Consider the following 127,625-nt stretch of genomic DNA (forward strand, 5'->3'; position numbering starts at 1 on the left):
TGTCGCCGTTACTCCAGCTCCAATGAACCCACACAAACAAAGGGCTACATGTCTTTTAAACCCTTTGCCCTGAGAGGGTGGGATTTTCCCACCACCACCGATCCAGAGCCAGGAAATCTTCTCTCTGTGCACGCCAGGACACCTTTTTCAAGTCATTCTGGTTTTATTAAGATCTCAGAGATTAGAAAAACAGCCATTCCTCTAGCCCAGGTTGACATAGCAAATGGTTAGGCATTTGCTGGTTTGTGAGTCTTCCCCTTCCTGAGAAGAGATCAGCTTTCTCAGGGGTTGTTTCAGAAGATTGATTAAAGGCCTGCTTGACATCTTTCAATCATAACACACCCTACAAAGGTCTTCCCTCAAAATCAACTCGGAAATTCCAGCTGGTGCAGCACTCCGCAGTTGGTTTTCTCTCAGGAGCTAGACGGAGCAGGCCTACCACTCTCATACTTATAGAATATTTTAATTACTTCATTGGGCACAAGGTACGGGAACAAGAAACAAAAAATGGGAAACAATTCATCTGAAAACATGAGCACCAATGCTTGATCAAATGTCTCCCTTTGGGCTTCCTGGGGCAGGGCCGCACTTACTGCAACCCCTGAGGAAAGGGATCTTTGCGCAGTGTGCATAGAGGATGACGACTGGCATCAACGGAGCCCTTGTGTGTGTATAAAGTGTCCTCCAGTTGCACCCAACTTATGATGGCGCCAGCGAGGTGGCCTTCAAGGCAAGGGAGGAGCAATGGTGGGTTGCCTTTGCCTTCCTCTGCCAAGTCTTCCTGGGCGGTCTCCCATCCAAGTATCGACATTGCTTAGCTTCCAAGATCTGTCAACATTGGGCTATGCCATGCTACTGTCAGATGCACCCTGCTTATCTTACTATATAACTGAGTAAGCGTGTTTCAGACAACTCACTTTATACCCTGGTGTACCACCAGAGGGCGATGCTGCAGAGAAAAGCCCAGGTAACTCACCGCATCACTCCAGAAAACATGCCATGGTGGGAAGCCCAGGCCGGGAACAGGAGCAGAGCAGGTGGCAATGCCCTCCCCGCACCTTAACCCAGTTGATATTAGGGGTGGAGCAGGTGGCAATGCCCACCTCCACCTTAACCCAGCTGATATTAGGAGCAGGTGGCAACGCCCAGTACCACCTTAACCCAGCTGGTATTAGTAGTGGAGCAGGTGGCAACGCCCAGTACCACCTTAACCCAGCTGGTATTAGTAGTGGAGCAGGTGGCAATGCCCGCCCCATTCAGCCAGATGGCATTAGGAGTGGAGCAGATGGCAATGCCCACCCTCCACCTTAAACCAGCTGGTATTAGCAGTGGAGCAGGTGGCAATGCCCGCCCCCCACATTAACCCAGCTGATATTAGTAGCGGAGCAGGTGGCAATTCCTGCCCCCCTTCAGCCAGCTAGGATCAGGAGTGGAGCAGATGGCAATGCCCACTCTCTGCCTTAACGCAACTGTTATTAGGAGCAGAGTAGGTGGCAATGCCCTCCCCCTTTCACCCAGCTGGGATCAGGAGCAGAGCAGATGGCTATGCCCACCACCCTTCAACCAGGTGGGATCAGGAGCAGAGCATATGGCAATGCCCACCCCCTTCACTCTGCTGGGATCTCCACATTAACCCAGCCGCTATTCGGAGTGGAAAGGGGGAGGGGTGGCAAACCCCGTTACAATCTGGTATGTAAGAAAGGACAGGCCCACGGGGAATACAAAGAAACAATGCTTCACAAAGTATTAAATTTTTAAAGTGCCAGTGCTATATAATTCAAACATTCATACATACTTGTGCAACTCCTTCAGGAACAAGAATACGGAGTGGTGCAGGTGGCAATGCCCACTCCCATTTTAACCCAGCTGGTATTAGGAGTGGAGCAAGCGGCAATGCACACCCCTGCCTTAACTCAGCTGGTATTAGGAGAGCAGGTGGCAATGCCCACTCCCCACCTTAATGCAACTGGTATTAGGAGTGAAGCAGGTGGTAATGCCCACCACCCTCCTTATCACAACTGGCATTAGGAGCAGAGTAGGTGGCTATGCCCACTCTCCGCTTTAACCCAGCTGGTATTAGCAGCAGAGCAGATGGAATGCCCATCCCCCTTCACCCAGCTGGGATCAGGAGTGCAGCAGGTGCCAATACCCATCCAGCGCCTTCACCTGGGTGGGATCAGGCACAGAACAGGAGGCAATTCCCTTCTGCCCTTCACCTAGCCGGGATAAGAAGTGGAGCAGGTGGCAATGCCCACCCTCTTCAACCTACTGGAATACGGCACTGAGCAGGCAGCAATGTCCACCCACCTTTACCCAGTTGGAATGAGTTGCCAAGCAGGCAGCAATCTCTGCCCCCCTTCAACCTTCCGGAATCAGGAGCAGAGAATGTAGCAATCCCCGCACCCCCTTCACCCAGCTGGGATCAGGAGCGGAGCTTGTAGCAAAGCCCACCACCCGCCTTTGCCTGTCAGGATCAGGTGAGTAGCAGGAGGTAATGCCTGCTCCTTCCTTCACCCAGCAGAGAACAGGTGGCAATGCCCACCCCCCTTCACCCAGCTGGGATCAGGCTTGGAGCAGGCAGCAATGCCTGTCCCCCTTCACCTAGCTGTAATTAGGCACAGAGCTTAAGGCAATGCCCGCTTTCCTTTCACCCGGCTGGGATCAGACGTGGAGCAGGTGGCAATGCCTGTCCCCCTTTACCCGACCTGTATCAGGCATGCAGCAGGCAGCAAAGCCCACCACCCCTTCACGTTGCTGAGATCAGGTGCGGAGCAGGTGGCAATGCCCACCCCCCTCCTTCACCGGCTGGGATCTGTGACGGAGGAGGAGGGAATGCTTGCCTTTCTAGAGCCCCTTTCTAGAGCCCGTTGTATTTTCCCCCACAATGGGCTTTGTTTCTAGTCTGCCATCTGTGCCTACCTTCCCTCCCAACACAGGCTTTACCAGATCTCATCACCAAAACTGGCATTTGTCTAATTTGAGAGTGGAAAGGGACCAAACTGTACCAGGAGCTGAGCTTGAGGATCTCAGCTGGATGGCACTTTGGAAAGGTTCAACGCAGATGTTAAGCTGCTGTAGCACAGCGGTTAAGTGGTTTGGCTACAAATCAGCACTCTGGTGGTTCGAATCCCACTCCTGCCATGAGCTCAGCAGGTGGCCTTGGGTCAGCCCCTCCTCTCAGCCCCAGTAGCTCCTCAGCTGTACTGTGGGGATAATAACAACACTAACTTGTTCACCGCTCTGGGTGAGGCACTGATCTGTCTAGAAGAGCTGTATATAAGCCCAGTTCTTATTATTGATAGTAGTAGTGGTCTGAGGGCAGAAGACGCATTCCTGAAGACGTAATCTGTTGTAGAATGAACTTATCAGCGGGCAGCTGCTGGTTGTCTTTTCACGGCTCTGCTGCCTTCTCTGTAACATGCACACACACCCATGCGTTTGCCAACCCTCAGCGCTAGGAGGTTTTTAAAATTATTTTACAGCATGTACAGTGCAGGGATTATGCAGGAAAAAAGCACACACACAACCCTTTTTAAGTGGTGTGCGCACGTGCTAACACATCATGTAAGAAAAGGTATTCCCACCTGGGTGCAGGAGAAAAGAGAGGATCTTTAGTTGTTGTGGGTTTTCCGGGCTGTATTGCCGTGGTCTTGGCATTGTAGTTCCTGACGTTTTGCCAGCAGCCGTGGCTGGCATCTTCAGAGGTGTAGCACCGAAAGACAGAGCTCTCTCAGTGGATCCTTCATCAGAGGTGGCCCTTGCTGCATGTAATATGATCAATAAATCAGGAAGCATTTAAGGGGGTGACAGCCCAAATCACATTTAGTAACCTTTGAGCACGTGCTGAGTGCCTTTCCCTGAACACGCCATCCACACACACACACCCCAGCTGGGATTAAGGGCCAGGGCTGCCAACCCACACAACTGGCAGGCTTCCACACAATCCCAGGTCCTTTCCTTTTAGAAATAAGCACTCCCCTCGCTTCCTCTGGCATGCTTCTGTGAACATTATTCAAAATAATTTTTGCATTGATAAAGCATACAGTAGTAGTCTCAAACCAGCAATGAAACTGCTGCCAGCGCTCCGTACTTGTCCACTTTTCTCCTCTGCAAGGAGTCCTGGTCTCTGTAGGCCAAGACCTGCCTTTAACAAAAACAGGAAGTGTGTTCAAAATGGTGAATGTTCATTGGGGAGGTTGCGAGGGTAATGCAGAATTGTCGACACAGGGCCAGTCAACCCTCAATAGCTTCCTCGTCTTCTTTGAAAGAGGGTCGTGTTTTTGGTTTTTGGGTTTTGTTTTGTTTTTTACAAAAAGACACTGGGGGAAATTCCACTTCGCAGGCTTGCTGTGCCAACCACTCCCTGTATTGCCAGTTACCGTCCATGTCATTTGGCCAAGCCCTGCGCCGCTTTCAGCAGGGAAGAAACGGTGGCTTTCCAGGGTGAAAACCATACTGACTTCCACCTGAACATAATTCTTCCTGTTCAAGATTTCTTGAAGTCCTCTTTATAGAACTGTTGTACATCTGTCAGTTTTTTGGAATGCGAACACCGCTGACCCACAAACACAGGAGGCAGAAATTATGATAAACTAATGGGACCACAAATATTATTTGTTTATTCATATATTTTTATAGTCCGCCTTTCTCACTGAGACCCAAGGTGGATTACACAGTGCAAGTGAGAATACAATAAAATCAACAGCTAGGACATTCAGTGAAAGAGCTACAATAGGGTGTGGTAGCAGAAAACTTGCGTAAAGCCAAGCACAGAAATGAATTTTTTCTGGAACAAAGCATAACTAATTAACACAGCAAGTTTAGCAATGTGGAAAACTCCCTAGTAGGCACATGTCTATATCAGCAGACCGTTCAGCCGACAGCGCCCAGCAAAGTAGTCCTTCCTTGTCCCTCTCTGAGCTACTTCTTACACGAGACAGCTCTATAATCTGGGTAGGCAGCCCTCCTGAATAATCCGGTTTTGTGCAGTTTGCGGAAAGCCGGAAGAACTTTTCTGACCCCCTCAGACAGGCCATTCCATAAGGTGGAGGCTGTCACAGAGAAAGCTCGTGTGCGGGCAACTGTGGATTTTGCCCAAACGCAGACGGGCCTGTTCAGATGAGAGAAGCGGCCATGGCAGAGGCAGCCGCGTGAGAGCTGCGGCCCTGAAGGGCTTTGAATGTGATCGTCATGACCTTGAATTGCGCCTGGTAACAGATGGGCAGCCAATGGAGGGGCTGCATAATGGGGGGGGGGGGAATACGCAAGCTCCATCCAGCCCCTGAAGTAAGCGAGCTGCAGCATTCTGCACCAACTAAAGTCTCCGAGTCAGCTTTGAGGGTCGGCCTGGGTAGAGTACCTTACACGAGTCTAGCCTTAGTGTTACCGGGGCAGGAATCCAGGTGGCCGGAGACTGGCCGTGTCAAGGTGGGGGGCCATCTGCCAGGCTCGTCTGAGGTGGAAGGAGGCCTCTTTTGCAGCTTTTTTGCAGTATTTGCTTCTCTAGCAGCAAATCTGGATCCCATCTAATCCCGGGGCCCTTTAACTGAGTTCACCAGGGTCCACTGAACCCGTCAGAGGTCAGACGCACCACGTTCTGCAAGGTCTCTGCTGTTCCAACCAGCGTCACTTCCCTCCTGTCTGGGCTTAATCTCAGCTAGTTGTCAAGCCACAACTCGGGATCTCTGCTGTGTCACCAGGGGATTTGGGCAACAAGATACATCAAACAGCTTTTTATTTATCATGACAGCTTTGACATCAGTGGCCGGGGAGACCGACAAGCAGCTCTGCTTGGGGGTGATGGAGCCATCCCACAGTGCGTGGAGGACGGTGCCCCGTCACCCTCATGCAGCGCCGGATCTAGGGTTGCCCACGCCTGGGGCAACCTTTGCCGGGCTGCTTTGTGCGCGCGCACAGCGCACGCACTCCCGCGCTGCGTGATGACGTCACTTTGCCTCCCTGCAGGCGAATGGCACGGGCGGCCTCGCAGCTCTCCACGCTGCTTTTGCCTGCCGCGCAGGGTGGGGCAGCCGGCTTGCCGGGCACCCCCTGCCCTGCAGGGCAGGCAAAAGGCAGCGCGGGGGGGCTGCAAGGCCACCCGCACCATTCGCCTGCCCTGCAGGACAGGGCGGCCAGCTTGCCGCGCACCCCCTGCTCTGCAGGCCAGGGGGTGCGCGGCAAGCCAGCCACCCCCTTTCCTGTGGGGCAGGCGAAAGGCAGTGCGGGGGGCTGCAAGGCTGCCCGTGTTGCTGCCTGCGCCCTCTGGCAGCCGGCCCCTGCTCCCGGCGCCCCCTCCTTGGTGGCGCCAGGGGCAGACTACCCCCCCCTGCCCCCCTGTAGATCCAGCCCTGCCCTCATGCCAAAGCAAGACAAAGGCGGCACACTTCTGTGTAGACTACCAAGAGCTCAACAAAGTGGCTGGGTTCGACACCTACCCCATGTCGAGGGCGGATGTTCTGATCGACCACCTGGGGCTGGCTGGGCCTTTCTAACCGGTGCGGCGGACGCGCCACTGCGCCTGTGCCCTTTCTGGTGGTTCCACTCCAGCCTCCTGGGGCGGTGCCACTCCTGGGGGCAGCCTGTGGACCAGGCAGACTATGCCACTGCTGGGAAGGGCAGTCGCTTGGCTCGTCGTCAGAGGGGGAGCCCCCTGGGCGGCTGAGACATGGGTGTGGCGTTTGGGGCCTTTCCCACCAGCCGATTCTCCATTCTGGAGGGCGAGCCCCACCCCCCAGCTCTGACGCCCCCCCAGCAGAGCCTGACAATGTGGAACTAACTATCCAGTAGAAGCATCCTCACATCAACAGACAGGGCATGTTAAACTTTTTTAAAGCACACGTGCAAGGGTGCAACCCCCCGGGAGTTTTCCCACCACTGTGTTCAGAGTTACGTGTGTTCATGTAATTTGTTGTTATTGCTGTAGGAGGCTGGTTGGGAAGCCTATAAGTAATGTAAGGAGGGGGGCGGAGGTAAGGGTGGGAAGTGATTCTACTTTGAATTTTGAACGCAGGAAGTGACTTAACAGGACGAGCAAGTTTGGGGGAGTGGCTCAGAAGCGACAACACAGAAAGGATGGGTTATTTTTTTTTTAACATTGGATTTATATACCATCCTTCAGGACAATTTAATGCCCACTCAGAGCCATTTACAAAGTGTGTTATTATTATCATCGTAACAAACATTCTGTGAGGTGGGTGGGGCTGAGAGAGCTCCAAGAGAGCTGTGACTGGCCCAAGGTCATCCAGCTGGCTTCAAGTGGAGGAGTGGGGACTCAAACCCGGCTCTCCAGATTAGGGTCCTGCTGCTCTTAACCACTGCACCAATCAGGCTGTCACACCAAACTGCCGCTGAGCCACAGCCCCCTCCCCTGCGTTTCCCACTGCCTTGACCCCGAAAGCCGGACTTGTTGTATAGCCAGTCTCTTTATTGTGCTGACGAGGAGGAGACGAGGGCCCCTCTGCCTGGGTCTTCCGTTAGCGTCGCTTCTCCTTGCCTTGGCCCTTGGACTCCCGGCTGCCTCTCTTCTGGCTGCCCCAGGAGCAAGACCTGATGAGGGAGAGGATTTTGCTGGGCTCCCGTGGAGGAGCTGCAGAGAAGCCAGAAGACAGGCGGAAAGGGGGCTTAGCTCGGAGAGGCGAGATCCGTTGGCCCATCCCACCCTGCTTTACTTGAAAGTGTGCCCTGGGGAGTCCGATGGGACTTGCTCTCCAGGTGTGCATAAGGTGCTCTCTCTCCCAAATTGGGATGCACTTGGGTGCTGTGGAGAAAGGCCATTGTGTGGGTGAATTTGACTTTCTAGGGGCTGCAGAGGGGAGGGGCCAGTTCTGGAGTGGAATGTGATTGGCGGGAGAGCGAGTCAGTTGGTGGGGCGGGAGTTGAAAAGTGGACAGTTGGTGGCTGAGGAGAGGGGGGGAGGGCGGGCTCTGAGGGGAGGGGGAGGCTGGAGTGACACCCCAGGAACAAAGTATCCCGCCCGCCCTATACAACATCCAGCTAGGGCAGGAGTATAGAGAAGGAGGGAGAGAGATTAGGGCTTTTGTTTTGTTTTCCCTTATGTCATATATTGTCTTCCGTTCACTGCATACTTGTCTGGGTAGAGTTATGATCTTAAATAAATTCTGTTGATTAATGAAGGAATGAAGACCCTCTGTTCCACATGGATCCCCAACCACTTGGATCCACTGGGGGGGGGGGGGAAGAGGTCAAGGAATACAAAGGGACGTGACCAGAGGGAGGTTAGGAGGCTGTCCCACCTAACCAGAACCCCATACAGGGACAGTGGTGGCAACGAATACCCGGAGACAGGGAAGGGAGACGGCCCCTCCAGGTGCCTGGCCAGAAGCATAAAGGGGGGGGGGTAGGCAGAGCGGGGTCTACCAGTGGGAGGAAAGGCCCCGATTTGCCACAGGTGCTTATATCATGAGTGGGGAAGACAGAGGTGAGCGGATCTGACAGGATCCCTAGAAGGCGTTCAGAGAGAAAGAAGGATGGAGAAAGAGAAAAATGGACAGATATAAAAGGATCTATCTGCACCATTGATTTCCCAGTGGGTTCATTGGTCATGTGACTATTCCTGATGGAATCCTGGGAACTGTAGTTCTTAAGAGGGAGAAAATTCTCAGCAGCCATAACAAACTGTAAGTCCCCCAAATTTTGGGGAATGTCTTGAAGTGTATAAAACTGATCTAAATCCGTAGTGGAAGACAGATATGAAGGAGGGAAAGAAAAAAACCTGGACAAATGGATGGGAGTAAAATACGGGGGTAGGCAGGAGAGAGACAGGAACGGGGAGAGAGATTCCAGGAAGGGGGGAATGAATGACCTGGTGTGAGAAATGAGTAAACAAAGCAATGAATGGATGACCTTGCATTTCATGAAGTGAGAAGTGAGGAGGGAGGCGGAAACGTTCTCGGAAGCCAGGCCTTCTGGTTTGAAAGTTCTCCTCCCGCCAACCCAGAGGGCAGGTGTTCAGTGAAGCGAGAAGAAGGCTTCTGCTCACTCTTAGACACGTTCTCCTCTTCCCAGAGGCTGCAAAATGCCCAGCGAGAGCCCCAGCACGGAAATACAGGCTCTGGGGCAGAGTCCTGGGTGAGTCCTGATGTTGGACTGAATGAAGGCTGGAGAACATGGGAAGCGCAGAACACGGATGGGCCAAAGGGTAGGTCCTTGCGAGCATTTCTAGGGTCTTTGGGTGGGTGCAGGAGACAGCCCGGAAGTCTGTTTTGGATGTAATCTCTCAGGGGGATGAATGGTCTAGAAGCCATTGGCTGGGGCTGGGGCTGGGGCTGGGGCCTGGCTGTAGGGAATGGGATCAACAACTTTTTGTGGTTCTTAGGGGGCAACGTTCGGTATCTCCTACCTCTATGGGAAGATTTGCTTCTGCTCCTCCTTCGGCTCTTATTAGTCCTTCTGGAAGAAGAACAGCCCCCGTCAGACATTTCTTTCCTTTGGTCCCATCGTACCTTGTATTCTGCCCCCCTTGTCCCCTGGGTGAATTCAAGGCCAAACTACACATGATTAGGGGAGATCTGTGCGTGGACCCTCCACTGTTTAAAAAGCTTAAATGGCACCCACGGGGCCCTGCCCTGGATCAGACTTTGTCTGGGGCGCACGGAGGGGAGGGTTATGTTTCTCTGCAATGCTGGGGTTTTCCTGCAATCTGGCCCTCCCCCTTCTGTTACTCGCCTGCCTCATGCTGGAAAACATACAGGCGACATATTCCATAGTCACCTTCCAAAACCCACCCCTTGTTATTCTCTCTGTTTAAAAATCTCCGGGTTCAGTTCCTGTGGATGGGAATGGAAATCCAAATGGCAAATTCACGTTAATCTGAAATACATTTTGAAATGTTTAGAGGTGGATTTTTTAAAGCTTCATTTTGAGGGCCACACCAAAACATAACGACAAAAAACGATAGCTGATAAAATATAGAGTCATAATGTTATTTGTTAAGTATAATTATTTGCGTCTGTATTTCTTTACAATGGCAACACTCACCTTGATCCCCAGGCCCCACATTATCTACTCTCCCGCCCTCCCCTTGCTGAACAGACAATTGGGAGGAGGAGGAGGAAGGGGGCAGCTCGACCCCATTCTACCCCCCCCCCGCCAATGCAGGGGATAACTGCTGTAGCTCAGTGGTTAAGTGTTTCAGCTGTGAATCCGCTCTCGACTGGTTCGAATCCCACTCCTGCCATGAGCTCAGCAGACGGCCTTGGGTGAGCCCGTCCTCCCAGCCCCGCTCCCCAGCTGTATTGTGGGGATAATAATAACACTAACCTGTTCACCTCTCTGGGCAAGGCACTAATCTGTCTAGAAGAGCGGTATATAAGTGCAGTTGTTGTTCTTTATTAGTAGTAGTAGTAGTAGTGGTAGTAACTGGGAAGGGGAGATCAGCAGGAGCATTTCAGGCCAATGAAATCCTCGTCAGACAGCTTTAGCCAAGAGTGTTCATTCACATTGCTTTTGTTTTCTCTAAAATTATTGTATTGTATTGCTTCTTTCTTTTCAAACCAATGCTGGTGTATTTTAAACGGCATGCCTTTAGCCTTGGAATCCCAGACCGTGTCCCCAGGTTTCTGCAATGATCGCTTTACAGATGGTTTAAGGTACCAGGATTGTCTCAGCTGGCATGCTACGATCTCTCAAGACACATGTGCAACTCCTGCCCCCCCGCCCTGAACACAGGCTCACACCCTGGCTCCTCCACCTTCGGACCCCTCTACTTTCAGTCTACTTGGCTGCTAAGTTCAGGCAAATTCCTGTCTGACTATGTGATTCATTGCCTGCGTGGCAAAGAAGTCTCTTGGTGCTGTGTCTGTTTTGCTCCTGGGGCCGGTAAGGCTGGGAGCCTGGCGGGTAAATCCAGGTGCCCTGACCCTATCCTCCACTCCCGGTTGCCTCTCAGCTACCTGCTTGGGGGAGGGCTGCTCCTGTATTCCACCTCTTCCTCAGAGCTGAGGTCCTTGGGGCTGGGGGGCTGCTCCAAAGGTTCCTCCGGCCCAGTGTCATCCGAGGCAGGGGCGCTATCCTGCTCCGAATCCCTTTCTTGAATGATGATGGGAAAGAAGTGGGGGTCCTCCGCGCTGTGCTGGCTTCTCAAAGAGATGTTCACACTCTGCCTGCTCGGGGCGTCGTCTTGCGTGGGGCTCGGTGCCTTGCAGAAGGAGTACACAGTCTGGATGCTGACGGTGTCTGCCAGGTTCAGGGGACTTGGGCTCTGCGGGGAAACAGATGGTGGGAGAATAAGTCCTAGGCAGGGCCGCCAGCCTCCCTAACCCGGGGGATCTCCTGGAATTAGAACTAGTCTCCAGGTGACAGAGATCAGTTCCCCTGAAGACCCCACCCCATCGCAGACACGGTGTCCGTCCTATCAGAGGCAGTTCGTTTACAGTTTAAAATAACCGCTGGATGGTTCTCTTTGCCCTCGATAAAGCTTTTGTATGCGAAACAAATCGAGCTAGCAGTTTGTCGGGCAAAACGGGAGGCACGGCTCTCCACAGAGATATATGAGCTGGACTTCGCAGGAAGAATGAGCCTTTGCGCATCTGAATATATGATTTCTACATCCTTGGAATAACCAACCAACAACGGGATAGAGCAATAAGAAACCTATATGGACTCCTTGGATTTATGAATGGACTTACCTCAGTTGTAGTGATTAAGTAATAATGGTTTATTGATTGTTAATTACCAACATTGGAGAACTTGATATGTATGAATTTTTGAAATTGTTATATGCACTGCATTTTGAGATTAAATAGTTTGTATTTTGTCGAATTGTGTTGAAGAGAGAGCTTTTGTGGATTACTTAGCTGTGATGCTCTCGGGTTTAACAGCCTCTTTAGTATACCTCCTGATGTCAGGCTACGGAAGACAGGATATGGCAGACAGGTCTCTGGACCATTGCAACAAGAAGTCCAAGCGCTTGGTTAAATGGTTTTATTCAGAAATCAAATCATTTCCATATATATGTCCATAGAGTTACTCAGAGGTAAGAAAGCATCTAAGCAGTACATGTTTCCTTGCTAGGAATAAAGACTTGAGGAAAGTACAACTCTAAATACCCACTCACTTCCCCCTCCCACCTAGACCACAGATCCCCTTCCTTTTCTTAGCCCAACTGCCCTGTAAGGGAGCACTACACAGTTAGGCTGGGAAAGGGAGATTGCCATTTTAAGGGCTAAAGGGGGGGGGCATGCAAAAGCATGCTGCCCCCTGCTAATTGGAGAGCGGAGCTTAGTTCCACAGACACCCCCTTGCCCCACAGCCGCCCCGCAGTTCCCCTTTGAACTGGGTCAGAGGAGGTTTTTCTTTGACCTGGATTAAAAGGAGCAGCCCCAGGAAACCCACAAGTCATGCTCGGAATGAGCGTGATGTGTGACGTGGGCATCCTTTTTAAATGGAAGGGGGGGGGGGTTATGCGCTCCCTAATTGTGAGAAAAAATCCTGATGTGGGCCCAGCCACTTTGCTGCGCTATTATCCCATCCTTCCCAGGAGATGCTCAGAGCAGTTCATGCTTCTCTTTTCTCCTTTCATCTTCACAGCAATCTCATGCGCTACGTTAGGAAGACCAAATGCGATTGGTCCAAAGTCACCCAGTCAAGTTTCATGACGGAGAGAGGACTTGAACTCATGTCTCGCAGGTCCCAGTCCAACACCCTCACCATTCCACCACACTGGAAATACTTATATCTGCACCGGGGCATAGTCTTCTCTTCTTTCCCTCATCCCTGTTTTCTCCCCTCTCTGTGAAAATTCAACTGTAAGTGCCTTGGGGCAGGGTCTGTCTATGTGCATGTGTAATTTTGCCTAGCGCTGTTGATACCGATGCTGCTATACAAACCGTAAATAGTACGGGCAAACCTGTGGTCTCTGTGCCGGGGCCTTTCTGAGCCCTCCAGGGTCTCTGCTCTTGACCTGGGTCGCCGAACTTTGCTCTGAGGGGGGGCGCAGCAAGTTCACCACCTTCACCCACAGTTCGAACAGGTGCTGATAGTCGGGTTGACTGCAGAGCCGCAGGTAGAAGGCGCGTCCGCTTGCCAGCTTGAATCGCAGCAGCTTCTTCTTTTGGTTGTGAACTGAGATCTTGACCAGACGCAAAGGGAGAAGTCTGGCGTGAAGGGGGAAGAAGGTGGTCAGGGCACGACTGAAGGAGCCTTCCTCATCTCCAGCTTATTTACTGGACTTGAGGTGGGTTACAATCGAAGCAGAACAGGGAATTGTCCCGTGTGCAAGCAGCCAGGGATAGCAAAGCAGAGTCAGTTCCCCACAGCAACAACGAACCCTGGAGTTTCTGAAGGTTCCTTCTGGCCTGCTAACTGCCAAATCCAGTCTGTTCTTCCTATTTACACAAACGCAAACTAACCAGGGGTTTCCATCAGCCCACCTGTGCTGGTGGTGTGTATCTGGTAGTGAGAGCAAGATTCGAGTCCAGGAGCACCTTGAAGATCAACAAGATTTCCAGGGAACAGACTTTCCGTCAGATACCAAGGGAAACGGACTCTTGAAAGCTTATACCCTGGAAATCTGGTTGGTCTTTAGGATGCTACTGCACTCCAGTCTTGCTTTTCTACTGCGGACCGGCATGGCTGCCCACCTGAAACTGACTAGTAATTGGTATTTAAGGGCCATCGTGGCCATTAAGCAAGCTGGAACACGGTACCTATTCAAATTTTGCATAGTGGAAGAAGTTTCTTGCAGCACAACAAAGCCACCTTGGCTTTCCTTTCTTGTCTCACGTACACCTAGTAGAAAGTGCGTAGGGGTTAGAAAGACGGATGCTTCTTAGTGGACAGTCACCCACAAAGCAGAAACCCTTGCTGATTTCAGGCAGAGACAATAAATCGGGGTGAGAAGGAATTCCAGTGCATGGAGACACAGGGCTTAGTTTGGAGCCAGTTCCCAAGCCCTGAAGCTCTTTGCACCCCCCGCTTTTGCCTGCCCCAGGAAAGGAGTTGCCCTGTTTCTCCTAATCTGGATTGCAAATTAACTGAGACTTCCTAGCTGCCTAGGAAGAAATCCACTTTGAAACTTTGCATGGCCTGCAGTTGTAACGGAGGGGAGAAGACTTTACCTCTTGATTTCTGCCTGCCAAAGGGGTGGCACCTCTGCCCATAAAAGGGGGGGGGGCTGGCACACCTTTATTTCTATTGGGAGACTGGGAGGCAGGTGCACCACCTTTATTCATGTCAGTGTGGTGAGGCAGCTGGACCTACCTGGTGAGCTCAAATATCCGAGGTGGTGGGTAAGGGCGGTACAAGTTCTTGACCGGTGGCAAGTGCTCCTCCGAGGGGAAGATGGCGCGAGCCAGGAGCAAGACGTCAGGGGTCTGATTCAAGAGGCTCGTGCAGGCCACGGCCACTCTCATCACCTGGACTCGGTTGTGGACGTCGATCATCTCCCCTCGCTTGCTAACCTGCAGAGAACAGGAAAGGGTTAATGCACAGGTGGCCACATTTGGAGGGAAGGGAATAACCCCCTTGGGTGGCCGATTTGGGGCACTGCAAAGGGCCACAGGGCAGGAAATTGGCCCACAGGACTCGGTGCCTGGAGAAATTCACCGGCATGAGTACCAATGAGATGAATTCAGCGGTTCTTGGCTTCATTCGTGGGAGCCCTAGAGGCGCGCTGTCTAGTGACCTGTTGTTTGCCAGGTTAATTTTCTGTTTGTTGGAAACTCTTTTATGAATATTGGAGACAGGATCTGACTTTAGTTTATTTGTGTTAGTGTATTATAGAAGGTGAGTTGAGTAAGTTATGCTGTTAAATCTGGCTTTCATCATTATTTAATGTACTGTTCTATCAGTGTGTTTTTATCTGTATGTTGTAATCCACCCTGAGCCCGTCCATGGGGAGGGCGGACTATAAATTTAATAAACAAATAAACAAATAAAGAAGAATATAAAGGACCTTGTGGTGCTCTGACTACATAAGCTCCCCCGCTTGGCACACTACCGGAAGGGAGGGAGCCCAGGAGAACCTGGTCAGGCCAGATCTTGGTGGGTTGCCAATTCTCCAGGGACCACCCAAAGATTGGGGAAGTTACTTCCCAGTAAGGAAATTCAGCCAGAGGGGTCTCACTGCCCCTCAGTCAGGCGGTGTACAATTCAGTGAGTGGTGGCAGCAACGAAGAAGGTGAGCCACACCCACCAGGGACGGTGGGAGGCGGATAGCGGGGCTAGCAGGCCACTGACGGCGGCTCAGTTGCCCGGACTGAGAGCCAGCGCCCGTTCCGCCACAGATGCCGTGAAGAATGACGCGAATCTGTTGAATTTCTGCAACTCGGGCAGCTCTTAAAGACATAGCAGCCTTGCCAGAGAAAAGGGCCCATAACCATTGCTTTAGGTCAAGATGGGTAGTCGTGTTAGCCTGTCTGTAGCAGTGGAAAAGAGCGAGAGTCCAGGAGCACCTATAAGACTCACAAAATTAGTGGTGGGGTAGGAGCTTTCGTGAGCCACAGCTCATTTCTTCAGAAGCTCCTACCCCACCACTAATTCTGAGGGTCTTATGGCTGCTGCTGGACTCTCGCTCTTTCCCACTGCTTTAGGGAATGCCATCACCAATAAATGACTGGTGAACATTTTGGCCAGCTTTACACCCCCAATTTTTTCATTGCAGATAATAAGCCCTCAAAGAGCCACAAGATGCAGTGGTAGGCTTGGAGCTGGTATTTCGAAAAACCATTTCCTGTTCTCTATCAGAAATACGACAGGCAGGAAACGAAGGCGCTCAAACTCCTCCCGTCGCATTACCCTCGTGCCAAGAAAATCTCCGTCTGCTCCGCTCTTCTCGCTCAGTGTGCTGTTGAAGGGACAGAAGTGGGGCAAAGTAACGTTGGCTGTCTTGGCCACCAGTGGACATTTCATTTCTCCTGTCAGCTCTCGAGGGGAAAGGGTCCTCTTGGCGAAGGGCAAACCAAACCTATTTGGCAACCAAGATCATTATTTGTCCTGGGGCAGGTAAGCAAGCCGGTACAGTCTGACAAGATGCACCGGTAAAAAACCAGTCAAAATGGTACCTCCTGTCTTCCGCTTTAAGCCCCGCAAGAGTCAGTATGGGTAAGAAACACAACTTCCTCTCAGCCTGCCATCAGTTACCTGCAGAAAGTCACTCTCCAACATGGGGGCCAGCCTGAGCAGGTCGTATTCCCCGTGGCGAAGCTGGCGCTGCAGGGGCCCCATCTTCCGTTTGAAGAGTCCTCTGCCATGGCTGCCTTCTGCCAAGAAATCGGAGAGCTGAGAGTGGGACCGGGACAGAGGTTGGCACGGGGAGCCCGGCATCTGTCTTTGCCCTAAACCAACACGTTGCGCAGTTAGAGAATGAGCACGGAGGGCAGACTTCTGTCAGTTAGCCGGGACCCAGCATAGCCTGAGGGTTAGAGGTCGGGAGTCCCAGAGATCTGCCTCTGCCGGAAACCAGAACAAGGTGGTGGGCTCTTGGACTGTGCCACTTAGGGCCGGGGGGGGGGGGCGGGTTATGAACGCCCCGATACTTTTGCTTGGAGTAAACTAGGTTGAAGGGAAGGCTAAGCCCAGGGGAGTGCTGCAGACACGACCCCTTCCCTCTCCCTGCAATATGAAGTCTACTTCCTCACTTCGTTTAAACGTGGACACTGGCTCTCTCATAGGTAAACTGGCCTCTCCCTTTTGTCAACTGGAGTAAAGGACGATATACAAGACTCTGAGTTCCTGCACTGCACAAAATGATAATAACAAGAGTGTGCTTTTATACTGCCCGTCAGGACAGATTAGTGCCACCCTCCGAGCACGGAACAAAGTCACTGTCCTTACTCTGCCCACGATGCAGCTGGGCTGAGAGGAGGGGCTGACCCAGGCCAGCTGCTGAGCTCATGGCAGGAGTGGGATTCGAACCAGCAGAGGGCTGATTTGCAGTCCAGTCACTGAACCACTATGCTACAGCAGCCAAGAGGCAGTTGCCAATGACAAAAAGTAGTGTCAAGAAATGTATCAATGGGGGCCATGGCGCCCAGGGCCACCATGTTGGGGACCACTGGTTTACTGCTTTGGCCAGATCTCAGAGGCGCTTCTGGGTAAAGATCTCCTTTCTGTCTGTGCAGAACTGGCCCTTCTGTAGCTACCCACCCGCCCACCCGCCCGCGCCTACTGCCTGTAGCCCTGGGATAAATCCCTCTTCCGGCTGGACGTCCCAAGGCTTCCTGCATTCCGAGCGAGTGGCTGCTGGATCCTGAAGGCCTGTGCCACAGCAGACCCCCCCGAGCCTCTGAGACAGCCCAAGACTCTTTCTCCATCCGCATTCATCGGTCATCACCTTCAGGCACGCGGTCATGTGGGTGAGCCATGGCAGAGGTCGGCCACAGAGGCTGCCCTCCTGCGTCTCCCCAGACCAAGCGCAACACCCGTCTTTTGCACACCCCAGAAACGGGAGCGGGGGGAGGAGGGCAAGTCCCTTAGAGATGACTGCGGAACTCCTGCAGACTAGGTGGAAGTACGTAGGTGGGAGGGCACATACCCAATTTAATCCTCCGGGTAAGTTTATCAACTCCAGGTTAGGAACTTCTCAGAGACTGAGGGAGGGGAGGGACCTCAATGGGGTACAACGCCAGAGCCCACCCTCCAAAGCGGCCCTTTTGCGGAGGGCAGCCGGCCTCTGTAGCCTGGAGACCTGCGGTCATTCCAGGAAATCTCCAGGCCCTACTGGAGGTTGGCAACCCGACTTCTGGCTAGAGGTGTGTTTCCAGAACCTCTGTGCTTGAAGCGCGAGGTGCCCACGAGGTTACCACTTTCCCCCTGAGCCTGACAGAGCAGAGACGTTTCCGTGCGTGCCAATATCTGCTTCTCTCGAGTACAGCCGACACTTTGACCGCCTTTGTATGAGCCACCAAGTCTTCCTTTGAGGCACCGAAAACCCATTTCCGGCTCTCCCTCCCCCTAAGAAGGAGGGGGGGGCGCTTGGAAACTCACAGGACACTTTTGTGTTGCTTGCAGGGTGGATCTCTGCTGTGCACTGCCCAGAACCAGTGGGCTGGGGGCTGGGCCTCCCCCTCCCTTTTCTGCTGATGCAGCTGTGTGATATCACCGTTGGCCTCTATGACCTGTTTATACTAAGCAGGAAAGGGTGAATTGGGAGGCTGGAAGGGGCGTATTTCTTTGGGGAAGCGGGACCCAGGCTCCATTTCTGGGACCTTTAGGTGCAGGAGAGAAGTTGGGGCTTTGTGGTTAAAGTGCTGGTTTGCTTACAACATTTGTATACCACCTTTCTACCCAAAACAGGGTCCCCAAGGCAGCAAACATTAAAACTCTAACTTTTAAAACAGTATTAGAACAATTCAATAAATACCTCCATGTGAACACACAACACAAAGAACAGGGAGGAAAACCACTTACAGTTGTGGGGGGACGGAACAAAAAAGTCTTCACCCACTGAGGGAAGTGAGCAACAGAGGGAAAGAGACGAATCTCCCTGGATGTAGGAGAAGGTGGTCCTTAAGATATGCTCGTCTCGGGCTGTCTTTAAAGATCAATACCAGTACCTAACATTGGGCTGAAGCGGAACCAGGAAGCAGGTGTAGATGGAACAATACTGGAGCAATATGGTCCATGTGACACCCTGCAGTCAGCACTCTGGCTGCAGCATTCTGCCCCAACAAGCTTCCAGGCAGTCTTCAAGGGCAGGCCCACACACAGCGCATTGCAGTAGTCTAATCCAGATGTTACCAGGGCATGCACAGCAATGGCAAGATCTTTCCTGTCCAGGAGGGGCCACAGCTCAGCAGCTAAGCTGGTGAAAGTCACCCCTGGCAACCAAGAGGCCTGCTATGAACCTGCCCCTTTAGGGGGAGTGCAATCCCATCTAGAACAGGAGAGAACCCATTTCCTGGGTCAGAAGTCCCCCCGCCCCACTCTACCACCTCCATTTTGGCCGATCAAGTTTCAGCTTGTCAGCCCTTCACCCTTCCAAAACTGCCTCCAAGCACCTGTTCACAGGTTCCACAGCCTCTCTGGGACCTGCCGGTAGCATGAAGCACTGCTGAATGTCCTCTCAGGTCTATCTTCCATCTTTGATACTGTTGACCATGACATCTTGTTGAGACTCTGGAAGCAAAAGTAAGTATCAAGGGATGCCCTTTGGATTGGCTTAAACCGTTTGCTGCACACGGAGTCCAAAGGGCTGCTGATGGAGACCCGTTGGCATCGTTGTGCAGTTTGTCCTGTGAGGTTCCATAGGGTACAGCCTACCCACCCACCCACCCCGCTATTCGCTCTCTATGTAAAGCCCTTCGAAGAAATCATTTGTTGTTTGGGAATTGGATGTCATCAACATGCTCCTGTAGGGTGCGAGGCAGGCAGAGCAACCAGCTGGGAACAGGGTGGCGGAGGGGCGCGGTCAGTGGTGGCGCTACCCCACTTCTGCCCATGCTCCGCCGTGGCAGCTTGGCTCATTTCAACGCAGCCTTCTGAAGGCGCCACCCTGCAAATGGGCCCAGACCAATAGCCGCCCAGACCACGAGCATATTCTGTGGTGCCTCCCCCACCTCGTAGAATGACCCACCTGAGGTCAGGAAGGCTCCCACCCTTCTATTGTTCCGTAAACTGTGCAAAGCAGAATTGTTCGGAACGGCATTTCTGTAGAGGACATAGGGCTGAATGAGAACAAAATGGCCCAGAAAAGCACTTTTGCTAAGAGAACTGCCGTTTGAACTACACCGCCGTGTGTAGCAAGTAGGAGCTGTTGACTGTCTGCTGCCTCTTGCCCCCCCCACTTTTGTGATACTATTTACTGCATTATGTACCATCGTGTCTAATACTTTTCACAGAGGATGCTGGCAAAGAAAGTTCCTACGATCACGACCTGAGAAATCTGTTCTCACACACACACACACACACACACACACACACAACCTCCTCCACACAACTTTTTAATTTTTGTGACATCCAGCCTCATAAAGAGATCTGGGTAACATAAAAGCTCGTAAACAGTTTTGTGTCCTTTTAATTGGTCCTAATAAAAGACATTACAGGGCTTGCTTCCCACTACTGCTTTCACTGCGGAAACACAAAAAAGACGGATGCCACTAGAGAGAGAACTTGGCACAAAGACGTCTCCGCCCAGAAGCCCCGCGAGCCAGAGTTCTGGGGAGCGGAGGCTTGCAGGAGCGGTCAGGGGGCCATTAAGTGCATTTCTATGCCCCCCCATATACCCTCATCTACTTTTCAGCTGCCTCAGAAGTACCACAGTGCTGCCCAGCCCACTGCATCTCCACTGCATTTGTAGGATAAATGGGGTTCGTTCTATAGGGCACTAAAGGATTTAGAACAGAACAGAACCTCTTCCAGCCTGAGCATTAATGAGCCAGAGTTCACTTCATCAGATGCAAGAAGAGTTCACCTAGTAAACAGATGCATTTTTACTCAACGCTGCAGGCAAGGGGGAGGGCGGAGAGAGGATACAAAGAGACCAGATCAGAAGAAATTATTATTAGTAGTCATATCACTATTATTATCACTAGCCATGTGATCTGGGTGGGGCTGCCAGGGACTTCTTTCCATGGCCCCCCCAAAGCCAGAGGCAGGCTGGGGCACCTCCTGCAGCCAGTGCCGCAGCCATCCAGAAGGGCCACTGACTTTGGCTGCTTCATGCTGGCACTGGAGTGGGTGGGAGTGGCCGGACCGAAGCCTGTATGGGAGACACCAAAGCCCCTCAGGCAGGGACCGCGGAGGTTCATCTTAGCCTTCCCGGATGGAACCTGCTGATTGCCATCAATCTCCTTACTCTAATTCCAAAGCCACCTAAGCAAGTACACCCTGTGGCAGTGAGTTCCACAGGGTAATTGTGCATTGTGCAAAGCGCATAGTTTGGCCTCTCCTGAACCTGCTCTCATTATGCGATAGGGAGAAGCCACCCCGCTCCGCCCTCATGAGCGCTAAACAAAAAAGCCCCGCCCCCTCCCCCTGCAGGAAAGCTGCCCCCCCAATCGCCGGTCAATTCCACTCTTTGAGCGGGGAGGGGGCCCCGGGGGAGCCGGAGGCCCCTGGCGCTTCCCGCGGGCTCGGACCGTGGCCCGCCTTGTGCCCGCAGGCCTGAAGAACGCGCACTTCGGGGCCGGCAGCCCTCCGCTCTCCAGGGAGCGCTCGGTTTGGCTCGCCCTGGGAGCAAAAAACGTGCCTCGGGGGAGGTTTCTGCAAGGGGCACAGGCAGAAGTCCAACTGGGAGAGACCTTTGGAAGGGCGTTTTAGATGCAGGGTGGACCCCCCGCCCCGGCTTGGAAAGCCGCCCAGAGCTGCCCTCCGGAGGCGACTCCCGTGCAGGAGACGCGGGTCCCGGGCGCAGGCCCTGCTGGAGACGCCCCAAGCAGGCCCCCGGGCCGCACTCTCGCAAGCCGCCTGTCCGCTGCTGCGCCGGCCCTTCGTGGCTGCGCTCGGGGCGGGGCCGCGCATCGCTCGCGGCCTTCGGCGCTTCTTTGGAAAGGTCTCCCTGGGAGCCTTTCCGGCGGCAGCAAGCAAAGGACGAGGCTGTTGCAGCAACGGCGGAGAGGCGGCCCGGCTGGAGCCCCGCGGCACCTCCAGGCCCAGGCAGCGTCGCCAGGGCAGCAGCGGACCTCCCGCCAAGCCCGCGCCCGGGCCCTTCGGTGGGTCTTGGAGGAGGTGCTGCTGGAGCCCAGCCCGGCTCGTCTAGGCAGATCAGACCTCTCTCGCCCGCCCGCCCGCCCGCCCGCCCCTCTGGGCCGGGTGGGGTCGGGATCGGGGTCAGACGAGGGCCGGGAGAGGCAGGTTCGAATCCCCGCTCGGCCGCGGAAGTCGCCCCGGGCTGCTTCGCAGAACCGACGCCGCAGCGCTCACTGGGGCCTCCGCTGCCCCGCCTCCACCGGCCCAGGCGACCCGGCAGAGTCAGAATCGGGAGCGGGTCTCCCAGGTCCGAGTCCGGCTCTCCAGCTGCTCCCGCGCACAGGCCGGCGGGGAAGGAGGCGAGAGCGAGGCCGCGGCTGGGTCCCCTTCGAAGCAGCGGCGCACAGCAGCCTTCAAGCTAAGGGGCGCTGTAGCCCCGCGCCCGGCGACGGAACTCACTGCCACTGGACGCCAAGGTGGGCAGCGACAGGCTGGCGGCGCGGGTTGGGCCGGGCCTCTCCGCGCAAGGGGGGGGGGTTCCGACGGGGCTCCGGCTGGGCCGCCACGAGGCTCGGGCTCGGCCTCCCGCCCCAACGAGGCGCCCGGCAGCCTCCAGCCCCCGCCCGGCGCGGCCGCACGTGCTCCAGGCGCCCGCCCGCCGCCGCCGCTTCCTGTCTTCGGCCGGAGCCAGCGGAAGCGCCGCGCCGGCTGGGAGGAGCAGGTAGGGCGCGCTGGGCTGGAGGCAGGGGCCGCGCGCACACGCGCCCCCCCGCCCCCAGGTCCCGCGGTGGGGGGGCGCCTGGGCTCCGAGCCCCCTCCCCGCCCCTTCCTGGCCTGGATCCCGCCCGCCGGTGAGCCGCTCGCCGCTGCAGCCCTCCCGGGCCAAGCGGGGCTGTTGGTCCGCCGACCCCTCCCCCGGATTGTTGGGAAGCCGGAGAGGAGGGACTACGGCTCTTGGGCTGGCGCCCCCCTGGAAGAGTGCCTGCTCCGCGGGCGCTGGGGCTGCCTCGGGAAGCATGGGCGCCTGCAAGCCGGCCACGCGCCGCAGCGCCCCGATCCTTCGCGCCCCCCCCCGTTCCTTTTTGTTGCGGCAGGGCGGGGCCAGCCTCCTCCCCCCCCCCCCACTTGCGAAAGAGGCGGGCTGCGGGGTGCCCACGGGGCGGGCGAGGATGCCTGCGGCAGGGTGGGGCGGCTGCCTCGGCCTGCCCGGGCTTGAGGAGCGGCCCGGCCCGGCCCCCCCGCCTGCCTGCCTGCCTGGCGCGCGGCGCTGCTCCCCTGCCGTCGCCCCCTGCCTGGGCCTGAGCCCGACCCCGGGCCGGGACTCGGGAGGGCGCCGCCTTCCCCGCCGGGAGGGACCGGGGGTGGGGTGGGGGGCGAGCAGCCGCCGCAGGACGGGGGGGGGGTCCCTGGGCGGCTCGGGGCTGGCCCCGCCGGCGCAGGGCGTGGGGCTATGAATCAGCATCCGCTGCCTCCGTGCACGTTGCCGGCTGGGCTGGGGAAGAGCCCTGGCGGGAGGGCGCCGCGAAGGTCGCCTGGAGAGCGGCCGGGGAATGGAGGCGGCGGCGGCGGCGGCAGGGCCCCCCTCGGGGGAGGCTGGGGGGGGCCTTGGGGACTGACCTGCCCTCCTCTCTCGCCCCCCAGGACTCCCCCCGCCTCTGCAAACTGCGTGCCCGCCTGGGGGCCAAGCCGGCCGCTGTAGGGACCGGCCCCGAAGCCGCCTCTGGGACTCCGCCATGCCCCTGGCCCGGCATGGAGCCTGCTGGGAGCCTGTTGCAGGGCAAAGCCTTCTACTGCCGGGAGTGGGCGCTGGGCCGGCTGGCGCTCAGCTTGGAGGGGGGCGGAGGGGTGCTGGTGACAGGGGGGCCTGGCAGTGGCAAGACGGCCCTGTGCACCGAAGCCCTGTGGCCCACCTCGGAGGCGGGGCGCCGGGTGGGTCTGGGCGAGTATGCCCTCGCTTGGCACTTCTGCCAGCCCCACGACGCCACCACTTGCTCCCCGCGGGGCTTCCTGCGCAGGTTGGTGGGGCAGGTGGAACGCTGCCCGCTCTTGCCTGGGTATCGGGAGCACCCGAGCCACGTGGAGGCCTGGCGCGCCCTGGAGGCAGCCGAGGGCAAGAAAGACCCGGATGAAGCTTTCCGGAGGTAAGAGTCCAGAGTGTCACGGCCGGCCTGCCTGCCTGGCCCTTCCCAGGGCCCGGCTCTGTGTTCTGCTGGGTCCTGCTTGCTGCAGTGGCCCCGCCTGCTGCAGGGGGAGGGGGGAGAAGAGGGGCAGGCGTCACAGAGTCCTTGCCCCCCTCAACTACCCCACATCCCAGGGGGCTTCTTGCCGGGGGGGGGGCGCTGCTCACTTGGTCCGCCTGGTCTCTCCCCCTCCCCCAGAGCAGTGCTGCTTCCTCTGCTGGACCTCCCACCCCCTCCCAAGCCGCTGCTGCTGGTGGTGGATGCCCTCGATGCGGGCCAGCCTGGCCGGGAAGCAGAGCGCGCCGCCGCCGCCCCCCCTCCGGGGCCCAGCCACACCATCGCCCAGCTCCTGGGGAGCCACCTCCAGCTGCTGCCCCACTGGTTGCTACTGGTGTGCACCGCCCGCTCCCAGAGCAAGGGGGTGCTGCGCCTCTTCCCAGGTAAGAAGCTGCCCTTGGGGAGGGGCTGAATTGGAGGGGAGGGGCCGTGGCCCCTCGTGGTCTCCCCCTGGTCATCTCTGGGGGGCTTCCCCACAGGGCCTTGTGCACGGACAGGGTTTGCAGGGGGAGAGGGGGCTCCTGGCCATTGCGCTCCCCAGAGAAAAGGAGGGCGCCTTCTGTCCTTGGGAGGGGGGAGGCGGCTTGGAGGCTGCCGCCACGGCCGCCTTGCACGTTTGAGGGGGCCACGGAGGCAGAAGCTGCCGTGCTTGCGTGGCTTCCCCTCTTCGCCTGGAGAGAGGGGCTCGGGGCCCGTTCTCACCCTGGATTTTCCTCCCAGGCTTCCGGAGGCTCTGCTTGGATGACCTGCGGCGGGACTCTGTGGTCTGCGACGTGCAGCAGTACATTCTGGCCCGGCTGGACCAGGAGGCGGCCCTGCGGCGGCACCTGACGCGCGACACAGCCGAGGCCCTGAGCCAGCTGCACATCAAGAGCAACGGGTGCCTGCTGTACCTGGAGCGCGTCTTGGACGGGGTGGCTGGCGAGCTGGTCACACTGCGGGAGGTGCGCCACATTCCAGGGACCCTCTACGGCCTGTACCTTTGGCTCTGCCAGCGCCTCTTCCCTGGGCCCGAGTTTGCCGGCATCCGCCCCTTGCTGGAGGCCCTCCTGGCCGCCCCCCGTCCTCTCTGGCCTGAGGAACTGCACGCTGCCGTCTGGACCCGCCAGCCTGTGCCCTGGGAGGAGTTTGAGAAGCGGCTCGCAGCCTTGGCTGCGCTGGTGCAGAAGGGCCACGGCGGCACCTGCATCCTCTTCCACGCCAGCTTCGCCGAGTGGCTGTGTGACGTCAAGCACTGCACGCAGAAGTACCTTTGCCGGCCAGCCAGCGGGCACGCCTTGCTAGCCATGAGCGTCTCCTGCCGGGCACCGGAGCTGAGCCCGGAGCAGGTGCATGAGCTGGCCCGACACCTGCTCTGGGCCGACCTGGGCATGGAGCCCTGGCAGCTGGCCCTGTGGCTGGTGTGGTGCGGGGCGCCTGTCGAGCGCTGCCTGGAGGTGGACGAGATGCTGCTGCCTTTGGAGCCGCGGGTGCTGGAGCTGTTGGTGCTGGCCGGGGCCCGCCTGGGGGACCAGGGGCCGGGGCCCTCGCTGCAGCACGCCCTGGAGCGCGAGGACTCCGTGCGGCTCCTGCTGGAAAACGGAGCCAGCGTCAACCAGCGCGATGCCAACGGGCGGACTTTGCTGGCAAGCGCTGCCCACAGTGGCAACTACGAAGTGGCAGGGCTGCTCCTGACACGCGGGGCGCAGGCAGAGATCCCGGATCGGCACGGGCAGACACCCATGACTCTGGCTGCACGCCAAGGACACACCAAAGTCTGCCTTTGTCTGCTGGCTCACGGGGCCAGCGTCGACCGCCCTGACCGGGAAGGCTGGACGGCACTGCGGGCTGCCGCTTGGGGGGGCCACAGCGAGGCAGTTGGTGTCCTTTTGCGGGCAGGGGCAAATGTGGACTGCCGCGATGCAGAGGGGAGAACGGCGCTTCGGGCAGCCGCCTGGGGGGGCCATGACGACATTGTGGCGACACTCTTGCAACGCGGGGCTGACGTCAACCGAGCTGATGTGGAGGGGCGCACGGCACTCATGGCAGCTGCCTATATGGGACACCGTGAGATTGTGGCTCTGCTGCTGGCTCATGGCGCTCACGTGGACCATGCCGACATGGATGGGCGCACAGCACTTTCTGTGGCAGCCCTCTGTGTCCCAGCAAGCCGTGGCCATGCCAAGGTGGTAGAGCTGCTCTTGGAACATGGAGCCTCTCCTGGATACGCGGACCGGGACGGCATGACCCCGTTGCTTGTGGCTGCCTATGAAGGCCACGCAGACGTGGTTGAATTGCTGCTCGATGCTGGGGCCGAGGTGGATGAGGCCGATTCGGCTGGCTGCACCCCACTCTTGGCTGCTGCCTCTATGGGCCACAGGGCGGTTGTAGACTGCTTGCTGCTGTGGGGAGCCGCTGTTGATGTCCTGGACAGCGAAGGGCGGACAGTTCTGGGTGTGGCAGCCGGGCAGGGCGGTGAAGCTGTGGTCAGGTCTCTGCTGAAGCGAGGCCTCGATGAGAATCACCGCGACAGGCTGGGCTGGACCCCCCTGCATTTGGCTGCTTGGCAGGGCCACGCTAGGACCTGTGCTGTGCTCCTGGAGGCGGGGGCTCGTGTGACGGAGCCCACCCGCGATGGGCAGGTCCCGTTGATGCTGGCTGCCGGGGAGGGCCACACGGAGGTGGTGCGGCTTCTGCTTGAGCGCGGCTCCCCCATCGATCACACCGGCTACGACGGGCTGTCTGCTCTGACCTTGGCCATGCTGGCTGGGCACTGTGCCACAGCCGAACTGCTGCTGCGCAAGGGGGCAGACGTGAACCTGTTTGACGCTGAGGGGCGCCCCATGCTCTACCTTCTGGTGCTGGAGGGGCTCCTGGACATGGCGGGATTGCTGCTGGAGAACGGAGCCAGCCTCGAGGGACGTGATGCCCAGGGCCGAACCGCACTGCACGTGGCTTGCTGGCAGGGCCAGGAAGAAGCTGCGCGGCTCCTCTTGAGCTACGGGGCTGACGTGGATGCTCTGGATGGTGAGTGCCGCTCAGTCCTGCATTTGGCTGCCTGGCAGGGGCACGCCAGGCTTGCTGACCTCTTGCTGGAGAACGGGGCACAGCCCGATCACGCCTGCAAACAAGGGGCCACCGCTCTGGGCATCGCAGCCCAGGAGGGCCAGGCCGAGGTGGTGAGAGTGCTGCTTGAGCATGGGGCAAACCCCAGAGTCCTCGACAGGGCTGGGCGCACCCCAATGCGCATGGCAGCTAAGCAGGGCCACCATGCTGTGCTGCAGTTGCTGGAACGTTACGGGGCCGTGCCTGTGTCCACCTCCCCGCAGCCGGGCTCCTCCGGCAGTTCTGCAAGCAGCCCCGCCCCTCCTGGCAAGCAGAGCCGCTCTCCGCCTGCCTCCGTGGACTCCGTGGAGGAGCACTGCAAGTCCCGGGCGTCCCACTGCTCCTCGGCAGCCACCACAACCACTTTTCACTCGCTCGCCACGGCCCAGACAGTGCCTATCGACAGCCTCAGCTTCGCACAGCAAATCCAACAGCATTCGCTGCCCCGACGGCGCCTGGCTGCCCTCTCGGCAGTCCACCGCTCTGCGGCTCAGGACCAGCTCAGCGGAGGGTCTGGCTGCCCTCTCATCTCCATGGACTCTCTGGACCCCCACCTGCACCTGAAGGCAGCCATCAAATTACAGTTTGAGGGCCCCACGTGCGGCTATGAGTATAAGCAAGAGACGCCCCTTTGACCGGCAGTTTGGGGTCTTGTTCCAGGTGCAGGCGCTGGAGGTGCAGCACAGGCCTCGCCCCCCCCCCAGCAGGTCTGTTTCTAGAAAGGGACTTGAAGGCCTCGACCTTTGGCCGGGGGGGGGGGGAGGGGTGCCCATAGCCACAAGCCTCGAGACGGGCATTTCCTTCCCACGATTCCCTCGGCCTGCCTTTGGACATCGCAGGAAGTGCCTCTCATTGCCTAGGGTGGCACTTCCAGGATAGACATTCCAAGCACACACGGGGTTGGTGAGCGAGGGGCGGGGGGCTCTTGGCTCGGGGGTCTTGTTGCATGCTATGTGGCTGTTTCCCTCGTGTCTATGAACAGTGAAGGCTGGGAGGCAGAGTGGGTAGCGGGGAAGGTGGGCCTGCTCCTTTGAACCCGGTCTGGGCTCCCGAAGCCTCCACTGGCCCCCTGCCTTGTGGCCAGAGGTGCCTTAGATTGTGAAGAGAAAGGGAGGCTCCCCACCCAGGAGGTGCGGCCTCTTAAATCCCGGATCCTGGAGCTGTGGGGCAACGCAGAGCGGAAAGGGGGGATCGGGGTGTGTGGCAGGCAGGCCTGTGTGCGCCGCGTGTCCTCCGCTGGAAGGCAAGGCGTTGCTGTCCCCACGCACCCAAGTCCCCTTCCTTGGGGCTGGTCCCTCTGCTGCCAGGTGCCGCTTGCAGAGGCTCACGAGCACAGCCAGGCGCCGTGGGTCGTGCCTCCAGCAGGGTGGGCTTTCTCTCTCGGCCCCTTGTGCAAGAGCAGGCCCAACTCCCAGCCCTTCTGGCCCCACCAGTGTGACTCTGTTGGAGGAAGCAGGCCTGGCCCTCTGCAGCTGGCTTAGAAGCCAGAGCTGGACAAGGTATCGCCGGAAGAAGGCTTGACCGACCCCGAGGCTGCCTGTTGTGCAACTGGCTCTTCCTGCCCCAGCAGCAAGAGAGGCGGCCCTGAAGTCTGCTCCTCCGGCTTGGCCAGCCTCGCCTTGGGAATCTGTCTGCTGATGGCCTGGAGCGGGCAGGAACCCACATGCTTGGGGGCCACTGGTGTCTCCCCCCCCCCCCCCCCCGCTCCTGATCTGGTGCTCTGGCCGTGCTGCCTGCCTTTATGTCTTAAATCACTTATTTAATTAGTCGCCACAAGTGACTTTGGAAGCCCTCGATACCAAAAGCAGCCCCTGCCCTGCCCTTCCCCACCGAGGCCCCACGGGTGGGAGGGGCTGGCGCTCTCCTCCTTGCACAGCCCCCGTGGCTTGCATCGATGTGCAAATTACTGTCGCCAATAAAGGTCCAGTGCTGGCACATGCGGGCACTTTACATTCTTGCTCTGATCTCTCTTGTGGGAGGGAGGGAGGCTGGCTGGGGACACAGCAGTTCAGGTGCTGGCAGCATTTGGGGGGGTTTGCTGACGGTGGACCGGCTCACCTGTCCTGTATGCCCTTGTCCCCTGTTCCTTCTGTCTGGAATCTAAGCCATGGGGTCTTCGCCATGCAGTCAGGCCCACAGGGGCCGCTTGTCACCTCCGCTTGTTCCTGTGTGTAGCCCCGTCTGGGACTTCCCAGCGCTGTTAACAGGGGAGGAAAGGACCAGATTGATGGTGGGGGGAGGAAATAAATGCCAAGCTGGAGGGCTGAGAGGGGCGCTGAAGCAGCAGCAGCAGCCCAGGAATCAGCAGAGTCTAACCGAGTCCTGGGCACGGATTCCCCACAGAAGCTCCCGGGTTCAAAGCCTGCATCTCCATGTAAAAGGACCAAGTGAGAAGTGAGATGGAAGCCCTCCACCAGAGACCTTGGAGGGCTGCTGCCGGACAGATGGAGCCGAGAGTCCTCTGGGCTGACTCAGCCTGAAGGCGCTTCCATGTGGCTGGGTGAGGAAAACCTCCACCGCGGCAAGAAAAGACTGCCCCCCCCCCCAACTGTGTTGGTTTCTCTCCCACTTTTCCAATGCTCTTAACCAGGCCTCAACACTGAAGGCTTTGCAGATGGGAGTGTGAGGGCAATAGAAAAACGTCCCTGCTGATCAGACCAGTGGCCCACAGTGGTTTCCCCTAATGTGGTGTGGCCGCCTTCCAGCAGCTTGGTGCCTTCGTATATGGAGGCTTCCTTCAGCCACATGGCTAGTAGCCACTGAGGGACCAATCCTCCAGGAACCTGTCTAATCCCCCCTGAAGCCAGCTATGCTCATGGCCTCTGCTACCTCTGCTGAGAGCGAGTGTTACCATTTAACCACCTATTGCCCTGACCTTGATAGCCCAGGCTAGCCTGATCTTGTTAAAGCTCAGAAGCTAAGCAGGGTCAGCTTTGGTTAGTAACTGGATGGGAGACCTGTGGAGTCACTACATAAGAGGCAGGCGATGACAAACCGCCTGTGTTAACCTCTTGCCTTCAAAATCCCAGAAGGGTTCACTGTTAAGTTAACTACAAGTTGACAGCACTTTCCACCGCCAATCACTTGCTGCACAAAGAAACATTCCTTCTAGGCCAGGCCGCCAGATACCAGCAATGGGAATTCATGAGCCCCACAGCTCCTTCAGAAACGCTTGTTCTCCAGTTTAATTACTCACTGAGTAAAGAAGTGCTTCTTTTTGTTTGTCCTGAACCTCAATCCCAGCCATTTTATTGGGTTCCCACCCCCCAGTTCTAGTATTGGGAGAGGGAGAAAAAAACCTTTAGAAAAGCCCAAGTTGTCTCTTTTCTAAAGCGAAAAGTCCCAGACACATCAGCCTTTCCTCACGCAAAAGTGTTCCAAACCCTAATTGTCTTAGTTGCGGTTTTCTGGGCTGCTTCGAGCTCTGCACTGTCCTTTTTTTAGATACAGCAAGCAGACCTGTCAAGAGTTTTTTCAAAGGAAGCTGCACCGTAGATTTCTATCGGGGCATGACAGTATTGGCCATTTCATTCCCCACCCCTTTCCTCACAATTTCTAGCGTGGCGGTTGCCTTTTTCACTGCAGCCGCACCCTGGTTTGACACGTCCATCGAGCTTTCCACACAGCCCCAAGCGCGCTAATCTCACTTCTAGCAGTTCGGACCTCATTGGCTTCTGTTTAAAATTAGGATTTTTTGTTCCGATGTTGCTTTGCCTTACTCTTACCCACACTGAACTTCATCTTCACCATGACTAGGGGAATCCTCGCTGTTTGTCTTGGTTTCCATTGCCCAGAATAATCTGGTATCCCCTGCAGATGTGGCCACTGCTGCTCACCCCCCACTCCAGGTCATTGATGAAGAAACTAACACCCAATTCTCTCCGCTTTGAGAGCTATCCCTACTCCCTTCCGGCCATTTAGCCAACGTTGTGTCCATAAGAGCACCTGACCCCGTGATCGCTAAGCTGCCCTTGCCCTCTGAACCTTGTCCGAGCCTTTTAGAAGTCCAAGCAGACTGTGTCCCCCGGATCGGCCCTTTCCACGTGCTTATTCACTTTCTCAGAGATCTGCGAAAGGTTAGTGAGGCTTGCTTCTCTTTGCAGAAGCCCCCCTGCCGTCTCCCGCTAGCATAGCCTCGGCAGATCTGGCACGGCTCTGGCTTCCCCTGAATTGTGGATTATCAGCCACTTCTAGTTCGTTTCTGTTGATTTTCTCCAACCCCCTCCTCTTAGAGATGGTATTTAAAGCCACGTTTAAGGCTGCCAGAAATGCATGCCCGCCTGCCCCCCGCTAGGACTTCCGAAGGCAGGGCCTCTAGCTGCCATCTTGATCTACAAAGCACAGAGGCGGCTGTTCTCATAGAATCATAGGGTTGGAAGGGTCCTCTAGGGTCATCTAGTCCAACCCTCTGCACAATGCAGGAAATTCACACCTTCCCCCACCCCATACAACCCCCCCCCCCGACCCCTGCTCCATGCCCAGAAGGCGGCAATCTCGTGCTTGTCTTGGGCACATAGGGAGGGGGGGAGTAAGCTAACCTGGAGGGGCACCTCCCTGCTTGGCAACTGTGTTCCTTCATGCCACTAGGAGTTCAGGGCGACCCCTGCAACGGCGCTCTTCCCTTTGTGGTCTCTGGCCCAGGCTTGCCAGGTGAAGGTTATTTATTTGTAGCCCACCTTTCTGGCTGAGTCAAGGCGGATTATAAAATATAAAAGACAATTCAGTCAAACAGCGTAAGATATTCAATGAGCAGGAGGAGGAGGATCACAGCATAAAGGCATAGTGCAAAAACCAAGGCAAAGCCCTGTCTGAGGCAAGGCGGCGTTCCGCCATGCGGGGGGTGGGGGGTGGGCTGCAACAGTCCAAGGCAATGCGGCGGAAGCAAGGCAACAAACGGCACCATCGGCCTTGTAATCACCTATAAGCCTCTTCCCTGTGAACGGAGCCTGCCGGAGCACCTCCATTCTGACTGCTTCAGGCAGGCCTTTCCACAAGGTGGGAGCCACAACAGATTGCCCACGGACAAGCCTTCGCTGCCCTTGCCCCTTGGCAGAGTGGCACCCTCAGAAGGCTTTTCTCGGTTGAGAGAAGCAGCTGTGGAGGAGTAGAGCAGAAGAAGCGGTCCAGCCGGTCTGTGGGTTCAGGGCCAGAGAAACCTTTGCAGGTGCTGAGCTGAGCAGAGCCTTCAATGGAGCCTGGCACCTGAGCAGTAACCAAGAGCGTTGGAGCAGAGCGGCTGTCACAGGCACACCTGGCTTAGCTCCTGATAGTAATCGAGCTGCGGCGTTCTGGACCAACTGGAGTTTCCATACTGACTTCAAGGGCAGACTCCTGCAGAGTCCATTACAGCCGTCCAGGCTCTGGAAGCAAGTTGCCTCAGCCTGGTGCCAACAGCTACACCCCAGGAGTCCGAGACACCCTCCCTTCAAGCCCCTTGCTCGGCCACAAAGCTCGGGGCGGGGGGTAGGGACAGGACCTGCCAGCGTCCAGATCACACGGCAAGGTGCTTGGTACCAGAGAGAGAGAGCTCTAGAAATGGCTGTGGCAGCTGCTTTACCCCACAAGGGGCACTCAGCCGCCTGCAGAATTGCACGTCATCCCACAGAACATCCCACACGTTGGGCCAGAGCGGCAAAGCGCCAGGATGCTCGCACGTGGATTTGGGGCGCTGCCGTGTCCCCCGGGCCCCCTTCCAGCCAGGCACTCAACAGTACCGGAAGGTCTTCAGGCAGTGGTGCATGCTGTCGGCCACCACAAAGTGGCGCTTTCCCAGCAAGGCAACCCCCCGGGGGCTACTTAACCCCTCAGTGACCACAGCCCAACCCCGGCCCCCCGTGGCTGGGTAGCAGAACACCATGTGGGTGTGGCGCCCCCAGTCAGCAACCAGCACTCTGCCAGACTCATCCAGGGAAACGCCCCAGGGGTTGGTGAGGATGGGGGGGCTGCTCCAGCCCCCCAGCACGCGCAGGACCTGCCAGTCGGCCCCAAGTACCTTCACGCAGCAGCCCCCATCCAGCCCCCGTTCGGACAGGGCCACCTCCCCGTGGCTGTTGGTGGCTACTAGGTAGGGCTTGTGGAAGCCGAGGATGGTGTTGCACCGGACTAGCCGGCATCCCTGGCCAGAGCCGGCCACCAGGACATGCAAGGCCCCCAGGCGCATATCCGCCACCAAGAACTCCCCTTGGGGGCTTGTGGCCAGCCCCCGGGGGCTCACAAACCCCTCACTCATGGCATGCAGGAGAACACCCCTGGCACTGTACAGCTCCACACAGCGCCAGGTGGTGTTGGTCAGTGCCAGGCGCCCGCTCTTGCCCACAGTGACATCAAAATAAGCCTTGCCCCGGAGAGGCAGCCGCCGCCAGGCAGTGCCCAGCTCCTGCAGCCGCCGGTTTCCAAAGTCCACCACGTAGAGAGGGCCAGCAGGAGTTGCGTGGAGCCCATGGGGAAGACGGAGCTGCCCGTGCCGGCTGCCCTGCTTACCCCACTGCCCCACCAGCTGGTTGCAAGGCGGGGGAGGGGCGGTCAGGGTCGGCGGCAGGGCTTGGGCATGCCAGGCAGTTGGCCACCGGGGGGCCAGGGAGCTCCGCTGGTGGGTGAGGGGAGGAGCAGGAGCTGTCTCCCCCAGTGAAATCCCTCCCCCCAGAAAGCAGCTGCTGGAAAAGGCTGACTGCTGCCCGGGAGACCCTCCCTCCACCTTCTGGGGCCCCAGTTCCATGCAGCTGCCTCCAAGTCGTGTCCCACCCCCATGTGGGGCTCCCCACCATCTCCCCAAGGATTCTGCAGATGCCCACCGAGGGAGAGGCCCCCTGGCTGAGGGTGCCCTGCTACCCTTAAGGACCTGCTCCCTCCTAGTCCCATCGCCCCCCTTCCCCCCACTGCTCCCAGAACTCTCTTCTTGTAGCGCTACAGGCCTGGCATGGAAGAGGGTGGCAGAGTCCTCAGGCAGGATGCCTTGGGCTCCAGCTGACCGAGGGGCAGAGACCGTCCCTGGATCCCTCGCCACCGCCTCCTGGGGCAGGCACCCACCTGGGCTCTTCCCAACCAAGGAAGGGGTGGAGATGTTCCCTCGGGCTGGCAGTGCCCTCTGTGTGCCTCCCTCTTCATCCAGCTCCCCCTCAGAGACTGGCACTGCCTCCTCCTCCTCCACAGAGGGCCCCTCCTCTTGCAGGGGCTCAGAGATGCCAACCTCATAGCCAACGCAAGCCCCACCTGCGTTGGCCTGAGCCTCTTTGCCACCTGCCCGGGCTGTACTCTCCTGGGCCACGACCCAGTCTTGGTGCCCAGCTTTGGCCCTGGCTGGACTCTTGGGAGGGAGGAAGCAGAGGGCTTGATTCTCCAGCCGGAGCTCTCCCAAGGTGGGCACTCCTGGCTGGGGCACAAAGTGGGCCCAGGTCAGGTTGAGGGCAAGGCAGGTGTTGCGGCTGAGCAGCACGGCTGCCTCCTGCGCCAACTCTGCCGGGGACACTGCCTCCGGGCCTGCCAGGAGGCGCACGTGGAGGCTGCTCAGCTGGTGCCACAGTGCCTGGATCTTGGCCATTCCTGCTTGCACGGCTTGCTCGTTGGCCTCTTGGATGGCAGTCAGCTCAGCCTGCAGCCGTGCCCGCTCTTCCCGGGCCCGGGCCCACAGCCGCTCCTCCTCTTGCAGCACAGCTGCCAGGGCCTCTTCCAAAGAGTGCTGGGCAGGCCTCAGGCTCTCCAGGTGGCGCTTCTGCAAGGATCTCAACCAGTCCCGGGCCTGGCTCAGTGCCAACCCCAGAGATCTGTGATCTGGCGGGTCTGGATCCATCTTCCGGAAGGGTGCGTGGCACAGCGATGGCTGCCTGGGAAGGGGGAAGAGACAGAGAGAAAAGGAGAGGCCTCCGTTCAGCCGGCTGGCTTGGGGCGCTTTGCCAGAAGAGGTTCCCGGCCCGGGCTGCAAAACCGCTCAATGAAAAGGCGGTTTGCAATCTCAGCGGGCGCTGATAGCAGCCGGCCGGCAGGCCTACCGGGGCCGTGGGGCGCAGGGGGCGCTCCTTCCCGGAACGCGCAGCAGGCAGAAGCGAGCAGGGGAGCGCGGCGCGGGCCCGGAGGCCGCGGGGGGCGGGCGCCGCTCAGCCCGGGGCTCCTGCCGCTGCTGCAGGCTCTGGCCCGCGGCCGGCCCGGCAGCTCCGCGGGAAGGGCGGCCGCAGCCTCCGAGGCCCCGGGGGGATGAGCCGGGCGGCCGGGCAGGCGACTCGAAGGGGCTCCCCCGCCCACCTGCCCCCTGGCCTTCGCGGGAGGCCGCCCGCCACGCACCTTCGCGGGAGCCGGTCCGGGGGCCGAGGCGGCGGCGGCGGCCGTCTTGTCGCGTCGCGCCTCGCTCTGCTGCCGCCTCCGGCGCGCCGTCCATGAATATCTCATGAGGCCGGCCGCGGCCGAGGGGCCCCGCAGGGAGGACTTGGCGGCTGGAGGGAGCCGCGGCCGGCCCGAAAGGCGCGCGGCGCCTGCCCTGCCCGGCCCTGCCCTGCCCGGGGCGCCCGCCCTCCTTGCCCGGCTAGACTGCGGGCGCGCCTGGAGGCTCCCTTCGTGCCTCGCCCGAGCCGCGCCAGCCGCCGCCGGTTCTTCCGGCCTTTCTCGTGCGGGGCTCCCCTGGACCCCCCACGCGGCCTCGGGCCTCCCCCCCCCGCCCCCCGTGGGCTCCCCCTCCTCCTCCTCGGGCCCTTTGTGAGCTCACAGCCCTCGGGGCGGGAGGCGCCTGTGGCGGCCCCCTCCCGGCCCGCGGCCCACGCCTGCCGCCCCGCCGGCTGGCTCTCGTCTTGCCCAGCCGTGCGCAGGATGGAGAGCGGGGCCGAGAGCCTGGGGCTCGGGGAGGCCGATGCCAGCTGGGAGCTGATCCGGGACAAGGTGAGCCTTCGGCGGCGGGCGGGCAGGCAGGCCTGGAGCCCGCGGCGCCCTCGGAGCCCGAGCAGCAGCCGAGGCGACGCCCTCTCTCCCTCCCTCCCTCGGGCGCCACCGGTCCACGGCACAGCCACACGGCCGCCCGCCCGCCCGCCCGAGCTCTCCGGGAGACGGAGCGGGAGCCAAGCCCCGAGGCAGCCGTGGCCCAGCCCAGCGTCGTGCCTGCAGGCGGCCCGGGAGAATCGCTGCAGCTGCGAGCAGCGCCCAGCAAGCCGCCCTGCAGCCGGGCGCCGCCCCAGCCGGCCCCTCGGGGGCCGCTGCGCTTAGCTGCGGGGCGGGGTGGACGCTCAAGGGGCCCTTTCGGCGTCGGTGCCAAGCGCTCCCGCCAGGGCTGCTGAGGCTTCGGCCCCTTTCCGACCGCAGATCCAGGGAGGCCCGGCCCGGTCTGAGCAGAGGCACAAGGCTCCCCCCCAAACCTTCGCCTATGGGATCGCAGGCCCCGCCCACCCGCCTGCTCCTCCCGGCCGCCTCCTTTCTCCCCAAGCCTCACTTGAAGCAATTTCCCAAGCATTCCGTGAGGTCACAGCAGTGCTGCCAATGGCGGAGGGCAGCATTTCCGGCAAGAGAAGAGCAGCCCCTACTTCTTCTTAGGCTTCCCCCCCACCCCCACTCCATACACTGTAGCTGGCCAACGTGTCTCTGTTCCTCCTCTCTTCTGGCAGGTCATTGAGGAACGCTTTGGGCCAACCGTGGTGCCCGTCCCTTTCCTGGAAGACGCTGCTTCCTACGACCTGCTGACCGTCCTGATCAAGAAACCCCCGCTGGGCCAGAGTCTGCTTCGCCGGCAGCGGTGCCTGGTGCCAGTCGGGCCCTTGGAGAACCTGCTGCACGGAGCCACCGCAGCCCGAGAGCTGACCCACTGCACCCGCGAGTACAATGCCCGGGTGCGGGGGGAGTCCCGCTACGAGGAGACACGGCTGGTGGGTGGGGCCCTACGCCACATCCGCCTCACCATGGCGGGCGTCCACAAGAAGGTGGCCTTCCTGGTCCTGCGGCCTGGCGTGGTGACCCTGCGGCCAGACCTGCCGTGGCTGCGCACCCAAAGTAGCCTTTACGTGATCTATGAAGTCTTCTACTGCAGCAGCCTCAGCTTGGCCACCCTGCAAGGGGCCGAGCATCGCAGCCTGCAGCTGGAGCAGCCCCTGCCCGTGGCCTTCTCCTGCCTCAAGTTTGCCCTCAGCAGCAAGGGGGTGCTGGGCTCCCAGAAGCCCATGGGACACAGCTTGCCTGCCAAAGCGGCGTGGGTGAGGATGGCGATGCTCGAGGCCCCTGCCCCCACCGTGCCTCTGCAGCTGCCCCTGCCCAAGGACGGTGCAGGCGGGCGGAAGCGCTGGAGACCCTTGGGCAGGCCCTCCCGCACCCTGGCAGGTGAGGCAGCTGGGGCTGGCAGCCCTGTATGTTTCTGGGGAAGGGGAGCAGGGCACGAGCAGCAAGCCCCCCCCCCCCGCCCAAATGGCTCTCCTTCACTGGCCTGGCAATCTCCCCCGCCAGGGCTGGGCATGGAGCCACAGCCACCTCCGGCCAGGCTGGAGCAGCGAACTGGCCCTGCTGCCCCATCTGGGCTCGGGTTTCTTTAAACTGATGAGTGGAGAGAGACTGCCAGGCCAAAGAAGGGTCAGGCTAACCCCTTCTCTCCCTGCTAAAACCCCCACCCCGCCCCCGTTCTTGCACCTATGGAAAAAAGTGCCTCTTCCCCAAAGTGGAAAATGGGACAGCAACTTGCGAAGGACGATTAGCAAAAAGGGAAAAGCCACTCCTGCCCCAGTGCAACCAGCCTCTTGTTCCTGGGTGGCATCTGCTTCCGTCTCTAGAAGGGATTTGAACTCAGAGCTCAGCTGGCTCAGCCCAACTGGAGCCTGCTGGCTTGCTCCAGAAAAAGAGGGGGGAAGCTGGCAGCAGAAATCACAATAGGTGGCCCCAGGGAGCCCTTTCTGACACCCCCCCTTCCATCTCTGTCCACAGGGAAGTGGCCATTCAAACGGCATCGGCCCAGGCTGGGGCCCTCGACCACGAGCCTAGGCGACCCGGACAGGCACTCCATGGCCCTGCCCCTCTTGGAGAGCACCACGGCCGAGAGCGACACGGAGGAGTGAGCCGTCTGTCCGCAGAGACAATAAAGGCTGCTGCAGATGATGCCAAGAGCGTGGGGAGTGGGGAGGGGAGGGGAAGCCCTGGGTGCACCCAAACTGTCGAGAGATGGGGCCGGGACGCCCCCCAGCTCCAAACATGGAAACACCGGGAGAGCCTGAGCCGAGCAGACACTCTGGCAGAGACCCTTTCCTCCAGCACCAAAAGTGGACTGGAAGTGTGCCGCCTCACTGGTAGAGCTGCGAGGGGCTCCCAGCTGAAAGGAGCCTGCAGCCGGGGGGCGGGGGAAGGGGGCTTGTGCACAAACAGCACAGGAGCAGCTGCTGAGCCCAGCGCCCACTCCTGCCCCACAGGAACCAGCGGCTTAAAGCAGACCCATTTTGCCAGAGTGGGGGGAGGCGGGGGAGCAGGGCCGCTGCCCATGAGAACTTCCTGTCCTCTTGGCCAAATTCCTCTCCTAGAACCAAACCTGGCAGGATTTGGCTACGTTGGGGTCACGTTTGCTTCCAGTCCTCTTGCCCCCAGGTGAGCAGCTGCTGCTGTCACCACCAGTGAAATCGGCCCATGCAGAAGCTACGGAGCTGTCTGCCCTTCCGATGGGACTGCAGAAGGGGGCTCTGCCCAGCAGAAAAGCAGGTCAAGGACTACGCAGGCAGGGGGCAGCTCCAGGGTTCTTCGCCTGTCTCTGCCCCACACGCTGCTGGCGGGTGGAGGCAGAGAAGCCAGGCTCTGCCAGGGAACAGACAGGCAGCTGCCTGGCCCATTCTCTCCAGGAGAGGGAGCCTTCGAGGATCTCTGTGGAACACGCAGGGCCCGCGAGCAACTTTGGGGAGGGACGCCAGTGAGGCCACCAGGCTCAGTTACGGGCCTACTTGGCCCACAGCAACCGGAGGAGGAGGAGGGGGAGGAAAGACGGTGGGCAAGCAGCCCCCCACCCCCCACCCCCAGCAGGCAGGAGTCAGCCGCCGCCACCACCACCGCCACCACACACAATACAGGAGAGAGCACTTCTTTATACATATTGCAACAAGTTCTCCAGAAAAACATTCATTCCCAATAAATTAAAAAGGTCCTTGTCCTGGGATGGAGTTTTAAAAGGGGGGGGCCACCGCCCACGCCCCAGAAGATGCCCCCCAGCTCCCAATTAGTGCAGGCCTGGCAGCACCAAGCCGAGGAGGAGGGAGAGGGTGGAGTCCAGTTAAAAGGCTGGCCGCTGAACACGGGAAGGAGTGGGCAGGGCCCAGCCCGGTCACTCCTCAGGGGGCTCCAGCAGGAAGGGCGAGGTCACGGCGTGGGCCTGGGCAATGGCTGCCAACTCCTTGAGGAACTCGCTGAAGATGACAGCACAGTAGACGGCGTTCTTCACGCGCAGCGCTTCGCTCTGCTTCTCAGCCGAGGTGCGGAAGAGAGAGGCTCCTGCCAGCGCATGCATCACCTGTCCCTCGCGCATGTGCTGGAGGGCCAGCTGGGCTGCCTGGCGCGCCCGTGTGGGGCTGTTGGTGTGGCGCATGATCAGCTCCCCAATGGATGGTTTCCGGCTCTTCACTGTGAAGAGAGAGAGAGAGTGGTTGCGCCAGACGGAGGGCCCCAATTTCAGGCATCTGCCCCCTGCCACAGTGGCCTCGTCTTCCCTGCCTGCAGGCCTCACCCCTTCCGGAAGCGCTGCACCAGCCACGCCTGGGGCGCCAGAACGCACCTGTGGACAACTCTGGGGCTGCAAGCTCGGAAGCGGACACCCGCCCCATCGCACCAAGAGGAGCCACGGCTGCAGAGCGCACTGGCTGCAGCCCCAGAACCCAAAGAACTCGTGGGGGGAAAGCAGGGGCTCTCGGCTGAGCCACAGAGCAGTGAGACGGCAGGTGAGGGCCCACGTATTAGGGGGAAGCTCACTAAGCGGCTCAAGCGTCCATAAGCAGAAGAGAGACACAAGATTGTTGCATGTGTATGTGTAACCAGCAAAAGCCCTGAAAGCAGGGATGGTGCAGAGCAAGCCAAGGCGGCACGGGAATTTTGCCAAACCACCAGCTGCCTCGGGGGTCTCAGGCCAGCCACTGCCCCTCATGTTCCCACCCTCTGCCGCCCCAAATGGCAACACAAGTAAGAACTCTGGCCCGCCTTGCAAAGGAAGACACCTGCGAGCCCTCCAAAAAGCACCGGGCAAATGCTAAGAACCACCCCGAGCAGAGCGCAGAGACGGATCCCTGTCAGAGGCTTGGTGCTGCCACCCATCTGAGTTGTGGGCTGGCAAGGGTGCCAGAGAGCAAACCATCAGAGCACCCAGCCCTGGAACAAGAGCGTTCACTCCCAGCATGCATTTCTCACCCAAGGTCTCCGATCGGCGCAGGGACGGAGCGGCATTCTGGGTGTCTGACCAGTCCAGCTTGCCCCGGGCAATCAGGTACTTCTTGGCTTTGAAGAGCAGGGAGGGAAAGTCCTCCCGATTGGCTGCAAAGCGCTCGATCTTGTTCTTCACAGAGCCCAAGACCTGCCGAGAGGGGAGCGGTCACAGCCCAGCACAGCCCCGAGGCCAGAGGTGGGGGGGGGGAGGCCTGGAGCCACTGGGGGAGACCCTCGACCGGCAAACCTGCAGGAGGGACTTGACGCTGGGCTGGAAGACCATGTTGGTGTTGAGCAGGAAGGAGCGCAGGAGGGGCTGCGGGTAACAGGCCAGCTGGGAGATGAGCCCCGTCAGCAGGAAGTTGACATAGAGGGAGTTCTGCAGCATGTTCTCCAGCTTGGCAAAGAGGACTGCCACAAAAGGCCCTGCGGAGAAGTCAGAAAGGCGTCAGCGGGTGGGAGGCCTGGGGGGCCCCAGCTGCAAGCTCCGCAGCTACCTCCCACTGGAGGGGGCCCTTGGCCTTGAATGCCAGCAGCTGCCGTCCCGGGGGCCCTTCTCTGTGGCAGAGAGCCATGGGCCCTCCTCAGAGCACTCGAGCTCGGCGAGTCCCTAGCTGGGAAGGGCCTCCCTGGGCAGGCTGCCCTAGGCCAGGCCAGGCCAGGCCAGGCCAGGCCAGGCCAGGCCAGGCCAGGCCAGGCCATTCCTCTAGCTCAACCGCGTCCCATTGGACTGGTGGCAGCGACCTCAGATTCGCCCGAGACCTTCTGCATGAACACAGAGCTGCTGCTTTCTGCCACGGCAGCCCATGGGCCAACCAGGCCGGTAGCAGCTCTCCAGCACTTGCCGAGAGAAAGGTCTTTCCCATCCCCTCATTACCCGACCCTGTACGGGGAGAGCCCAGGGAACGAAGCAGGACCCTTCGGCCTGCCGAGCCGCCGTCCTCGTGCCACAGCCCCATTCCTCCCTGCATGGACTTGCCCACTTTGCCCAACCTTGCCAGCCAGCCAGTCAGCAACCGCCCCCAGAGGCAGCTCAGCAGAAGCGCTTGGCCTCTGCCGCTGTTTTCCAGGCCGGGCAACACCAGGAGGGAGGCAGGAGCAGGCAGGTCAGACCAGGGTCAGAAACGGCCATTGGGAAGCAACACAACTGAAGCATCCCAAGCTGCTGCCACGGAGACGGAAGTTGCCCTGATGCTCATCTAGACCCTAAACCCCCACAAAAGCAAGAAATGCACAGAGACTCCCCCGCCCCCCCCCCAGCTCCACACTTCCCAGGAACCCCTGCTTTATTCCCAGAGGAAGGCAAAACCCCTCCAGCGTGCAAGGAAGGGCCACGAGAGCCCAGCCCCAGGCATATCCCTTCCTACCCTCTCTCAATCTGCCACCTGGCCTCGGCCTGAAACCCTCCTCAGGAGCGCCCACCAGCTCCCGAGGAAGCTGTTCCGCCAAGGCCCTGCTCCAACCCAGCTCTCTTGCTCCAGGGCAGGGGAAAGAACAGGCCCGCAGGCCTCGCTCGCAAGAGGCAAACCTGGACAGGAGGGGCCAGGGCAGATGCTCTGCAACGGAAGCCCCGCCTGCCGCAAGGCTCCAAGGGCCCCCCACAAGCTCCCCACTCCGGTTCCGCCAGGCAGAGCCCACAGCAGTCCTTCCACCTCCCGGGCAGAGGGCTGCCCTTCTTCACCTAGCAGAGGCCACAAAGAGGCTCATCAGAGGCCAAGTCCTGTTCTGGGCACCCCTGGCAGCAAGTGCTCCAGTGCCACCCTGACCCTTGAGGCCAGCTGAGGGGCTCACCTGTGAATGGCTGGCTGGGGGGGTGGCCAGGGGTGCGCAGGGGGCTGCTGATGATTGGGGCCAGGGGCTCAGCTGGCCTAGGCTGCCCCACACTGTCAGGGTGGGAGGAAAAGCTCTGGAAGGCGGCCTCCTCCTCCTCCTCGCAGGAGAGGGGGGTGGGGTCAGGGGCCGAGGGGGGGCCGAGCGTCAACTGCTCCTCTCCTCGGCCCCTGCCGTCCATCTCCTCTTCCAGCTGGCTGAGCTCTGCTGTGAACTTCTCCAGGGTCGACGTGCCGCCGTTCTCCACAGGCGCCTGGGTGAGCAGCTCGTCCAAAAGCGAGTCCAGGCAGGGTGCTTGCTCCCACACAGGCCCGGGCTGAGAGCTGTGGCCAGAGCCGTTCTCAAGCACAGCCCCTGGCGGGCACCAACGCACCTTCTTGATGCCAGTGTCCGCGTGGGTCCCATTGAGGAGGCCGCTGGAGTCCTTGGGGGTGGGAGAGGCAGGGGGACTGGGCTGGGCCCCAACAAGGGCCCCTTCCGGGCTGGCCCCCTCTTCTTGCAGGCCCCGCTTTTTAGTCCGGGGAGAGGCAGGCATGTGGCCAGGATGCCCCCCTGGGTGGAAGGAAGTGTAGCCAAAGCAGTCGCTTTTGACTGGCAGGGGGGCGTCCCTGGACGGGGCCACGCCACTGGCATCGGGCACCACTCCGTCGTAAGGGGCTGACCACACCCGGCAGGCCCAGACACAGCGGTCAACGTTGAGGCAGGCGTCTCGCAGGTATTCCAGGTAGTTCCCCTCCAGCTCAGAGACCTCTTCCCATCTGCCGGGGCGGTGGCAGGGGCTCCCCGTGGGGGTTCCTGGGGAACGGGGGGTTGGGCTCGGGGCCTCCCCGCTGAAGCTGGCCTGGCGCATGAAGAAGGAGATGCGGGAAGGCGTGGAGGGCTTGGGGACGGTCACCACAGAAGAAGAATCCACGCTGGGGCTGCCGTGGCCTAAAGGCACAGCGGGAGGAACAAGAGGAGGGTTAGAGAAGGAGCTCTGGCAAACAGCACTCCAGTGGCAGGCAGGAACATCGCAGGGGTCACCCAGGATGACTGGAGAACTGTCTGCTCCTCAGCACTAGGCGCAGACCCCACGCCACGCAGCAGCCCCAAGACCCAATTCAGGGGCCAAAACCCTTTCCCAGGATTCAGGTTCCTTGGTTTGTAAACTTGTTCAACGAGTAGGGAGCCCCATGAGAATCACCGTGGGAGTGGGTTACAGGGCAGCCACAGTGATGTCCCGCCTCCCCCCACACGCCATGCTGTGCTGTCATCACAGGCCCCCCGGATCCAGGCGCCCCCCCCCACACACACACACTCTCTCTCTCTCTCTCTCTCTCTCTCTCCCCCCCTCCCTCTCCCCCTCCCCCTCCCCCTCTCCCTCTCCCTCTCTCTCTCTCCAGCCCACTGCGGCCTCTTTAGGCGAGGGCTCCACGGTGATGCATCGTAGCACCGCTGCCGTTTCCTTCCAGGTTTCATATTCTTCTGCAAACCGGGGGAAATCCCACCCCCCCAGTCTGCTGTAAATTCTTCCTGTAAGTGGTGCCAATCCGTGGATGTAAGCAACCACATGCAGAGGCCTCTTGCAAGTGAGACATACGGTGCACAGCAGCAAGAGCCCCCACGTTCTGAGCCGCCAAAGCGGGCGGGAACCTCCCCAAAGCCCCGCCTGGCCTGGCCTGGCCTCTGGCCTCAGGGGGCAGAAGGCGGCCTGACCCGCCTCGGCCACCCGGCGGGATTCCAGGCCATCCTCCCCAAGAGCTCTCACTGCGGCCCATTATTTATTTAATGCCATTTATAGCCCCCCTTTCTCACTGGGACTGAAGACAGATGACTCAGGGCAAGTCACTATGATCGACAGCTGGGACATTCAACAAACAACGCACCAGGGGATGCGCGGCAGAAACGAAACACTGCCAAGCAGAACGCCAAGTCATTGGACGTGGCCTACGGAATGACGTGGTGCACATCCCACCCGTGGAAGGCGCCCTGCAGTGCAGTCTACAACTTGTTCCTCTCCAGAAGCCCAAAGGAGTCCTAACAAAGTCTCTTCTGAAGCAGCCCAGCCGAGCGGGGAGGACTTGGGGGCATTTAACCCCCATGGCTTCTACTTGCCAAGTGTCAGGGCTGCAAGGCAAGAAGAGAGGCGGGCACTCTCTACCCTTGCAGAAAAAAGGTGCACACACGCACACACACACCCCCTACACACTGGACAATGGCCGAGGGTTCCGGATGCGCACCCAATACTGCGGGCAGTTGAGAGCCTGCAGCTGGCCAGAGCTGGCCTGTGGTCGCTTCCCTTTATGCTGCCTTTCAGCCACAGGGGAGGGAGGACCTGCCCCCCCCCGCAGCTGAAAGGATCCCGAAGGGAGAGAGAGGGCTCGACCACAGCCTCTCCTCCCTCCCCCTCTCCTGGCCTGCTCTGGCTCACCTCGTCAAGGGTTATCTGCCCTCTGGGCACAGAAGAGTGACAGCCGCCGGCCCACCCGCCCGCCCGCCCTCGGGGAGGGAGGCAACGGCTCAGCGCCCCACTCACCCTTCGACCAGGCGGCGTGCTCCTCCTCCTGCTCAGGCAGAGGCAGGTTCTCCGGACGGCAGCAACGGGGGATTAGGGACAGGAACTTGCTGGCCGCTTTGCCGTAGATGTCCAGCTCTTTCACTGCCCTCTTCTGGCTCAACATGACGTGGCTGCAGGGGATCAGGTACCTGCCGGGAGGGAGGGAGGGAGGGAGTCCAACCGTGTCCTGCCCAGCCACATGCCAAAGCACCACAAGGGGGGGGGCTGCTGCTCACAGGATGGAGCACAGAGCAGGTGAGGGGGGGGGGCGGGGAGGGGGCCAGGGGCAGCCCCTCCTCTGTCCCAGCCACCCGCCAGAGGTCTCCTGGAGAGGCACACGGGCACCTGTGAGCAGTGACGGAAGGAGACCCCCAGGCTGGCCCCCCAGGCCCCCACCCCTGCAGGAGCCACGCAGTCTGGCTACCTGAGCACGACTTGCAGCAGAACGTCTTCACAGTGGAGGCTGAGCAGAGTCCGGAAGAGGCTGAGCGACACCATGCAGAGCTGTGGGGGAGAGGGAGGAGGACCGCCTCAGGAACGGGAGCCCCCCCCCCCGCCCCCCCGGCCCAGGGGCACACAGGCAGCTGCCTGGGCCACCCAGCGCCCGTCTTGCCCTTGAGAGGGGCCAACACAACTGGGCCCGGGCAGCTGCCACCGGCCCACCTAGGACACGCCTATGGCACACCCAGCTGCCGCGGAGCAGCGAGCGGCACTTCACACGTGCCCAAAGGTGGGCTCAGCTGCGGGAGGAGCCGTGCGCCCGAGGACAGCAGGGGAGCCGGCCCCCCCTCCCCACATCACGCGCCCCAGGGTCTCACCCGGGAGTTGCTGGCAATGCGCCCCACCAGGGTGTCGAGAATGGTGCTACTGTCGTGGCGGTGGAGAAGCAAGAAGCGCAAGAAGGTCTTGAGCAGGGCGGTCTCGCTGATGCTGCGCAGGAAAAGGTCCAGGTAGGCAGTGCTGGCGATCATTTCTTCGATGGAGGTCTGGCAGAGGGAGAGGGGGGGGGCATCTCAGCAGAACTCCGCCCACCAAGCCCCAGAGACCTGCCCCTGCAACACCCTGCCTGCACTGGGGGCTCCAGCACAGCACGCGTCAAGGGCTCCGCCAGAGCACGAGAGGCCACAGGGGGACTGTGCCTTTATGCCGATCGCCCCTCTCTTTGACAAACAGGCCTTCCTCCAATAGGGAGGGGAGGGGAGGGGAGGGGAGGGGAGGGGAGAGAGACGGGCAACTGTGGCATTTTCTGCTTCCTGTTTAACGCGCCCCCCCCCCACAGAAGGCCTTACCTTGTGCAAGGCGGGGCCCATGACGGGCACCAGAAACCCACTGTGGATGTAGTCGACCAGCTGCTTCTGTACCAGGGGATGGGCCACCTGCCGCAAGAGAGAGAGAGAGAGAGAGAGAGAGAGAGAGCAGGCTCAGCTTCCAGGCAGTGCGACGCAGAGGGAAGGTGTGCCAAGGAGCCTGCCCCGGGGCAGCAGCAGCGGGAGGCAGAGCTCTCCACTCCTAGCAAGTCAGCCCAGGAAAATCTTACTGGGCTAACCTGAACCCTAACCAGATTCTCATCTTCGAGCTGAGGTCCACAGCAGGTGCTTCTGCCCCATGCCGTCCCCTCTGGGGTGCAGCAGGCCCACCGCAATCCACAGGGCACGGCCCAACCGCCCGGCCCCCCTACCTGGATGACGGCGTTGCAGAATTCCAGGGAGGTCATGAAGAGGACAAGGGAAGGGACCCCGATCCAGTCCTCGCGCCGCAGGAGGTGCCAGTCGTCTCCCCGGACCTCAAGCTTGCGGGGTAGTGAGGAGTAGAGGGCACTCAGGCCCGTGGCCAGCACCTGGGAGCAGAGCAAGGGCAAAGCGCCCGTCAAAGGGGCGCCCAGCCGCTCTGGGGAACATCCCCCGCGCCCTCCGATACTCGGCCAGGCTTTCAGAAGGAAAAGTGGAGCTTGCCTGAGGGGCCTGAGAAGGATGCCCTACAAGGCAAAGGACCCCAAGAGGGGCGGCACAGGGCAGGTGCTGTGCCAACCACCCCTCCACCTAGCACCCTGGGTGGGGGCACAGGGCAGTGCCGCCACATCCTCCCTCCCTGTTTAATCTCAAAGGCAGGCGGGGCGGGGTGGGGGGGGTGGACGAGGAGGGCCAGGGAGGCCAGGCCCCTCCGCAAGTCGCTAGGCAAGAATAAAGTTGAGCCCACAACAGCCGCATCAGGCCTAGCAGCAGCGATGGGCGGGGGACACAAGAATATGAGGCGAGCCCCCGCTAGAGCAGCCCAAGGGCCCGTGCAGGCCGACATCCTGCCCCGCAGAGCCTGACGATCCAGCCAACAGGGCTCAGAGGCCGAGGCCTTCCCCGGAAGCCGCCTCCTGGCGCTGGAGGAGAGGTTGGCTGCCCCTGTAGGTGCATGCTCCTCCAGCCCCCAGGCCTCCCGGCCTCTGCCTGACCCCCTTCTACAGCTGCCTCTGCCGGCCCCCGTCGCCACAGGCCCTCACATCTTTAAGCACAACTGAAAGTTACACTGGGTAGAATCCCATGGTCTGAACTACTTAAGGAGAAGGGAGTTCAAGTGGGGTGGGCGAAATACTGAAGAGGCACAATCACAAAAGTTCCCTATGAGATGGAAAAAACGAGAGGAGCCTGAAGCAGCCGAGGTGGCTCCATAAACAGCTTTCTGATTAACTGAGAAATGAAAAAAAAAACCTCATTTAGGAAACGGAAGGAGGGCCTTATAACCAAGGACGAAAAAAACCAAATAACCAATGTTGGTAGGGAGAGTGTTAGGAAAGCAAAAAGTGGGTGGGGCTGAGAGAGCCCTGAGAGTGCTGTGACTGGCCCAAGGTCACCCAGCTGGCCTCAAGTGGAGGGGGGGGGGAACCAAGACCGGCTCTCCAGATGAGAGTCCTGCCACTCTTAACCTCTACTCCAAGTTGGGAGAGGCAGGAAAAATTCTCGGCCCACCCTCTCTACTCTGCAGAGAATTTGATAAACCTCGGTTATGTTCTCCCCTTCGTGGTCTCTTTTCTAAACGGAAACGTCTCCGACCCTGCCGTTTTCCCTCACAGGAAAGGTGTTCTAATTTCCCCCACAGGACTAAAACTTCCTCCCTCTCCTCATCAATGTGACTCCACGGCTGAGATGCCCGTCCTGAATGCTGTGGCTGTCGCAGGGGAGTATTTCCCAGACTGGCCCCAGCAAGAGGCAAAGAACGAACTCCGCTTCTCCACCCTCTCCCCATTTTCCTTTCATTCCTTGGTCAGCCAAAGGCCCACTTGCTTTGCTGACTGGCTTCCTACTACGGATATACTTAAGGATGTGCTTGATGCATTTAGCAATCTGCTCCTCAAATCCTCTTTCTGCGTGCCTAATTATTCACTTACTCTTCGCTGGCCAGACTCTGGGCTCCTTTCTGTTCTCTTCACTGGGGCAGGCCTTCTGCTTGACTTGGGATGTTAACCAAGCAGAACTAGTCCTCTTGGACTTGGCAGTACTTTCCCTGAGCTGGGGGGTACATTCGACCTGGGCTTCCATTAGTTTGGTTTGAGAGAGCTTCAAAGCGTCCTCTAAGGAAGTGGCTCTCTGTTTCCCTTTCAGCTTCCTTTAAACTATTCCCCTCATTTTTGTAAGGTTCTCTTTTTTGAAATCAAATGATACTGTTTTGGACTTCAGGGGTAACTTTCCATTGACAAGAATGCTGAACTTAATAGCCTTGGGGTCACGCTTCCCAACTGGCACAACATAATCTACGTTTCTCACCAGGTCCTGAGCCACCCTGTGAACCAAGTCCAAAATCATGGCCTCTCTGGGTTGGCTCTGTGACCAACTGTTCCAGCGCTCGGTCAATCCTGATGTCTAGCAATTTCATTTCCACAGCATGACTTGAGCGCATGTTTTTCCGTTCAATAGCTGAAGTCGCCCCATCACATTTTCTGCTTTAGTCATCTCCCTTCCTTCCTTCCTTCCCCATCCTGAGATCAGCCTCACGGGTTCCACCAGGCAGGCGACAGTGCACCCCCCCCACACACACACACACCTTTTAAGTAACCCTCAGGGCCCAGTATTTCCACCCATATCGCGTCTGCTGTGGAGTTACGTTTTCTAACTTATCTGATTTTCTGCCCTCTTCATTATACAGTGAAACGCTCACCATAACACACGCCTCCCTGTCTTTTCTGCAGAGTCTGTCCCCCTTCCACCATGTTTCTCAGACATCCACTGCACCTACACTGTCATTTTGCACCAAGCACCCCAGCTCCTCCACCTTGGCTCGGAGGCTTCTGCCGTTGGCATTCAGACACTTAACAACGTGTTTCCCTCTCCAGCAACCCCCTGCTGTTCCTCCATGGCTAGCAGAAACCCCTGGGCGAAGGGGTGACAGATCAGGATGAAAGGAAGTGCAAAGTAACACCAACCAGGGCCAACTGTCTTCAGAACATATACATGCAGACAGTGTTTGGGCTATGGAGGGGGGGGACCACAAGAGAGATCTTTGTTTCACACAGTCTAATGAACTGTCAACTCCATGTGTGGCAGCAGTGAAAAAAGCAACCGGGGGGGGGTGCTTTTCAGGGGTTATCTAGCAGGCAGCTCTGGGAAGCAGGAAGGAAGCCGCCCCCCCTGGGCTCATGAGCCACTCAGCACAGCGGCCACAGGGAAGACGGCCCATCCGCCTGCCCTCCGTGAAGCACCAGGCACCCAAGCCGTGGAAGCTCCTCCCTCCACTTCCGCCTTCTCCTGGGGCATTTGCAAGTTCCCAATCACAGGGTGCAAACTTGGCCAAGGAGGGAGAGGCCACTTCTGGTCACCCACAGGAGGCCTCCCCTAGCACAGCACTCAGCAGCCTGAAACGCACTTGACTCATCAATTCAGGGCGAGGGTACAAAGCCAGCCAGCCCCCAGGACTGCAGCCCTCCCACCATCAGGGCACGCTCCTCTTAGCCTGCCACCCACCCACCCCCCGCCCAGGCCAGGGATCAGGAAGTGCCAAGTGGCCTCCAGCACATGTGCTCTGAGAGGCTGGCCTCCTGTCTACTCCAGCCGTCTGCCAGAGGTGCCAGAAGAGGTCGGCTGCCCACACGGGGCCAAGCGGCACAGACGGGCCTCTTGCTTGGCAGGTCCTGCCAAGGGCAGGGCATTCCACATCAGGGGGACTTGCGTTCTGGGCCCACAAGCTCAGGACTCGGCAGCCCAAGGACCCACACGGGGAGGATCCCTCCAGGGCTAACAGAAGCAAAATCAACTCTTATCTGCCCAGCAAAGCCCCTGGCATCCCTGCAAGTGACGCAGACTCCTTCCTGGCCACGCGTGCCCCTCCCCGACCCAGCCCCACTTACCGGGCAGAAGTAGGAGTTGTCCGTGATGTACTGGGCCACGGTGCGGCTGCCGGCAGACATGGCCATGAGGAGCAGGAGTGCATCGCGGGCCTGCTGGCCGACGACCCCCTCGTGGTGGATGAAGGGGACCAGGAGGGAGAAGACCAGCAGGTTGGCAGGGCCCTGCTCCGTGGGGCTGTGGAAGAAGAGCTCCAGCAGTGGGGGCTCCTTGGCCACCGAGACACAGAGCTGGTTCAGCAGCAGAACCAGGCTAGTCTCCAGGAGCGGGGAGGCGGGCCCGGCGCACAGGCCCAGCAGGCGCAGCAGCGGGCGCCGGATGGACGGGTGCTGCAGCAGGGGCTGGTGCGACTGGCTGATAAGTGTCTCGAACAGCTTGAGCAGCTCCACCTTGCGCTCCTCAGGGACGTCCCGCTGCAGGTGCCAGCCCAGCAGGCGCTCCAGCACACCCTCCGACGTCACAAATGCCAGGATGGGCCCCACGCTGGCCCCGGTGCCAGGGCGCTCTTCCGCCAGCAGGGTCAACATCTGGTAGGTGTTGTTACGCACGGCACTGAGGTCATCGGCCGCCCCCTGGGCCACACGCGAGCCACGCTGTTCCAGGATCCTCAGCACCTGCAAGGACAGCAGGCCAGCGCCCCCCCCATCAGAACTGAGCTGCCACATCCTCAGCGGCCCGCTCCTTGAGGGCCCCCTCCCATCCCCTCCCCCAGGCTCCCCCAGGCCCATCTGGTGCTCCCCATATCTCAAGGAAGCCCCCCCCCCGGCTGCTTCCCGAGGGCCCGGTTGCCCTCCTCTTCCCCCTTTCCCCCAGCCACTCACCTGGGCCCAGTGGTTCTTGAAAACCATGAGGCAGGTTTCGGGGTCTGCCATTACAGGGCCCTGCAGGCTGGCCCCGCGGCTGGCCCTGTGGCCCGCCGCTCGGGGGTTCAGCTTGCTCAGCCAGCTCATCCTCTCCATGGGGAAGGGCCCGACGCCAGGGAGGGGCGGGGCAGAGGGGGCAGCAGGCCGGTCCGAGGTCACGGGCAGCCCCCTGGCCCTCGCCTTGCTTTGCCAGCTGCCGCTGCCGCCGCTGCGTGGGGCTGGTCAGGCCAGGAGGAGCAACCGGTCCAGGGCTCCAGGGGCTCCATTCTGCTTCAGGGGGGGGCCCAGACTAGAGAGAGAGAGAGAGAGAGAGAGTAAGGCAAGCTGTGAGAGCCCCGGCAGAGGAGATGGGGAGGCACAACGGCAGTTTCGACAACCTGAAGGGGTCAGTTCAAGGAAAGCCATCACTCCTACTTATTTCTGTCATAAAGGAATCTGAACACGCCATTTATTTTAAATACCCACACATACACCCCCTCCCCACACCAGCCATGCAAGGAGACTTACAAAAATCATAAATCCCTCACGCTGAGGAATCTGTCTTGGAGCTCAGTGAGAAAGGTGGACTATGAATACAACAACAACAACAACAACAACAGAAATACAAATGCCCCAATGACTTGCCTTGCACAAACGTGCACCACACAGCTGGCTGCCAAGCCTCAACCGTTGGCACAAACGGACGAGTCAACGAAAGAGGCAGGCGCCAAAGCGCCTTACAGAGGGGAAGCAAGTGACAGCTGAGCTGGATGAACCGGCAGGACTAACAGCCAAGCGACAAGAGATGAATTACACGAGGGAGGAGGAGCAGGTGAAGGGAGTCGCCATGTCAGCCGGGAAGCCCAGTTCTAAAAGAGATGGGAAGGCTCTGTCAATTTCCGCTCTCTCTACAGAGCCAGCAAAGATGGCTGCTCAGAGGGCTTGTTCGTTTCCTCTTTGGCTCCAGCAGGCTCTGTCAGTTTCACTTCCCCTTTTAAGTGGCAAAGAAGAAATAAACAAACCCTCTGAGCAGCCATCTTTGCTGGCTCTGCAGAGAGAGGGGAAATTGACAGAGCCTTCCCATCTCAAAACTCAGCTTCCCGGCTAACATTGCAACTCCCTTCACCTGCTCCTCCTTGTGCAATTCATCTCTTGTCGCTTAGCTCTGAGACGTGGTTCCACACCCAGCTCACATGCAGCGTTCTCCAGGAGCCTCAGACCTGCCTCTCAACCTCACTTCCCTCCCAGGGCTGCTGTGTGCAGAAAGAGGACACAGTTGAGAGAACCCCGTGCTCCTGAGACTGAAAACAGAACTGCTTCTCAGCCTATGAGGGCCCGGGTGGCGCCGTGGTGACGGCGTCCACCCAGGATCCGGCAGACCTAGGGGTTCAGGAGGCAGACTCTCCCTTGGAAGCTTGGTGGGTGACCTTGGGCCAATAAAAGTCTCTCAGCCTAACCTACCTCACAGAGTTGTTGCAAGGACAACCGGAGAGGAGAATGGTGCAAGCTGCTTCGGGCCGCAATGGGGAAGGGCAGGATATAAGTAAATAAATAATAACAGTAACAGTGAGCTAGGACACCCAGTTGAGGACGTGAATAGATGCAAAAGGAACATCCAAAGCTGTACAACACACACAACAGGAACACAGAAAGAGAGACGGATGAAACCAGGTAAGTTACAAATCGTAAAACAAGAAATGGAACATTTAAACACTACAGTCCTGGGTGTGAGTGAACTAATGTGGACCAACTCAGGACATTTTCAGACAGAAAATCACAGTGTTTTACTGTGGAAATGAACTCGAAAGAAACGGTGTTGCCCTAATACTGAGGCGAGACCTAGCACAAGCAGTCAAGAGCTACAACACAAAGTCTGACCAAGTAATAGTAATCAGACTTCAGGGAAGGCCTGTTAACATAACCATCATTCAAGTTTATGCTTCAACTATGGTTGCTGAGGAGGAAGAAAGAGAAAACTTTTACACAAGTGTCCAAGAAGAAATTGATCATACACCTAAACAACATATGCATAGGTGACTGGAATGCAAAAGTAGGAGACAAAGCAGAATCAAACATTGTGGGAAAATTTGGACTAAGATCATGAAATGAAGCAGGAGAGCGGCTCATAGAATTTTATGAAGCCAACAACTTGTTCGTTGCTAACACATGCTTCAGGCAACCAAAAAGACGACTGTACACGTGGAAATCACCAGGTAATCAATACAAGAACCAAACAGATTACATAATTGGAAGCAGAAGACGGAGAAGTTCTATTCTCTCTGCTAAAACAAGACCAGGAGGTGACTGCCATACAGATCATGAGTTGCTAATCTCAAAAATTAGAATAAAGCTGAAGAGAAATACTAAAAGAATCATAATACCAAAATACAATCTAAAGGCTATTCAGAGAATTCAAAGTCCAGGTAAGGAACAGATCTGCAATACTAAGTTTAATTGATCATGAGCCAGAAGAACTGTGGGCTGAAACCAGAGATATTATCAAGGAAGGATGTGCAAAGACTATCCCTGTAGCCAAAAGAAAGGAGAAGCCTAAATGGATGTCTGAGGAAACTCTTAAAATTGCTAAAGACAGACAGGAAGCAAAAACAAAAGGTGACAGAAATAGGGTCAGAATTCTAAATGCAGCTTTTCAGCAATCTACACACAGAGACAAAGAAATCTATTATAATAACCAGTGCAAAGAAATAGAGAAGAACAACAAAAAAGGAAGAACAAGAGATGTGTTCCACAAGATCCGGGAAATCAAAGGGAGATTCAAGCCACGGCTTGGGATGCTGAAAGATCAACATGGAAATACAGTATCTGATCAGGACAAAATAAAGGAAAGATGGAAACAATACACTGAAGAACTAAACAGAAGAGATTGACTGGAAACGCTCAGTCTACCTTCCAATCCCCAAAAAAGGGGACGCCAAGGAGTGCAGCAACTGTCGGACTATTGCATTAATTTCCCATGCAAGCAAAGTGATGCTCAGAATTCTACAGCAAAGACTCTTACCATGTATGGAACGAGAAATGCCAGATGTTCAAGCTGGATTCAGGAAAGGAAGAGGCACCAGAGATCACATTGCAAATTTATGATGGCTAATGGAACATACCAGGGAATTTCAGAAGAAAATCAGCCAGTGTTTTACAGATTACAGCAAAGCTGTGTAGATCACAAAAAGCTATGGGTAGTGTTAAAAGAAATGGGGGTGCCACAACATCTGATTGTTCTGATGCGCAACCTGTACTCTGGACAAGAGGCCACTGTCAGGACAGAATATGGGGAAACAGAATGGTTTCCAATTGGCAAGGGTGTCAGACAAGGATGCATATTATCTCCCTACCTGTTCAAACTCTATGCAGTGCATATCATAAGGAAAGATGGATTAGATCTAGAAGAAGGTGGCGTGAAAATTGGGTGGAAGGAACATTAACAATTTGAGATATGCAGATGACACCACGTTACTGGCAGAAAATAGTGGAGACTTAAACAACTACTGGTGAAGGTTAAAGGAGAAAGTGCCAAAGAAGGATTACAGCTAAACATAAAAAAGACAAAAGTAATGACTACCGAGGAGTTACACAATTTTAAAGCTGACAATGAGGAAATTGAAGTTGTCCAAGATTTTCTCTTCCTTGGCTCAATCATCAACCAACAGGGAGACTGCAATGAAGAAATCAGAAGAAGATTGAGGCTCGGAAGAGCAGCTGTGAGGGAACTAGAGACGATCCTTAAAGATAAAGATAATCCAAATGATGGTATTCCCCATTGCCATGTATGGATGTGAAAGCTGGACGGTAAAGAAAGAAGAAGATGGATTCATTTGAAATGGGGTGTCGGAGGAGAGTTCTGCGGATACCATGGACAGCCAAAAAGACAAATAAGTGGGTTCTAGATCAAATCAAGCCTGAATTCTCCTTAGAAGCTAAAATGACAAGACTGAGGCTATTGTATTTTGGTCGCATCATGAGAAGATTCTCTGAAAAAGTCAATAATGCTAGGAAAAGTGGGAAACAGTAGGAAAAGAGGAAGACCTAAAACGAGACGGCTGGACTCAATCAAAGAAGCCACGTCCTCCAGTTTGCAGGATCTGAGCAAATCTCTTGATAGGATGTTTCGGAAGTCTTCATTCACAGGGCCCCCATAGGTCGGAGGCGACTGGACGGCACATCTCTCTCTCTCTCTCTCTCTCTCTCTCTCTCTCTCTCTCACACACACACACACACACACACACACACGAGCTTCTATACATACTGGCTTTGTGCCAGCCCTTGGCCAAGGCTGAGGCAGGCCTCCTGATCAGGACAGCACCCGGAAGAATGCCTGGAGCAGCCAGCAGCAGCCAGAAGACTCCAGCTCCTTCTGGGGCAAAGGCCAGCAGACGCTCACCACACCTAGCGTGGGAGCTCTGCTTCTCAGGTGTGCCAGCTGGCTCTCACGCAGAGACACACAGGGCTCTTCCGCATTCCTCTGCAGGGCAGGCTGCCGTACCCAGGCTCCTCCTCTGAGCCTCGTCTGGAGCACACACACACAGGACCGAAAGAGAGCTGCCCTCTCCAACCACCAGCAGGCAGCGGCCTGGCGCAGCTTCCCCACCAGATGGATCTCGGGGTCAATTCAGACAGGAAAGTCCAGCGCTGGGACTGTCAGCCGGGCAGCTGCCCTTGCCGCAGAGCATACAGTAAGGCTAGCCGTGATGTATGAAGGAGGCCCCAGACACACAGCTTAAGCAAGGGACAGGGATGGGAACAAACAGGCCCCAGGGAGGCCCGCCTGGCCTCAACCAGAGCCAGGGCGTTTTCGGTCCTGGCTCCAGCCTGGTGGAACTTTCTGTCCTCTGAGACCAGGCCCGGCAGGATGTGTTATCGTTTTGCCGAGCCTGCAAGACAGAGATGTTCCGCCAGGCATTCAGCGGAGGACAGGCTTGGCCTCCACCAGCAGATAAAATGGAGGACGTAAGACCTGAAACCCTCCCCGCTAGGGTGTCCACCACCTTAGTTTGTTGAGCTGCGTGTGTTGCTGTACTGATTGCCATCATTTGCCTATTATATAGTGTTGTATTTAGTGTAAATTTTATAAGTGAATCTTTTAAAATTTATGGTTTTATATCAGATAAACTAACGTTAATGTGTTTTAACTTGTTGAAATCCGCCCTGAGCCCTTCATGGGGAGGGCAGAATAGAAATTCAAAGCAAATAAATAAATAATCTGCCCTCAAGAAGCGGAAGTCCTAAGGAAGAGGAGAGCCAACCGCCCCCCCCCCCCCCGCCCCAAAATAAGAAAGCTGCTGGATCCCACTCTTGCCTCTCCTCACCCGCATTCAAGGTGGTTTGTTTGGTAAACTCAAGGGAAACTTCACAGATCAAACAAGGGCCAAAGCAGAGGGACAGGGACTGAGCAGTCCATTGCAAGGTCCACAGACCAGCCCACAGGCAAAGGCAAGTGAACACCCTCTCTGGACAGGGCGGCCTTGAAAACCTCCAGGACAATTATGACAGATGGCATGCTTTGGACCTCTGCCGTCAGGCTGAGCCCCAAAGTGGTGCCTTTTTTAGAACAGCCCAGCCCCGGCTGCAAAATGACAGGGGGCGGGGGCGGGGGCTGGCTCGCAGCAGCTGAAGGACATCAAGCCAAGACAGAGTCTCTTCTGCTCTCCGGGGTTTAGGGCCTGGGCGTGCCTGGAGGACAAGGGCTCCCCTCTTTCGGCTCTTAGCCTAGAGCTGAGGAGACAGCCAGAGGGAGAATCCTCCCTGCATCTCTGCTCGTACTGCATGCCCTTTGGGGGCCCACTGGGAGAAAAGCTGGGTATAAAGGACTACGTAAAGAGGGCAGGCAGCCCCCGATGCCACCTGGCAGAAGGTTTTGTGCTCCTTCAGTTGCTTTTGCTGGGAGCAGACGGGGCAGCTCGCAGCACTGGTTCGCCATGTGCGTACAGGGCAAGCAGCACCCAACGGCTCCTCTCCTGGCCTGGCAGCACCCGGCCAAAGTGGTGGAAGGCCAAAGCCAGCCAAGTTCTTATCAGCACATTTACCCCACTTCCATCTCCAAGGGAAAGAAGGGAGGAAGTCTCTAAACGCCCAGGGAAAAGACTGGAAACCCACAGCCAGAGAGAGAACAGGCATTTGGGGAGCAACTGAAATGTATGCCATAATTACTTTCCCCATCAGATCTAAGCTTATTTTATTGCTGTAATATCAGAATATGCATTTAAAACTTAGCTGATAAAATCGAATTACTGGGCACACTGATGCAACTCGAGAATCTAAATGCCTTAATCGTCTGAAAGCAACATTAAATATATCCCCAGGGCACCTGCACCTTCTGCTACCTTAGCACACGTCTCTTTAATTTTTGCCATCCAAGAGGTAGGAAAAAATAAAACTTGATATTAAACACACATTTTGTAGTAATAAAAGAACATACAAAGCTGTGTTATACCAAAGCACAATCTTGGTCAGTATTGACAGCACTACACACAGCACTACACTGTGCTAATGTCCTCACACTTGACTCAGAGCAAGGCTTCCCCCACCCCTGACCATTCACAGCTTTCTTGTCGCTGATAAATCCCAAGTACTTTTTCATCAGCTGAACACACAGACTAGAAGCGCTCGAGACCTTCATCCCCCCAGGATTTTCACAACTCTCACCCACCATCAACTTAACCATGGATGAGTCCACGCAGCAGGCATCTCTCTTGGACATCACTGGCCAACGGCACAATGAACACATAAGCACTACCCCTACACATATCTGCATGTTTCCAGCTATCAGCCAGCATAGAACACTAGCCATGGTCTACAGCAGGGGTGGCCAAACTGCGGCTCGGGAGCCACATGTGGCTCTTCTAGACATAATGTGTGGCTGCCAGAGGTCTTCGGGTATTGCCGTGGCCATACATTTTATTTTTGTTTATTTCCCGCTCTCCCGCCCTTTCCTCCCTCCCTTTCCTTCTTACTTTCCATGTCTTTCATAGTTTCAATAAAAATGTTGGGGTTGCCAGGTCTGACTCAGAAAATACCTGGGGACTTTGGGGATGAAGCCTAGCAAAGACGTGACATCACTTTCGTGATATCACTTCCAAGTCAAAGGTCAGGTGATGGTTCTTCCCAAGTGCCACCACTTCTGATGATGTCACTTCCAGCATACTGCACCAAAACCCCACCCCTTCCTGTGATGTCACTTTCAGGAAACTCCCCCAAACCCGCCGCTTCCTCTGAAGTCACTTCAATGCACCATGTCTTGCGGTTCTCAAACATCTGACGTTTATTCTATGTGGCTCTTCCATTAAGCTAGCTTGGCCACCCCTGGTCTACAGACAAGCGCTACATTACAATTTCAATCCCTCTGGCATTCTCTCCTGTAGAATTTACAACAGGATTTATTTGTTTTTTGGATTAAAATACCCACTCAGAGAAGTAAAAGAACAGATTGACAAAGCCAGACCAAAACCCAGCAGCAGCCTACTCCCAGACAGACCCAAGGAAACAACAGAGCAGCCTAGCCGACACTTACAGTGCACCTCAGACCAGCCCAAGGGATCATTCAAAAACTCTTACCAGAACTGGGGTGGGGAGCTAATTGTATTCTTGAATATGTTTCTTTCCCACACCAAATTCCTCGTTTATGTTGGGGCAAAATCAGGGCTTTTTTTCTGGGAAAAGAGGTGGTGGAACTCAGCGGGTTGCCAGCACAGGGGGCAACTCTTGGCGAGAGGTGGTGCCCCTGGTACCACATGTGCGCACGCAAAGTGCATGCATGTTCCCAGGGCCAATGACGTCACTTTGGGTCAGCTGGAACAAGGGGGGAATTTTTAAAAGTTTAAATTGCCCTCGGTGAAAATGGTCACATGGCTGGTGGCCCCGCCCCCTGATCTCCAGACAGAGGGGAGTTTAGATTGCCCTCCCCTCTGTCTGGAGATCAGGGGGCGGGGCCACCAGCCATGTGACCATTTTCAAGAGGTTCCGGAACTCCTTTCCACTGCATTCCAGATGGAGAAAAGCCCTGAGTAAAATGTCTCACTTCTTTGTGTTGTGTTGGTCTCTAAAGTGCTACTGGACCCAAATCTTGCTCTTCCACTTTTTTGTCTCATGGCAGAAGTCATTGTGCCTCACAGTACCCAAACACCCAGAAGCTGAACGCGCACTTTCACATGAGACAGAACAGCAGGATTTGTGCCCCGTGGCACCTTAGAGACCAGCCAGATTTTCTGTGTGTGAGAGATTTCGCGAGTCAAAAGCTCCCTTGTTCAGATACAGGGAGGGCTGGAGATCCCCGAGTCTTTATACCTCAGCCCAAATGCAAGAGGGGTATTAGGAAGCAAAGATACAGTGCTGCCTGATTAAACGGGAGGGGTATAGCAAAGGAAGGTGTCAGGATGTAAACGTACAACGCAGCTTGATTAGAGCCCAAATTAGCATCTGTAATGAGATATGAATCCCAACTCTCTGTTCAGCCCTGGGGAGGGGGGGGGGGGGTCCATTGAGCTGAATTTGTGAATGGATTCCATTTCAGCAATCTCCCCCTGAAGTTTCCCTGTTTGAGGACAGCCACTTTTAGGTCAGCAATGGAATGTCCTGGAAGATTAAAATGCTCTCCCATTGGTTTTTTGAGTGTTGCAATTTTCAGTGTCAGATTTACGCCCATTTCTTCTTTTGTGTAGGAACCGACCTGTTCGCCCAATACAGAGTGGAAGGGCATTGCTGGCACTTGATAGCCTCTATAACATTGCAAGATGAACAACTAAATGAACCTGAGATGGTATAATTGTTGTCATTAGGTCCAGCGACGGTGTTGTTGGAGTGAACATAAGGACAGAGTTGGCATCTTGGTTTATTACAGGCCCTGCTCCCAGTCCCTGTTGGGAGGCACATTATTCTGAGCGAGGAGTTGTTGCTCAGGGTTAGAGGGCTGCCTGCAGGCAAGAACAGGGTTGCCTCCCAAGGCCTGTGGAAGAAGATGATCGTTGTCCAGCACAGGTTTCACGTCACGGATGACGCGCTGAACCGGTCTGAGCCGAGAGCTGTGCGGGACCACCAGCGATGTTCCGTGGTTGTTCCGTCTGGGCCTGACTTGTAGCAGGTCACCCCCTTGGCACCCTTCTGGCTTTGTCCATCTGTCTCCTTACTACACCGGGCGGGTGCTGCATTTTGCAAAATGTAGAGCCTGCAGGTGGAAGGTCTGGCAGAGCGATCAGAACAGATGTGGCTGCAACGGAGAGCTGGGAAAGGGGGGTTGGGAAAGACGCCCCCCGCCCCCCGCGGGGGTAGGCCAGCACTGAACAGCAGCAACAAAAAGGGGGCCAAGAACAGATTGCTCCCAACTGGCCGGAAGGCTGCAGCGCCTCCTTGACTAGGAAAGGTTAACAGATTGGGGGCTTTTCAGTTTACAAGGGAGGAGGAGGGGAAGAGAAACATGAGGCAAGGGGAGGAAATGACTGGTGGCTGCGATCCAGGCGACACAGGAAGGGAGGCTCTGCAATAATGGCCAACATCAACCGCACTGGCTTCAACGGAGCAGACGGGACCTCCAGTCACGAGAGAGAGACGACGACGACGTTTCTAGAGACCGACAGCATCTGTGCCTTGCGGCACTTGGTCAAAGGAAGGGAGGCGACCCCAGACGTGGCGCCAGACTTGAGCCTAACCGCACCGTAGGAATAGCAACTGCAGGGCTGCCGAGATGAATGTTCGTGTGAGTGGAAGGATGCCCCAAAAATCCACTAGAACTTCACTTGGTTTTAGACAAGGACGCTTCTCAAGAATGAGGGGGTTAGTCAAGCTGCTTCCAAGATGCTTTGGAATTATTTAAACACAACCATCCTGGAGGCCTAGAGAGAAAACGCACCGACGATTCAGAAAGGGGCCACCCCCACCACTGCCCCGCACTCCAGAGCACAGTCAGGGAGGCCGTGCGAGGCGAGGCGAGGCGAGGCAGGAGTCCTGCTCGAGCAAGGGGAACCAAGGAGAATGCAGGTCCTGGCCGGGTTAGGCTGGGGAACTGACTGAGGGGGGGGGGGGGAGCAGGGTGGAATCCAAGGAGTCACCTGGAGTCACCTGAAATCCCCCAACGATACTAAACACATCATAGCAAATTGTTGCCTCAGTTATTCTCATTTAAACAACAGCTGGAAGCACATTGTCTCTGTCTACAATATACACTGGAATGATCAAGAACTGCTGTTGTAGAATGTTCTACAAAAAAAGTGGTAGTAGTAGTAATAATCAACATATGATTTATATACCGCCCTTCAGGACCACTTAATGCCCACTCCACGTGGTTTACAAAGTGTGTTATTATTATCCCCACAACAATCACCCTGTAAGGCTGAGAGAGCTCTGAGAGAGCTGTGACTGACCCAAGGTCACTCAGCTGGCTTCAAGCGGAGGAGTGGGGAATCAAACCCGGCTCTCCAGATTACAGTTCTGCCCCTCTTTTAACTACTACACCAAACTGGCTTTGTCCACACCATGCCTTTTGAGTGAGTAAATCCTTATCTTCAAAAATATTTCACACTTCCCAAGGGGAACAAAAAAACCCCCAGTATTTCCCAGGTATTTCTTTCAGTGCTCCCCCAAATTTTCCAATTTCTCCAAGGAGCGACTGAGAGTCCCAGGAATGGGGGTAGGAACAGTTTCCCAGTTCTTCTTTGGGACCTTCCCATCTCTCGGGCGAAGCAGCCCCTGCACGTCCCAAAGAAGGCAGCGAGGGGATTCCACCAAGGGCCTCAAGCCCATGCGCGGCCAGGACGGGAAGGGGTGTGAGGGGGAGAAGCATTCCTAGGCAGGCCCAGAGCAGGCACACGCCTTCGCAGGCATGGATCCAAACTGCACCAGGAGCTGGAATGTGATCCAGAAGCCCCAGGGCTGAAAAAGAGGGAGGCGTCCCTGCGCTCATTTCCCACGGGCCCCTCAGGAAGGCAGAGGTGGGAGTCCGCAGGCAGCGGAAGGGGGGAGAAAGCAGCTGGGCTGAGCACTTGGAAGCGCTTCTGAAGGTAACCCCCCCCCCCACCACCAAACATCATGAAGAAGAGAGATGGTTCCAGGCGAGAACGCCACAGGAATTCCGGCACATTCCACACACTTGCTTGGGCTCGGGGGCAAGGCCTCCGCGGGAGGGAGGAGCAGAAGACTCAACGGTTCAGTCCTGAAAAGCACAGCGCTGGCACTCGAGGCTCGCTCTGGGCACGCATGGAGCAGGGGCAAAGGGGAGGCACACCTGTGACTCTGCAACCTCAGTCTCTGCTCCGTGCGTGCAGGGCCAGACGTCCCGGCTTGGGACCAATGCCAGGGCTTGGGGGGCTGGGAACAGCTCTTGCCCAATGGGTCTTTCCTCCTGCAAAGCTAATTTTTGTTTTGAGTTATTTATAACACACCTTTCTCCTCAAAGCGGCAGACATCTTTCTCCTCCCCTCCATTCCACCCTTACAACAACCCTGCATGGCACGTTAGGCCGAGAGGCCCAAGGGCACCCAGCAAGCTTCCATGACACGGTGGGGATTCCAGCCTGGGCCTCTCAGACCCTCCTCCAGCAGCCTGAACACTACACCACAATGGCCCCTAAGATGCTGCCACTCCTGCCTGGACTTGGCACTCCTTCAGTGCCCACAGAAGATCCCAGCAGGGCAGCAAGCACCCCCCCCCCAAAAAAGGCCCATTTCTGCCCAGAGGGACTGGCGCGAAGCTGCTCACTCCAGCCACCTGCACGGGGAACGCGGCACTTGCCCAGCTACAGCAGCAGGGAGTCCAGAAGAGTCCCAGGAAGACAACGGGGCAACGGCCAGATTTCCCCCCCGCCCCCCCCCCCCCGTGCCAGACGAATCTCCCGGCACTGCCCAGTCATCCGGTGATTCAGCTCTCATGGCCAGTCCTCAGACTCAGTCGTGAATAACACAGCAGTTCATTTGTGGATCGCCCCTCTGGCCAGACCAGGGCCTGCTCCGTGGGGAACAACGTCAGCGTTATTCCCCCACCATCCAGCTGGGGCTGAGAAGAGAGGCTCCCCGAGGGCCACCTGCTGAGTTCATAGCAGGAATGGGATTTAAACCTGGCAAGTGCTGCATCGCAGCCCAACTACTTAACCAATGTGCTACACAAGCTCTCCCTAGGCACTAGAAGCCTGCTTTGGACAGCACTCCAACAGGGAAAACTTGCTGGCCCTTGGGGCACACAGCCCCCAGGGCCTCAGCCGTTCCTCTACAGCAGCACTGGCCCTTGGGGCTCACAGCTGTTTGTTTATTATTCACATTATTCATAGTCCACCTTCCTCACCGAGAACCAAGACGGACTACAAAGTCAATGTAATCAATGGCTGGGACAGGCAATAAATACACAGGCTGCCCAGGCTGCAGTAATTAGAAAGAAACAAGCAGAAATCTGATAGAGCTAAAACAAAACAAAACCAATTTGACATGACATATTAAACGACACAGAAACTAACCAACAGGAGCACAGCTACAGCAACAGATGGTACGCAGCAGTACAGTCTACAGTCCCCATTGGAACCATTTCCCTACAGCACAGCTCTGTTACCTAGGTAAAAAAGCACTCTTGAATACTTTGGTTTTGCATAGTTTGTGGGAAGCCAGAAGAGCAGGAGTCTTCCTGACCACTTCAGGCAGGCCATTCTATAAACCGGGGGCATCTACCGAGAATGTGTGGCTGATTTGGGGGCTGATTTTGCCCAGCTGCAGGTGGCAACTGCAGAAGGCCTTCTACAGATAAGCAATGCTGCCATGGCAGAATACAGGGAGTGAGGCAGTGCCAGAGACGTGAGGAACTGCAACCACCGAGGGCGGCTTTGTGTGTGTGACAGCCAAAACCTTGAATTGAGCCAGGTAACTGACGGGTAGCCAATGGCACGACAGGAGTCATACGCAGACACCACCACCTCACGCCTGATCATAATCGAGCTGCAGCACGTTCTGCGCCAACTTGGTGCAGTTTGGTCTAGTGGTTAAGAGCCACACCAATTAAAGGAGCTCCCTGGAATAGAACCACCAAAGTAAAGACATAAATCTTCCATGGGAAACTAACACCAACAGTTTAGTATATTAAAATATTAATTTTTAACACTTATAGTAACGTGAAGTAACGTGGTATAGTAACGTGGTATAGTAACGTGAAGAGTGCTCACAGTGAATAGTTAATCCTTAAATACTATAAATACAATAAATATCTACACAAAATACAGTTCTGTAGGTCTCAATACTCAACCAATAGTCTCTCTATAACATCATTAATAACCTGTGCGTATTTTCATAAGTATTTTCATAGAGTCCATCAGCTGGACTCTAACCTGGAGAGCCGGGTTTGATTCCCCACTCCTCCACTTAAAGCCAGCTGGGTGACCTTGGGTCAGTCTCAGCTCTCTTAGAGCTCTCTCAACCTCACCCACCTCCCAGGGTGATTGCTGTGAGGATAATAACAACACACTTTGTAAACCGCTCTGAGTGGACATTAAGTCGTCCTGAAAAGCAGGATATAAATCAAATGTTATTATTATATTATTATTAACTGGAGTCTCTGAATTGATATTGAGGGGAGACCTATGTAGAATGCATTACAGTAGTCTAGTCTTGACGTTACCAAGGCATGGATCCAGGTGGCCAGAATGGCCATGCCAAGGTAGGGGGTCATCTTCCAGGCTAAGCTGAGTTTGGAGAAGGGTATTTTTTTTGCAACTGCTTTTACTTGCTCCTTTAGCAGCAATGCTAGATTCAGCAGAACCGCAACCTCTTAATCAAGTCCGGCAGGGTCAACTGGCCCCATCAAAAGTGGGGTGCACACTGTCCTTCAAGATCGCCACCTTCCCAACCAGCATTACTTCCCTGGGTTCAGTTTCAGTTTGTTTGCTTCCAGCCACCTGAACGCAGCTGTCAGGCAGTGACACAAGACCTTTATGGCGTCACCAAGGGACCTGGATAGAGAGACAGAATTGGGTGTCATCTGCATATTGATGACCTCCAATTCCGTAGCTGCAAATGAGTTCTCCTAAAGGTTTTACTGTCAGGGAATTTCTATGGCCTCTATTTTAAAAGGCCTACGTATGAGCATTTCTTGGAGCTGACCTGTTGTACAGAAGGCAAAAGTTATTACTTGTAAGCAGATTCCTCTCTCGTGCTGTGGTTAAGTAGGGTTAGAGAGCCCCATTGCAAGGACAGTATCTCTCTCGTTTTGACTTTGTACTCAAGGATTTAGCTTGGATAAACCCTCTCTCAGGAAGACACCCAAGATTCCTGTGTGGCACCAGACATGTAACATGTTTACATTGCAGAGAGAGTTGACTGTCTTGTCAATCAGTCTTGTTTTGTGTCATGTCTCCTGAAGAATTTAATCCCAAAGAATTGTTTGTGTCTAGTTTTTGTATCTTTTCTGTAAACAATTAACTTTGGAGAGCATATAAGATTCTCTGCTATGGCTGAGCTTTATGCATGTGTCGGAACATGGCACTGCATCTGGGTTTTATTGTAAATAAAGCTCATTAATTCTTTATGGATCACTCTTGGTGTCTTATTTAATTGTGGGTGATGGCTGTTTGGAAATGTAATCTGGAACACAGAGTACTTTTAAAGAAATTTTTCCTTAACATTTACACAGAGGTTGAATAACACGGGGAATAAGATTACATACACCCTGTGGAACACAGCAAGATAAATCCCGCTCTGAAGACAGCTGGTCTCCACCAGCAACCCTTTCAGTCCAATCCATGAGGAATGATTTAAACCAGTCTAAGACACATCCCCAGATACCTACTTCTGCCTCCTGCACAGGATGGCACTATCTGCTGCATCAAAGGCTGCAGACAGATGCAGAAGGAGCAACCAAGAGGCATGGCCTTTCCCTGCACTCTTACACAGATCATCTACTAAAGCCTCCAGAGCCATTTCCAACCCAAAGCCTGGCCTGAAACCAGACTGAAATGAGTCAGAGCACAAGGGTTATCCAAGAAGAAACAGAGCTGCTCAGCGACTGCTCTATCACTTTGCCTAGAAAGGGCCGATTAGAGACTGGGCAATAACTGGCCACATTGGTTGTTGTGGATTTTCTGGGCTGTATTGCCGTGGTCTTGGCGTTGTAGTTCCTGACGTTTCGCCAGCAGCTGTGGCTGGCATCTTCAGAGGTGTAGCACCAAAAGACAGAGATCTCTCAGTGTCACAGTGTGGAGAAGATGTTGGCAGGTAATTTATATCTGCTCAGGAAGGTGGGTTTGGGCTGAGTCATCCTGTAAGAGTTTCCCAGGGTGTGAAATGCTAATGAAGGAAGGCTTTCCACGGCTATACAGCCCGGAAAATCCACAGCAACCATCGTTCTCCGGCCATGAAAGCCTTCAACAATACAACTGGCCACATTGTTTTGCCTCTTTGAGTGCCTGAGGGAAGGTGTCCTGAATCAGTGACTGATTTAGGATAAAGCATCAAGGGCTTGTTTACATGCTCTTTACATTATTTTAGCAGCCAAGCTGGACAAGGATCCAATGTGGAAATGGTAGCCTTCACAGATGCCAGGATCCTGTCAATATTCATCACTGTAACTGGGTCAAAACGGTCCCTAAAGGGACCAGACAAAGCATTTTGCATTTCTTCTGTCTGGCCTATATTACAGGATGCATCCGCATGGGACTGTATTCATGCTACTTTGTCATAAAAAAAACTCTGCCAAAATGTCACAGCTAATTGTCTGTTATTGAGCCAGTAAAGTTTCAAAATTAGGAGACGGAAGTTGTTGAGACACCTTGAACAACTGCATTGCTTATGAACCAGCTGACGCAACAATTGCAGAGAAATAGTATTTCTTTGCCACCACCATCCCTTCACAGGCCTTCCAACGGGTTCTACAGCAGGCTCTATCAGGTGTAGTGTGAGATTTCTGCCAGCATCTTCCTCTACATCTCCCAGCCCTCTTTAGGTCACCCACTTACACAGTAAACCGCGGGGCTAGCTAGCAAGTCCCCCCAAGTCTCCCACTGCAGACACGTTATCCACCAGCCTGCAAAGCCCCAAGCACAATGCACATAGCACACACCAGTTTGTCGTGTTAATGTTTTTTGTCCTGTATATTTTCTATTTTAATTTTGATCATCTTTAAACAAGCATCTTCTTTATTGGCAATATTTCTAGCAAATTTGTTTAACGTGGTGAGAAAAAAGAACCACCCCAGTTTTATCTTGAGTAGAGAAACCATGAAAAGGAATTTGAACTTTGCAATTCATTTGGCCTTGTTGTAAAAAGTCAGGACCGTATCTAAAACGCCCTCTAGAAGCATAAAACTGAAGGAGTGCAACAGAAGGGCTCTGGAGCCAGCAGGACCGAAGAAGGGCCACAAAAAGCCACCCAGTGTGGCAGGCATCAAGTCCCACAACACCCACCGCCAACAGCCCCATATCCCTTGTGGGAGGTGGGGCCGTCTGCAGCCACGTGGGAATGCTGTTTTCATGCGCTGCAGGCAACCAACCTGTGGGACTTTCTGCTTCAGGAGAACACAGGGCATTTGGGGTGCTCGGGTAATCAAGATGAAGAGGGCATAAGCCAGAGGAGGCACTTCTCACCGCCCCTCCTTAAGGCTCAGAGGGGGCCCACACGCTCAGGCCCCGCAACTCTCCATCTCAGGCCTCCTCTCCTCTCACCAAGAGTCTTGGCAGCAGACGGCCTTGGAGCCCCGCTGGGCTGGAATGGCGGCCCAGAAATGCCGTCAAAAATGGAAGTCTTGGCCTGCTCCCCCTGCCTCAAGCCACAGCCTCTACAAGCCACAAATCCCGCCTCACCTCTCTGCTCCATGGGGGAAACGTGACAGCCAGAAGTCTCGGGAAGAGCCACTCCCAGCCGTGAGTCAGCGCCTGCTGCGCCACATTCCCCCAGCTCCCAGCAGCCAGAAATAACCTTTTGCAGCCTGCCGGGGAAATGAGGAATGGGAAGGAACGGGCAGGGTCAACAGCACCTTTCTCAACCGGCCCAACATCCAAGGGCAGGACAAGGAACTGGGAGCCGGGTGGGCAGGGAGATCAGACACGGATGGATGCCTCGGGAGGACTCGCCGGCTTCTTAGCAGCCCCAAGCGGCTGGGGGGGGGGGCACCCCGCGTCCTCCCGGCCACGCTTCCCACTTGGGTCAACACCCTCAGCTGCTGGCTGGCTCCTGCTCTGCCCAAAAAGGCACTCTGGGTAAGTTAAGAAGGCGTTCAGGAATAGCCTGCACGTGCGCCCAGGCCACATCCAAGTCCCGGAATAGCACCGGGGAAGAAAGCCAAAAGCGACGGAGCGACGGAGCGAGCCCTGCCCCGGCTCCGGCCTGCTTCAGCCTCCAGAGTTCACGCAAAGACCCAGCGGCACACGCCCCACAGCCAGCCCTGGCAGCCAGACACCTCCCTCCAGAGGAAGCCTCGCCCGGCCCCCGGCGGCCAGGGTCCCTCCAAGGCTCCGGCCAGAGGGGAAGGCGCAGAGGGGGTGAGGGAGGGCGCAGCCTTGCCTCTCCGAGCGCAGGCAGGCAGGCAGGCAGGCAGGCAGATACGTGCCCGGGGCCTCAAACCAGGCGGCGCAGGCTGCAGACTCTGCCCCTTCCCACCCCCCGTAAAACATAACGGCACCAAGGACGAGCCATCCAGGAAGCGCCGCGGGGGCGGGGGGGCGGGGGGGGGGCTGGAGTTCGCCGGAGGGCCCCGGTCCCCCTCCCAGCTGCCGCCACCCCGGAGTCCGAAGGGGCCCAAGGCAAGATGAGGCCACTGCCAGGGCCCGACCCCTGCCCTGCAGCGGGGGGGGGGGCGCTGGGGGGCAGAAAGGCGGGGGGCGGCTCCGGGCGGGGCAAGGGGGGGCCGGAGGGAGGAAGACCCGGCCCCCTGCGGACGCCGCTCAGCCGCCGCCCCCCCCGCCCCCGAGAGGCCTTTCGATCCGCCGCGCTCGCCGAGGGAAAGGAGGGGCGCCAGAGAGCCGCGCGGGGAGGGGCCCCCCACCCCCGCCCCCGCCCCCGCCCCCGCCCCCGCCCCGCGCGGGGAAGCCCCCTCCCTCGGAAGGGCCCTCCCCTCGCGGCCCCCAACAGGCGGCTTCTTTGGCCGACACCCGAAGCGCCTGACCCCCTCCCTCGTGCCGAGACGTGACCCGCGGGACAACAACGACTAGAACTGGAGGCCCCCCAGCGGCCCCCGAAGCCCGCGCCTCACTCGGGGCCCCCGCCCGGCCCCTCGCCCGGGCCTCCCTCCTCCGCGGCCGCCCAGCGGGCCTCCCGGGCCGGGCCGGGCCGGGCCAGGCGGGCGGAGGGGGGGGGCCCTCCCGGGGGCCGCCGAGGCCGCGCGCCCGCCGCTCACCTGCCGGGCCGAAGGCGCCGCTCGCTCCCGCCGCCCGGGCCCCGCGTGCGCGCGGCCGGGGAGGCAGAGGCGCGTCAGGGCGGGGCCAGGGAGAGGGCGGGCGCGCTCCCGCCGCAGGGACGCACGCACGCGCGAGCGCCGCCCCGCCTCAGCCGCCCGCCCCGCCCCGCCGAGGAGGGAAAGGCCGCGCGCCCCCGCTCGTCCCCGCGCCCGGCCTGAGGGGCACCTGCCAGTCGCCGCCGGAGCCGCCATTTTCCCGCTCCTGCCGCCCGCCGGCCACGCCCACAAGGGGTGGGGCGCCGCCGCCGCCGCAATCCGCGCTCGCCGGCCACGCCCCGTACCTGCCGCGCGGGGCGGGGCCCGGAGGCGAGGGGCGGGGCCGCGCGCTGATGGGCGGCGGGGGGCGCTCCTCCCTCACTCCCTGAAGGGCCCCGCCGCGCCCACCTGGCCGGGCTGTTGTGAGGCGGGGGGTGGGCGGGGCCCGGGGCCCGTGAGCCGCGCTGGGTCCCGGTGGGGGGGGGAGGCGGGCTTCAGCCGGGCGGGCGAGGAAGACGCTGCGCGGCACCGAGCGCCTCGGCAGGCAGAAGTCCCACCGGGCGGGGCGGCGGCACGCCTCTCCCCCGGGCCGCCTTGCAGGCGCCCCTTCCCTCCTCGCAAGGCGCCAGGGAGCCGCCCGGGGGCCTAACGGGACTCGCGGGCCCGAAGCCGACCCCCCCCCCCCTCGCCCGGCGAGCCGGGAGTGGAGGCCGGCGAGGGGCCGCGCAGGACCGGCGGCGTCCCTCGCGCCGCCTCCCCACCGCCTGCTCCGGGCGCCGCCGCCTCCACGGATTCACTTGCGGACCTCCTTTGTCGCCCGCCTTCCTCCCTGAGGTTACACCGTGTGAGATTAGCGCGTTCAGCGGCAAGGACAAGGGCAGGCATTTCCACCCCGTGTCAAGGACATTTCCATCAACACTGTCACGGGGCAAATGAAGACAAGTTTACAAAGACAGAGCATTGCCTTAGCAAGGATCCAGTATGGGGTTGAGGAATTGCTCAAACAGAACATAATCAATTCTAGGACTTACACTGAACAACATGAAGCACAGGTAGGATATAGGAGGACATATTGAATCAACAGATAACATGTAAGGCAACATAATGGTGAAGTCTACAGTAGCGAAGCATCTGAGACCCCCCCCCTCCCTACAATACCAACATCTTATTTGAGAAAAAAGCCTTTTTGAATAATTTGGTTTTGCATTGTTTATGGAAAGCTAAGACGGTGGGGTCTCTCCTGACCTCAGGCAGGCTGTTCCACAGGGTAGGGGCCACCACAGAGAAGGCCCATGTATGGGTTGTTGTTGCTGTTGATTTTGCCGGTGTGCAGGGTGGCACCTGCAAGAGACCCTGTTCAGATGAGCGAAGCTGCCATGGAGGAACATAGGGAGGGAGGCGGTCCCACGGGAGTGTTTCGGTAAATATGTAATGGGTATATGCAATGCAACTTTGCAAAGATTTAGCGACCAGCAGAAATCCCATACAGAGCCGAAGAAATATTGAAACAGAGCATGAACAATTCCGAGACTGACATATTCAGCAACATAAGATCTACCCAGTAGGACCAGACTTGTAGCAACAGCAGTGGAGTCTGTGGTCCCTCTCTGTTTGCAGCAATAGTGGTAGCATCTGTGGTCCCTCCCTATCTCTTTACTGAGGGATCTCTTTGCAGCCACTTCATAAGAACATAAGAGAAGCCGTGTTGGATCCGGCCAGTGGCCCCTCCAGTCCAACACTCTGTGTCACCCAGTGGCCAAAAAAACACCAGGTGTCCTCAGGAGATCTGCCAGTGGGGAAGCCCTCTCACTGATTCCACCCCCCCCCCCAAGGCCAAGAATACAGAGCCTCACTGCCCAAGACAGAGAGTTCCATCTGCACCTTGTGGCTCATAGCCAGGGATGGACCTCCGCTCCATCTGTTTCTCCAGTCCCCTCTTGAAGCTGTCTGTGCTTGAAGCTGCCACCACCTCCTGAGGCAGTGAATTCCATGTGTTAATCACCCTTTGGGCGAAGAAGTGCTTCCTTTTATCCGTTCTAACCCCACTGCTCAGCAATTTCATTGAGTGCCCACGAGTTCTTGTATTGTGAGAAAGGGAGAAAAATACTTCTTTCTCTACCTTCTCTATCCCATGCACAATCTTGTAAACCTTCCTCACAGTCCAGCCCTCCTACCTGAGAAAAAAGCCCTCTTGAATCACTTCCACTCCCCCCCCCCAGGGCCCTCATTAGCCCGGCACCAGCGCTGCCGCCGCCTCCCGCGTTGGGCCCTTTAGGGTTGCACATCCAGGCTCAGGTGTGTGGCTCAGCCCCTCGGGAGCCCCAGCTCCTCCCTGTTGCTACGAACCACCAGGCTGCAGGCAGGCACAGCAGGCAGAGGGATCGGATCGTCTCTCCGGCGGGTGGCGGCCCCATCTCATGCCTGCAGGCTGCCAAGATGAACGGGCTGGCCCAGGCCTCCAAAGCCCAGCCCAAGGACAAGGGGAAAGCGAAGCTCATCAAAACAGGGGAAAGCAGCTCTGGGCCTGCCTCCAAGCCAAAGTAAGGGTTCCTGCATATGTGTGAGTGTGTATGTGCGTGCATGTCATGTGCTTTGATGCACACAAACACCAGTGGGGCAACAGCAATAAGGAAGGGCCCACACATGTTCTGGACTGTGGAGGAGGGAAAGGCCAGTGTGAGGCCCAGGGCAAAGGGGTGGAGGAGGCAGACATGCTCCTGGGAGAGGGGAGAGGGTGGCCAATCAACAAAGAGGTTGGCAAGCAACAGTGATCAGTCGCCCTGGAGAAGATGGTTCCTTCGGAGGGTTGACTCCATTGCATCACATCTCTGCTGAGGCCCCTGCCCTCCCCAAACCCTGCCCCTCCCAGGCTCCGCTGTGAAATCTCCAGGAATTTCCCAAACCGGAGCTGACAGCTCTAGACAGAGGGACACCCCATGGAGACACTTCCACCTTCTGGAGGGAGGCAGCGGGGCCCATGGCTCCACTGCAGCAGCAACAACAACATTCGGTTTCTATACCGCCCTTCAGGACAACTTAACACCCACTCAGAGCGGTTTACAAAGTATGTTATTATTATCCCCACAACAAAAAACCCTGTGAGGTGGGTGGGGCTGGCCACTGCTTCAGGGGCCAGGCCCCACCCCTAGGATGCTCCGTCCCGAGAGGCAGAGGCCAGAGCAGTCCAGATTGCCCACGTGGTGCCTCAGAGGTTGGCAAGCCCCAGCCCCTTTGCGGCTCTTGGGGCCCGGAGTGTCTTTCTCAGGGACCTGCACCTGGCAGGGTTCAGGCACCTGAAGAAGCAGCCAATAGAATGGGCGGCGGGGGGGGGGAGAGATCCATTTGATGGGCCCCGCTCTGACTTCAGAGCCCGGATTCCAAGGATTTTTATTATTTATTTATTTCATTATAGTTCTATTCTGCCCTCCCTGCGAACGCGCTCCGGGCGGATTACGTCACATTGCATCGGATTACACAATCACAATTAAAGCAAAATTTACAAATCCATAAAACATTAAAATCACAGTTACATATAAATCATTAAAAGACATCAAGAGGGCAGCAATCACAGTATAACTTATCTTTGCTCAATAAGACAATTTTCTAAAGCAGAATGATGGTAACATGTTTGGTGCACGGGAGGGGGGGGATTTAAGTATCCATCGACTCCTTCCCCCTCCACACAAATGGCCGGTGGAGGCCAGGGCCGGCCTCAACCATATGTCTGGAGGCCCAGCGGAACAACCAATCCTGCTGGGCCCTGGTCTCATTGGACAGAGCGTTCCACCAGGCTGGAGCCAGGACAGAAAGGGCCCTGGCTCTGGTCGATGCCAGGTGGGCCTCCTTGGGGCCAGGGACCACCAATAGCTGTTTGTCTGATGATCGAAGTGTCCTCTGGGGCGCATATAAGGAGAGGTGGTCCTTATAATTAAGTCGACGGGGATGGGACTGGCGCTTTCCATCCTGGTCTCTTGCAATCCTTTTTGATGAGTGGAGATGGGCCTCTCTGCCAAGGGGTTCTCTTCCCAAGGGCTCCCAAGATGCCCATCCCATGGGGAGCACCCGGAGTGTACGGGGGGGCACACGGTGCCCAATGGGGCAGAGCAAGGCACAGAGGCTATCAGCAAGCCCCAGGGGGGAGGGGGAGCAGAAAAGGTAGGTGGGGGGTCAGATCCAGAGCAGCTCGGGTCTTATTACACCCAGGCTCCAACCTGCCAGGCGAGGAATCAACTTGTGGTGTTTCTTGGAGGATTTGGCTGATTCCCTGGCGCTGACTGAGGCTCGGCGATGTCCTCCCTTGCGATCCCGAACATCAAGTCGCACTAAACATCAACCAGAAAAGCAATACGGATCCCTCGAATCACGCGGATTCCCAGCCTGGAGCCCGGAGTTGGACTCTCCCTGCTGCCTTGCGGCCTCCCTGTTCTGTTCACGCAGCGCATTGAGAGAGGCCGTGGGGGGGGCAGTGGAGCAGAGGGGGGGTCTGGCTCAGAAGGGGGTCTTTTGGACAGTGGCGCCACAGCTGGGGAACAGCCTCCCCCCTCCTCTCGCGGCATCTCCAGGCACCACGCGAAGGTGCTTTTCTTCTTCCAGGTGATTTGGCTTTGCTCAGCTGTTGACCTTCTCATAGTTTTAATTGCTTGTCTGTTTGCCGCCCTGAGAACTGCATTTCTCGTGCAACTGTTAAACCAGCTTTCTTGTTTGGTGCTGTTTTCTACCTTCCAAACACGTTACTTGTTTTGCAATACAGTTTCTGTCGGCTGCGGCTATTTTTTATGCTGTGTTGTGCCTCTGCTGTTACGAATGAAGATGCAGCCGTCTCCGGTGCTGCCTTCCGACAAAGGGCCTCTCTGCCCCTGCCCCTGCCCTGCCCTGCCTCCACTCCCATGGCCCCTTCCTCTGCTCTCTCCCCAGCAAGGGCCCTGGTGTCAAGCAGCAGATCTTGGACCCAGCAGGGGACTGCTACTCCTCGTGGCTCAACATCATGATCGTTCCCGTCATGTACAACTGGATCATTCTCATCTGCAGGTAAAGGTCAGGAGAGGGGCGCTGGGCTCGGCTCGGCTCGGCTCGGCTCGGCTGCCTCCGCGGGGAGGCCTTGCTGCACAACCCACCCCCCAAGCCTTGACTTGCACCCCCAGTTCAGGGCAAGCCCCCCTGGTTCCGGCGGCCAAGGGCTGCGGCTCGCGCTTTCCAAGGCAGCTCTTTCTGCCCCGCCCCATGGTGGATTCTGCCATTTCAGGCTGTTGGGGGGGGGCGAGGGGGGAGGTCTGGTGGCCTCTTTGCCGGGACCAGTGGAGATCAAAGGGGTCTGGAGAGCGGGGAAGCAAGCCGCTGAACAGCAGGGGGGCAGGAGGCAGTGCCTGCCAGGAAAGGGGGGGCCCCCCCTTCCTCATGGCATGAGCCAGCCGTGGGAAAGGTCCACGCAGCGATGCCGAGAGCCAGAGAGGGTGAAGGCACCATAGCAATGCTGGGGAGGGGGGACCGGGCGCTGGCCAAGCTGCCCTGGGGCTTGAGGGGCCCTGCGCTGCCAGGCCTGTGAGCAACTGCATCTCTCCGCAGGTCCTGCTTTCCAGACCTCCAGCACAAGTACCTGCTGCTCTGGCTGAGCTTGGATTACTTCTGCGACCTCCTCTACCTGGTGGACATTGGGGTGCATTTCCACACTGGTCAGTAGCCGGCCCTGCCCCCTCCAGCCCTTCTCTGTGCCAAACCCCTTCCCGCTCCACAGGCCTGGCTTTGCAGACAGGAGCAGAGGAGCCCCCCCTCCCTCCCCCCCCCCAGAGCTGCAGCCAAGAGTTCTCCACCACTGCTCTCCCCTGGGCACGTTGCAGCTCCCCAGCCACCCACTGGATGGCAGCAGCTACCCAGATTTGTTGCCTTGGCAAGGCTGAGGGCGCGGGGACGGGGCAGCCAGGGGTGCCTGCTCATCACCCCACACTTTCCCCTCTGCCCAGAGACTGCGCAAGTGGGGCGTTCTGTGCTGCAAAAAAAGAACGTCCTTGCCCCTGTTAGCTGCCACTGATGGCAGGGGGTCTGGCCCCCTCTTCCTTCCTCAGCCTTTTCTGACTTGGCATGAGATGAGAGGGGCTCCTGTGCTCACACAGAGTGCTCCACCAGTACTTGTGACTGGCCTGTCGGTGGGGCCTGTTGCCTTGGAAGCTTCTTTGCCAGAATCTCGATGAGGGGATACCTCTTGGCCCACCACATAATGAGGCTGTGGTGATCTCTGCTAAGGACGAAATAACAGAGTCCAGTAGCACCTTTTAAGACTAACCCACTTTATTGTAGCATGCATGCATGCATCTGACGAAGAGAGCTGTGGCTCTTGAAAGCTTATGCTACAATAAAGTGGGTTAGTCTTAAAGGTGCTACTGGACTTCTTGCTATTTTGCTACTGCAGACTAACACGGCTGACTCCCCTGCTTCTAAGGACCAAAGCTGTGGGACACCTTCTATTCAGATCAAACAAGAGAGCATGTCACAGTGTGTAAACTTGTGAGTTCTCCAGACCTCTTCATCAGGATGTATGTTTAAAAAAACCAACCAGGCCAGGCGGTCTCCAGCTGGCTGCGGAAGGCCTCTTTCTCAGCCTCCTGCATGGAGTGCTCCGCTGACTTCCATGGTCTTCAAATGACTCCATTTATCAACTGTTGGCGGCTTATCTTTTCATGGGATGCCTTCCATGGGTGGGTGGCAACCGAGAAAAAGGAGGGGGGGGAGGAGCTCCCTTCACAGAACTACTCGAAGGGGAAGGAAAAGGAAGCGCGCCACACAATCAGGGGATAACTGAATTCTCTAAGGAAACTGTATAATTTAATAATTCAACAAGTGAGTTATACCCTATGTAGTAAATGTAAGTACTAAGTCCAAACAAAGTGAGAGAGTACAGTCCCAGAGATTATATAATCAAAGTTCAGACGGCTGCATGTTGACCACGAGGGGAAGCACCCGTAGCAGTGGCAACGAGCAGTACCGGTCCAATCCCAATTTGCTCGTTTCAGAGGTACTCTTTCGTCAGGCCCACATTAATTTACACTTCCAACATCTGATACAAAATACAGCACCGTCGGGGTGGCTTTTCACAAACAGCAAGGTCATTCAGCATAGGGTATAACTCACTTGTTGAATTATTAAATTATACAGTTTCCTTAGAGAATTCAGTTATCCCCTGATTGTGTGGCACGCTTCCTTTTCCTTCCATTGGTGGGTGCCATGCCAAAGATACCACACAATGCCCACCACACTTTATGCCCATTGAAGCCAAGAAAGCGTTCAGCACAGGGTGCTGAGACCCGAAGAGCAGTGCCCGTGCAGGCATGGATCAGGGCCTGAGAGATCTCCCTGCTCCCGAGAGCTTGGTAGCTTGCGCTTCGTCTGGTGTCATTTGGACTGGTCTTAATCAAAGGCATGTCATTGCTTTTCCTTTTGGATTTTGCCATCGACTGCTGTGCCCCCTCCCCCTACTTTCCCCTTATAAGGAGGTTCTACTAAGCTCAGACTTGGGGGAGGAGCGCCATTTCCAGAGCCCACGAAATAAGGAGATGGAAGAACAAACAGAGCCTTGAATCCCACGTTTCCGAGAACAAAGAAACCAGGGGAGGGGCGGTTGTGGCTGCCAAATATCCCGTGATTAACCAGCAGGTGAAGATATGGCCTTTTGTCCCTTACTGCCGCCTCTCATACACACATGTTTTTGGAGGTGTGGATGCAGTTAATAAGCATTTCCTTCCACTGTTAAGAAATCCTTGAGTGTGACTGCTGTGCGACTGCTCTTGCAGAATCCTTCCAGTATCTTTGGAGAATTCTGTGGCATTCCCTTCCATGGGCACCTGTGAGTGTTCACCCCACATTCATAGATGGGGGCGTGAATCCAACCATCCCCAGACCCCACAAAGCAGGACTTTCTTGCGGGGTTTCCCCCCCCCCCGCCCCAGTGTTGGTCCTGCATATTAGCAGGTCTTTAGGAGCAACAGATGGGGAAAGGGGAGGGCTGCCGTGGGAGGGGGAATCTGGTCCCCCCCCTTCCCAAGAGGCACGTGCCACTCCCTCTCAGGGACTGCTGGAGGGGGGGAGCAGCTGCTGGCAACGCTGGGCATGCTTCTTGCTGCGGAGGCACTGCTTCGGCCTCAAGCTCTCTGCACTCGCGGAGGTAAAACTCTGGGGGCAGGGGAGAAGGGGGGCAGCTTTCTCTCAGGCAAGATGGCAGCCTCGGAAGCTTGCAAGCATGAGATTACCTTGGGGTTGTTTGTTTGTCCCAACACATTCCAGAAGCCAGGAGGAACAGGCTTGGAGAACTGGGCCACACCTGTTCCTCCTTTATGCAGCGGGGAATGGGGCAGGCAGGCAGGTGTGGCTTGTAACACCCACCCCTGCCATGTCGGAGCACCTGACTCCAAGCAGGACATCTGAGTCCAGGATGTCCTTGGAAGAGAACTGTGGCTCAGCCTCCTTCTCGTTCAGGTGAGGGTGTTTTGCTGCTCAGTGTGCAGGCTTTTGAAAACAGCCCACTTCTGATGGCGAAGGTCTGAGCAGCCCCCAGGTGCCGTGCAGGCCTTTTTGTCTGCCGCTCTCTCCACCTAAAAACACGTCCCAAGTGGGAGGTGCTTCTCTGGACCGGCACTCGCTGGCAGCACTGACAGTGCAACACAACTTCCTTGCCCGTGTTCCCAAGTGACAAAGCTGAAGTTGGCTCCCAGTTCCTTATTCGCAGTTCCTAGTTCCTTATTCGCAAAGCCAAAGATAAATATTGTGGGGAAATTGAAAAGCTCTGGACCCCAAAATGAAGTTTGCAGGGGCACATATTATACACCTCCCGATTCAGCAGACTTGGCCCTCTAAGTGGACCTATGCTGGGTCATCCTACAAAACCCAGATATTGAGCTAACAGCTCCAAAATAGGATGCCCCCAGGACAATTCAATAAGAAGAAAGGGGCGGCAGCTGCAGCATAAAAAAACTTTGGATCACCCCAAATCACACAGCCCTGAACTCCAGAGACTGTCCCCTACAAGAGGACATGTGCTGGTGCAGATCCAGTCTCTGGTTCTGGAGTTGAGGCCTACTATTTGGACTGCCTCCAAGAACCTTGTTTCAGAACAGCTGTGAATAAGGAACTGGGGAAAATAAAAGACCTCGGCTCCCCTATTTGGGTGTGCAGAAGCCTCTTACGTTTCCCAGTTCCTTATTCACAGTAATGTCTAATACAAGGTTCTGGGAGAAAGGTGAAATAGGAGGCCTCAGCTCCGGAACCAGAGACTGGATCAGAACCAGCACATGTCCTCTTGCAGAGGGCAGTCTCTGGAGTTCAGAGCTGTGTGATTTGGGGTGATCCAAAGTTTTTTCTGCTGCAGCTGCCGCCCCTTTCTTCTTATTGAATTGTCCTGGGGGCATCCTATTTTGGAGCTGTTTACTCAAGATCTGGGTTTTGTAGGATGACCCAGCATAGGTCCCCTTAGAGGGCCGAGTCTGCTGAATTGGGAGGTGTATAATATGTGCCCCTGCAAATGTCATTTTGGGGTCCAGAGCTTTTCAATTTCCCCACAATATTTATCTTTGGCTTTGCGAATTAGGAACTAGGAACTGCGAATAAGGAACTGGGAGCCAACTTCAGCTTTGTTCCCATTCCCAAGTGGCCCTTCCCAGGCCTTCGGTCTCTCTCTGTACAGAAGCATCCGTTGTAATGTCACACCACGGGATCTGGTGTGGGCAGAGCTCTTCCGGTGCTCCAAGGCAAGTTTGGCTGAGCACCTCCCAGCGCCTGAGTCCCTCCTGCTGGCCCCTCACGTCCTTCCTCCCGCTGCTCCCGGCGAGTGGTGCCCTCCCATGGGGCAGCATGCTTCCCTGTGGGCCAGCGGTGGGCTTTTCCAGCCATTGCTCCAGTCCTTCCGGCTGTACCGGCAGAGGAGGGGGACCAGCCCCGCCTGGCCGGGTGTGCGGGAGGCTCCACGAGACGATTTCGTCCGCTGATCTTCTTATGGGGAGAGTGGCCGAGGTTAGGTGCGGCTGTGCTTGTTGTTCTGCTGCCTTGGACCCGTTTCCAGGGAGAAGGCAGGAAACGAGAGCGAATGCGCAGCAGGACCCTGGAACCGGCGAGGTGGAGCCCACCCAGTACCCTCCCCAGCGTGCACAATGGCAGATTTCATAGCAGAGTTCGGCTCTGGGTCATCTTGACCCCAAAAGTGCGTGTGTGTATTTGCTGGCAATTGGTTGTGACTCCCGCCGTTCTTCGCCCTAGCAGAATTAGCTGGCCGAAACCACTGCAGCTCTTTCCAGTTGTCGCACTGGGACGCTTCTTCGCCTTCGTGGTGTGTTTTCTCTCTTGATTAGAGCTCAGTGAAGCTCTGGAATTACAGAGTTTCGGCTGAACAGATGCATTTATGTGTTTACTTATTTAGGACATTTTAATAGTGCGATCTTAAACTGTGACTTCAAATGGCAACTAAACCCTGTACCAGCGTATCTCAGAGATGTACTAGTGCCAGGCCCTGCCAGCATTGTGCCAGTGCCATATCTGTCTAGCGGCTATGCCCACGGAGAACTGGACAGTGCCAGGGTGTGCTGTGGGCAGAGCGGGGCTCAGGCCGGCTTCCTGGACCTCTCTAGCCTTGGATGTGCCCCAGCACAGCTTAGTACACCAGGCAAGCCATTCGCCTACCAAAGGCCACCCCAGCAGCCATGTCCAGTCCTGCCAAGCCCCAACAAGAACGTCTGCCGCTCCGGGGCTGGGGCGCATGGCACGACATCTCTCTTGACCCACGCTGGGCAGCCTTAGAGCCTTGCCCTTCGGGGGTGGGGGTGGCAACTGCACATAAAGGGCACTTTGGACCACAGAGGGGGCACGCGGCACAAACAGCCAAGGCAGAGAGAAAAGACAGTCTGGTCGCTGCTCTGCTCAGAGCGTTTACAGTCCTCTCTCTCAGGAACGGGGCGAGGACAGGAAAGCAAGGAGGAAAGAGTCACCATTCCGCCCCCCCCTGCTCCCTCCCCCTCCCCCCCGGCACAGTTGCTATCAGCAAGGATGTGCAATGGTGGCAGGTACTGGTGGCTACCCTGCTGGGGCACCCTGGTTCCTGCAGGCAGGGGACGGGAGGTAGGGTTGCTAACCTCCAGCCGGGGCCTGGAGATCTCCAGGAATAACAATCGATCTCGGACAAAAAGATCAGTCCTCCTGGAGAAAATGGCTTCATCCTCGCCCCCCCCCATCCTTATCCCCCAAATCTCCAAGTATTTCCCAACTTGCAGCTGGACACCCTGCCGTTCCTCCCGGGGCTCTTGATGCTGTTCGTGACGCGTGCGGCTTGTTTTGCAGCTGTGCCTCTGGTTGCTTGGGGGTCGGCAGAAGAGGCTCAGTTCCACCCCCCCCCCATTCCTTACCTCAGTGCGCAGCATGCAGGTCACACCAGGAGAGGGTGGGAGTGCCACAGGCAGAGGGGAAGAGTCTCCTCCACATCAGCACTTGCATGGGGGATCAGGTGGGGAGGGGTGGCGCACGGAGGCTGCTGGAGTGAGTGGGAGTGAGCCGCGGCAGGAAGGAGACGGTGTTGGGGGGGGTGACAAGAGGGTAATCCATGCGGCGAACTGACAGTGTGTCCTAAACTCACGGGTATCATCCACAGCCCCCTCCCCCTTTCTAAAGTGCCTTCCTGAACTTTTCTGTTACTGTACAGTCCCATTATAGAAAAGCTCCCCTGGATGTGGTGAGAGCATGCGTCACCATGGCCAGGCCACGCTTTTCCTGGAACGGCCAGAGCTGGCATCTCAGCCAGTGTTGATAGAAGGTGCCACGTGCCACAGAGGAGACCTGAGCCGCCCACAAGAGCCCAAGATCAAGCAGAGCCCCCCAAGCTACGGACCTGCTCCTCGGCCAGCCTGGCTCTGCAAACCACAACCAGATTCCCCACCGGCCACCAGCACCTCCACCTTGTTTGGGCTGAGCTTCAGTTTGTTGACCCTCATCCACCCCGTTCCCTTCTGTGCAAGGCTTTCAGGACCCCATGGCTGTTAAGAAGAATCATTGCTGGTGGCCCCTCACTCCTTATCCCCTGACGGCCTCTCCCAGCCGTTTCATGCAGATGTTCAGCAGCATGGGGGACAGAATGGGACCCTGTGGGTGCTGAGTACCATTCTCCCAGCCGGCACCTCCTTCTGGAATCTGACAGTCAAGTAACAGTGAAAGGGCCAAAGCATGGTGCCCCCTGCTCCCGCTCCCGCCGGCCTCTCTGGAAAGATACCCTGGTCAACGGGGTCAGAAACTGCGCAGGGGTCCGGAGGAGTCAACGGGGACACGCGATCATCAGTCAATGGGCTCCAGGCTGTTTCTGTTCCAAATGCTGGGATCTGGACTGAAATGAGATACAAATCAAACTCTCACTTTTAAAAACCGATACATGGTTTTCTGCAAACACAGTAGTAATTCTCCAGGCATCAGACTAATGAACAGTCGATGGCTTCTGACTTATCCCCGTCTGCCTTGTGCAGTTCACTTCCACAGGTCTAGGTGTCAGATACGCCTCCAGCATATCTGTCATGTGTTACGGGGATTCCTTGCTGCAATGTGTAGTGTACTTCTGAGAACATGCAGAGGGAAACCTGTTTTGCTGACTGGTTGCTAGCTGCTTATCTTGCAGGTGTTTTGGTTACCATTTCCTGGCCAGCCTGAGAACGTGGCCTTGAAGTTCCAGCCGAGACCGCACCAACCTCCTAAGAGACTGAGCAGAGCTCATCCTTTCCCTCCTCCCCTCTCTCCTGGCCCCCTGGCTCAGCGTGCCAAAATATGAATGGACTTTCTTTCCCGCTGGGGGGCGTGGACTTTGTCCTATAATTTATCTTGCTTTGCTACCTTGAGTCACTTCAGCCAATGATCAGATCTGAGCATCTTGATCCTGGTATTTTTCTTTAATAAAGTGACTTTAACTCATATAGGTCAGTGATGCAGTGAAGTGCTTGGGGCGGGGGGGGACCTGGCAAGACCTGACACTAAGATGTTATCCTCATTTTAGCCACATGTGTACTGAGACCTCCTCTCCCTAGCAGAGGCACACTGGGCAATACCCCCCGCCCCCGGATCACCGGGTGGTCCTGGTTTGTGACAGCTGAAGACTTGCATCAAGACCCGCCTTGCTAAAATAATTCTGGGTGGCCCCCCCGAAGACTCTTCCCTCTTCAGACACTTGTAGGGCTGGGTCAGGATAGCTTTTCGTTGTGGAAGGATACACCCTCTGGGGCTATTCTTTTCGTCTACCACAAAGGCATACGGAAGGAGCTCTGTAACAGTTGCGGTGAGCAGGATAAAGCCCTCTGCTCTGCTGGCCTCCAGGAACTGCAGAATTACACCACATGCATTCAGAAAGGCAAGTCCAGGAATCTAACAGCTGGATATGGGGAACTGCAGTTGCAAATGAAATCCTGAAGACTACAGGGACGGAATGGGCACAAATCCCTCAGGCTTCCTGTTGCGCTTCAAGATCAGAAAAGTAACTGTTGATGACTCGCACTCGGGCCAGCCTGGCTGTTTTCACAGAGCCAAGGTGATCTCCTCGGGCACCGGCCAGATTTTGAGGCCACAGGGATGCCAAAGAGGCAGCCACTGCTTTCCAAAGGGAAGCCTCTGTCCACCCTCCTTCTTCCTAGTCCTGCCCAAGCGCCCAAAAGCCCAGCTGGGAAAGCTGCATGGGCAGGGCTGGGGCTGCCCCCACCTGCAACAACTGCTGTTGGAGCGGACAGGGCAGGGAGTGGCCGTGGAAGAAAAGAGGCGCTAGGGCGAGTGGGGGGCATGGCGAGGCTTACCAGCTCTCTTACTGAGGTGGGAGATCTCCTGGCATCTGCCTGCTGTCCTTTCTGCCGCTTGGCAGGGCAGTGAGAGAAATGGGAGGGGGGATATGTCACACCATCCGCACAAACCTAGAAGCGATGTCACAGTGCTGGCCTGATGGTGTAGGATTCCCCCCAAACTCTATGGTAAAAGTATAGAGTTTGGGGGCGGGGGCTTGTAGAGTGTCATGCCGACACAAGAGGCATCGGGTTTGGACCACGTCAGTCCCCTAAGGCCAGAGCTGTGTCCCCCTGAGGAGGGGCCAACTTTTCTCCACGTGGTCAGAGATGAGGCAATGCACCGAAACTGTAACGCTTGGACTTGAATGGCACAGTTCTTGTACATGCCAGCTCCTGAGATCCTCCGCCACCCTGTGGCCTAGCCAGCTCACATTGCCCCACCGACCCCTGCTTACCCCTGGCTGCTAGGGCTGCGTTCCCCATCTGGGTCCTCCTCGCAAGTCCTTAAGCTCCTGCCTTGGCTGCTGCCCCCTTACTGCAGGGTTCAGCCAGGGAGTCACTTCTCTGCCTGGGTCAGTTGCGCAAAGTCTCTCCGGGCTGTCCTTGTGGCCAGGAACTCCAGCCGTGGAGGCTGCAGGGGACGGGGGACCTTCCTGGCCGCACAGCCCCCAGGCCTGCTCTCCTCAGCCCACTCCCAGCCTTCAGTCAGCGGCTGCCTCACCAGCTTCACCTTGCTCTTCCTCGCCACTCCCTGCTGTTATTTCCTGCTCCTACTCCTGAGGGAGCCTTTCCTGCCCAGGGAGCCCTTCTCTCCAGAGGGAGCTGTTCTGGCGGGCCCGCCTCCTGGCTGCCCGCCCTTGCTGTTGCCACCCCCCCTCCTTCCTAGCCCTTCCACTGGGTGGCTGCCCTCCTCGGGGACCTGCCACTACTCCCCCCCCTCCCCGGCTGGGGTAGGGTGCCCTGGCTGGGGTGTGATGCGCCGGAAGGGACCTCCTGCCCTAGGGGGCCATGTCGTGCGGCCATCCTGCCCCCCCCCTCCTGCAGGCTGGCGGCTGTGGCGGTGTCCATCAGCGAGTGCTCTCGTGGCTGCCGCCAGGGCCCTTCCAACTTGGTGCGTGTCCCCCTTCACCGCTGGGTTCAACCACCCCCTGCTTTTCTTGGAGGACTCAGCTGCGGTCACATCTGGAGAGAGTTCATTCGGAAACCCTTTGCCCGGCAGTTTATTGATTCATTTACTTCTTTTATCATGACATGAAATATGTGTGGTTTTTTTAATTTTGAATTTAGAAAAAAAAATAGGAATATGCCAAAAGAGGAACCATGTGCCCAGAAGCGAATATATGAACCCAATTAGATAACAGCATTCATATATCGAGACGGCATTTGTCCTTATTAAGCACAACAGCCCTTTCATCAGATAAGAGCGGAGACTTCTTGTCTGGCATTTTTATGAGTCTTCATCCTATTCCAAGAGGAAATGAAAGGTGCCCCTCTGCTTATTAATGTTTTCCTCCAAATGTATTCTTCTGTCCCAGGGATATTGTATAAAGTTAATTTACTCATTAACATAAGAGTTCCAAACTCTGTGTATTCAAAGGGAAACAAACTTGTTTCCAAAACTTGGCCTATAAAATCCTTGCTGGTAACAAAAGATTATTGATGTTCCCTGTTAACGTGCCCCTGTAAATACTCTCAAAGGGAACATCCTAGCACTGTGAGACCCTGGCCAAAAAAGTAATGAAGATGCTTGGTGGAGATGTTGGGGGGGGCAGCATTCACGCCCTGCCTGGAGTGCTGCTGGTGGGCTCTGTGTTGCAGCAGAAGAGAGGGGGGTTGTTGTTGCTGGTTTGAAGGGCGAGGCGGGTGCCCCGTGCCCCGTTGCTCCTCTTTGAGAGCCTCTCAGGGCAATCCTTAGAAGAGCTGCTCCAGTCTAAGCCCACCATGGGCTTACACTGGAGTAACTGTTCTTAGGACCACATTGTCTGTCTTTGAAGAGGCAGTTGTCTGGGACCCCCTAGGATGAGTCGGCCCGGAATTCAGGGTCCCCTTCTCGGGGACTGAATACGTGCTGCCCTTTATTACCAGGCGTGGATTCCTTTTCCACTGTGGCAGTGAGATGGCTCCCAGCTTCATGGGTTCAATTTTTGGAAAAGTTGTGTACTAATTGTTTTAAAAATTAGCGTCCTTACAAAATGCAGCAAAGCCCAGGCCCAGACAAGGGCTGGTTGTTGTGGGGACGTCAGGTCCTCGGGTGAATTGAGTCTGAGCGGCATTAAGGGCGCTGTCTCTTGTTCCCTACAGAAACGGCTCAAATGGTGACACAGCCCAGAAAGGTGGCACTCAGCACCGCCTCCGCTCCTACATGCCGCATTTCGTGACATCCAAGCCTTGCGCCACAAGGTCCCTCTGAATCTCTGTTGCATTGTGGGACTTGGGCAGGGGGGGGGGCTATTCAGAGCAGACAACTTGTCTGCTAAAGGTTGTCCATCCCGGAGCATTCTCCCATAATCCTTCAATGGATTTGTCATTTCATTGGCCACAATGAGAGTGGAAATTTTTGTGGGAGAAGATGAAGGAAATAGAAATAGAGACGCCCACCAACATTTTTGCTGGAAAGCTGTGACTTGAGGAGGGTTGAGAAGGGAGTGCTCCTAAGAGAGGGGGGAGGGGGAGGCTCTTCAAAGCATCAGAAAGGGATCAGGAGAAAGAAGCAAAGTCCGAAGCAGAGGAGGAGCGAAAAAGTGATTTTCCCCAGAGACCTGGCCACACCTGGAGAAAACCAAAGCCAGGAAAAGGGTCCCGTCCTGGAAAGGGGCCCTGTGTTAAACTGGGCATGGCTGGGTGTGCACCTGAGAAGCAGGTTGTGTGAATGGAAGCTGGATTCAGACGAGGCCTGCAAAACGTCCCGTCATTCTTCATTATCTGTTCCTTTTTATCACCCCCCTCTTCCAAGGAGCTCAGGGTGATGTTCAGCCCATTTTATCCTTACACCAACCCTGACAGGGAGTGGCCCCAGGTCATCCAGTGGGCTCGGGGGGTGAGTGGCAATTTGAACCCAGGGATTTCCGGTCCCAGTTCTACAGCACACCCCACCATCTAGCTAATACAGGGAGCAAATGGGTGCCCCTGTTCCCACCACCCTCTCGGGCGAGAAGAGTCATGCCAAGAGTGGTGGGCTGGGAGAATGAAGATTGGGGTGACGTTTCCCGGCTGGAAGGAAGGGCCTGGGCTCAGCAGCACCATGGAGAGCAACCCCTGGCCACAGGCGCCAGGACAGCCGGCCTGCACAGCAATGCTGGGATGCTGTGGGATTAGGAAAACGAACCTGTAGGAAGAGAGGGGTGCCCCCGTGGGCTGCGGTGCCCCCCTAGGCCAAGAACCCCTCCCTGGGCCCCCTGCCTGCCTGCCGCTCTTCACAGCCCTCTGTCTTCATTCCTCTCCAGGATTCCTGGAACAAGGGATCCTCATTCGCGACCGCTCACGGATCTCTCGGCGCTATGTGCGCTCTTCCGCCTTCCTCTGGGATCTCCTCTCGGTGCTTCCCACGGACCTCTTTTACCTGTGGCTGGGCATGGGCAGGCCAGCCGTCCGAGCCAACCGCTTCCTTCGGACCCCTCGGCTTTTTGAGGCCTTTGACAGGATTGAGACGCGCACGGCGCACCCCAACTCTTTCCGCATCACCAAGCTGATGCTGTACATCTTTATCACCATCCACTGGAACAGCTGCATCTACTTTGCCCTCTCCAGCTTCATTGGCTACGGGGCAGACGAGTGGGTGTACCCCAACACCAGCCTCCCTGGCTTCGACCGGCTCGTGCGCCAGTACCTCTACAGCTTCTACTTCTCCACCCTCATCCTGACCACCGTGGGCGACACGCCCATGCCGCACCGGGAGGAGGAATACCTCTTCATGGCGGCAGACTTCCTCCTGGCCGTGATGGGCTTTGCCACCATCATGGGGAGCATGACGTCCGTCATCTCCAACATGAACCAAGCAGACGCTGCCTTCTACCCCAACTACGACTTGGTGAAGGGCTACATGCTCACGCGTCGGGTCAACCGCCGGCTGCAGCACCGCGTGGTCCGCTGGTACCAGCACCTGCAGATGAACAAAAAGATGACCAATGAGCTGGCGATCCTGCAGCACCTCCCGGAGCGCCTGCGGGCCGAGGTGGCGGTCAGCGTGCACCTGCCCACCCTCCGCAAAGTCCAGATATTTCAGAACTGCGAGCAGAGCCTGCTGGAGGAGCTGGTGCTGAAGCTCAGGCCCCAGGTCTACAGCCCGGGCGAGTACGTGTGCAAGAAGGGAGACATCGGCCGGGAGATGTACTTCATCCGGGAGGGGCAGCTGGCGGTGGTGGCCGACGACGGAGTGACCCAGTATGCTGTCCTGGGGGAGGGGCTCTACTTCGGAGAGATCAGCATCATCAACATCAAAGGTATGGGGCTGGGGGCTGGGGGCGGGCGGGCCCCTCCCCGGGCACCCTCTCCTGGGACTCCGCAGGATGGCCCGGGGCTCCCAGGGTGGCTTTCAGCAAGGCCCTCGGCCTCAGACTCTCCACCACTTGCAGGTTACAATATGTTCTCACAAGCACGCAGGGAAGCCTTGCTGGTGGCCGACCACGTCACGCGCACTAGGCGCTGGGGCCTTTGTCGAGAGACCGGGTGGTGGAGAGCCCCCACCCCTGAGGCTACGCACTGATGCGGGGGCGGGGGCGGGGGGCAGGCAGCCTCTGCTGCAGTCCCATCGGAGGGCTTCTTTGTGCTTCCTTTGTGGAGCAGGAGGGGCCCAAGGCAGGAGGCCAGCAAGAGGCTAGTGGAGCCAGAAGGGAGGACTAGGAAGGAAGGTCTCCCGACCAGAGATCTTGGCCTGCCTGACCACAGGCTTCCAGCAGCCTTCCCTTGCCTGGGGGCCCGTTTGTGCACCCAGAGAGAGAAGAGGAGGGGCCCGGGGGGGTGTCCCATTCTCACCCCTTGGCCACCCACGACAGATCCCCCAAGCCCCCTGCTTGGCCCCTCCTTGCCTTTCCCTGGATATTCAGGCTCCAGATTGCGCTCCAGGGAGGAAGGGCGCAGGCTCTCGGGCCTCTGCTCCAGCCCCCAAACTTTGCTTCCTCTCACTCCTCCAGGGAACAAGTCTGGGAATCGGCGCACTGCCAACATTAAGAGCATTGGGTTCTCGGACCTCTTCTGCCTGTCCAAGGAGGATCTGACAGAAGTGCTGGCCGAGTTCCCCAATGCCAAGACCACGCTGGAGGCCAAGGGCCGTGAGATCCTGCTGAAGATGGACAAGCTGGACGTCAACGCGGAGGCCGCAGAAATTGCCCAGCAGGCGGAGGAAGAGCGGCGGACGGCGGCCCTGGAGGAGGGCCTGGACGTGCTGCAGACAAAGCTCGCGCGAATCCTGGCCGGGCTGGAGTCCAGCGCCTTCAAGATGGCCCTGCGCCTGGAGCGCCTGGAGTGGCAGATGCGTGAGTGGGGCGAGGAGGAGACGCAGGAGCCGGGCCACGGGGAGGGCACAGAGCCTTGACCCTTCCTGAGAAGGCTGCCAGCCCCGCCAAGCTCTCCCAGCTCTGGCCACTAGGCCTTCCTGCTGCCCTCATTTTCCCCCTCCCCCCTGGTCCTCCCCAGTGGCAACTGTGTGTGCATGTTGGCACTGCACCACTTGTGACGTTGGCTGGGGCTTGCAGGGCTGGACGTTGCTCTGCATAAAGATTTGCCTGCAAGAGAAGGATTCTAGCCCCCCCCCTCTCTCCTCACTGTTCGTGCGGGAAGTTTTCAGTCATGTGAGCCCCCCAGGCCAGAGTGCGACAGCCCCGACCAAAGTTTACCGCTCACTCAGGAGGAGGCCGGAGCTGAGGTCCTGCCTGTTATTTGTGTGGGCGGGCAGGGGGGGCGCAATTTCTCTCCCCTTCCCCTTCCGGGATGCACGGGGGTGAGGGGGTGGGGGGGCTCGGCTCGGCTCTGTGACTTGCTCCTGCTGGGCCGGGGCCCCTGGCAGGCTCGGATTCCCTTGGCCAGGCTGCCCAGACTTCCAGCGGGCCAAAGCCTGGCTTGCCAGCACTGCCCTCTGGGCCCTCCTGCCAGGGAGAAGAGCAACTGCCTGGCACTCCCCAGATGCCTCATGGCACAGCGGAGCGAAGCGCAGCAGTCTTCTCCCCTCCAACCACCAGCGGCTGGGCTTTGCTCCCAGCCAGGCTCTGCTGGACTTGGGTCAGTGTTGGGTGGAACTGGAGGGGCCGCAGGCGGCCCTCCTGGACGCTTCCTGCCTTGGTAGGGACCCCCTGGCAGGGTCGCCTCTCCAAAGGTGCCTGCTGGGCCTCTGGCCCACTGCTCTGACCGCCAGAGGGACGGGCTTTGGTGTCCCACCCCCGAGGTGCCAGAGGCTGGGCCTGGGACTGGCAGTGTGCAGGGCAGCGGCGCCACCGCTGAGCCACAGCCCCTCCCGGCCCCTCGGCCCCTCCCCTCTGCTGTTCTCTGCTCCGGAGTCTCAGGCCCAGGAAGGCCGCCTGCTGCCGACCTTCCCTTTCCCCCCTGGCGATGCCGAGGGCTGACCCTCGAACCACCAGCAGGCGCTCTGTGGCTGAGCGACAGCCCCTCTCTGGCTGGCACCCACTTGGACTGGGGAGGGGGGGTTCACCCCAGGGAGGGGGCATATCCCCCCCCCGCCAAGCCTCCTCCCAGCAGGGCTTTGCTAGGGCTCCACTTGCACGTCGGCTGGGGAGGGCACTCAGTGGGACCTGAGTCTGGCAGCGGGGCTGTCCTTTGCCTCCCGACTTGGCAGCATCCTGCCCCCCTCCCAGCATAAGACAAACCCCCCCCATGAGGTGGTGCCCACGCCCTGCCACTTTTACGCACTGGGTAAGAGTTACGCACTGGGAGAGCCTCCCCTCCCCCCTTTCCCCCCCCATGCGCAGTGGCCTCTGCTTTGTGGCTGGCTGAACATGAGTGGGGGGGGGGCACGGGAAGTAAACCCAGCAGCTGCCCTGGCCAAGCAAAAGGCATTGTGGCTAGGCTCAGGGACGGGGCGCCCATTGAGGCCAGGAAGGCGGTGGCCTCAGGTGTGGGGTGCCGGAGGGAGCACCAGAGGAGGCGCGGGGGGTGGCAGCGCGCTCCACAAAGCAGCAGCCTCCTATCCCTCCCGCCCCACGCCGCCCCCGCCACCAGCACAAGCCCCTGGCCAGGCATAGCCACCGCGGGCAGGCATCTGCAGCAGTGCAGGCAACCAAGCGGGAAAGCTCGGAGGCCACCCACGCACCGGCACAGCCGCCCACAGCAGCGATTGGGCCGGTGGCGGCGCACACGCTCCTGTGATGTCACGCATGACGTCATCACACAAGCCGGCGTGTGTGCTTGCACACGCACAGGGAGGCACCCGGCCAGCCGGCCACAAGCGCCGCAAACCCTTGCGCCGCCCCTGGCTAGGCTTGCCAACTCCAGATTGGGAAATGCCTGGAGATTTGAGGATGGAGACTGGGAAGGGTGGATTTTGGGTGGGGAGGGGGCTCAGCAGGGCACACTGCCATAAAGCCCACCCTCCAAACAGCTGTTTTTGTGGGGGGATCTGATCTCTGTGGTCTGGAGATCAGTCGTGTCTCCAGAAGGTCTCCAGGCCCCACCTGGAGGCTGGCAACTCTACCTCTGGCCCTCAGGCATGCCCACCCCCCACCCCCCTGCAGTGGCCAGAAGTCCTCCCCCATGGCCTGGGCTCAGAAGGCCACTCCTCCGATCCCCACCCCCTCCCCTCGCTCTGGGCCTTGCACTTGTCCAATGAGGGGTCCCGTCACTCTCTGTAAAGAGCAGAGCCTTTTTGGTTGTTGCCCCTTCTTTCTGGGACCTTCCAAGGGGGAGCAGCAAAAGTAGTTCCCTGGAAGCGGCCAGGAAACTAAGCCAAGATCACTCTACAGCACCAAGCTCCACGAGTCCAGCCTCTGTAGGGAACAGCCGTGGCGGGGGCCGTGGCGTCACTGACTTACGAGTATCCCACATAGGGAAGGCTCTGCTTTCATTTGATTTGTTTCCACTTGCTCTGCACTTTGGGGTTTTATGGTTTAGCCGGCTGCCTGCCTTGGGGACTTCTTCAAGCTGGAGAAGAGGATAGAAAAAATTAATAAATGAACAAATAAAATTGGACACTCGTGTGGACTTCAGAATTGCTCCCAGTTCATATAAGCAGGTGTCATTATTGACTTGGGATTATTTTATTTATTTATTTATTTATTCAATTTATATACTGCCCATCCCCAGGGGCTCTGGGCGGTGAACAGTTAAAATCGATAAAAACAAAGACTAAAATCAATATACAAATAATAAAACAAATTAACAAGGTGCAGTGGTGGGGAGATTATGAGATCTGTGGGAAAAGATGGTGCCTGGCAACCTGGCATGCCTGCTGCCGGGGGGCTCTGTGAAAAGTTGGCAGCTCTCTTGGTGGAAGGGAAGGCCCCACTCTCTGGCTGTCCCACAGCACAGCAGCTGCGGTCTGAAGCCAAGGCGCTGCCATTGCTGCCGTTGCGACATGTCCTGGCTGCTGGCCCCAGAGGGAGGTTCTCTTCGTATCACTCTTCGGGTCTGGAGGGAAGGTGCCGCCCCGGGGAGCTGCCACTGAGAGAAACATGAGACTGCCTTATGTGGCGCCCAGACCCTTGGTCCAGACTGGCGGCAGCTCTCCGAGGTCTCTGGCAGAGGCCTTTCGCGTCACCCACAGCCAGGTTCTTTTTAGCTGGAGATGCCGGGGCTCGAACCTGGGGCCTTCTGCACGCAGAACAAAGACACTGCCTGCTGAAGCGGAGCCCCTTCTCCTCAGCCCCTCCTGGCACTTGGAAGAGGAAGAGGAGGCCCACAGCGAGATGGGGCGGCTGGGAGGAGGGAGGAGGACCACCGGCCAGGCAGCATTTCTTCAGGGCGTGTGTGGCCGGTGGAAAGGGCCCCAGGGCACTCTGACGCAGAGGGCGTAGAGCAGCTGGGCTGGGGGGCATCCTTGGGGCAGAGGGCTCTTCGCCTTTCCTCCTCAGACCATTGTCCTGCTAAAAATGTCCACCACCACCCAGTGCCCAAGCTGGTTTGCGCCCCACTGGGGAAGACTCGGGGGCATGCGTCATTTTCCCCTGGGGCATCCAAAGCAGCGAAGGTAAAGGTAAAATGTGCCATCAAGTCACAGTGGACACATGACAACCCTTTGAAGTTCCTCCCCAAAGAGGTTTTCAGAGTAGGAGAGCAGCGGGGGGAGGGGGGATGTGCCATTGCCCCCCCTTTGAACAGCAGCCCCCCCTCTTCCTGGGTGGTCTCTCCTCCAAGGCACCAGCCCTGCTTAGCCTCTGAGCTCTGGCAAGATCGGGAGGGTCAGTTTGCTACTCAAAAGCAGCTCGGAGCCCCGTGATCTCTCGGGAGTCGTGTCAAAAATCCTCTCTCCTCTCCACACCAGACTCCCCCTTCAGAGCAAAATGGGGCGGTATTTTGGAAAGACTCAAAAGGTTTGGAAAGTCCCATGGAACTCCCACATCACATGTATTTCTGCCTTCAAGCTGAGGTTTGTGGGCTACCAAGGGACAGGGAGGTTGTGGTCATACAGCCAGTTGGGTGTCGTGGTTAAGAGCACGGGACTCTAGTCTGGAGAGCCGGGTTGGATTCCCCCCCTCCTCTGCTTGAGGCCAGCTGGGTGACCTTGGGCCAGTCACAGCTCTCTCAGAGCTCTCTCAGCCCCACCCACCTCACAGGGGCCGTTTCCAGACGGTTTACCGGCCCCCGGAACGTCGCGCCACGTTGCGGGGAAAACGCAAAATACCGCATTTTATCGCGTGAGTTTTGCACGACGTCACATGACGTCGCGCAAAACTTGCACGAGAAAACACAATATTTCACGTTTTCCCCGCAACGTGGCGCGATGTTTCGGGGGCCGGTAAGCCGTCTGGAAACGGCCAGGGTGTTTTGTTGTGGGGATAATAATGACATACTTTGTAAACCGCTCTGAGTGGGCATTAAGTTGTCCTGAAGGGCGGTATATAAATTGAATGTTATTATTATATTATTATGGTCAGGCCAAGAATGATTGCAGTGTGAGTTGGTGATATTGTGGTGAAAGAGGGGGGAAGACCATTGCATTGAAGGCAAGACTGCCTGCTTCCCTGCTTTCATCTCTGCCTCGCAATTTTAGCCAGATCCAGTTTGCAAATCGGAGCTCTCTGAAATACTTTCAGACTTAAAGACACTTGAATTTCTACCTACCAACAGCAGCACGAAGGCTCCCTTTTATTGCTTCTCTTTCCTGAAACATTGTCCGGGGATAGCTATGCAGAGCCGGCAGTATCCCGAAAATCTGCAACAACACTCGGCTTGTAAAAGATGAGACGGGAGTGGAAGTCGCTGGCAGGAGACAGGGGTAGCAGAGGAGGAGCCTGGCCACATCCCGGGGCTCCGTTGTCATCGTTGGGAGAGCTGCAGAGGAGGAGGCGGGTCCTCCGCCCCTGCCTCAGACCCCGGGTGGCTGTCAAGACCAGCAAGCCCCTCTGCCACGGAAGATTTGGCCTGACACTTCCGCCCCCTGCCCCGCTGGTGGCTGGCAGGGACGGTCCTGGAGCACAGACCCCGCTGGCTGGGTGACGGTATCAATTTCACGCTTGCAAGGACCAGTCCTGCTCTGGGGGCACCTGCAGAGCTCCGCTGTCTCTACATATCTTTTGCCTACCAGACCTCCGTGGGCTGCTGGCCCGGACCTCTCTCTCTTGTGCTCCAAATCGCCACGTGTCCGCAGGCCCTCCCTCCTGGATATCCGTGCAGATGAAGGCCCACTGCACAGCAAGCACTTCTAGGGCCTGGCCTAGCATTGGCCTTGGGCTGGTGGGTTCTGGTGGAGCACTGCATGGCAACGGGAGCTCTTGTGGGTCACACACATGACACACCCCATGTCCACCCTTTGCAGTGGCTGCTGCTGAAGTTATTTGTTAAGACGGGAAGAAAAAAGAGACATATGATTCGAACACAACCCTTGCAGACTCAGGTCCTGCCATGGGAACAAATGGTGGCTTCCCGGCCTTTCAGACCAAGGGGCAGGCAGGAAAAACTGCTGGCCACAAAAGCAGCTGCCCAGTGCCCTTCCCTCAGTGGCCTGTGATTGCTCTCCGTGGATGTTTGTTTGGCAGGGGACATACTTTTCCCCAAGAAAAATAATCCCTTCTTGGCCAGCCAGCACATGCGGAGTCCGTCCTTGGTGGGCTGTAAGTATGGCTAGCAAAACGTCAGCAAGGTTGAACACCTCCGAGTTCACCCTCCGCAGGCACCGTTTTCTCCAGGGGAACTGATCGCTGCTGTCCGGAGAACAGTTGTAATTCTCCAGGGCCCACCAGGAGGTTGGCAGCCCTAGTCACAACTCACTGCGAGTTAAACAACCAGTGTGTATAGTGGTTAGAGCATCAGGCTAGGGTCTGGAGGATGCCAGGTCAAATGCCCGTTTTGCAATAGACGTTTGCTGGGTAAGCTTGGGCCAGTTGCACGCACTCAACCTTCCTCGCAGGGTTGTTGTGAGGGTACAAGGGAGAAGAAGGGAATGATGTAAGCCACTTTTTGGCCCCATTGTGCAGAAAGGCTGGGTATACACAAAATAAGCAAGTCCCATAGGCCGCCTCCTATGAGGCGCATTTAAAGTCTGCGGGCGCATGTTTCAGGGGTTTTGGAGGAAAGGGGGGGCTCTTCAGTCCCAGCCCTGCAGCTGAGCCCAGGGGGAGGGCTGCCACTGGCCTGCCCTTTGAAGAGAGGCTGGATCGGGGAGGGGGGGGGCAATGGGCAGGCGACATTTTCCAGGTAAACAACACTTCCTGCCAAAGAACTTCCCACTCCGTCCCTCTTCCAGGGACAGGGCAGGACTGGCGACCCTCTCAGCTTCCGCGGCATGGAAGGTGAGCAGTTGCTGTTCAGCTGAGACAGCGGCCCCGATTGGCCTTGGCAAGGCAGGGGCTTCCTGCCCCCATCAAATGCACAGGGCGCCCCGGCCCATTCTGTGAGTGTATTTCTAGCAGGGATATCGGTGGAAACCTTGCCCAGTGGGTAGAGTCGTCCCCTGAGTGGTTGCGGAAGAGCTTAGAGAACAGATGCTGAAAGGGTCCTGAGCGCAGCCCCTTCGAAGCCCAGACGGGACAGGATGTAGGGTAAGGTGTGGGTGACCCATGTGTCCTATTAGGCCCAGGAGACCCGAGTTCAAATTCTCCCTCAGATTCATTGGCAGACCTTGAGGCAGGCAGCCTCTCTCTCCCTCTCAACATCTCTCTGGCAGGGCTCGGGTTAGTGAGCCTCATGGCTGAGGGAGCGGAGGGGAGGGGGCTGAACTCCTCTTTAACTCCCTTCACAGGGCAAAGGAAGTCCTTCTTTGCTCATCTTGGGTCTTCCCTTAAAAGTTACTCAGAAATTCCAGTTGGAACCGAGGGCCGTAGCAGGACATCTGCAGACACGGCCAATCCACCTTCTCAGACCCACCAATGTCACCTGGACCCCCCCCCCGACCCCTGCACAGCTGGATACCTGGTGTGAGGTTGGCCACGACGGCCTGCGCTGTGACTGGCAATTCTCTGCCCCTCCCCAGCCCCCTCAGGCAGCTGCTGCGTTTGATCTCTGCTCCCCCAAGACAGGGCTTGCTGTGGCCCACAGAAGCCTGTCCGAGAGAGTCCTTGCCTCTGAACATGCGCCAAGTGAGCCCACGGAGTAAGCACATCACACTGGGCATGGGGGTGGGCTACAGGGAGGGGCTCCTGGGCAGGCTGAAGTCTCAGGACCTCTTTTGCCAGAGAGGAATGACAGGGAGTGCCCAGATATTGGTAAAGGTAAGCAGAGGGCACCCACCGGGGCTGCCCGTTCCTCCTTACCGCTTTTCCTGGTGCTAGGGAGGTGCCCTGCTTTTCCTTGCTGACCCCCCCCCCCCACAATGTCTGCGCCAGCCTGGCTCTCCCCCCCCCCCAACACCACACGTTGTCAGGGAAGGCAGCTGGTAGCTGGACAGAGGCAGCCCAGCAGAGTCCCTGCCCGGGAATGCATTGGAGGGCAATGAAATTACGGCCAAGAAAAGAACGAGAAATGTGATATTCCAGCAGCAGTCTCGAAACCATGGGACCCGGTGAAGTGTGTGTGTGTGTGGGGGGGGTCTCTGTATGCCCCTGGAAGGGAGGGGCCTGAGGAGCCGAGAACTGGGACGGGGAAGAATCCTTGTTATTTCCATCTGAAAGCACATTCCGCCCCCCCTCTCAGGTTCCTAGCAGTGGGAAATTAGAGGTGGGGTCCCTTGGGTGGCGCCTTGCCCACCAGGAAGCAAAGAAGCCTGGCCAGGCGGAAGCAGAGGGACCTGAGGGGGTGGTGGGAGGGGGCAGCCATACGTGGGAGGGGGCAGCCACTGCCAGCCCACAGGGATCCTCTATGAGGGGAACGTGCCGGTCCAGTGTGTAGTCCGTCCTTCGCCTTTTGCCTTGGGGCCAGATGGCGAGGGCGAGGGGGGCTGGCCCCATGGAGGGCCCACGTGGCCTGCTTTCATCTGCTCCTTTGGGGAGGCCTGGGTGGGTGTCATGACAGGGGGGAGGGGAAACCACTGCGGTGATGAGGTCATAGAATCATAGAAGAGTTGGAAGGGGCCATACAGACCATCTAGTCCAACCCCCTGCCCAGTGCAGGATCAGCCTAAAGCATCTCTGACAAGTATTCATCCAGCCTCTTCTTGAAAACTGCCAGTGAGGGGGAGCTCACCACCTCCCTAGGCAGCTGATTCCACCTTTGAACTACTCTGACCATGAAAAAGATTTTCCTAATGTCCAGCCGGTACCTTTCTGCATGAAATTTAAGCCCATTGCTTTGGGTCCTACCCTCTGCTGCCAACTGGAACAGCCCCCTGCCCTCCTCCAAATGACAGCCTTTCAAATACTTAAAGAGAGCAATCATGTCCCCCCCTCAACCTCCTCTTCTCCAAACTAAGCATTCCCAAGGCCCTCAGCCTTTCCTCGTACGGCTCAGTCTCCAGACCCCTGATCATCCTCGTCGCTCTCCTCTGCACCCTCTCGATTTTGTCCACGTCCTTTTTGAAGTGAGGCCTCCAGAACTGCACACAATACTCCAGGTGCGGCCTGACCAAGGCAGTATAGAGAGGGGCTATGACCTCCTGCGATTTCGACGCTATGGCCCCTTTGATACAACCCAGGATTGAATTAGCCTTTTTTGCCACCGCATCACACTGACTGCTCATATTTAGTTTACAGTCCACTCTTACCCCAAGATCCCTTTCACATAGACTACTGCCCAGAAGTGTATCCCCCATCCAGTATTTGTGCTTCTCATTTTTGTGGCCCAGATGGAATACTGTGCACTTGTCTTTGTTGAATTGCATCCTATTCACAGCTGCCCACTTCTCCAGAGTATTCAGGTCTTGTTTAATTTTAATTCTATCTTCTGGGGTGTTTGCTACCGCTCCCAATTTGGTATCATCAGCAAATTTAATGAGCATCCCTTCCACTCCTTCATCCAGATCATTGATAAAAATATTGAAAAGTACCGGGCCCAAAACCGAGCCCTGCGGCACCCCACTGGACACCTCCCTCCAATCTGATGAAACGCCGTTGACCACCACTCTTTGAGTGCGGTCCTCCAACCAGTTCCCTGTCCACCGAACTGTCCTGTAGTCCAGTCCACAGTCTTCCATTTTGCCCATCAGAATGTCATGGGGGACCTTATCAAAAGCTTTACTGAAATCCAGATAAATCACGTCAACAGAGTTCCCCCGATCCAGTAAGTTGGTCACTCGATCAAAGAAGGAAACCAGGTTGGTCTGGCAAGATCTGTTAGGGACAAAACCATGCTGACTTCCCCGGATCACTGAGCGGTTCTTCAGATGCTTACAGATTGAACCCTTTAAAATCTGTTCTAATATCTTCCCAGCAACAGAAGTCAGACTGACCGGCCTGTAGTTTCCCGGGTCATCCTTCCCTTCCCAGGATAACATTCGCTCTTCTCCAGTCTTGTGGCACATCCCCAGTCCTCCAGGAGGCCTTGAAGATGATGGACAGGGGTTCTGCAAGTTCTCTAGAAAGTTCTTTCAGCACTCTTGGGTGCACCCCATCCGGCCCAGGGGATTTGTATTCATCCAGTGCAGCCAGATGCCTCTCCACAACCTCTCTGTCAATGTCAATTAGCCCCTCAGGTGTCCTGCCACATTTTCTACTATCTCTAGATGTGCCTGAGTTCTTCAGGGAGAAAACAGAGGCAAAAAAGTCATTAAGCCTGTCTGCTTTTTCTCTGTCCTGCACCAGAGTTTCTCCATCTACTCCCAACAGCGGTCCAATTGCCTCTTTTACCTTGCGTTTGCTTCTCACATATCTGTAGAAGTTTTTCTTATTGTAGCGAGCCCTCCTGGCCAGACCCAGCTCCTACTGAGCTTTGGCCTCTCTGATGGCTGATCTGCAGTACCTAGTAACCCTCATATACTCCTCTTTAGAGGTCTGTCCTTCTCTCCATTTCCTGAACATTTCCTTTTTCTCCCTTAGCTTATTCTGGAGCTCTCTGCACATCCACATCGGTTTCTTGGAGCCCTTACCATGTTTCCGTCTCGCTGGGATAGTGAGGGCTTGAGCTTGCAAAAGCTCGTGTTTGAGAGTATAAACAAAGGTCCAGGTTCAAATCTCCACCTTCCCACGGGAGCCTCTGGGCCAGGCCGCACTCTCAGCCTAACCAACCCCAAAGGGTTGCTATGGAAAGAAACTGGAGGGTCTGCGAATGGTTTAGAGAACCAAACAGATACTTCAGCATCCATACTGGAGGGCCTCTGGCGGCCCTTGGCGGCCCTGGCTCCATTCTGCAACACCTCTCCCCTCTCTCCCCCTTTGCCGGGAAGCCTTCCCGGCTCTCCCAGGCCCGTCACTCGCCTCCCTCGGCCTCCGCCCGGTTGCCTCTTCTCTCCCGGGTTCTGTTCAGATGGTGCAAACAGGAGGCCGAGGCTTCCTTGCTTGAGCAGGCCATCTCACGTGGGGCCTCCCCTCTTCCCTACTGCTCCCCACCTTTCCTGTCATCGTGGTCTTTTCCAGGGAGTCGTGTCTTCTCGCGATGGGACCAAAGTCCGACCACCTCAGTCTCACCATCTGTATCAGATCCTCCGTCTCCTGGTGAGAGAGACACACAACCACCTTTCTGGTTCATTTTACATAAGTAGAAATATTACTAGAGAACCCTTGCCTCCATTTTATCTTTTTATTAAAACGTAACTATTTACATCTTTAATATTAAGTGCCTTAAAATAATATAATTAAAGGAGAGCCCATGAACAGTTTCCTACCAGAAGTGCTTCAAGGGAGACATTCCAGATCAAACCAGTTCCCCCATTTTCTACCAACAATAGCTGGCTGCCCCACTTAATAAGGGCTCGCATTCTTGGCTAACTAATTCTCTTAAAAACATCCATTATCTATACCTGAAACTTTATAAAACCTGTGTTAGTTCAGTCTCACTACTTTTTAACACTGATTTTAAACTGTTTTAAGATGTAATAATAACATTCGATTTATATACCGCCCTTCAGGACAACTTAATGCCCACTCAGAGCAGTTTACAAAGTATGTTATCATTAGACCCGCAACAAAACACCCTGTGAGGTGGGTGGGGCTGGGAGAGATTAGCCCAAAGTCACCCAGCTGGCTCCAAGTGGAGGATGAGGAACCAAACCCGGCTCTCCAGATTAGAGTCCTGCGCTCTTAACCACTACACCAAACTGGCCCTCCGTTTTATTATAACTCTTTTATAAATGTAATCTGCCCTGAGCCTGCTTGTGTGGGGAGGGCAGAATAAAAGTTGAAAGTAATAAATAAATAAAATATCAAAAATAGGGATTACCAGCTTCTCACACGTATGAGTATCTGCTGGACCCCAATCAATAAACCTCCTTTTTTGAACAGTGTCTTCACTTCGGTATTTAGCTGGACAGTCTTGCTTTTCCCAGGTGCTTCTTGTACCCCCCCCACATGTATTATCCATTGAAAGGGGTGGACTGTTGCTAATCTACTGAAGGCCAAGCTCTTCTGTTCCCCTTCTGTCCCTTCCCCTCTCCGAGGCTGCTCTGGACTCTCCCATCTGGCCTACTTGGCTGAGAGATCAGCCCAGCCCTGCTTCTGGCCGTCTTCTTTTGGATCAAGAGCAGCCACTGTCCCCTGTGTTTTGGGCCGTATCTGTGTCACTCACCAGCACACACCTGTGGGGCCTCCTTGACTGATGTCCAGCTCTTTGGGTGGGGCTGGTGTGCCTGCTGCATTCCTTGCAGCACCTGCCGCTAAGACGGTGCCAGAAAGTGTCATGTGAGGGGGGAGTGGAACAGGGCTGTCGGGTCCTGAAACTGCTGCCATGCCCGGGATTTTGCCCGTGCTTCCAGGGAAGGTGGCACGGGAGTGGGGTATAAGGTTGCCAGCCTCCAGGTGGTGGCTGGAGATCTCCTGGCATTACAACTGACCTCCAGGCCATAGAAATCAGTTCCCCTGGAGTTCATTCTATCATATGTGGTGGACTTGTGATAAGGCTAAGCAATTCTGGGGGGATATAGTTAAAGTTATGTCAGATATTTTACAAAGGAATATAAATAAAACCCCGGAATTGCTGTTATTATGTATGAACCTAGAAGATTTTGATAAAATGGACAGAGTTATGGTGTTTTATATGATTACGGCGGCCTGAATGTGTTATGCACAGATGTGGAAGACTCAGGAGATACCATCTATGGAAGATTGGATTCTGAAAGTTTTGAATATGGCAGAAATGGACAAATTAACAAGGAAATTGAAAGAACAAGAAGAATTGGACTATACATTAAGTTGGGAAAAATTTAAGAAATATGTGGAGAAAAAGTGGGACATGAAGGGGAAACGGTGGTCTTTGGAGAATTAGGGGAGATAGAAACTTACTTAAGCTTAAAAGGGGGTATATTTTACTGTATTTTAATGGATTAGTATAGTATATTTACAGGGGAGTATAAGTATGAGTAATAAGGTTATAGGGAGTATATGTGAAATATAGACAATATAGTTAATTGGTATGTAAGGAATAGTATGTTATATAGATATATGTAGTTAGTATATGTACTTATTATTACTTATATAATTTTTATATTTTTAACTAAGATAAGCAAGTGTAGATAGTTAAGTAAAGAGATTTGATTAGTATGTATAATATAGATATATATTATAGATTTTAAGAATTTATATAATATACTTTTTAGATTAAGTTGGGTATGGAAAACTGCGGGGAGTCACCAGAAAAAGGGGGGGGAAAGGATGGGGGGAAATGCAATGGGGTGGATAATGATAATGATTTTTATGTTTATGTTTGTAAACCCATCCAATAAAAATTCTTTTAAAGAAAAGAAAAAAATCAGTTCCCCTGGAGAAAATGCCTGCTTTGGAGGGTGAACACTCTATAGCTTCATGCCCCACTGAGCCCCCTCCCTTCCCCAAACCCTCCCCCCCCAGGCTCCACCCCCAAAATCTCCAACCTGAAGCTGGCAGCCCTAGTGGGGCCGAACTGCTAGCAAGGGCCGGGTCTCTCTCCCAACGGAGGCTCAGCTCTGAGCAGCAGCGGGGCTCCTGCAGGCGTGTAAAGGGCCCAGCCAGCAGGCTCCTGGCCCTCTGGCCCTGCCTGGTCCTCCGCTCACGGAGTGTGCAGTCCACACACATGCATGAGCACAGCGGAGGCCAGCCCCGCGCCACGCCACCCTGGCCTGATCCTTCCTTCCTTCCTGGCAGAACCACACCCCAGAACGAAGCCCCAAATCTCATTTCCTTTGCACTGGGCAGGTGACAGATTCTGCTCCTGGGCCGGCCCCCTTCCCTGTCCCCTCCTGGATTTCCAGCCCTGCCCCTCTTGCTCGCTGGCAGCCATGGAGGCCATGCAGTCAGAGCCCCTCTGCTCTTGTCCCAAGAATGCCAAGTTGCCGCCGGCCAATTCCATCCTGCCTGCCTGAAGCGTCTCTGGGCCTGCCCAGTTCTTTGCAGGCTGTGACGGCAGGAGACGCCACCCCCACACTTCTGCTGCATGCAATTAAAAATAAACAGCCGCAGAGACACCAACTTGCACCGTTTAATTTGCAGGAGAAGGAGGAGGCCGGGGGGGGGGCGCACTAGCATGGAGGCCAAGGGTCCTTTCCCCCAGCCCCACCAGACCCCGTGAGTGACCCCCTCTGCAGAGCCCCAGAGGGGAGAGAGCGTGCCCGCCTGCTCAGAGCCCTTCGCGGGTCCACAGAGTTTGCTCTGCAGCATCCTTCGTCTTCGTCTTGACCCAGAAACTCTCACCATGGAAGAGGGTCTTTTTTTCTTGCCTTCCACTCTAAATTCTCTCTAAACCCCAAGAGCTGAATATGTGAAAACCTCCGGAACCGCCACCAAATGAAAAGGCAGCCAGGAGGTCTGCAGTAAGATGCTGAGAGATGCAGAAATACCCGGACGGGCCCTGGAGGCTCAGAAATCCGGGGGATTGGTCCAAAGGAAATTGGCAGGACTGTCTTTGGTCCCTTCTGTCTTTCGCACGTCTCCAGTTCCTCCCGGCTTGGCTGCGGGAGCTGCACGCACGCCCTGGCCGCTGGCTCTCAGAAAGCATCCTCGCCTCTGGGCAAGGACCCCCCCCCAGCCCCACAGAGCAGACGGAGGCCTTTCCCAGCACGGGCTGCCTGAGCTCCCGGGAGCTTGAGTCCTGCCTTGAGCCCGGACTCCCGAGGAGGCTCAGGGTGGCTGCCTGCTGGGACTGGAGAGGGGAGCTGGGGATTGGCAGGGGCCAGCAGGCCACAGTTTTGGGGGACGGTCCAGCAACAGCCGGAACTGAAATGTGGAGTCCCCGGGTGACACACCGAGACGGAAAGGAAGGAAGTGGGGCCAGGCATATGTCAGTCCAGGAAGGAAGCGGGGCCCCGTTCAGAGAGGGAAGGGAGCTGGCGGCAGCAGGCTGGGGGGGGGGGCAGCCCCGCCGCGGCCAGGAAACAAGCCGGTCCCCAGCGCTGCCCACTGTCTGGCCAGCACAGCCTCAGTGCCAAAAGGGAGCAATGAAGCCAAGCGTCTCAGGGGCTGGCGAGGGCCGCTGCCATGTGCAGCTTTCGCTCTGCACCAGCTTTGTGGCCGCAGCCCTGTTTGGTAGAGCAGCTGCCTGGTGCGGCCTTCTCCTGCTTTGGGTTTTACTCCTCCTTTGCTGCAGTCTCCCCCACCCCTGGTTTGGTACAAGCTTTTCAGAAACATTGCAAAGTGCCTTTGGACACTCTGTGGCTGGGCAGGTGTACATTTTTGCATGTACCATTCCCATCAGCACCATTTTCTTTCCCTCAACCTCCACAGCTCACTTTTCCCACTCCTGCCTCTGGGAGATTTTAAAAAATTGATAATTGACAGATGGTTGTATCACAACAACACTACAATGAATGATTGCCACCATCTCCTCATTTCCAGCTTTCATTGCCAAAAGAAAGCATCTGTATCCTTTTTCATTGTGGAGTTATAAGGGGAAATATTTCCCATCACTCTAAAACAAAAAGCTCTAGAGACTTTTTTAAATAAATGAACACTGGGAACAAGAAATGTAGCAATATATTGTTATTGCTGTATTGTGATCTGTCAGTTATTCTGATGGTGTAGGGGGAAATAGTGGCAGCAATGGCAAGGAAAGCTAGGTAGATAAATATTGTCATAGGGAAGCAGCCTGAGACACGCTTGGCTGCCCCTGAGGCAGCCAAGCGTGGTGGTGGGGGGGAGCTTCTGCCAGGCAGGTGTGCTGACTTGCCTTGCCTTCCGAGATTCCACGGGGGAAGAAGGCACAGCTAAAGGCACGAGAGCAGGGCCAGGAAAAGTGACGGCCAGCCCAAGGCGACAGCCAGGAGGGGTCGGCATGTTGATCTGGCTGAAGCAAGGGGGGAAATCAGCGTGCCTGGCAGCAGCCCAGGAGCGCCACTGCAGTTCAGCATCACGCATCAGGTGCAAGCAAGCAGCAGCTGACTTCTGCCAGAGTTTTCTGGGGAGGGGGGAGAATCTGGCCCCTTTCCCATTTCCGTTCTAAGCCGGATGTCGGCTGCTGCCCCGACTTCATGTGAAGCGATGCAGGGGCGGAGGGTTCAAAGGGCATTTACATCCCCTGGCGATTTGTATGTGAATGGCCGTGTCTATTTCAACAAGCGCCGCCGCTCTTCAAGCGCCAGAAGTGGCTCCCCTGCCCCTCCCGTGGGCCAACAGGGCCTTTGCATTTTTTAAAAAAGGCACAAAAATCTCACTCTAGCGTTGCAGTGATGGGGGTCACAGGCTGTCCCAATTCCCAGCGTTCGCTTTTTTTAAAAGCAAGCCTCCAGCTCATATCCCTTGTGGAGCTATGAGGAAATGCTGAGTCCCGACATTGGAAAAATTGGCCCAGGGCTCGCCAGGCCTCGGCTGCCCCTGCTGACTCCTCAGCCGCATTCCTCCACCCTTGCTAAGGCACCAGCCACCCCCCCCTCCCTGTCCTTTGGGCAGATCTGTGCCCAGCTGAAAGGGACCTGGGACAGCTTTGCAGCGAAGGCAGGAATCCCTCCTGCCCTCAGAAGTGCCAACCAGCATGGGCACCAGGTCAGCTAGAACCTGGGCAATGCCAAGCACGCCTACTCATGATCACAGAGGAAACCTCTTGTGAGGAACAGGGAGGGCCGGGCTGCTCTTGCCCGACTGGCAGGCCCCAGCACTGAAGGGGAAGGGCCTTTGACTTCCCAATAGCTCCCGGGGCAACGGAAGCACCCTGGACTCCTTCTTGCCAGCACATGAAGCGACTGCTGCTGAAGCAGACCCCCTCCCGCCCCCAGGGCCAGTCTTGTTTATGCAGACAGGCAGCAGTTCCCCAGGGCATCAGGCAGAGAGAGGGGCTTCCTCATTGTCTACTGCCTGACCCTTTTAGGTGGATGGAGACGTCTCCAGGGACTGCACAGGGGGCCTTCTGTGGGCCAGACAGGAGCTCTGGGCCGCAACCCCTCCCACGGCTGTGGGGCTGGTCGGAGGCAGAAATGGCGAGAGCCGATGAGGTGCGGTGCTTGGAGCCTCGGGTTGGGGCTGCAGGGCCCGGGGCTCACTCGGCCCTCACGCTGGCTGGTCAGTTGCCCTTTTTCAGGGCTGTTTTGAGGAGACCCATGAGATGCTGCCCTGAGCTCCATGGAGGAAGGGAAGGAACAAGAAACACGTGCCAGAAAAGCAGAGGCTTGACCGTTGGCCTCCCCCAAGCCTTCCCTCCTCCCTCATAGCAGCCAAGGCAAAAGGGGCTGCCCCGCCTCAGCCCCTTGCTTGCCTGTGCGGAAGGGCCAGATCCATGAATCTGCGCATGGAAGGCCAGTTGAGAGCCTCTGGGTGAAAATAAAAGGAGGAAGAAATAAGAGTGATATTGTTGAGGGGGTCTGCGACAGACCACCAGGGCAGGCAGGGGACTTGGACCAGATTACATCATTTTCAAGGAGAAGGAACATAGAGTCTCTCTACACAAAACACTCGGGTGCCCGTTTGTCAGGTGCCAGGAGATGCAATGTTAGCCGGGAAGCGTAGTTTTAAAAGCCAGAGCCAGCAGAGATTGCTCCAGAGGGCACAGATTCTCTCACACCTCCGGCATGCCAGACTGCCTCCCCTTTTGGAGCCTTTGCCCTTCCGCCCTCACTACTTAAAACTTTGAATTGACCAAGCCTTGGCAGGGCAAAGGCTCCAGAAGGGGAGGCAGTATAGCACGCCAGGGCTGTGAAAGAACCCATCCCCTCCGGAGCAATCTCCACCAGCTCTGTCTTTTAAGACTACGCTTCCCAGCTAACATTGCATCTCCGGACACGTGAAGAACACATGCCAGAAGTCTTGTGTAGAGAGACTCATAGTGATCAGGTTAATTACCTGTGAGGTTCTGCCAAGTATCTCTCAAAGTCTTCACTGCATGAGTCCAGGAACTGCATGAGTTAAAGCATTTTATTTGATAAGCAACCGACTAGTTCATTCCCTATTACACTCCTTGCCAGGAATGGCGATTCTCTACAAGCACAAAATGTATATAGGTGTCTAAGCCCAGCCCCAGAGTCCCCACCCCCCTTTAGTATGCACTTAGCTAAGTTTAATAGATGAACAGCAGGACATAGCAGAGATGATGTGTGAGAAACTGCAAGGCCCTGAGGCCTTATCTCAGGCGAGAGAGAAACCGCAGGCTGAGCAAGAGATCACAGCAGGCCGTCTCATCCCAGGCAGAGAATAGCTGCTAACATCCGAGTCACACAGAGTCAAACAGGCCTTGCAGAGTATGACCGGAGTGTGACGTCTTGACATTACCTTGCTATCTGTTGCAAGTCAAACTCTGCTGCCGATGTAAGGTCTCACAAATTCCTGACTTGTCTTGCTGGCAACTTCATCTTCCCAAAGACGGAGGAGGAGACAAGGGGGTCTGCTCTCTTGGACCTGATTTGCACCAACAGGAAAGAACCGGTTGATGAGGAGAAGGTAGCAGGAACCCTGGGTAGCAGAAACCATGAAATTCTGGAATTCAAGGTCCTGGAAAAGAAGGAAGCTGAACGTAGTCAGACATGTAGGATAAACTTTAGAAAAGCTAATTTCAACAAGCTCAAAGAAATGCTGAGTAGAATCCCATGGTCAGAAAGAATGTGGGAGAAGGCGTTCAAGAAGTAAAAGACAGACACTGAAGGCACAATTGCAAATAATTCCAATGAGGAGGAAAAATGGGAGGCACCCAAAGAAGCCAGGGTGGCTCCATAAACAGCTTTCTAATGAGCTCAGAATTAAAAAGGACACATTTGGGCAATGGGAGGAAGGGCATAGGACCAAGGATGAAAATAAACAGCCAGTGCTTGCAGGGAGAGCGTTAGAAAGAATAAAGCTCCGTATGAGCTTAGGCTAGCGAGAGATGCTAAACACAACAACAACCCCAAAAAAGAGTTCTTTGGTTATGAACAAGGAAGTGGTATGCCTGCTGTGGGAAGAGGAAATTGGGATTTGAACAGGTGATAAGGAGAAGACAGAGCTCTTCCGCTCCCACTTTGCCTCAGTCTTCCTCTGAGAGGGAAATGCAATAACAGAACACGTGGTGGGGGAAGGGAGCTGCAGCCTAAGACAGGCAAAGGGGGGGGGGCTACATAAGCATCTAGCATCAGACTAAGAAACCATCTCGTTCTCAGTCCCTGAGCATTTAGAAAGGATGGCTGTGATTACTAAGAGCCAGCACGGGTTCCTCAAGAGCAAGTCACGTCAGACTAAATGTATCTCTTTTTTTGAGAAAGTTGCTACCTTGCTGGATCAGGGGAATGCTGTGGACGGAGTTTATCTTGACTTCAGTAAGGCTTTTGATAAGGTTCCATATAATATTCTTGTAGACAAGTTGGTAAAATGTGGTTTGGATCCTATTACTGTTAAGTGGATCTATAATGGGTTGACAAACCGCACCCAAAGAGTGCTAGTTAGTGGTTCCTCATCCTCTTGGAGAAGAGTGACAAGTGGAGTTCCTCAGGGATCAGTCCTGGGACCTGTTCTGGTCAACATTTTTATAAATGATTTGGATGAAGGAATAGAGGGAATGCTTATTAAATTTGCAGATACTAAATTGGGAAGGGTAGCAAATACAGTCGAAGACAGAGTCAGGATACAGGATGATCTTGACAGGCTGGAAAACTGGCCTAAAACAAATAAAATAAATTTCAATGGAGATAAAGGCAAAGTTCTGCATTTAGGAAGGAAAAATCAAAGGCATAATTATAGGATGGGGGAGACTTATCTTGGCAGTAGTGTGTGCGAAAAGGATCTAGGGATCTTAGTAGACCTTACACTGAACATGAGTCAGCAGTGTGATGTGGTAGCTAAAAAGGCAAATGCAATTCCAGGCTGTATCCACAGAAGCATCCTGTCCAGATCACGAGAAGTGATGGTATCACTCTACTCTGCTCTGGTTAAACCTCACCTAGAGTACTGTGTTCAGTTTTGGGTGCCACAATTTAAGAAGGATATAGACAAGCTGGAACATGTCCAGAGGAGGGCAACGAAGATGGTGAGGGCTCTGGAGACCAAGTCCTATGAGGAAAGGATGAAGGAGCTCAGAATGTTTAGCCTGGAGAGAAGACAACTGAGAGAGGATAGGATAACCATCTGCAAGCACTTGAAGGGCTGCAATATAGAGGATGGCACAGAGTTGTTTTCTGCTGACCCAGAAGATCAGAACAGAACCAAGAACTTGAAATTAAATCAAAAGGGTCTTTAGCTAAAGAGTAGGAAGAATTTGCTGACAGTCAGAGCTGTCCCTCAGTGGAACGGGCTTCCTCGGGAGGTGGGGGCTCTCCTTCTTTGGAGGTTTTTAAGCAGAGTCTGGGTGGCCATCTGACAGCCATGCAGATTCTTTGGCTCAGCATGAGTTTAGGCAGACTGTGAGAGGGAGGGCAGGCAGGGATGAGTCGGTGCTTGGCTCTCAGGGCCCTTTCTTCCAGGCCCAGGGCAATGCCAATCCCCACTTTGGGGTCAGGGAGGCATTTTCCTCCAGGCCAGATTGGCCAGAGACCCTGGAGGGTTTTTGCCTTCCTCTGGGCATACAGCAGGGGTCACTGGGGGAGCGGGTGGGGAGGTACCTGTGAATTTCCCGCACTGTGCAGGGGGTGGACTAGATGCCCCTTGGGGGTGCCTCTACGATTCTCTGATCCCGCACGCCGGACCGGGAGGAGAAGCGGGAGGGCCGCCGGCCTGGGCCTGCGCGCCAGACGACTCCCCGCCGCCAGGCACCTGCGGCTTGGAGCCGGGGCAGCAGCCAGCCGAGCGCGGCGGGCCCTGGCCAGGGCGGGCAGGGGCAGAGGCCGAGGGGAGGGGAGCGCTTCCCTCCGCCCGCCGCCTGGCCAGGCAAACAGCACCTGTGTCAACAGCGCCCGGGCGGGCGCCCCGGTGCCCCGAGCAAACACGGCGTGCCTCTCGGGGCCGGCCGCTGCCGGGAGACGCGCCGAGGGAGGCGGCGCGAAGGGGCGGGCCGGGCCGGGCCGGGCAGGGGCTGGGCGCCGGCTCGGAGGCCCCGCAGGCGGCGAGCGAGAGCGGCTCTTGCGCCCCCGCCAAGGGGCGGCCGTCCGGCGGCGAGCGCGGCGTGGGCCGAGCCGGAGCCCCCGCGCCGTCGAGGCGGCCCGGCGGCCGGCAGGGGGCGCCCGGCGGCTGGGCGGCGGCGCGGGGCGGCCGCAGTCGGGGCGGCCGGGCGAGCGGCGGGGCTGCGGCAGGGCTCCGGGAGGCTCCGCCGCCTCTTCCTCCTCCTCTCCGGCGAGGCGCGGGGACGGGCGCGCAGCCCTCGGCCGGGATGGAGGCGCCGCGGCCGCTCAACGAGTCGCTGCTCTGCAGCCCCGGCAACGGCTCGGCCGGCGGCGCCTGGAACGGAACCGGCGCCGGCTGCGACGCGGCCCGGAGACCCCCGCGCGGCTCCCGAGGTGAGGCGCCTTCCTTCCCCGCCGCCTCTGCGGGGACGGGCCGGAGCCCCCGGAGGCCGCTCGGCCCGGACCCCCCCGCGCCCCGCCGGCTCGCCCAGCCCCACTTCGCTGCCCCCGTTGCTTCTGCGCTGCCCTACTGGGGGGGGGTGTCCAGGCAGGCTGAGCCCAGCTGCCCCCCCGTCCCTGCCGGCACCTGCAAGAGCCTAAGAGCATGCGCAGAGTGCCTCTCCCTGGCCATGCGCGGGGTGGGGGGTGGGGGACTGTCGCTGGAAGTTGGCACTGCCAGGGCGACTTTTCTCCCGCCGAGAGCTGCAGGTGGGCAGCCCTCTGGGTTGCGGTAGAACCGCCGGATTTGGGTCCAGCAGCGCCGGCGAGACGTCCAGGCTCCGGGCGTCCCTGGCCCGAAGCTCCCTTCAGCAGAGACTGGACGACCCGAATCTTATTTTTTTTGTGCAGTAGCCCCCGTCTGCCCTTCCTTCCTCCAGGTGGGGGGGGGTAAGAAAAGTGGGCTGGAGCATAGGGTGGCGGGGCCGATTCTCCCCCCCCCACACACACACACACCCCGGATCCCAGCGGCTGCCAGGAAAAGTGAAAGGCCAGCGGAGTCCAGAGGTGACGTAGCGGGGCGGCACAGGCTGCAGCCTCCCTTCCTGAACTCCTGGGCCAGGCTGGGGGCCTCGTGGCTCCTGCAGAGGAGCCCCCCCTCGAGCCCGGGTGCTGCTGCATCCTCTCTTCCCAGGGGTCTCTGATTCCCAGGATGCAGACCAGCTGGGAGCATCCCGGTGGGGCCCTCACAGGGCCCGGCTGGCTCATGGACCAGTGCTCTGCAGGCCCCCTTGAGCGCACAGGCGCATCCCAGTCGTTCCAGATGAAGGTGGAGGCCTGATTGTTCCGGACCAGTATGAGGTCAGTGGCACAAAGCGGGTGCCGGACAGCAGACTCCGAAGAGCCCCCTCTGGGCTTGCAATGCCAAGAGCGGTCCCTGGGCCTCCTCCCTGGCAGGGCACACACAGCACAGCCCCTGCGGCTTCCAGCCCCGCCTACCCCCACCTGGAAGCCGCGGGTGCCTGAGCCGCAGGAAGGTCTGGGGGCAAGCAGCAGCCTGGGAGGAAGAAGCAGGGGGCAGCCAGGCCACTGGAGCTGCTTGGGGTTCTGTGTGGAGCAGCGAGGTGAGCGGTCCAAAGCCCGTGTCACCCTCAGCAGCCAGTGCCTGTGGAAACCTTGACCGCAGCAGGGGGGCCGGAGAGGAGCAGGGGCAGAGAAAACAGGGAGCGCAAAGCTGCAGCTCAAGATGCACCCCATGGGCTGAGATGGCTTCAGATTCTCCAGCAGGGACACACGTCCTGGTGGCTCAAGCCAATGAGCCAGGCTAGATGCTGTGGAGGGAGGCAGGCAGGCACCCTGGAGCTCAGAGGGAGGAGGGGAATGGGCCCTGGTGTGGAGGGGGAAGGGAAGGAGACCCTCGGCAGACCCCTTCCCAGCCGCCCGCCATCTCCAGTGTCCTCCGCTGCCTCTGTGGGAACCATCCCGTCTCAGCCGCTGCCTGCAAGGGAGGGTCAGCCACAGCTCTCCCCTTTCTCTCTCCCCCGAAGACCTGGACGTGACCGTGCGGCTCCTCCTCTATTCGATCATTTTCCTGCTTGGCGTTTTCGGGAACACGCTCGTCATCGCCGTGCTAGTCAGGAACAAGCGGCTGCGCACCGTCACCAACTCTTTCCTGCTCTCGCTGTCCCTCAGTGACCTGCTGGTGGCGCTCTTCTGCATCCCCTTCACCTTCATTCCCAACGTGATGGGGACGTTCATCTTCGGGAAGGTCGTCTGCAAGGCCGTGGCCTACTTCATGGGTGCGTGCTGCTGGGGGCACCGTGGGCACTGGTGGGGCTTGGCGTCCCTTGGCCCAGGCTTCAGGGGCTTCCACCTGGGAGGGGCCGAAGGGGGTCCAGGTCCCGCAAGACTGTCCGGGAGGGGAGGCCATTCCTCAGCACTGCCCTCTCCTTCCAGGCGTGCGGTCAAGAGAGGGGCTTGACTGGGTCTCCTGTTGCGCTGCGAAGCTCTCTCTGCCCGCTGGCGGTTATGCTGGAGATGTGAGGAAGGGCCACGCGCCTTCCTCTTCCTCTTTGCTTGCTGCCTTCTGGCTCCGAGCCGGGCTACCTGAAGGCATCAGGCGCCTCACCAGGTGACCCTCTGCCCTGGGCAGGGGCTGCTGCCCTGGCTGAAGGGCTTGCGAAGGAAGGACCCCTTCTGGTTTGCTGCCCCGGGGGTGCCCAGCTCCTCCGGCCCGGCTGCCCCACCTGCATGAGGCCCGCCTTGCCCCCCCCCGCCTGACCTCTCCCCTCCCCCCCAGGCATGTCTGTCAGCGTCTCCACCTTCAGCTTGGTTGCCATCGCCATCGAGCGCTACAACGCCATTTGCAAGCCGCTGCAGTCCCGCGTGTGGCAGACGCGCTCACACGCCTACCGGGTCATCGTGGCCACGTGGTTGCTCTCGGCTCTGCTCATGCTGCCTTACCCGGTCTATACCACCACCATCTCTCAGGCCACTCATCCCGGCATTTACCAGTGCCACCACAACTGGCCGGGGAACTATGCCAAGCAGGCCTGGTGAGTCGTGGCTGGGGGGCAGTGCATGCTGGGAAAGGACTGTGGGGCTGGGGGGGGCAGAAGGAGCTGGGGGGAGTCTTCCGTGTGGGAAGCCAGCGGGAATGACCTCAGGCGCGCCTCGACCTCCTGGAATTCTGAGGCCAGCAAAGAAGGGAGAGATTGGGGAACGCTGCGTGGATCTCCATCAAGCAAGAATTTCTTCAGCCCGCTGAGCGCACGTCCGTGCTCAGCTCCTCCGTGGCAGGGAGGAGGAAATGCTGCTTCTGAGAATTCAGGAGCCAAAAATACAACACGGGCAGGGAGGGTGGAGATTCAGAGAAACGGGTTGTGCTGAAAGCCCCTTCCAGCTCCACACTTGCTTAGGCCTCTGCTGGGCTCCATCATTTCGTAGCGCTTCCTGGATTGGTCTCTTTATACAGATATGCCTTATTTCTGTTGTTTTTAGAGTCCTTATAGATTTATAAATAAATCCAAATTGAATGAATGCAGGTACACAAGATGTCTCAGCAGTATTGGCGCGTTGACTCTTAGAAGCTCATAGCCTGGTCTTTAAGGAGCTCTTGGGCCTGCTTCTTGCGCTTCTACTGCGGACCAAAATGGCTACTTCGCTGGTACTATCCGGCAGTAATAAGACATTTATAAAGGCACTAGAAACAAAGCCCGTTGTGGGGAAAAATACAATGGGCTCTAGAAAGGGGAGAGCGGGCAGGCAAGCATTCCCTCCTCCTCCATCACTGATCCCGGCCGGTGAAGGAGGGGGGTGGGCATTGCTACCTGCTCCACACCTCAGCAACATGAAGGGATGGTGGGCTTTGCTGCCTGCTGCATGCCTGATATCGGTCAGGTAAAGGGGGACAGGTATTGCCACCTTCTCCACTTCTGATCCCAGCCGGTGAAAGGAAAACGGGCATTGCTTTCTGCTCTGTGCCTGATTATGGCTGGGTGAAGAGAGATGGGCATTGCTGCCTGCTCCAAGCCTGGTCCCAGCTGGGGGAAGAGGGGTGGGCACTGCCACCTGTTCCCTGCTGAGTGAAGGAAGGAGCGGGCCTTACCTCCTGCTTCTTGCCTGATCCTGATAGGCAAAGGCAGGTGGTGGGCTTTGCTATGTGCTCCGCTCCTGATCCCAAATGGGTGAAGGGGGTGCAGGCATTGCCACCTTCTCTGCTCCTGATCCTAGCTGGCTGAAGGGGAGCCACTTGTTCCACTCCTAATACCAGTTGTGATAAGGAGGGTGGTGGGCATTACCACATGCTTCACTTCTAATACCAGCTGGGTTATGGTGGGGGGTGGGCATTGCCACCTGCTCCATTCCGGACCCCAGCTGGCTAAAGGGGGGCGGCATTGCCACATGCTCCGCTCCTAATACCACCTGGGTTAAGGTGGAGGTGGGCATTCCCACCTTCTCTGTTCCTAATACCAGCTGGGTTAAGGCAGGAGATGGGCATTGCCACCTGCTCCACTCCTAATACCAGCTGGGTTAAGGCAGAGAGTGGACATAGCTATCTGCTCTGCTCCTGATCCCAGCTGGGTGAAGAGGGGGAGGGCATTGCCACCTGTTCTGATCCTAATAATAGCTGAATTAAGGCTGGAGATGGGCATTGCCACCTGCTCCACTCCTAATATCAGCTGGTTTAAGGTGGAGGGCAGGCATTGCCACCTGCTCTGCTCCTAATACCAGCTGGCTGAAAGGGGGCAGGCATTGCTCTGCTCCTAATATCAGCTGGGTTAAGGTGGAGGTGGGCATTGCCACCTGCTCCACACCTGATACCAGCTGGGTTAAGGCATGGGGAGAGCATTGCCACCTGCTCTGCTCCTGTTCCCAGCCTGAGCTTCCCCCACCATGGCATGTTTTCTGGTGTGATATGGTGAGTTCCCTGGGCTTTCCTCTGCGGCATCGCCCTCTCATGGTGCACCAGGGTATAAAGTGAGTTGTCTGAAACACACTTACTCAATTATATAGTAAGATTTAGTATTTTATTCTGGAAATACTCTCTCTCAATTTATTCAACTGCTTTCGCATTTTGTTTTTTGAAATGCTTCTCAGTTCATTCCAGGGTAGTATTTTGTATCTGGACTACTCAAAGGTCTGTCTTTTATCCAGCCGTGTGATCTCAGCCAGCAGTTGCCCTTTTCAGAAAAATTCAGCAGCCAATCCACTCTTACTCCTTTTATTTAAGAAGTTGCAAAGCTGTTGCGGGGATTCAGTGGTGAGAAGTATTGGTGACCTCCCAAGCACCGGCCGATGCACCTTCTCCATAACAGCTTTTCCCCAATCAAGCTGAAAACTTAGACCACCAGGTTTCCAGAGAACCCCATTCCAGAAACAAAGAAGGCCTCCCTAGGAAAGTTCGATAGGCGGTGAAGTCTTGTAAGCCCCTCCCCCCCCCAATCAGGGGGTCCACTACTGCTGACCACAGCTTCCTTTCGGAAGGGGGCATTCATTTCATTAAACTTCTAGCCTGCCCTCCTGCAAGCAGGGTCAGGGAGAGTAACAACAATTTCAGTACATATTAGAATCACAATAAAAACAACAGCATCAGTTACAATAAAAACACAGTTCCAGAACGACGACTTAGTACAGCCCACCCCTGTAGAGCATGGTGGGGGAGAAGAGAGGAAGCCATGATTTCTGCCCCCACTGTGACTCATATAAGGGGCCAAGATACTATACCGCCCCCACCCCCAACCCCCTGATAAGAGCCTGGCAGGGAGGCTCCCAGGCGGACCCAAGACTGGCCTCAACCATATGCCTGGCGGAACCACTCAGTCTCGCAGGCCCACCGAAAGGATAAAATATCTTGGTGGGCAGAAGACTGTGTCGGCTGTCCGGGTGCAGGCAGCTGTGCACAGGTGCCTCAGGAGTGATGCTGCTCTTTCCCCCCTCCTCCCAGGTCGGTGATACTCCTGGTGGTGCTCTTCCTTATCCCAGGGCTGGTGATGATTGTGGCTTACGGGCTGATCTCCTGGGAACTCTACCGTGGCATGCAGTTTGAGATGGACCTCACTCGTGAAGCCAGAGGTGTGTGTTTGGGAGGAGAGGCCACGGGAAAGGCCTGGCCTGTGCCGAGATGGTGGGAGCCTGGCCCTGGGGTGGCCGCCCAAAGAGAGCTCCCCTGGCTTTTCTCTGTTTGGGGCAAGGACTGGCAGGCAAGCACGCTAACTAATTCGAGTACATCTAAGGGCTGCGGGGGGTGCCTGTGAGTCTGTCGGTGTTTGGGGGGGTCTGTTTCCAGGGGGTGGCTGACCAGAGTTTTTATCTTGCCCAGAATGACCCCGTGGCCCAGAACTGACCCCCCCCCCACAGCTGAAACAGCCAAAGGGCCCTTCGGCAGCCTTGTTCTGACTCCCCGGCGGGTTGGCTTCCAGGACAGGGCTGGAGTCCTACTTGGGCTCTGCAGCTGAAGCAGCCACCCCTTCCCCTTTCCCCTCCTTGCTGTGGTTCTGGCTCAACACCCCAGGCTGTGGGTCACCGTGGCTACCAGGATCCCAGGAGTGCCCGCCACGTTTATTCAGGTTGCTCTGCCGACACGCATAGAATCCACACTGCAGTTGCAGAAAGTGGGGCGGCCAGGACTGGGCCACTGGTTGCCCTTGTGAGCAGCCACTGAGAGAGGCCCCTGGGGCGGCATGCCTCTGCCAGGGGCTTTGGCCTCCTCTAATGAGCTGCCTGTAGCAGTGACAGTGCCTGCTGGAGGGATACCCTCCCTTCCCAGGCCTGCTGGACGCATGGAGATGAGTCGGAGCCTTGGTCAATCTCAGCCGGCGTAGCCTCCTCTGCCGAGCAGCCTCTCTCCAGAGACGTCGGCATCCCGTCTTAGGTGTTCCCTTCCCTGGGGAGGCGGGGGCCTGGGCCAAGGCCTGGACAGTTGTGGCCTTTCACGTCTTCAGCGATTGTCCTGTGTCCCCTCAGCTCAGCAGAACGGTGACCCGCGGGCGCTGGCCCCTTGCGACGAGGGCGACGGCTGCTACATCCAGGTGTCGCGGTCCGCAGGAGGCGCTGTGGAGTTGTCAGTCCTGACCTCTGAAGACCACACCAAGGAAGAGCAGGCCAGGGTCAACCGCTCGGAGGCCAAGCTGCAGGCCAAGAAGCACGTCATCCGCATGCTGGTTGTGGTTGTGCTCCTGTTCTTCGTGTGCTGGCTGCCCATCTACGTGGTCAACACGTGGCGGGCCTTTGCCCCCGACGCCGCCTACCGGGCCCTCTCGGGTGCACCCATCTCCTTCATCCACTTGCTGTCGTACATCTCCACCTGCGTCAACCCCTTCATCTACTGTTTCATGAACAAGCGCTTCCGCAAGGCCTTGGCCGCCACGTGTGCCTGCTGTGTGGTGCCCTGCCGGCCTCGGCCCCGCCCTCCAGATGACGAGGTCACTGCCACGGGCGCCTCTCTCTCCAAGTTCAGCTACACCACCGTCAGCAGCCTCGGGCCCCCCTGACCCACAGCCCAGTTTTTCTGTGCCCCCACCTTCATTGGCAGGGAGCAGGGGAGAGCCTCGCGTCCCACCCTGGGCTTCTGCCTCCCCACCCCCTTTGGGTCTCCTTTGAGGTCCCTGTGCCTGGCTGCCCTCCCACGTCAAACTGGGTTTCTTGGAAGTGGCTGAAGGTGAGCGAGTGCCTCGCGGTTATCGGGCCGCGCAGCTGGAGACGGCCTCCCATGTGCCTGTGCGCAGGGGCCACCGGGCCTCGTCCCTGGCTGCCCTGAGCCGCATCAGTGGGAGTGCTGGAAAGCCGGGCTCCGGGGACCTCCCGCCCAGGAGGGCTGAACCGTGGCTCCCCCTTTTCTGCAGAGAGCAGAGCCCCCTTCCTCGCTCCCGGCCGTGCGCTTCTGGGCTGCCCCTGTTAGCAGCTCTGGCCCCCAGTCTCGGTGTTTGGCTGGCTGTGGTTGGGGAGGGGAGCCCCTGCCTTAGACAGCACGCGCCCACCTGCGCAGGGCTCTCGGAAGGGGATGGGGGGGAACCCCAGCTCCGCACCGCCGAGGGGATGAGGACTGAGCCGCAGGTGCCTTCCGCCCAGCCCTTCGCCATGCCCACAGCGCTGCAGCGGGGAGAGTGTGATGCCAGCTTACCTTGCCAGAGTGTGTCAGTCCTATGTGGGTGTAACCCTTTGTGTCTCCATCATGCTTTTCCGAAGTCACAGCATCGCCACTGTCGCCTCCTAGAAGAGCGAGGCCAGCCCCAGCCAGACCCCCGCGCCACGTGGAAATGCTCTGTGTTCATTCTCGTTGATGATGTTCCCAGGGAACCAGGCAAGTGGGCTTCTTTAGACCAGTGTTTGCCAGCAGGTGACCCCCCGCCCCCCGCCCCCCTGCTTCTCTGTGTGTGGGGAGGGCAGTCTCTCGTGGTCTGTGTCTGTCAAATAAAGTTCTCAGAGCTGAGCTGCTTTGTGCTGTGGGCGGCTGGCCTCTTGCCCACGGGGTCCTCTCCCCTCTGCTCTCACCCCCCCCCAGGCCAGCACATTCAGCTCCTCCGCTTGAAACGCCAACCACTGTTGGGGCCAGAAGGGGGGAGGCCAGAGCAGCCTGGGCAGAATCTCCCCCCAGCCCCAGAGCTCTTCCTCCTCCAGCCTCCGACCTTTGGAGAATGGAAGGGGTCACAGCAGACCATGAAGCCCCCTGGAACAGCCCCCCACTCCCGAGACGTCTGGGCCTGGAGGCCCCCCTGAAGGGGGGTGCCTTGTGAGGTGATGAGGCAGCCAATATCCCCCTCGCACCCTGAGGCAGAAGCAGGTGTGGTTGCCTCATCTGGTTTCCAATGTACTGATAACGTCCCCTGTCTGTGTACACAAGCGCAGTCGCAGCGTCCAGTTCCTGAATAAAGGAGAGGGAATCACGCATGCCAGGGAAGTGCCTGCGGCCAGTGCAGACGGAGACCTGGCTGTGCGGGGCGCAGGGCTGGGGAGAGAAGCAAGCGTCTGTCTCACTCCTAACCATCTGTTAAGTTCCAGGGAAGCTTTTGCGGGGCTGGTCCAAACCCTGCTGGCCGCTGGTCTTCAGAGGGCCAGATGTGCCCCCTCCCCTCCACCTGAACTGCAAAAAAGGAACGGGGGAGGGGCGATCTGTCATAAGTGGCCCCTTGGCCCAGCCCTGCCCTTTCCAAACACACGTGCGTACTGTTGGGTAGGCGCATCAATTAAAAGCTACTCTGACCTGTCGGAGGAGCATCCCCCGAAACCTCTGGGGCTGACCCCTGGGGTGGTTTTCACACTGCAGGAGTCAGGGGAAAGGCGGGGAGCTGTGAAAACTTATTTCTGTACATATGTAAGCATCACTTTAGTGGGTCTGAAAAGGTGGGTTGGGACCCCCAAATGGGTCACCCATCTCAGTCAGGTGGGTCACCAGCCTGGGGGGGGGAGGAAACGGGGGGAGATGAGAAAAGAGGTTATGGGGAGCCCCGTCGCAAACTGAGGCTTGCCTCGGCATCATGCTCCAAAGAGCCTGGAGCGCAGGCTCCAGGAAACAGACTAGAAACGGATTCTGCGTTAAGGGAGGCAAGGCTCCAGGGTTTAATAATAACTGTGCTTATAGACCACTCCTCCGGACAGATTTGTGCCCCGCTCAGAGCAGTGAACAAAGTCAGTATCCTTAATATCCCCACAATACAGCTGGGGCTGAGAGGAGGGGCTGACCCAAGGCCACCTGCTGAGCTCAGGGCAGTGGTGGGAGTCGAACTAGCAGAGTGCTGATTCGCAGCCCAACCATGATGCAGCAGTGACTTTGAAAATGGGTCTTGAAAAGTGCAAGTTTAGGACCAGGTCTCACTTTGAAGAGGTTGGCCACCCCAGAATTTTTGAAGCCAAGAGCCCTTTGCAGAAATTCTGCTGCCTGCAATGAGTTGGGGGGGGGAGAGGGAGGGGGGCTGCATCTGCACAATCTGCCTTAAACAGGCCCACGTTTGCTGCCTGCAATGGGATGCTGTCCTCGGCACAGACGAGCACCTGCACATGGTGTGATGCTTCTCTGTGTGGATATGGCCTCTGCAGAGGAAGGGAGGAGGAGGATGGTGAAAGCCCGAGGGGGGCAAGCCTTTAAAACCCATTTAATTCAAATGCATCTGCTGCAGCCCCTGAGCGTGCATCCCTAGGCCCTGAGCCCTTCGCAGTGCAGGAAAAAAGGCACCCACGGGCGGCCCACCCACTACCCTGTATTGTAAGACGTGATTTTATTGTGATGCCTGTATTTTCTTATTTTTATTGTAACCCGCCCGGAGCCTGCTCACAGGGCGGGCGGTCTATAAATCAAATAAATAATAATAATAATACCCACACTTGTCATATCCTACTAACCAACAGCACCGATGCCCACCTGAGAGGGCACCTGGCACCCTCACCCGCTGTCTGGACAGTCATGATGCAGAAGGGCTCTTGAATTGGAGGACAAAGTGTGGGGGAGGCAGTGTGGTGTTGCGGTTATGCTGAGAAAACCAAGCGCCAGTCCCCTCAGCCATGAACCGTACTGGGTGAAACTTGAGCCAGTTACATTCTCTCAACCTAGCCTACCTCACAAGGCTGTTGTGGGTAAAATGGAGGAGGGAGGATCACCTGCGTCTCCCTGAGTCCACTGGAGAAAGGAAGGGTCAACTAGGAAAGAGGACAAAGAGCAGGACAAGGCGGGGCTCAGAATTATCCCTGAAGTGGGGAGGGCTGGAGAGGAGGGGGCTCCCGGCCCAGGGTCAGTGGCCAGCTGTTCTGGGTCCTTCGCGCCCCCCCCCCACGCACACATGGCTAAAGTGCTGTTGTGGGACGGGAGAAGGCACAGAGCTGAGGAGAGGGAGCTGGAGAGGACAGCCACAGAGCCGCGCCAGGGAGGTGCCCTCGGGTAGGAGCACAAGGCCAGGCGAGGGGGCTTCTGGGAGCAGCCCAAGGGGCTCGGGATGAAGCACAACGGCTTCGTCCTCCCTTTCGTCCCTGTGAGGTGGCTTAGGCTGAGGGAGGAGGACCAGCCTTCGCTTCATCCACCATCCCAGGAGCTCCAAACCAGGCTTCCAGCAGCCACTGAGGCATTTGCTCCCCTGCCATCTGGGCACCTTTAGGGAATGGGCAAGCTGTGCTCTGGCATTGCCAGGGGAAGAGCAGGAGATCCCAGGCCTCCATTCCCTTGGCAGAGGGAGGGAAGCCCCCAGCCCTTGGGTGAGGCAAAGGGAAGATGCTTCCGGAACCTTTCCTCCTGGGAACAGGAGGAGACATCTGGGTTGCCTGTGTACGGTGCAAGGGAGGGGGGGTTGGGAGAGGGGGGAGCCCTCAGTGGGGCATAAGACCAGAGAGCCTACCCTCTGCTGCTGCCATTTCCTCCAAGGGAATCTCTCTCTAGTCTGGAGATCAGTCCTAATTCCAGGAGTCCCCCCCCCAAGCTCTGCAGCCCTACCTGTTGCTAGGAAATGGCAGCAGGGTTTCATTCAGCCAAGCTGTGACAGAGCTTTGGGGGGGGGGAGTTTGTGGGGCTGGGTTTGCTTTCTGCCGCATCTGAAATCTTGGGCTTGCTGCCAGACAAACAGATCCATGTTTGTCTTTGCAAGTTCAGCGGAAAAGCGTCTGCTGGCACCTGAAGACGGGCACCTTGCTGGGAGTTCCCCTGCGTTGGCAGGGCTGGGAGGGGAGGCTTGGAAGCCCTCAGCGTTCTGAGGCAGGCTTTGCCAAGAATATATTCGCTGAAGTATCTTTGTTTCTCTGCATTCAATTGCTTTCAAAGACTCTTGACTCTCCCTTCTGCACGCACTCTCCGAATGAGCGGAGGCAAGCAGCTCTCCACATCTGAAGAAGGGGTCTGAAGAAGGGAGCCCTGACGCTCACAAGATTAGTGCCTGAAAATCTTCTTGGTTTCTAAGGTGCCACTGGACTTAAAGCCTGCTATTCTACTGCTGACCTACATGGCTACCCACCTAAACCTCCCAGGTCTAAACTGCACCCTGGTGGTCAACGGCATTTCATCAGATTGGAGGGAGGTGTCCAGTGGGGTGCCGCAGGGCTCGGTTTTGGGCCCGGTACTTTTCAATATTTTTATCAATAATCTAGATGGAGTGGAGGGGCTGCTCATTAAATTTGCTGATGATACCAAATTGGGAGGAGTGGCAAACACCCAAGAAGATAGAGTTAAAATTCAACAAGACCTGAATACTCTGGAGAAGTGGGCAGCTGTGAATAGGATGCAATTCAACAAAGACAAGTGCACAGTATTCCATCTGGGCCACAAAAATGGGAAGCACAAATACTGGATGGGGGATACACTTCTGGGCAGTAGTCTATGTGAAAGGGATCTTGGGGTAAGAGTGGACTGTAAACTGAATATGAGCAGTCAGTGTGATGCGGTGGCAAAAAAGGCTAATTCAATCCTGGGTTGTATCAAAGGGGCCATAGCGTCGAAATCGCAGGAGGTCATAGCCCCTCTCTATACTGGCTTGGTCAGGCCACACCTGGAGTATTGTGTGCAGTTCTGGAGGCCTCACTTCAAAAAGGATGTGGACAAAATCGAGAGGGTGCAGAGGAGAGCGACGAGAATGATCAGGGGTCTGGAGACTGAGCCCTACGAGGAAAGTCTGAGGGCCTTGGGAATGTTTAGTTTGGAGAAGAGGAGGTTGAGGGGGGACATGATTGCTCTCTTTAAGTATTTGAAAGGCTGTAATTTGGAGGGGGACAGGAAGCTGTTCCAGTTGGCAGCAGAGGGTAGGACATGAAGCAACGGGCTTAAATTACAGGCAGAAAGGTACCGGCTGGATATTAGGAAAAACTTTTTCGCTGTCAGAGTAGTTCAAAGGTGAAACCAGCTGCCTAGGGAGGTGATGAGCTCCCCTTCACTGGCAGTTTTCAAGAAGAGGCTGGATGAATATTGGTCAGGGATGCTTTAGGCTGATCCTGCATTGGGCAGGGGGTTGGACTAGAAGGTCTGTATGGCCCCTTCCAACTCTGTGATTCTGTGTCTCTGTTTTCCCATCTGTGGACTGAAAAGGCAAATGGGCCACTCTACAGGACTCTCTCAGGCAGGGCTTTTTTTCTGGGAAAAGAGGTGGTGGAACTCAGTGGTGGAACTCAGGCCCGCACAATGATGTCACTTATAGTCAGCTGGAACGGGGGTGGTGGTTAAAGTTTAAATCGCCCTCGGCGAAAATGGTCATGTGGTGGGTGGCCCCGCCCCCTGATCTCCAGACAGGGGGGAGTGTAGATCGCCCTCCACACCGCTCAAGCAGCGAGGAGGGTGATCTAAACTCTCCTCTGGCTGGAGATCAGGGGCCGGGCCACCGGCCATGTGACCATTTTCAAGAGATGCCAGGACTCTGTTCCACTGGGTTCCAGCTGAAAAAAAGCCCTGCTCTCGGGGATGAATGACACGGTTGCCACAGACCTGAAGATCAGGCGGAGGGAAGCTTTGCTGAGCTTGAGGCCCTTCAGGCGGAACTGGCAACCATGGAGCAAAACACTGCTTCGCTTGATGCGCAGACACCAGCCTCTGGGGTGGTTCTGTGGAGTATTTGTGCCTCTTAAGTGGCAACTTCTTTCTGAAACAGAGCAGGCCTTTGTGGCTCTGCCCCTCCCCTGATGGCTCCTCCAGCCAGCCTGTGCTGACGCCCAGGCCCTTGCAACTAGGGGTGTGTTTGGCGACTGCTCCTGCATGTGCTAGTATCTGCTGGGGCCTGCAGAACTGGAACAGTGGATGAGGTGGGATACAATACAATGTCAAATGATATTTTTTATGATTTCAAAACAGCCTCAACAACAACAAAATAAAGTAACAATCATTACAATATTGCTATTACAAAAGTTAAAGCTTGTTGATGTAACAATTATTTCTTATTATTATTATTACTTGATTAACAGTCTTAATAATTTAAGACTGCGGCAGCACAGTAATTAAGTGGTTGGGTTGCAAATCAGCACCCTGCTGGTTCGACTTCCGCTCCTGCCTTGAGCTCATCAGGCGGCCTTCGGGAAGCCCCTCCTCTCAGCCCAGTTCCTCAGCTGTATTGTGGGGATGACAATAACACTGACTTTGTTCACCGCTCTGAGTGTGGCACTCATCTGTCCAGAAAGATGGTACATAAGCACACCATTGTTGTTGTTGTTGTTGTTGTTATTGTGGTTAGTTAGTATTTACTCATTTCCGTTATCCTATTGAATGTAAAAGTGAGCCACAATTGTACTAGTCTAAATTTTGGAGGAAAAAGGATTTCCAGCTGTTAGAAAAATACACTTTCTTAGTATGACCGTCCCTTAACCGAACAAGTTCTGACCATTTTGAGGTTGGCGTTGGTGACATGCCACACTTTCTGCATCCAAAATCTGATTGTGAGATGTTTGCTAGTTTTCCAATTTTTCGCTAGTAGCAATTTTGCAGCTGTAAATACATCTTGACTTCTTGACCTGCATACAGTTTCAATCAGTGGTGAGCCGGTTGCCCTGGGGGACCAAACAGGCACAGAGGCTGAGGCCCAACCCTGCTCTTGCCTCCCAGCACCAGTGGCTCCAGCAGCCGTGGTAGTCCACAAGCAGAGAAGCTTCAAGGAGAGATTACAACAGGAGATTGAAACGGAGTCCATTCACAAATCCAGAGCAAAGGACCCTCCAAGGCTGAATGGGGACACAGGATGCTTATCCCACTACAGATGCTGATTTCCTCCCCTGCCCTAATCAAGCCAATTACATTTCACATTGTACCTCTACTTCCTGTCTCGCTTCTTTGCACCACCCCTTCCGCCTCCCGGCTTTCTTATAGGAAAGGTGCTCCAACCCCTCGATCATCCCAGCTGCCCTCTGGCGTACATTTCCTGCTCTGCGCTCTCCTTTTCGAAATACAGCGGCCAGAACTGCCCAGCAGCCTGAATAAGTCCAATCCACAGCTTTATACAAGGGCATTACAATATTGGCCGTTTCATTTTCAAGCCCTTTCACCATCATTCGTCGCATGGAGTTTGCCTTTTCTCCACCGTCACACACTGGGTTACATTTCCATTGAGCCTTTCCACTTGAGTCCAAGATGTCTTTCAGTCGCAGTTTGGGCCAGTTCAGACTCCTCTAACATAGATTTAAAATTAGGAATTCTTTTGTTCCCGTAGGCATTACCTGACACTTTCCCACACTGAACTTTATGCCACGTTGTTGTTCTTCCTGAAGCTCCTCATCAGCCATCCGCCTTGGTCTTTCACCAGTGCTCTATCATCCATAAACGCGGCCCCTCCATTGCTCGCCCCCAGTTCCAGATCATTTACGAACAAATTAAAGGGCACCGGCCCTGATGCCGATCCTTGTGGGACCCGCTGCTCATTTCCCTGCATGGCAAGAACTCCCAAAGTTGCATGAGCCCCCTGCAGAAGCCAGCAAAGTCACAAGAAGCAGAGGAGAAACGGGAAATCGCCGGGCACCTGAAAGAGAAGCTGAATGCGCTGGGCTGCATTCAGCGGAAGGCCGTATGTAGGGCCAGAGAGCAAAGTCTGGGACTTGCCCGTGTCATCCCCCCCAGGCCCCAGAGAGCGGAAGGTGGAGAGAGCAGCCCGACTCCCTTCCAGTAGCAGGTCTACAGGAAGGCGGTGGGAGCTGGCAAGGCCACGGGGAGTGGGAGGGGGCCATCTTGGGCCCCTTTCTGGCTGCTCACTGAATTTGTTTTGGGGAGAGAACCCCATTGAAACGGAAGCACTGAGCAATTGTGAGCCTCCGAGAGGCGAGGCCCGGGGCCTGACACCACCTTGAGCTTTGCCCCCAGATGCGACTCCAAGGAAGGGAAAGGCGCTTGGCCCGCACTCAGAGGTAGGCGTCTGTGTTTCACCACCTCACATGGTGCAGTGCTCAGTTCTGGCATTGACAAGTTCAGCGGCTGCCGCCTCACGAAGAAAGTTTGGTCCACTTTCCTGGCCAGCAGAATCGCCATCTGTGCGTTTGTAGTTCTTCCCCAGCACTGAGCAACCCATCAAGGGGCACAGTATAGGGCATGGCTGGCATGGAGGTGGGCCACAGGTGAGCAGGAGGTACGGCTCCGCCAGCCGCTTGGGACTCTTGGTGGGTGTGGCTGGAGGGGAGGATAATTAAATAAACGGTGTCAGTTGGGCATTTTGTTTCACCGAAGTCTGTGAAGTGCCCCCCGCCCCCCAGAGAGGAGCTATGGCAGAACAAATTGTTTTGTGTTTAACCAGCAATCGGAGACAGGGAGCTATGCCAGATGCTTGAGGTGGAGAGGCAGAGCCAGCTGGGGTGCCAGCTGTGCCACCATTCTGCTGCCAGCTCACGGCAATCCCTCGGCACCTCTACCCAATTTTCTTTCACGGCACTGCCTCACTGGCAGTTGGGTGGGAGCCCTTTTCCAGGTGCTCCGCAGCCCCCTGCCGGCCCTCTGGTGCCTCTTGGCTGAACGGCGGCGCTTGTGCCTGTGGGCAGGGGGCCTGCAGGCGATTGGCCAAAGCCTGCGCAGAGCAGCAGCAGCCAGTGAGGGGCCTGGGGAGGGGGGGCTGATGTGGCAGCGACAAAGAGACTGGCCTGCCGCCTCTTGGCCTGTTCCACCCCTTGGCTGCTCAGTCGTATCCTGCATCCAATGAGGGATGCCATCTGGCCAGGAGACAAATGCTCTGTTCCTTTAACAGAGGCTTAACGTATGGAAATTGACAGCTGGAGCTTTTTCCTGGTGTTACCTGGTGACTAACATAGAATCACCGAATCCCAGAGCTGGAAGGGGCCATACAGACCTTCTAGTCCAACCCCCTGCCCAGCGCAGGATGAGCCTAAAGCATCTCTGACAAATATTCGTCCAGCCTCCTGAAAACTGCCAGTGAAGGGGAACTCACCGCCTCCCTAGGCAGCTGATTCCACCTTTGAATTACTCTGACCGCGAACAAGTTTTTCCTAATATCCAGCCAGTAGCTTTCTGCATGCAATTTAAGCTCGTTGCTTCGGGTCCTACCCTCTGCTGCCAACTGGAACAGCTCCTTTCCCCCCTCCAAATTACAGCCTTTCAAATATTTAAAGAGAGCAATCATGTCCCCCCTCAATCTCCTCCCCCCTCAACATCCCCATTTAGCTTCTGCCCTATTGGAAATAGTTATTTATAATGCTTTAGTTTAGTTCCACATGTGGTGAAACCCACCTGCTCCAGGGTTCCAGGGCAGCATGCCCAGCCCCCCCCCCCCCGCTCAAATGCACAGTAGCCTCTGCCATCAGGCATCAGAAACCAGGCCCCAGGGTTAAGTGTATGGCACTCGGGAGGCAGCCAGCTGAATCCCACGTAAAAGTTACCAAGGGTCACATGAGCCAAACCGGCTGATGCATTGGGTTCAGACTGAAGCTCTTGAACCAAAGAGACGCCATACAAAAATAAGGCATGAATGACTTATCTTACTATATAATTGAGTAAGCCTGTTTCAGACAACTCACTTTATACCCTGGTTCACCACCAGAGGGCGATGCCGCAGAGGAAAGCCCAGGTAACTCACCATATCACTCCAGAAAACATGCCATGGTGGGAAGCCCAGGCCGGGAAACGGAGTAGAGCAGGTGGCAATGCCCTCCCCACACCTTAACCCAGCTGATATTAGGTGTGGAGCAGGTGGCAATGCCCACCCCCCACCATAACCCAGCTGATATTAGGAGTGGAACAGGTGGCAACGCCCACCATCACCATAACCCGGCTGATATTAGTAGCAGAGCAGGTGGTAATGCCCACCCACTTCAGCCAGATGGTATTAGGAGTGGAGCAGATGGCAATACCTATCTCCTGCATTAACACAGCCAGTAATAGGAGCAGAGCAGGTGGCAATGCCCATTCCCATCTTAACCCAGCTGGTATTAGGAGTGAAGCAGGTGGCAATGCCCCTCTCTCAACCCGCTGGTATTAGGAGCAGAACAGGTGGCAATTCCCACTCCCTGCCTTCACCCAGCTGGTATTAGGAGCAGAGCAGATGGCAGTGCCCATGCCCCTTCACCCAGCTGGGATCAGGAGTGGAGCAGGTGCCAACGCCTGCCCAGCACCTTCACCTGGGTGGGATCAGGCACAGAACAGGAGGCAATTCCCTTCTGCCCTTCACCCAGCCTGGATAAGAAGAGGAGCAGGTGGCAATGCCCGCCCCCTTCAACCTACTGGAATACGGCACTGAGGCGGCAATGCCCACCCCATCTTCACCCTTTTGGAATCAGGTGCCAAGCATGCAGCAATCTCCGTCCCTCCTTCAACCTGCCAGAATCAGGAGCAGAGAAGGTGGCAATGCCCGCACCCCCTTCACCCAGTTGGGATCAGAAGCGGAGCACGTAGCAAAGCCCACCACCCGCCTTTGCCTGTCAGGAGCAGGAGAGGAGCAGGAGGTAATGCCCACTCCTTCCTTCACCCAGCAGGGAACAGGTGGCAGTGCCCACCCCACTTCACCCAGATGGGATCAGGCTTGGAGCAGGCTAGCAATGCTTATTCTCCTTCACCTAGCTGTAATCAGGCACAGAGCTTAAGGCAATGCCCACTTTCCTTTCACCCGGCTGGGATCAGAAGTGGAGCAGGTGGCAATGCCTGTCCCCCTTTACTTTACCTGTATCAGGCATGCAGCAGGCAGCAAAGCCCACCACCCCTTCACGTTGCTGAGATCAGGTGCGGAGCAGGCAGCAATGCCCACCCCCCTCCTTCACTGGCCAGGATCAGTGACAGAGGAGGAGGGAATGCTTGCCTGCCCGCTCTCCCCTTTCTAGAGCCTGTTGTATTTTTTCCCACAACGGGCTTTGTTTCTAGTTAATAATAATAACATTCAATTTATATACCGCCCTTCAGGATGACTTA

The 127,625-nt window shown here is 56.8% G+C and overlaps 5 protein-coding genes across 8 annotated transcripts; 4 read left to right on the forward strand and 1 right to left on the reverse strand.

Moving 5' to 3' along the window:
* Positions 1 to 22,283: 22,283 nt before the first annotated feature.
* On the forward strand, positions 22,284 to 28,843 carry LOC129326495 (ankyrin repeat domain-containing protein 50-like). The gene is made up of 4 exons (XM_054974678.1): positions 22,284 to 22,306; positions 23,227 to 23,726; positions 23,964 to 24,205; positions 24,543 to 28,843. The coding sequence occupies exons 2-4, from the start codon at positions 23,335 to 23,337 to the stop codon at positions 27,539 to 27,541; spliced, it is 3,633 nt and encodes a 1,210-aa protein (XP_054830653.1). The 5' UTR covers positions 22,284 to 22,306; positions 23,227 to 23,334; the 3' UTR covers positions 27,542 to 28,843.
* A 6,856-nt stretch (positions 28,844 to 35,699) lies between these two features.
* Positions 35,700 to 37,915, forward strand: C3H11orf42 (chromosome 3 C11orf42 homolog). Its single transcript, XM_054974590.1, has 3 exons — positions 35,700 to 35,768; positions 36,485 to 37,190; positions 37,785 to 37,915. Exons 1-3 carry the CDS (start codon positions 35,700 to 35,702, stop codon positions 37,913 to 37,915), a joined length of 906 nt encoding a protein of 301 aa, XP_054830565.1.
* A 988-nt stretch (positions 37,916 to 38,903) lies between these two features.
* FHIP1B (FHF complex subunit HOOK interacting protein 1B) lies at positions 38,904 to 69,363 on the reverse strand. Of its 4 annotated transcripts, none has more exons than XM_054973495.1 (12): positions 69,309 to 69,363; positions 50,762 to 51,092; positions 49,943 to 50,554; positions 46,292 to 46,450; positions 45,903 to 45,989; positions 45,432 to 45,599; positions 45,038 to 45,117; positions 44,593 to 44,762; positions 42,039 to 43,007; positions 40,495 to 40,673; positions 40,233 to 40,395; positions 38,904 to 39,455 (listed from the first exon to the last, which is right to left on the reverse strand). In XM_054973495.1, exons 2-12 carry the CDS (start codon positions 50,897 to 50,899, stop codon positions 39,160 to 39,162), a joined length of 3,021 nt encoding a protein of 1,006 aa, XP_054829470.1. In that variant the 5' UTR covers positions 50,900 to 51,092; positions 69,309 to 69,363; the 3' UTR covers positions 38,904 to 39,159. The 4 variants fall into 4 exon arrangements, with proteins under 4 accessions (XP_054829470.1, XP_054829469.1, XP_054829471.1 ...); XM_054973494.1 differs by lacking the exon at positions 69,309 to 69,363 and adding an exon at positions 69,083 to 69,166; XM_054973496.1 differs by lacking the exon at positions 69,309 to 69,363 and adding an exon at positions 67,551 to 67,617.
* On the forward strand, positions 67,681 to 88,544 carry CNGA4 (cyclic nucleotide gated channel subunit alpha 4). Its single transcript, XM_054973497.1, has 5 exons — positions 67,681 to 67,946; positions 74,033 to 74,146; positions 74,681 to 74,787; positions 86,334 to 87,329; positions 88,020 to 88,544. The coding sequence occupies exons 1-5, from the start codon at positions 67,687 to 67,689 to the stop codon at positions 88,418 to 88,420; spliced, it is 1,878 nt and encodes a 625-aa protein (XP_054829472.1). The 5' UTR covers positions 67,681 to 67,686; the 3' UTR covers positions 88,421 to 88,544.
* Positions 88,545 to 104,887: 16,343 nt separating this feature from the next.
* CCKBR (cholecystokinin B receptor) lies at positions 104,888 to 116,458 on the forward strand. Its single transcript, XM_054974591.1, has 6 exons — positions 104,888 to 104,972; positions 108,494 to 109,300; positions 110,893 to 111,144; positions 111,645 to 111,900; positions 114,792 to 114,919; positions 115,811 to 116,458. The coding sequence occupies exons 1-6, from the start codon at positions 104,888 to 104,890 to the stop codon at positions 116,335 to 116,337; spliced, it is 2,055 nt and encodes a 684-aa protein (XP_054830566.1). The 3' UTR covers positions 116,338 to 116,458.
* The last annotated feature ends 11,167 nt before the right edge of the window (positions 116,459 to 127,625 follow it).

This window comes from Eublepharis macularius, chromosome 3 (assembly GCF_028583425.1).
Source record: "Eublepharis macularius isolate TG4126 chromosome 3, MPM_Emac_v1.0, whole genome shotgun sequence".
NCBI lineage: Eukaryota > Metazoa > Chordata > Lepidosauria > Squamata > Eublepharidae > Eublepharis > Eublepharis macularius.

Bases quoted from the DNA above. Each gene is read 5' to 3' on its own strand.
- LOC129326495 (XM_054974678.1), top strand. From the start codon at position 23,335: ATGGAGCCTGCTGGGAGCCTGTTGCAGGGCAAAGCCTTCTACTGCCGG. The intron at 23,727-23,963 runs GTAAGAGTCCAG...CCCCTCCCCCAG, and splicing joins CCGGATGAAGCTTTCCGGAG to AGCAGTGCTGCTTCCTCTGC. The intron at 24,206-24,542 runs GTAAGAAGCTGC...TTTTCCTCCCAG, and splicing joins GGTGCTGCGCCTCTTCCCAG to GCTTCCGGAGGCTCTGCTTG.
- C3H11orf42 (XM_054974590.1), top strand. From the start codon at position 35,700: ATGGAGAGCGGGGCCGAGAGCCTGGGGCTCGGGGAGGCCGATGCCAGC. The intron at 35,769-36,484 runs GTGAGCCTTCGG...CTCTTCTGGCAG, and splicing joins GGGAGCTGATCCGGGACAAG to GTCATTGAGGAACGCTTTGG. The intron at 37,191-37,784 runs GTGAGGCAGCTG...CTCTGTCCACAG, and splicing joins GCCCTCCCGCACCCTGGCAG to GGAAGTGGCCATTCAAACGG.
- FHIP1B (XM_054973495.1), bottom strand. From the start codon at position 50,899: ATGGAGAGGATGAGCTGGCTGAGCAAGCTGAACCCCCGAGCGGCGGGC. The intron at 43,008-44,592 runs GTGAGTGGGGCG...CTGTGCCTTTAG, and splicing joins GCACGCCGCCTGGTCGAAGG to GCCACGGCAGCCCCAGCGTG. The intron at 39,456-40,232 runs GTGAGAAATGCA...CTCTCTTCACAG, and splicing joins GCGCCGATCGGAGACCTTGG to TGAAGAGCCGGAAACCATCC.
- CNGA4 (XM_054973497.1), top strand. From the start codon at position 67,687: ATGAGGAATGGGAAGGAACGGGCAGGGTCAACAGCACCTTTCTCAACC. The intron at 67,947-74,032 runs GTAAGTTAAGAA...CTCTCTCCCCAG, and splicing joins TGCCCAAAAAGGCACTCTGG to CAAGGGCCCTGGTGTCAAGC. The intron at 87,330-88,019 runs GTATGGGGCTGG...TCACTCCTCCAG, and splicing joins CAGCATCATCAACATCAAAG to GGAACAAGTCTGGGAATCGG.
- CCKBR (XM_054974591.1), top strand. From the start codon at position 104,888: ATGGCGAGAGCCGATGAGGTGCGGTGCTTGGAGCCTCGGGTTGGGGCT. The intron at 109,301-110,892 runs GTGAGGCGCCTT...TCTCCCCCGAAG, and splicing joins ACCCCCGCGCGGCTCCCGAG to ACCTGGACGTGACCGTGCGG. The intron at 111,901-114,791 runs GTGAGTCGTGGC...CCCTCCTCCCAG, and splicing joins AACTATGCCAAGCAGGCCTG to GTCGGTGATACTCCTGGTGG.